Consider the following 104,860-nt stretch of genomic DNA (forward strand, 5'->3'; position numbering starts at 1 on the left):
GTGCTTGGCAGACCAGGCATCCGTGGTCAGGTGTACCCTTGACCCAACGCTCTTCGCAAGAGATGACACCACTTGCCTCTCAACTTCACGGTGCAGTTGGGGTATGGCCTTTCTGGAAAAATAAGTGCGGCCTGGCATCTTCCACTGCGGTGTTCCGATGGCCACAAATTTACGGAAGGCCTCAGAGTCCACCAGCTGGTATGGTAACAGCTGGCGAGCTAACAGTTCCGCCACGCCAGCTGTCAGACGCCGGGAAAGGGGGTGACTGGCCGAAATTGGCTTCTTCCGCTCAAACATTTCCTTCACGGACACCTGACTGCTGCTGTGGGCAGAGGAGCAGGAACCGCTCAAGGGCAGAGGCGGAGTGGAGGAGGGTGCCTGTGAAGGTGCAAGGGAGAAAGCGGCAGAAGCAGATGATGCACCTGAAGGAGGAAGAGGAGAAGGAGGGTGACTTTTCTTTTGTGTGCTGCTGCTGCTTTTGCTCAGGTGGCCTTCCCATTGCTGTTTGTGCCTTTTCTCCAGGTGCCTTCGTAAGGCACTTGTCCCTACGTGAGTGTTGGCCTTTCCACGGCTCAATTTTTGTTGGCAGAGCGAACAGATGGCTTTGGTCCGATCTGAGGCACACACATTAAAAAATTTCCACACCGCTGAGCCACCCTGGGATGTGGGCACTATGGGGACCTCAGCAGCTGATGCTGAAGGGCAAGTTGGCTGGCTGTACATAGGTGGCGATACATGGTGCCGGACACTGCCACCAGCTGTTTCTGACGAAGAGCTGCCCCAGCTTCTTTCAGCAACTTCTCTCCTCCTACTACTCTCTGACTCCCCCTCTGAACTGTCCCCCTCTTCATCTCCTCTATTGGGAACATACAGAGGATCCCTATCATCGTCATCATCGTAATCATCCTGCCCAGCTTCGCTTGCCTCAGACAAATCCAAACATGCACCATCAGTAGGTCCTTCATCCTCCTCACACGTTACATCCATAGTATTGCCGCGTAACTCAGACATATGAGCTGGTGAAAATTCATCTGGCTGTAACAACAATGGCTGTGCATCAGTGATTTCACCACTAAATAATTCTTGCGAAGTGTCAAATGCAGCGGAAGTGGTGCTAGTAGTAGCGCTGGTGGCTGAGCAAGATGAGGTGTTCTGTGTCGCTAAATACTCAACCACGTCCTGACAATCTTGGGAGGTGATGGGACGTGCCTTCTTCCGAGCACTGTACTGTGGGCCAGGTCCACACGAAATTACATTTACACGACCTCGCGCAGACCTGCCGGGTGGCCTTCCTCTGGCTCTGCCACTACCTCTTCCTCTACCTGTTTTATCCATATCGGGTATGCACGGAGTGGTATATCACACTGCGTGCACTCACGTAGGTAGGTGGGTTCACTTAACTGCACAGGTATGCGCACTGATGCGGTGGGTTCACTGAACACAACAGGTATGCAGTGGCGGGTCCACTGAACAGAACAGGTATGCAGTGGCGGGTTCACTAAACAGGTATACAGTGGCGGGTCCACTGAACAGCACAGGTATGCAGTGGCGGGTTCACAGCACAGGTATGCAGTGGTGGGTTAACAGCACAGGTATGGTGGGTTAACAGCACAGGTATGCAGTGGCGGGTCCACTGAACAAAACAGGTATGCAGTGGCGGGTTCACTAAACAGGTATACAGTGGCGGGTCCACTGAACAGAACAGGTATGCAGTGGCGGGTTCACTGAACAGAACAGGTATGCAGTGGCGGGTTCACTAAACAGGTATACAGTGGCGGGTCCACTGAACAGCACAGGTATGCAGTGGCGGGTTCACAGCACAGGTATGCAGTGGTGGGTTAACAGCACAGGTATGGTGGGTTAACAGCACAGGTATGCAGTGGCGGGTCCACTGAACAGAACAGGTATGCAGTGGCGGGTTCACTAAACAGGTATGCAGTGGCGGGTCCACTGAACAAAACAGGTATGCAGTGGCGGGTTCACAGCACAGGTATGCAGTGGTGGGTTAACAGCACAGGTATGGTGGGTTAACAGCACAGGTATGCAGTGGCGGGTCCACTGAACAGAACAGGTATGCAGTGGCGGGTTCACTAAACAGGTATGCAGTGGCGGGTCCACTGAACAAAACAGGTATGCAGTGGCGGGTTCACTAAACAGGTATACAGTGGCGGGTCCACTGAACAGAACAGGTATGCAGTGGCGGGTTCACTAAACAGGTATACAGTGGCGGGTCCACTGAACAGCACAGGTATGCAGTGGCGGGTTCACAGCACAGGTATGCAGTGGTGGGTTAACAGCACAGGTATGGTGGGTTAACAGCACAGGTATGCAGTGGCGGGTCCACTGAACAGAACAGGTATGCAGTGGCGGGTTCACTAAACAGGTATGCAGTGGCGGGTCCACTGAACAGAACAGGTATGCAGTGGCGGGTTCACTAAACAGGTATACAGTGGCGGGTCCACTGAACAGAACAGGTATGCAGTGGCGGGTCCACTGAACAGAACAGGTATGCAGTGGCGGGTTCACTAAACAGGTATACAGTGGCGGGTCCACTGAACAGAACAGGTATGCAGTGGCGGGTCCACTGAACAGAACAGGTATGCAGTGGCGGGTTCACTAAACAGGTATACAGTGGCGGGTCCACTGAACAGCACAGGTATGCAGTGGCGGGTTCACAGCACAGGTATGCAGTGGTGGGTTAACAGCACAGGTATGGTGGGTTAACAGCACAGGTATGCAGTGGTGGGTCCACTGAACAAAACAGGTATGCAGTGGCGGGTTCACTAAACAGGTATACAGTGGCGGGTCCACTGAACAGAACAGGTATGCAGTGGCGGGTTCACTAAACAGGTATACAGTGGCGGGTCCACTGAACAGCACAGGTATGCAGTGGCGGGTTCACAGCACAGGTATGCAGTGGTGGGTTAACAGCACAGGTATGGTGGGTTAACAGCACAGGTATGCAGTGGCAGGTCCACTGAACAGAACAGGTATGCAGTGGCGGGTTCACTAAACAGGTATGCAGTGGCGGGTCCACTGAACAGAACAGGTATGCAGTGGCGGGTTCACTAAACAGGTATACAGTGGCGGGACCACTGAACAGAACAGGTATGCAGTGGCGGGTCCACTGAACAGAACAGGTATGCAGTGGCGGGTTCACTAAACAGGTATACAGTGGCGGGTCCACTGAACAGCACAGGTATGCAGTGGCGGGTTCACAGCACAGGTATGCAGTGGTGGGTTAACAGCACAGGTATGCAGTGGTGGGTTAACAACAGCACAGGTATGCAGTGGTGGGTTAACAGCACAGGTATGCAGTGGTGGGTTAACAGCACAGGTATGCAGTGGTGGGTTAACAGCACAGGTATGCAGCCAGCCCAGGAACAAGTTAAGCCTAACTAATCTTTCCCTGAGAGACAGTCTGCAGCAGCTCGCCCTACTCTCACTAATGCAGGCACACGAGTGGCCGTAATGGCCGCCGCTGCCTGCCTTATATAAGGGGGGGTGGGGCTCCAGGGGCTAGTGTAGCCTAATTGGCTACACTGGGCCTGCTGACTGTGATGTAGAGGGTCAAAGTTGACCCTCAAGGTGCATTATGGGGCGAACCGAACTTCCGCAAAAGTTCGCCTGCGGGACGCGAACGCGAACCACTGAAGTTCGCGTGGAACCGTTCGCAGGCGAACCGTTCGGCCCATCTCTAGTGCTCAGTATAGCTAGTGAAGTGCCCCAGTTTAGCTAGTATAGTGCTCAGTATAGCTAGTATAGTGCTCAGTATAGCTAGTATAGTGCTCAGTATAGCCAGTATAGTGCCCCATTATAGCTAGTATAGTGCCCCATTATAGCTAGTATAGTGCCCCAGTATAGCTTGTATAGTGCCCCAGTATAGTCAGTATAGTGCCCTAGTATAGCTTGTATAGTGCCCCAGTATAGCTTGTATAGTGCCCAATATAGCTAGCATAGTGCCCCATATAGCTAGCATAGTGCCCCAGTATGGGTAGGTGGGTGGGTAGGTGCTGTCCCTCCCCGCTCCCCCCGCGGCCGCCGCTGCTATTACCTTAGGCGGCGCCGCTTCCTCTATCCCCGTCCTCCTCCGGTAACTACTAATTCACAGCAGCGCGCCCCTCGCTGCTGTGATGACGCAGGAAACCATAGAGAGCGGTTCCCATAGTAACGGCCGCTCTCTATGGTTTCCTGCGTCATCACAGCAGCGAGGGGCGCGCTGCTGTGAATTAGTTACCGGAGGAGGACCGGGATAGAGGAAGCGGCGCCGCCTAAGGTAATAGCAGCGGCGGCCGCGGGGGGAGCGGGGAGGGACAGCACCTACCCACCCACCCACCCACCCATGACTCGCAAGCAAGCCGACCCCCCAACTTTTGGCCCACTTTTGAGGGGTCAAAAATTCGGCTTGCTTGCGAGTATATACGGTATATAAGACTTGAAAAAGCGGAGGCTGATCCTCCGTGAAACGCGTTGTCAGTTTTAATAAAAATACTATAGTCCTAATTGCTTTTATGGTGGTTTTCTGTACCAGACCACCTCTTCCCCTAACACATAGACGCCGCCCGCAGTGTTACTGTGATGCGATCGTGCGTCCTTGTTTCTATAGTTACCTTCCTGGAAGCGCGCGGGAGAGTGACGTCACATCCGCCCCATTCCATCTGGAGAGCCCGGTCCCCGGCTCGGCAGAGTGGGACACACGCTAATCGTGGCCGAGTACGCTGTGCTGGCCAAACTGGAAATAGGTGAGATCTGTCCTGGAAGTGGGTTATTCCATTGTGACTTGAAGGCTTAGTTTCTTATGATGACTGGGTCTGGTAACTATAATATGATCCGTGATATGGCTATATGAACTGGCATATACTTTGATGGTGGCATGAGACTTTGAAGTCATTTATAGTAGAAGGCACCACTTGGGACTGCGAGTGAGTCCCCTCTGCAGAGGCGGGACAAGGTCCTCCAGCACCCAAGGCTGAGACACCAAAGTGCGCCCCTCCATTACTCTCACTCCAGCGGTCACACACTGATTGCTATTAGACTAAGAGGGTCACAGGGCCCACAACACCATAATCTCTAGTTATCTGGCTTGCAGTCACAGCCATGTATCCCGTTTTCTTATTTCTTTCTGCTTCAAACACAATTGGGAATGACAGCTGAATGAATTGTGCACCCCCTCCCACACTGCGCCCTGAGGCTGGAGCCTCTTCAGCCTCTGCCTCGGCCCTGCCCTGCCCCTCTGCATATTTTTTCATGTCTCTGCATAAGAAACTGTGTCTTCTATGACATCTGCTCCGCTTGCAAAGAAACTGTGCTTCTTACTATGCCTGCTCTGCTTGTTGCAATCTGCGACTGGGATTGAACTGTATATGGAGTGGAGATCTCAAGTGCTATGAGAGAGATATATATGGAGTACAATCTATGCCTTGCTAATCAACTTTGGAGCTACAACAACGTTTGTGCATGTTCTTGCTTGCTTTTTTTCATCTTCTGCCTATTAACAATCATCAGATGATTTCTAATGCCTGTCAGGATCAATAGAAGTGCACTTTAATACCAGTACTCGGTCTCAGGGGGAGGACTGCAGCCTCCATAGGGTGTTTGGGGGTCTGTTCAAGGGGGTCTCATAGTCAGATAGTCCTTTTAAGGGGTGTGTTTTCTGCATTTGGTGTTTGTTGTGTTTGTGCAATATATATGTATTTTGAATCCCTTTTTGATATATTAAGTAGTAACAATAAAGTTTAAAGTTTTTTTTGCATGCACCTAAGAGCCAATTGTTTTCCTTGTGTATTTATATATAGAATTTTGTTGGCATGGTGCATGCATAGAACATTGTGTAGCATTTGATTCATATATGGTTTATCCATGTGTTCGGCTTTTTTGCATAGCCATCCTTTTTCCTGTAATTTACAATATTTCATTTAAACATTTATGGCCCGCATGCACATTAGGCATCGCTGACGTCTTATCAATTAATTTATTTTCTGAATAGATGCGATGATTACATCACATCCTGTGTTAATTTTTTTGAATGGATGCGACAATAACTTCGCACCCTTTGCCAATACTAACATATGACGGGAGTGTTATAGAACTACATCTCCCATCATTCAGCTTGTCTATCTGCCCTTGTGACGTGAAGTAGCCAATCAGAGACTCTGGGGAATGCCTACAACTCCTAGAGCCTCTCACACTGACATACATGACCCTAATGCACCAATCAGCATGCGGCTAATACGGAAGTGAAGTAAATACCTGTTTAAGCCTGTGGCGGTCCCGTTAATCTTACTGTGAGTACAAATACCTATATATTTGTTTTTAGCTCAGTCTCCAGTGTTCCCTGATGATGGCGGAAGGCCTAAACCGGTCGGAATTGGAGACTGGGCATTTGTTCTGAATGGTGATTGTTCTCCCTTTGTGTATGGGTGATACACTATATGCGCTTTATCTACTAAAGGTCCCTGTCAAAAGGACCCTGGAAGTAAGTCATTCTATATGAGTTTTTTAATGGAATCTGAATAAATTATTGCTTTTATGAATGAAAAGTGACCTCTGGCATATTGTCTTTGGGTGACGGTCACTGTGACGTAACACTGTTGAGCACTATGGTGATACTACAGATACCCAACTGACCACCAATCGCTGTGGATTTGTTCTTATGCAGTGGTGTAGAGTCATGTTTTGATCTCTTAATTGCAGAAATCCAATTACATTCCTAAATTTGTGGAATAAGGTGCTTTAAAACTTCCGGTGTGCGTACAGGTAGTGTAAGGGTTATGCCCGGTTCACACTGACTCAGATGAAACGCCACATTTAACGCACCACAAATAACCACAAAGAGCTTTAGTGATAATGTCAGGTGAGCAACTCATTGTTTTTACTAGTTGACACCTCCAGGACATAAATGTTAGTCCTCTCGGCTGCAGTCTTTGTGTAGTGGTGTGTAGTGGTCACCGCGCTTGTGCGCACATTCACGGAAGTGCAGACGATGCAGCCCCCCGAATTGTGCCCCCTTCCCCTCACCCCCTGGACTCAAGAAACCTTACTCTTTAGGGGCAGTTGCACAGCTACAGGTCACAAGTAGATCTGCTTACTTACTAGTGTCCAGCCACTCATCCAGGAGGAAGCAGGGACCATGGAAACACACAGGCAAAGAGAACCCGGAAAGACGACTCCTCCATGGGTGCCACGCACTGACAGCCTGCAGTACCGCTACAGGTCATTAGGTGCCATCACACAGTGGTGACGTGATGATAACTTGATGTCAGATGCAGGCAGTCCAGGAGGAGTCAGGGAAGGGGATTGCTCTGGTAATCTTCTTTCTTCTTCGATTCGGCTGCACCACGTGTCACCGGCTCCCTAGCGGTTATGTCCTTATGCCTGTGCCCCCCTTCTTCTACTTGCCGGTCTGTGCCCAAGAAACGGCCCTGTCCTAGCGGCTGTTTTGCGCTAAAAATGCGCTTCTATGGAGGCTAGGAATTAAGAATCAGAATTAAGTAGCTAGAGGTGCCCCTGACTAAAGGGAGATCACGTCAGTGGATTACTGAGAGCAGGATGAATAACTTCATTTACGCTCTGCCCTTTACTCTGCATAGGTATGGACAGAGTAGCTTGGGAAGGGGAATGAGACGCCTTTCCACCATTAGGTGCCTGTAGGCACGTGCCTACATTGCCTTATGGTAAATCCGGCCCTGGTTCTAATCATTTTTAAAAGGAATGAGGTGGTAATGCTGATTCACCAACCAGTCAGCAGCGCAATATGTTTTGTAGCTTGATTGTTTTAGCGTGCTACTCATTGGGTTCAACTCCCTTGTCTCGCTTATATATATTCCAGTCAGCTGCATGGGCACACTGATCTTGCTTCCAATTGGCTGTTAAAAATTGTAACACCAGGGACCATATGCATTTCACTAATTTTTTCCTTCGTTTTGTCCGAGTTATTATTTTCACACATTGTCAATAACATGCATTTTATGCCCCCAGCAAGCAAGACAATACACAACATCATTTTGATAGTACTTTTTCTACTACTTTTAGTACTTTGTCAATAGCAAAATACTGAAAAGTTATTTTAAAGTGAACCTCCGGACTAAAAATCTACTCAGCAGCACTGAAAAGGCCTGGTGTTTCTTTCACAGTTTCACAGCATCAGAACTTTGTTTCTCTTATACAAGCCTCATTTTTAGCTGCACAGAAGAAAACTGCCCGGGCAGTTTTCCCCTTATGCTGTGCAAAGCATGATGGGATTTCTGATGTTATTGTTCTCGTTCTGCTGTTTTGGTGCAATTTTTTTTTTTTACATTTTGAATTTGACATTTGAAGCCTAGCGTGTCCAGCTGGGAGGGGTAATCAGGACACAGGACAGTTGGAACTGTGTCTCCTGCTCCCTGTCACCTCCTTTCAACCAAAAAGATGGCTGCCCCCATGACAAAGATGGCAGCCCCCATGAATCACAAACATTTGCCTGTTCTTTTAAAACAGGGTGGGTAAAAGATTATATTACCTATCTATTCTAATTAACATAACTAATGTAACTTAATAACAGTATGTTTGTTTAGGCTGAAGTTCCCCTTTAAAGAGAAGATGAAAAATTATCACCTAGGCGAAAACTTATATGGGCCCATGGGCCATTTGCAATTTATTTTTTCTCCTGAGGTATCTCCTAGGACAGTGTTTCTCAACATTTTATTGGTATGTACCCCTTTTAAAACCCAGTACAATCCAAGTACCCCCGGCATAGTAAACATTATCACAAGTACCCCTTGACAAATATATATTTAATTGTAGTACTTGATAATTGGTTCTCAACTATTTCCAAGTATTTATTATTGCTTTTAATCAGCTAGAATACTAATTTGGTTTTGTTTAAATAAGATTTATCATTTTCTAAGACTCTAAAGTTGTTATTCTTGGTTAAGTATATGAAGCCTGAGTACCCCCTGAAACCGTCAAAAGTACCCCCTGGGGTACGCGTACCACATGTTGAGAACCTAGGTCCTAGGAGATGATTCTCATATGCCCTTTAAAATTACTTTTAACCATGTTATGATTAAAAAAGTTCCTAAAAGTTGGTGAAAAAGTACTATCAAAATTATTTTGAGTATTTTATTGCTTGCTGGTGGATTAAAAGGCATTTTATGACAAGGTGCCTTATGCAATTCACTTACTTTTTCTCCTCAGAGAGAATTTTTCTTCTTCTGTTTAATAACCTTTCAGCACCCTGCACTTGAAAAAAAGTACCAAAAAGTAGGTGAAAAGTACAATTAAAATTATTTTGAGTATTTTCATGCTTGCTGGTGATTTAATAGGCATTTTATTGACAAGTTGTAAAAGTATCACCTAGGAGAAAACTCAAGAGAAAAAGTGAATTGCATATACATGGCCCTTATTCTATTCACTTTTTCTCCTGTGTTTTCTCCTAGGAGATCATTTTTCATCTCTTTAAATAGCTTTTCAACACTCTGCAATTAAAAAGTATCAAAGTAGGTAAAAAATTAATATAAACATTATTTTGAGTATTATCTTTTTTTGCTTGCTGGTGGCTTAAAAAAAGGCATTTTATTGACAACAAGGTGGGAACGTATAGCCTAGGATAGTGATGGCTAACCCTGGCACTCCAGCTGTGGTGGAACTACAAGTCCCATGAGGCATTGCAATACTCTGACAGCTCTAAGCATAACTCAGGGAGGCAGAGGCCTGATGGGACTTGTAGTTTTGTCACAGCTGGAGTTCCAAGGTTAGCCATCATTGGCCTAGGAGAAAACTCAGGAGAAAAAGTGAACTGAATAGGGGCCCATGATGTTTTCAGCAAGCAGTGGTAAACCAAATTTCTCCTTACAGTGTAAAGTTGCATATGCATGTTCTAACAAGAATCTAGCATGTGTATAGCTGCCCTGATACATCACTGAAGTATTCAGAGTACCTGATCATCTTGGCTGAGTGCATGGTTCCCCTCCTTACCCCACCCACCAGAAGTCATTCCATTGTGTGCCACTCCACCACATTCCTTCCCTCCAAAGCAATAGAACATGTCACTGGCAGAGTCTCCCAAGCTGGACAGGTCAAAAGTGATGTTCCATAGAAAAGCTAAATTGTTCCAAACCCAATGAACAAGGAAGCCACATGGGGTAACGATGGTTAGATAGAAAAAAAATTGCAAGAATCGTTCAGGATGCCAAGGCCCTTCATGGACTATAGTGCCAAGTAATAAGGAAGTACTTCCGTTTTAGAAATGCACAATTGTACTTGGAGTTCATTAACAACCAATTCTTAACATCTCTAGTCCACGGAATCTCCCCTACCATCTTCTGGGTTATTTCACCCAAGCAGCCATAGACTTGCAGCTTAAATGTTTGCAGAGGTATGGCCAGCAAGCGCTTATATCCAAATTTCCATCTCTGAGTTACTGCTTAGACTCCCAAGACTCATTTCTTTATTTGGCAAAGCACTAAGTAATGTAGTGGGTTTCCATGGATATGTGATGATGCTCCAATTCTTGGCCAGAAAGACAATCTGACGTTTCAGATTTTTGCCCAAGAACTGTTGATCATCATCAGGCATATCTGGGTATAACTGTTGCTTTTAAGACTGATGAAGTAGGATCTTCTGTCCACCCTTTGTCAATTTTCTATGATTATTGAAACAGTATGATGTTACACTACAATTAAGAATGAAATGGAAGCACTTACACGTCTATAAGTTTTAGATAAAGCATTTTCCCTAGCTCTGGTTGAAGCAAAACAGACCATTAAAAAATATATCTATATCTTCTCAACTTTTGCACCAGGGCTCATATGCAATTCACTTTTTAACCTGAGTTTTCAAGTAGGTGATATTTTTAAACTTGTCAATAAAATGCTTTTTAAAGGGACTCCGAGCAGTGCAGAAACTATGGAACGATGCATATAATTTTAAAGCTCTCTTTCTCCTCTTTCCAATGATATATAAACCACCACCCTACGTCTTTTAGTTTTCGCTATTTTCGCGATTGAAATTGCCGCGGCCGCGATTTCGATCGCGAAAATAGAGAAAACTAAAAGGTGTAGGGCAACGAGGTGTCGTCAGAAAGAGGAGAAAGAGAGCTTTAAAATGATATCCATCAAGCCATAGTTATATTGTATTACACAGGACGACACTTTCCCCAGTGTCAGCAGCTCCATTCTGCTGAATGCAGCTGCTGACTTTGACAAAAAGTCGCCCTGTGTAATACAATATAACTATGGCTTGATGGATATCATTTTAAAGCTCTCTTTCTCCTCTTTCTGACGACACCTAAATCGTTGCCCTACGCCTTTTAGTTTTCTCTATTTTCGCGATTGAAATCGCGGCCGCGGCAATTTCAATCGCGAAAATAGCGAAAACTAAAAGGCGTAGGGTGGCGGTTTATATATCATTGGAAAGAGGAGAAAGAGAGCTTTAAAATGATATGCATCTTTCCATAGTTTCTGCACTGCTCGGAGTCCCTTTAAGCCATCAGAAAGTGAGAAAATTATCTCCTAGGAGAAAACTCAGGTGAAAAAGTGAATTGCATATGGCCCCAGGAGTCTAAAAGAGGTGCAAAGTTAAAGTACCCCTGAAATCGAGGAAGAAAAATTAAATGAAACCCATTGGGCCCCACGTGTCCTGAAGAGGCGTGTGATACACGTGAAACAGCTGTAGACTGAGGGGCGCCTTTTGTACCTGTAACATGTGGCGTGAATAAAGAGAAGATTTGTTGGAGTGCCGGAGTCTGTTTGAATTCTTGTGGGAAGATCCCATGGTGGACTAGATTACCTCCCCCTAATTATCCTGATGGTGCTTGTTATTATTGGGGTCCCTCCGGTCCCTGGTCCTGTAAGTAATTGACTGGATGCCTCTGTCTAATACTTTTCTGTAAGCTCCCCCAAGCGGGGCCACATGATACTGAACAGCACCGAAGCGATTTCCAAACCCCACATGTACAGTGAAAATAAGCGCTCATACACAAGCTCGTATTCAGAATTGCTTGAATGAACTTCTTGGAGGGCGGGTGGGGATATAAAAGGACTGGGTACGGGAAACTGAAGGGACTAGGAGACAGACGACACAAAACACCATCTGGAGACTCTGAAGGAGGTAATCTAGCCCGACAAGGGTTTTATTCAATAATTTCCCGCCCAACTCAGGGGTACAGTACATGAACATCCCTCTGAAAAGCACAGCATTGCATCACACTACGTGACTACGACAAATGAAAGACTCGAGCAACATGCAGCAAAAATGCCTGATGTTCCACAATTCAAACAAACAATCTTCTACAGTGATACAGCTCGAGGGATGAAGGATATCTTATATGACATGGGGGCATTAGCGAAGCCTGTCCTTCTTGGTTTGATGTCTTCTTCTGTGAATTCAGTCTCGGAGGTTAGTGTGAAGTTCTTCAAGATGATTGCTAGGTAGATAAAGATCTCCATGCGGGCCAGACTTTCTCCAGAGCACACTCGCTTACCTAAGAAGAGAAATAACCCTTTAAAGGATTTTGTTTATTTTCATTTACATTTGCTCAGAGTAATTAAGAAACTCGACATTTGTAATGCATGCAAATTATACAAGTACTAACTAGTTTGTAGTACATTAACTGACTGAGTCTGTGGCAGTCATCAGTCTTCTGTGTGTGTCTCTGCAAGTGTGTATAGAAAACAAGGACATTCCATCCAAAGGTACTAATCACAGCCAGAGATATGAGTGATACCTGGAGTGCAAAGTATTGAACCTGTGTGCGCACATCCATGCATGTACAATGGCTTAACAATAGGATAGCTACAGGCACAGCAATTTTTATTTGTTTGTTTATATGATTTATTTTGGTCTTAGTCTTCCTGTACATACAGTGGTGTGAAAAACTATTTGCCCCCTTCCTGATTTCTTATTCTTTTGCATGTTTGTCACACTTAAATGTTTCTGCTCATCAAAAACCATTAACTTATAGTCAAAGATAACATAATTGTACACAAAATGCAGTTTTAAATGATGGTTTTTATTATTTAGTGAGAAAAAAAAACTCAAAACCTACATGGCCCTGTGTGAAAAAGAAATTGCCCCCTGAACCTAATAACTGGTTGGGCCACCCTTAGCAGCAATAACTGCAATCAAGCGTTTGCGATAACTTGCAACGAGTCTTTTACAGCGCTCTGGAGGAATTTTGGCCCACTCATCTTTGCAGAATTGTTGTAATTCAGCTTTATTTAAGGGTTTTCTAGCATGAACCGCCTTTTTAAGGTCAACATCTCAATAGGATTCAGGTCAGGACTTTGACTAGGCCACTCCAAAGTCTTCATTTTGTTTTTCTTCAGCCATTCAGAGGTGGATTTGCTGGTGTGTTTTGGGTCATTGTCCTGCTGCAGCACCCAAGATCGCTTCAGCTTGAGTTGACAAACAGATGGCCGGACATTCTCCTTCAGGATTTTTTGGTAGACAGTAGAATTCATGGTGCCATCTATCACAGCAAGCCTTCCAGGTCCTGAAGCAGCAAAACAACCCCAGACCATCACACTACCACCACCATATTTTACTGTTGGTATGATGTTCTTTTGCTGAAATGCTGTGTTACTTCTACACCAGATGTAACGGGACACGCACCTTCCAAAAAGTTCAACTTTTGTCTCGTCGGTCCACAAGGTATTTTCCCAAAAGTCTTGCCAATCATTGAGATGTTTTTTTTTTAGCAAAATTGAGACAAGCCTTACTGTTCTTTTTGCTTAAAAGTGGTTTGCGCCTTGGATATCTGCCATGCAGACCATTTTTGCCCAGTCTCTTTCTTATGGTGGAGTCATGAACAATGACCTTAATTGAGGCAAGTGAGGCCTGCAGTTCTTTAGATGTTGTCCTGGGGTCTTTTGTGGCCTCTCGGATGAGTTTTCTCTGCGCTCTTGGGGTAATTTTGGTCGTCCAGCCACTCCTGGGAAGGTTCATCACTGTTCCATGTTTTTGCCAATTGTGGATAATGGCTCTCACTGTGGTTCACTTCAGTCCCAAAGCTTTAGAAATGGCTTTAGAACTTTTACCAGACTGATAGATCTCAATTACAGTACTTTGTTCTCATTTGTTCCTGAATTTCTTTGGATCTTGGCATGATGTCTAGCTTTTGAGGTGCTTTTGGTCTACTTCTCTGTGTCAGATAGCTCCTATTTAAGTGATTTCTTGATTGAAACAGGTGTGGCAGTAATCAGGCCTGGGGGTGACCACAGAAATTGAACTCAGGTGTGATAAACCACAGTTAAAGGATACCACAACTGACATGTGGCATAATGAGATAGACATGGGTATGTACAGTGCCTAGCACACAAATAACTATGCTGTGTTCCTTTTTTTCTTTCTCTGCCTGAAATAGGTAAATATCAGGTATGCAAGTGGCTGACTCAGTCCTGACTCAGACAGGAAGTGACTACAGTTTGACCCTCACTGATAAGAAATTCCCCCTTTTTTATCTCTTTCTTGCTCTCAGAAGCCATTTTCTGCTAGGAAAGTGTTTTATAGTTGGAATTTCTTATCAGTGAGGGTCACACTGTAGTCACTTCCTGTCTGAGTCAGGACTGAGTCAGCCACTTACATACCTGATATTTACCTCTTTCAGGCAGAGAAAGAAAAAAAGGAACACAGCATAGTTATTTGTGTGCTAGGCACTGTACATACCCATGTCTATCTCATTATGCCACATGTCAGTTGTGGTATCCTTTAAGTTATTTTTTAACAAGGGGGGCAATCACTTTTTCACACAGGACCATGTAGATTTAGAGTTTTTTTTTTCTCACTAAATAATAAAAACCATCATTTAAAACGGCATTTTGTGTTCAATTATGTTATCTTTGACTAATAGTTAATGGTTTTTGATGAGCAAAAACATTTAAGTGTGACAAACATGCAAAAGAATAAGAAATCAGGAAGGGGGCAAATAGTTTTTCACACCACTGTATACACCATGAGAAGTAAGAAGTAAATAATGACCATTAAAGGAGTTTGATTATTTTAAGGACACCTGACCCCAGGGAAAAGCTACCTAAGGTAAGCACAAAGGTACAGTATGGGTTCAAAATTATTCAACCCCCACTGAAATTGAGTGCTTTGGCCAGTTTGACATTTATTTTGATCATTTCAGTCATCTTGTTTACAATTAAATCAAAGAGGCACTTGTAAGTCCGACAAATATAACATAACATTTATAATGAAATAACCACAAATGTCTTTTCTGTGCTCACATCATTATCAGTTTTATTCAACCCCCAAGTGACATTCATTCTTAGTACTTAGTACAACACCCTTTTCAAGTTATAACAGCTTTTAAACATGAAGCATAGCTTGACACAAGTGCCTTGCAGCAATCTATGGGTATCTTAGCTCATTCTTCATGGGCAAAAGCCTCCAGTTCAGTCACATTCTTAGGCTTGCGTGCTGCAACTGCTTTCTTTAAGTCCCACCAGAGGTTCGCAATCGGATTTAAGTCTGATGACTGCGATGGCCACTCCAAAATGTCCCAGCCTTTAAACTGCAACCATGCTCTAGTACAGGGGTCCCCAACCACCGGTCCGCGGCCCAATACCAGGCCGCAGGACATGTTGTGTTGGGCTGCGGTCCCCTGCCTCACTGCTGTGCAGCTGCGGCTATGACTCACTGGTAACGCAGCTGTAACTTTGTTATGTAGCAATCTCGCTACCCGGAAGCCAGCTGATGGTAGACAGAGGCTGGTCCCTGAGCCAAAACATGTATCTCCTCCTCTGTCCCTCCCTCCCATCAATCACTGAGGCTCTGGCGCAATGAAAGAGAAAGGCAGTCGATGGAGCACGCCCACACAACCCCGGCCAGTTCAAACAGCCTGCAAGAGTGGGACAGCCTAGTGCTGGAGCAGGGCAGTCACGAATCTCCGACATTCCTCAGTCCAGCCTCCCCGGCAGCCAGCAGGTAACATTAGCATGCTTCGTTAGAGGGGAATAGAAGGGGAACGAGCTGCCATGCTTGAGCTGGGGAGAGACACAAGCAGTAGGAGAGGGAATTTGTCACTCAGATCACTTTTTCACCTAAGGTTCAAAAGCAAACAGATCAGACAAGCAGTGCACAGCACAGGCTGCCTCGGTGACACAGCCTGTCACTCAGCATGCACAGATCCGTGCATGCTGAGTGACAGGCTGTGTCACCGAGGCAGCCTGTGCTGCCTGGTTGCTTCTGAACTGTAGATGAAAAAGTGCAGAGCTTTGACTGAAATTCTCTCTACTAGTGCCTGCGTCTCCCCCCAGCTGGCAGCAGGATTTGGCAAGCAGCGCTGCTTATCCCATTATATAAGTTGGGGTCTGTGTCTTCCCCCACCCTACTTCCCTGTATTGCCGTTGACCTGTTTATGTACTATCTCCTCCAGTCACAGTTCAGTGCTCTCACTTCTACAATTACAGAAGCACATTGCTTACAGCCCTGACCTGAGCACCATATATTTAGAATCAGAGGGATTTTATACTTACCTGTGGCTTCCTCCAGCCCCATAACCACCGCTGCCTCCCTCGTTGTCCACTCCGTTCGACCACAATCAACCCCGGTAATCTGGCTCGGTTGCGCCAGTCAGGCTCTTCTGCGCATGCATAGCTGTATATGGGCTGGAGGAAGCCCCAGGTAAGTTTAAAATCTGATTCCTGCTCTTGGATACACACTAGCAACCGATGTCACCTGTTGTGGATCAGGACTTAATCCCCTTGGGCGTTTACTCTGGGCCAGGCTGCACAGATGCGTGTCAGCTGAGTAGCTGATGACGCGCTGTGTTGCTATGCAGGAAGGCGATGAAGTATCGTTCAGCAGTGCACTTTATTTCTCCCCATTCGGGTCTGCCGGGCCTTGGAAAAAATGTCTTACATCAAAGCGGTCCCCAGGTCCAAAGAGGTTGGGGACCCCTGCTCTAGTGGACTTGGAGGTATGTTTGGGATCATTGTTCTGTTGAAAGGTCCAACGTCGCCCAAGCCTCAGGTTTGTGATGGACTGCATCACATTTTCATCCAATATCTCCTGGTACTGAAGGGAATTATGGTTCCTTGCAAACGCTGAAGCTTCTCTGTACCTGCAGAAGCAAAACAGCCCCAAAGCATTATTGACCCCCCCGCCATGCTTCACAGTAGGCAAAGTGTTCTTTTCTTCATAGGCCTTGTTCTTCCTCCTCCAAACATAGTGTTGATCCATGGGCCCAAACAGTTCTATTTTTGTTTCATCAGTCCACAGAACACTATCCCAAAACTTTTGTGGTAGTGTTCTGTGGACTGATAGGAACAAGTCAATTTTTTAAGGAGTAATTACTGGGACCAGAGGGAACGGCGAGAGAAACAGACACATGCATATTTAAATAAATGTATATTTTTTAAAACATAGCGTGTAGTGTTGGGCGAACAGTGTTCGCCACTGTTCGGGTTCTGCAGAACATCACCCTGTTCGGGTGATGTTCGAGTTCGGCCGAACACCTGATGGTGTTCGGCCTTTTAAGTTCTGGTTCGCCCAGAACTACTAATTGGCCGCCGAACAGGGCCGAACAGGGCCCCTGTTCTGCCGAACAGGGCCCTGTTCGGCCGAATACTGCCCCCCTATGGGGTCGCAGGCATAAGGGGGGAGGCATGCCCCGATCGCGGGGGGGGGGGGGGGGGGGTCGGAAATTCCCCCCACCCCCTCCGCTAGCGCTCCCCCCTCTGCCCGCTTCCCCATACAAAAGTTTCAGGAAGTACCGGTCCGGTGGTAGTGGGTGGCTGGCAGTGGGCGGCACTGTGAAGTGAGTGACTGAGGAGGAGGAGTCCGGAGAGTGACGCGTTGAGGGAGGCCGGGCAGCGGGCGGTTCAGCAGTAGTACTGTACTACTGCTGAACCGCCCGCTGCCCGGCCTCCCTCAACGCGTCACTCTCCGGACTCCTCCTCCTCAGTCACTCACTTCACAGTGCCGCCCACTGCCAGCCACCCACTACCACCGGACCGGTACTTCCTGAAACTTTTGTATGGGGAAGCGGGCAGAGGGGGGAGCGCTAGCGGAGGGGGTGGGGGGAATTTCCGACCCCCCCGCGATCGGGGCATACTCCCCCCTTATGCCTGCGACCCCATAGGGCCCCCAAAAGCGGGATGTTCGGGGAGTTCGGGGTTCGGCCCGAACATGCCGAACATTGCGGCCATGTTCGGCGAACTTTCCCGAACCCGAACATCCAGGTGTTCGCCCAACACTAATAGCGTGTTGTCGCGTGAAAAAAAGATTTTTGCGTGCAAAAAGTTAACGGGAATTTTTCACGCATTAACGTTCGCGTGTTGACGCGAATTTATCACGTGAATGCGACCGTTAACACGCGAAAATTTTTTGTTAACGCGCACACACGAATTTTTATGCACGAAAAACTTTATCACGCAAAATTTTGCGCATAGCACTTTTCACAGCGTATTAACACTTAGCACCGTTTTGTGAATCAAGCCCATTGATTTTGTTTTTATTAACCTCCTTGCCGGTTATCCCGAGCTCAGCTCGGGGTAACCTGCGCAGGAGGATTTCTCAGGCCCCGCTGGGCCGATTTGCATAATTTTTTTTTCCCTACACGCAGCTAGCACTTTGCTAGCTGCGTGTAGTACGCGATCGCCGCCGCTCGCCGCCGATTCGCCGCTACACGCCGAGCCGCCCCCCCCCCCCGCCCCAGACCCCTGCGCAGCCTGGCCAATCAGTGCCAGGCAGCGCTAAGGGGCGGATCGGGGTTCCCTCTGACGTCACGATGTCTATGACGTCGGTGACGTCATCCCGCCCGGTCGCCATGGCGACCGGGGAAGCCCTGCAGGAAATCCCGTTCTCAACGGGATTCCCTGCATACTCTGATCGCCGAAGGCAATCGGAGTGGGTGGGGGGATGCCGCCGCTTAGCGGCTATCATGTAGCGAGCCCTGGGCTCGCTACATGATTTAGAAAAAAAAATAAATAAAAAAAAGTGCGGCGCTGCCTCCTTGCCGGATTTTTTAGACCGGCAAGGAGGTTAAAGCATCAGCATTGGTTTTATTTCAAATGTCTGAAAACATATTTATTTCATATTAAGATGTATAAAAAATGAAAATCCAAACAGTAAAAACAAATATGAGAAGTAACAAGGGTCTGCTGTGTAATGTGACTGCAGTACGTACGCACGCATGCACGCACACACGCACACACACTGCTCACATTTGGTTTTGCTACTGATGTGAAGAAGGTTTTTTGACTTGGCAAAAGTGCTCCATGATTTCTGCACTCACTTACTGTCCTAAAGTGACGCATTATGGAGGCAACTTCTGCTGTAGCTTCTATAATCCTGAATACAATACTTGCAGATTGTGACGTATGCGCAGTCACCCACCAATTCCTGTTCCCTTTGCTGCAGTTTACCATAACGCCTCAGACCCTGAGGGAATCCTGAAGACAGTCAGAACTGCAGGCAAAGTAACCTTTTGGATGGTTTGGTGAGTCCACACACAGTCCAATTTCGATTGTATATACAATCGATACAATCTGTGCTCTCATAGAGAGGCCAGGTCGCTGCCACCAATCCGCAATAAAAGCGTGCGAATGCGCTAATTTTAACTCTAGCTAAATCCTGTAGGAAAAAAGGTTAATTTGACAACCTTTCTAGAGATAGCAAAACTAACAATATTTAATATCAAACAGTTATGGTAACATGTCTCTCTTTGAAGATGTGAATTCTTTTTGTTGGAGATTTGTTTAAGAACAGCACTTAGACGAACGATTTTTTAATCGTTTATTTAAAGAAATAATGCAGAACAAAATATAGCAATAGAAACAAATTGATACAGAAATAATAAGGGTTCAATATGAAAATAATAGCTGATTACAGTCTGAGCAGTTTGTCAAGTTACCGTGTCCTTTGCGGTAAGTCCCACAGAAGATATGTAGTACAATTCTGGAAAGTTCTGTGGAATGGGTATTAATCCTTTTATCATCCAGCCCAAATCCGTGATGGTACAGGATGGCTGGGGTCTCTCTCTCCAGGCTGAGTGTCAGTCGGTTTTAACCCTTTCTATGCCAGAGGGTGTGGATGGTAACAAGAGATGTTGCTCCACCCGTAACAATCTGACTTCAGGCTGCTGAAGTCCGCCCTATTGTCTGAGGGACAGAATTGGCAGTTTATCCAAGTATGCCATAACTCAGCGGATATCTGACATATCATATAAAACCCAATATTTTACATTCCGTCATCATGTGCTGAACCAATCGATATCAAACTCGCTTGGAGTGCCACCTTCCCTGCCTATGTAATCGATATCTCAGGCTGGGAGATGACTAGATGATCGATTAACGTCTCAGAAGGTGTGCTGCGCTGGTCGCATGGCGCACTGTGAGTTGTTATGGACTACTACTCGAATTATGGACTACTATGAAATGAGATATCAAAAGCTCATTAAGCCAGGGACATATCTCTGGGTATTCTCAGGACAGGCAGGAATGTGAATGGGCCCTAATGAGTTTATGAGGGGATCTGTTCCTCTCTGTAAAGATTTACTCAGCTGCCTGTGCAGGCAGGCAGATTTTTGACCATTGTGTAGGTTTGCATGCTGCAGGACTCTGGAAAGAAGAGCTTCTGTCAGTTTTGCAGCTTGTGCTTGCTTAGGAATTTGCATACGTTGTCATGCAAATTGCCTGGCCACATTCATTGGATGCGTGTACTATAAGTACTATGTGTTTCCCACAATGCTTTGCTGTTCATAAGGATTTCGTCCTATGTAACACTCCTGGTGTGGTGTCAGCCTTACTCTCTGTTTGAAGATCAGCTTAGAGTAATTCCTGAATCTGCGCTAGGCAGGTTTTTCCTAGTGCAGTTAGGATTGTTTATCTGTTTGTTTGTTCTGTTGCCATTGTCCTGTCCCAACGGTGGTCGACAGGAAATGGTTCTGATCTCTGTTCTTGGAGTATAGCTGGTGCAGCGGTTGCTACCAGCTATCTCTTCTGATCTGTCTCTTTGGATCGCGCTAGCCACTTTTCGCTAGCGCTGTGGATCCTTCTGTTCTGTCTCCTGGGATCGCGCTAGCCACTTTTCGCTAGTGCTGTGGATCCTTCTGTTCTGTCTCCTGGGATCGCGCTAGCCACTTTCCGCTAGTGCTGTGGATTCTTCTGTTCTGCTACTCTGTACCTGGATCGCGCTAGCCACTTTCGCTAGTGCTGTGGATCCTATCTCTCGCTTGTCCCTGTTTTCATGTGTCTGTCTTGTCTGCTACGACCGCTTGCTGGAAGCTCGGTGAGGTAACCGTTAAGCAAGCGTTCGCGTCCTCTGCTTCATGTTTGTCTGTCGATGGTTAGTTAGGCGTGCTTGTCTCTATTGTGCTTATCACGTGGAGACCGCGCATAACCGCGTGCACTGTTGCGAATGAGTGCGGTGTTCGCGGTTAGCTAGCGTTTGTTATTTTCCACATCTTCTCATTGTATTATTTGCTGTGCCTTTGCTACCCTCGTATTCTGTTCTGATCTGCCTTGTGTCACGTCTGGCGATCGCACCTCTCGCGATCGCGTTCCTATTTCATATCTGCTGTTGTGTGTGTGCGTGGTCGCGGGGTGGCGACTGGATTGGCGCACACACATACAACCTGTCCCTTTGCTCGTTTTCATTCGCAATCGCCTCTCTTGCGATTGCGTTCTGCGCTTCGTACAAATTCCTGTCTGGCATTTGTGGAGGTACAGAGGATTGGTTCCTCTGCACTCCCCAGCGCCATCTGCCGACAGGAATTTCCCTCTACGGGTGCGTAGCACCTTTTGCTGGGTGCCTGCAATTATACGCTTGTGGAGGATTTCCGCCGTATCAGCGCACGCGTTGTGCGCTGCACACGGAGAAAGTTCCACAATTGTTACAGTATGAACAGCCCAACCCAAAACCCCAGTGTAGACAGAATTTCCGACTTGTACGATTTTGTCGAATATGGCTCTTGTATCTTTAAGAGATTTAAAAAACTTGAACCTGAATCAGCAGACGAATTTTTGTCTGAGTGTACGAAACTGTTAGCGAACCCTGAATTCCAATGCACCCCAGTGTTTACCTGGGCCCCCCAAATGGTCTACATTCTGTTGGGGGGTGAAATGTCAATGTGGGCTTATGATGTGTTAGATCATACCACCCTGAGTCAAAGACCCCTGGAATTCTTGGCCTTTTTAATTCTCAATTGGCTGAGATTACCTCAATTACCATACCCCCTTAATGAGTTGTTGTCAGCAGCTCAATCAGCTGTTCCATCTACTCTTTCATCCATAAAGCAGCCATCCAAAGCCTCTTAGTCTAAACGTAAAAGATCTAGGAAAGCTTCCCAGCGGAAAGATCCGTTGCCCATAGCAACCACAAATAAAGAGGTTATTTCTGTCAAGTCTGAAATGGGCAAAACCATTTCAAAAAAGTATGATAATGATGTTTATAATGCATCTGCTGATCAGTTTCCAGGTTTTTTGCCCCAATCCAAACAAAGCTTATGTGGATCCTTTTCTAGGTAGGATCGCACACTATATTAAAGCAGTTAAAAAATCTGTTCTTGTTCCTGAACTCCACCCATATGGAGATTATCTAGATACTGGCTTGTTTGAACCCCCATTTGCTTCCTGGGATGTTGGGGCCTTGCTGGAGTAATTCGATTTTGATTGGAAAGCCTTTTGCGATTTTTACATCGCAAAAAGCGAAGATGTCTTGAATGATTGTCTCGATTCTATGTACCTTCTGATTGATTCCGATGAATGTGAGAAGGATGATGTGGATCTGGTGATCTATGTATGGCAAACGATTTTGGATGAGTTGCACACACACCAACCAATTGATTCCAATAAAGAGACATCGTTGTCGGATGATTGTTCCTGCCTTTCTGGGGTAAAGCATGTGAGTCTTGACTTTGTGCAATCTGAAATGAATGAGTATGCCGCTGTGGTTGATTTCTGTGCGAATCCTGAAGGATTCTCTCCTGACAGTGTGCAGTTTGAATCTGTGCGATCTGATGCCTGTTTCTCGGATGTTCCTGCAGATTGTGATCGGCATGAGTCTGCCGGTTTCCTCAAGGATGTGTGGGATCCTTTTTCATTTGGAAACAGATCTTTGAGATCTTCCGTCTGTGACCCTGCTATGGGGAAAATTCCTCGACTATGCAGCGTCAAAAGTAAAATTAATATGCCTAATAAAGTTTATCCTGTTGATGTCGCTATTTCTTCTGCAAATGAGTCTCTGTCTCACCCTGTTCACACCTGTAAGGGCCCGTTGCCTGGGGACAGTTGCTCCAGTGTTTCGGTCCTAGATGCCTTGCAGTCTGCTCCGCAGATCGCGGAGGTTTGCGCTATGGAAGCGTCAGTTTCACAACCTAAAGCGATTTTTGATTCGCAGGTTTTGCGTTCTGGCTCCTCGGATTTGACATTGTTAGCCGAATCTAAGAGTGAGACAGCGCTTCGGTTTTGCGAATCTGACTCTGAAACAGCTCTGCTGGGTCCAGAGAAAGTTTCTTTGAGCCTGCCCTGTACCATGAATAACAAAATGATGTCCAATCACACTGACATTTGGGAGTCCCTTTCTTGCTTTGAAGAAAGTTCTGACTCTCCACCCTGTACTCTGGATGAGTCAATATTGCCTTGTACAATATCTCCTGCCCTGCCCCTAGAGGCTCGTCTAGGTATTGCTGCTATTTTTACCTGTTTTTCTGCAGTTTTGGAGTTGCAAGCTAGTTTGACTGCTACGCAGAATTCTGGGTGCAGCGAGATTAAAGTTAGGGAGTCAGTGTGTGGTCCAGTGAATATTCCTGTACGTTCCGCTCATGATGATGAAATTCAGTCTCAGTTTATGGTGGAACCTTCCCTGGGACATCTGCCCTGTTCACAAAATAAAGTTCCAGTTTTGCCCTGTAACATGGACAGTACAGAATCCTTCTTAGAAAACTTGAAAAATGATGTTCCTGAGGTCTTGTTTGATGTTCTGGAGGTCTCCGAGTTCCTCCCAAAGGGTGCAGAACTTGTAGGAGATGTCTCCTGCCCCCAAGTCCTTCTGAGGTGTTGCCCTCTTCCGTAGGCATTGCTGCCTTGCTGGCTACCTTTTCAGCTCTGGTTGAGCTTCAGTCATGTGTAGTCAATGATGATATTGCAGTCACAGAAATTTCCGAATTTGAATCCGAGTCTTCTTTTGAAAGTCCAGTGCTTGAGACCATTGCTCGTGATGATTCTCTGCCCGGTCCTGGTTTTGGTTTCCTCGTGTCGGACTCTGAGGTTGGCAGTTCCCCAACATGTCCTGAGGTTTCTCCTGTGCTGGTGTACCCCAATGTGCTCTGTGACCCAGAAGCCCAAGTGTGCCTCGGTTACCAGCATACTCAGATGCTTCCTCGGTGGAGACATGTTCTGATTTAGCCTGGCTGCTTGCATGCCCAGAAGTGGTCCCTGAAAGTCTTGATCTTGATGGGTGTCCTCGTAATTCTGAGTCTGGAATTGTCATTGGTTCCATAGGGGTTCTTGATAGTTCTCCATGTGAGCCTGGTAATTGTTCTGCCCTCTTGGGATCTCTGTGGAGCTTCAAAAGGTTCTGGGAGATTCCGGGAGAAATTTTGCTTGGTACCCTGGATAAGATCAACGGTGGCTTTTGTGTTGTAAGGGACACTTCGAACAGGTTTTGTGGCAGATTTGGTATTTTCAGACGCTCCTTGGAAGGTGGTGGGTTTTGTCTGGAGGGTTTCGGTGGCTTCTTCTCTGGTATCCACAGTCCTGATGGGTGTTACGCTGAGACTTGTAGTGCTGATAGGCATGTTTCGGTGGCTTCTGTTTCCGATGAGGTCGGTTTCGGGTGGACTGACTCTGGAATTGGACTTTGTCGGGCTGTCCCGACCTTCATGAGTCTTCAGTTTGAGTCTGTTGCTAATAGCACTTTTGAGGGTCGTCTGGAATTCGACCCTGGAGGGGGGGGGGGGGGTACTGTGATGATTTGCTCAGCTGCCTGTTCAGGCAGGCAGCTTTTTGACCATTGTGTAGGTTTGCATGCTGCAGGACTATGGAAAGAAGAGCTTCTGTCAGTTTTGCAGCTTGTGCTTGCTGAGGAATTTGCATACGTTGTCATGCAAATTGCCTGGCCACATTCATTGGAGGCGTGTACTATAAGTACTATGTGTTTCCCACTATGCTTTGCTGTTCATAAGGATTTCGTCCTATGTAACACTCCTGGTGGGGTGTCAGCCTTACTCTCTGTTTGAAGATCAGCTTAGAGTAATTCCTGAATCTGCGCTAGGCAGGTTTTTCCTAGTGCAGTTAGGATTGTTTATCTGTTTGTTTGTTCTGTTGCCATTGTCCTGTCCCAACGGTGGTCGACAGGAAATGGTTCTGATCTCTGTTCTTGGAGTATAGCTGGTGCAGCGGTTGCTACCAGCTATCTCTTCTGATCTGTCTCTTTGGATCGCGCTAGCCACTTTTCGCTAGCGCTGTGGATCCTTCTGTTCTGTCTCCTGGGATCGCGCTAGCCACTTTTCGCTAGCGCTGTGGATCCTTCTGTTCTGTCTCCTTGGATCGCGCTAGCCACTTTCCGCTAGCGCTGTGGATCCTTCTGTTCTGCTACTCTGTACCTGGATCGCGCTAGCCACTTTTGCTAGTGCTGTGGATCCCATCTCTCGCTTGTCCCTGTTTTCGTATGTCTGTCTTGTCTGCTACGACCGCTTGCTGGAGGCTCGGTGAGGTAACCGTTAAGCAAGCGTTCGCGTCCTCTGTTTCATGTTTGTCTGTCGATGGTTAGTTAGGCGTGCTTGTCTCTATTGTGCTTATCACGTGGAGACCGCGCATAACCGTGTGCACTGTTGCAAATGAGTGCGGTGTTCGCGGTTAGCTAGCGTTTGTTATTTTCCGCATCTTCTCATTGTATTATTTGCTGTGCCTTTGCTACCCTCGTATTCTGTTCTGAGCTGCCTTATGTCACGTCTGGCGATCGCACCTCTCGCGATCGCGTTCCTATTTCATATCTGCTGTTGTGTGTGCGCGGTCGCGGGGTGGCGACTGGATTGGCGCACACACATACAACCTGTCCCTTTGCTCGTTTTCATTCGCAATCGCCTCTCTTGCGATTGCGTTCTGCGCTTCGTACAAATTCCTGTCTGGCATTTGTGGAGGTACAGAGGATTGGTTCCTCTGCACTCCCCAGCGCCATCTGCCGACAGGAATTTCCCTCTACGGGTGCGTAGCACCTTTTGCTGGGTGCCTGCAATTATACGCTTGTGGAAGATTTCCGCCGTATCAGCGCACGCGTTGTGTGCTGCACACGGAGAAAGTTCCACAATCGTTACACTCTCCTTATCTTTAAAACTAGGATGGGAGAAACTTCCTGGAGAATCTTTATTGCCCCCCTTATAGATAACCTTTTTCCTGTGTGGATGGTCTGGTTTTAGGGTGAATGGCTTCTCTCAGTAAGTACAACACAAACAAACACTCACTCACTCACATCCCCCAGGGCAGGGGTGGTGAGATGGAAGAGCACTGAGTTTCTAAAAGCCAGGCTAATGAATTAAAGGGGCTCTCCAGATCATAGTTTGGGCGCATTTACATGCGCTTGCCGCAATGGCGTTCGCGAAATCGTGACACAGATATCTTCTGTTTTAGGAAGGCAAGCTGGAGTTAATAGTTTTGAGTCGTTTTTTGAGCAAGGGGACTTTTTGCATTTTTCAGCCTTTACAAATCGTAATGACTCATTTTACATGATTGAACTGAATATTCTGTACCACCTTTATCTCACAAGTCTACATGTTATAATAATAATTAAAAAAGGGGTTACGAGAAGTGGTTTATGGGTTAATGCATGCAGTTTCTCCTGCTGATACTTCCTATCATGATGATTGTAACTAAGTCTCATCGAGTGACTAGGAGCGATTAGTGACTAGTCTCATTGATCGAGTGACTAGGAGCGATTAGGCATCACTTGATTGGCTCCTATAGTCCTGCTTACCTTCTGGCTATGCTTTACACCAGCTGTGCCCAACTTATGTGATAGTTAGAGACCCTCATCCACTGGTTGCTGCAGGAACCACCCTCCAATAGGAATCAGCCTTATTCCTATTGGAGGGAGGGTCCTGCAGTAACCAATGGGCGAGAGTCTCTAACTATCACAGCGCTACTGTAGAGAACGCAAGTACGCTGTGTATACCTATGATGCAATCCCTGATCCTCCTCATCAGCACGGATTCTTGCTTCGGCTCTCCTCTCCCAGATGCTTTGCCACTGCTCCGGCCTCTCATCTCAGCGGACAGTGTGACATCACACCCTACCAGTCAGTCAAACTGTAAAAAAACATTGCTCTATGCTGACCTTCACCCGCGGCTAGGCCGCGGCAGCTAACTGAGACCCCGGCTTCTGCTGAATAGTAGGCCTCAACTACCCACAGCTCACATAGCACTTGTGCTGGACGGTGGGGAGGAGGAGAATCACCCAGAAAGCCTCTACACATTAGGGTTGTCGCAATATACCGGTATCGCGATAAATCGCGGTTTCAATGTGCATGGTTATCATACCATGCACATTGTCAAAATACCGGTTTTTCTACTTCCGCATTCGCCGCCCGTCACCACTCAGTGAGTATTGCCTGATGAAGCGGGATCAAACCTTCGAAACGCGTTGCATATTTGGAGTTCATAAATAAAATATATTGACTGTCTTTACTACAGTCGTTGTGTGTCTACTTGGAGGAGGTAAGTCCACCACTACCTCCTCTATTTACCAAGAATTTGTTTTTTAAGCTCATTTAGCTTCTTTTTATCCTTTTGGCGCCTCTGTTACATAAAAGTTGTTTGAGATGTCTGACAGATAACAGGTATCGCCGTATCGAATGCCAATAGTTATAAGAAAAATGTAGCCAAACGACAATGACGAGTGACCAATATCACTTCAGATGACTATTGGGCAGATATCGTCAACCAGTGTGTGGATACATAATTCATTTATCTTGATGTCAGGTCTTGGTAAAGAAAAAAAAATTATAATAAGTGGCAGTCCCTAGCTGGGAACTGAAGATAACTTCAGTCCCCCACACCTAACTTCTGCATGTAGCTCCCCTTCTGTCTCTGCAGGTACCAGTAAATTTCACGTCCCATTTCTCATTATGATAAACATCATGTGCAGGGCCGGATTTGCCATAGGCGCCTGATGATGGAAAGGCGGCTCACGCCCCTCCCTTTGTGTCTCCCTCCCTCTTTCCCTATGCAGAGCCCTGATGAGTGTGTAAATGAGAGGTAACTCACCCAGCTCTTGGCATTCCATTGATAAGATCTCACGTCAGTCGGGGGCACCACTAGCTACTTTTTACTGAGGGTACTTCTGGCTACCTAATGCCAAGGGACACCAGTGGCTACCTATGATGGGCAAGGGAAATAATGGAGAAGTGACAGCTGGGCCAGCCAGCTCATTTGTGGTGCAGTTCGGTGGAGGTTTGTAGGCTCATGGAGGGAGAAGTCTAGGGTGCCAGGACATCTGTGCATATAGGCTCCTGTGAGGTAAATCCTGGCCTGATCATGTGTCTCATGCCTGGTTGTCTCCTGATACTTACTGAAACAGAGATGGCGGATTCCCTCCTGCAGAAGGTACAGCGCAAGAGAAGCAGGTAGTGGTCAGGTGGGGCAAGCACTCAGACAGTTCACCAAAACTTCAATTTACTTTTCAGTCCTGCAAGGACTGAAATTCAGTCGGTGAAGCTATGTGTGAATAAATTCAAAGTTCAGTTAGGCCTGGAAACCACTAGAAGCGCTTTTCTGAGCGCTTTGTGATTTGAAAAGTTCTTGCTAATGTAATGCTATGGGTGTGATCCCACTTGAGCGATGAGATTTTGAAATCTCCCATAGCATTGCATTAGCAAGAGCGTTTTCAAATCACTAGTGGTTAGAAAAGGCTTCTAGTGGGTTTGAGCCCTTATTCTGTCACAAAACTTCTTAGGAAGTAAAAGTACCTGCAGAGAACGGCATGAAGGCATTGTTCTTCTTAAAGCAGCCGTTGTTGTCCAGGAAATGGTCGGGGTTGAACTTGTGTGGAGTAGAAAATTCCTTTGGATCATGTAGAACAGAACACAACAATGGATAGACAACTGTACCCTAAACAAATAAAGAAGGGTGGAGAAGGAGAAGTTTAGACACACTTGACTTGTCAGACTTTTAACCTAGGAGTATAACAACTGGTTCATCATGACCCATTTTCTGTGGTCCTTTCTCTAACTCAGGCTGGCGATAGGTATGGATATTGGGGGTGGGGGGCACCCATCAAAGATTTTCTGGAGGCCATCATGATTAGTAGTTACACCTCACGTATTAAAGGTATATCAACATTATATCACATAAAATTACCCTAGCGCTCAGTCACGCAGCACCCCTGATGAGTCACATAGGCCAGGGCTTAGAAGGCAGATCAAGACTGATGCTGCAGAGTAAAACACAAGCTATACGATGATGCTCTACAACGATGTATTCGATATGCTGTTAATATACTTTTAACTTGTGAGTGCACTTCCAACCCTTCAATAGAATGGCAAAGATTTCTATTGCAAGATTTTATTAATCCCATTTGAAATACATCTGAGCATTGTTTTCTTGCCCTAAGGCTACTTTCACACCAAGACGTTGCGTTTTAAGGGACGTTAAGGTTGCATAACGTGCCCCTAACGCAACGCGTGGTGGTGTTGAAGTTGGACGTCGGATTGAGCCGCGTTATGCTGCTCTCAAAGCAGCCGCTCCAGGATAGTGATGGGAAGTCCGGATCTTTTTAAGGATTCGGATCATTCAAATCGGATCATTGAAAAGATCCGGATCTTTGAACCAAATCATTTGAATCATTTTACTAGGGAAGCAGACTGGGGGTGAAATGACTAGCAGGACAGGACTTTCCCTGCACTGTACATTCTGTATGTTCCTGTTTCTTCCAGACAGACATCCACTGTGAACCAAATCTTTCACTGTGATGATCCGGATGATTCGTCTCACAAAAAAGATTCGGATCAAATGAACGATTCGTTCATGATCCGGACAACACTACGAGTCCCACCATGAGTCACTACAGTGCAGTGAATATTAATTAGCCATGTGGCTAGTCACTGAGCATGTTCAAACAATCTAACGCAGCTCTATAGGGGTATAACGTACAGCATGCTGCACTTTCATTTAACGTGCAGCGTTATACCCTAACACAACGTGTGCACTGTGAACAGCACATTGATTTTACAGTGCTGTGAGTTAGGCTGCGTTACTGGCTGCTGTAACGTGGGACTTTAACGTCCCACTGTGAAACCAGCCTAAAGGGAATCTGAAGGGAAAATTAAGTTACTGTAATGATCCGCCCAGCTGGATGCACTGGCAGACAGCTGTTTGACCATTCCTCTAGTCTGTGGGCTGCAGGTCTCTGCAAGAGAGACCTGTTTTTCCATTACACGTTTCTGGTCTGTTCTGCTGCTGGGGAATTTGCATACACTCGTTATGCAAATCCCTTACCTGCCTCCTTTGATGACTGGCAGTATAAAAAGCTATGTTTCCCAGAGTCCTTTGCTGGTCATAAGGGTTAGTTCCTGTGTAACACTCCTGGAGTATCAGTCTTGCTCATTGTTTGAAGATTAGCTTAGAGTAATTCCTGGAACTGCACTAAGCAGATTCCCTAGTGCAGTTAGGATTGCATATCTGTTTTGTTTGTCTGTTGCGATTGTCCTGTCCCAGCGGTGGTTGACAGGAAGTCATTCTGATCTTTGTTCTTGGAGTATAGCTGGAGCAGCGGTTGCTACCAGCTAACTCATCTGTTCTGTCTTGCCAGGATCGCACTCGCCTTGCGCTAGTGCTGTGGATCCATCTGATCTCCATCTCTCTTTCTATACTTGGATCGCACTAGCCTCTTGCGCTAGTGTTGTGGATCCTTCTGTTCTGTCTTCCTGGATCGCACTAGCCTCTTGCGCTAGTGCTGTGGATCCTATCTCTCGCTTATTACTGTTTTCGTGTATCTGTCTTGTCTGCTACGAACGCTTGCTGGAGGCTCGGTGAGGTAACCGTTAAGCAAGCGTTTGCGTCCTCTGTTTCATCTTTGTCTGTCCGTGGTTAGTTAGGCGTGCTTGTCTCTGTTGTGCTTATCACGCGGAGACCGCGCATAAATGCGTGCACTGTTGCGAATGAGTGCGGTGTTCGCATTTAGCTAGCGTTTGTTATTTTCCTTATCTTCTCATTGTATGATTTGCTGTGCCTTTGCTACTCTCGTGCTCTGCCTTGCTGTAGCCTTGTGTCACCTCTGGCAATCGCCTCTCTCGCGATTGCGTTCCTGCTTCATATCTGCTGTTGTGTATGCACCGTCGCGGGTTGGCGACTAGTTTGGTGCACACACATACAATCTGTCCCTTTGCTCAATCTCATTCGCAATCGCTTCTTAGGCGATTGCGTTCTCACTCGGTTTCCTTTGTTGTGTGTCCGCCGTCGCAGGTGGCGGCTAGATTGGTGGACATACATACATTCCTCATCTGTGCTTATTCGGTCTTGTGTCGCTGTTAGCAATCGCCATCTCTGGCGATTGCCTTCTCACTTTGTCTTCATGGTTGTGTGTTCATCGTCGCAGGGTGGCGACTAGTTTGGTGGACACACATACCCTCTGTCGCTTTGATCTCTCTCTTTCAGGGCTATCTTGGCCTGCGTTTCTTCCCTTCGTGCAATTCCTGTCTGGCGTGTGTGGCAGGGCAGAGGAGCTGTTCCTCTGCACTCCACAGCTCCATCTGTCGACAGGAATTTCCCTCTACAGGTGCATTGCACCTTTTGCTGGGTTCCCGAAAATTACACGCTTGTGGAGGACTTCCGCAGTGTCAGCGCACGTCTTGTGCACTGATCACGGAGAGAATTCCACAATCGTTACAGTATGACCAGCCAAACCGAAATTCCCAGTGTAGAGGGAATTTCCGATTCGTACGATTTGGTCAAAGATGGGTCCTGTATCTTTAAGAGGTTTAAGATACTGGACTCTGAAACCAGAAATGAGTTTATATCAGAATGTTCCAGATTCTTGGCAAATCCTGAATTTCAGGCCACCAATATTTCCACTTGGAGTGCTCAGATTACTTACAATCTTTTCCAAGGGGATCTGTTTGTGTGGGTGGATGAGTGTGCCAGACACGTGAATCTGAGACATAACCCTTGCAGATTTCTGAGTCATGTATTCCCCTGCCAGGTTATTTCTATGAGTTTTTTCCTGCAGTGCATGATGCTGATCAGATTGGGTTATGCAGCATTTCTGTGTCATTTCCATATGTTAATGAGTTGGTGCTTGCAGGCCAGTCTGCTGATTTGGCTTGTCAGCCAAAAGATTCGTTGCCCATAGCAACCACTAATAAAGAGGTTATTTCTGTCAAGTCTGAAATGTACAAAACCATTCAGTATGATCATGATGTTTACAATGATGTTGCTCCATCTCCGGGTTTTTTGCCCCAATCCAAAGCTTATGTGGATCCTATTATAGGTAGGATCGCACACTATATTAAAGCAGTTAAAAAATCTGTTCTTGTTCCTGAACTCCACCCATATGGAGATTATCTGGATACTGGCTTGTTTGAACCTCCATTTGCCTCATGGGACATTGGGGCCTTGATGGAGGAATTTGATTTTGATTGGGAAGCTTTTTGCGATTTTTACATCGCAAAAAGCGAAGATGTCTTGAATGATTGTCTCAATTCTATGTACCTTTTGATTGATTCCGATGAATGTGACGAGGGTGATGTGGATCTGGTGATTTATGTATGGCAGACGATTTTGGATGAGTTGCACACACACCAATCAATTGATTCCAATGAAGGGACATCGTTGTCGGATGATTGTTCCTGCCTTTCTGGGATAAAGCATGTGAGTCTTGACATTGTGCGATCTGAAATGAGTGGGTGTGCCACTGTGGTTGATTCCTGTGCGAATCCTGGAGGATTCTCTCCTGACAGTGTGCAGCTTGAATCTGTGCAATCTGATGCCTGTTTCTCAGATGTTCCTGCAGATTGTGATCAGCATGAATGTGCCAGTTTTCTCAAGGATGTGTGGGACCCCTTGTCATTCCGAGACAGATCTTTAAGATCTTCCATCTGTGATCCTGCTATGGGGAAAATTCCTAAATTATGCAGCATTAAAAGTAAAATATGTCTATTAAATTTTTTCCTGATGTTGTCGCTATTTCTACTGCAAATGTGTCTTTGTCTCACCCTGTTCACACCTGTAAGGGCCCGTTGCCTGGTGACAGTTGCTCCAGTGTTTCTGTCCTGAACGCCTTACAGTCTGCCCCGCAGATCGCGGAGGTTTGCGCTATGGAAGCGTCAGTTTCACAACCTAAAGCGATTTTTGATTCGCAAGTTTTGCGTTCTGACTCCTCGGATTTGACATTGTTAACCGAATCTAAGAGTGAGACAGCGCTTCGGTTTTGCGAATCTGACTGTGAAGCATCTTTGCTGGGTCCAGAGAAAGTTTCTCTGAGCCTGCCCTGTACCATGAATAACAATATGATGTCCAATCACACTGACATTTGTGAGTCCCTTTCTTGTTCTGCGAAAAATGCTGATTCTGCACCCTGTACTTTGGATGAGTTAATATGGCCTTGTTTAGAGTCTCCTGCAGTGTCCCTAGAGGCTCGTCTAGGTATTGCTACTATACTCACCTGTTTTTCTGCAGTTTTGGAGTTGCAAGCTAGTTTGACTGCTACGCAGAATTCTGGGTGCAGCGAGATTAAAGTTAGGGAGTCAGTGTGTGTTCCAGTAAATATTCCTGTACGTTCCGCTCATGATGATGAAATTCAGTCTCAGTTTTTGGTGGAACCTTCCCTGGGACATATGCCCTGTCCACAAAATAAAGTTCCAGGTTTGCCCTGTAACATGGATAGTTCAGAATCCTTCTTAGAAAACTTGAAAAATGATGTTCCTGAGGTCTTGCCTGATGTCCTGGAGGTCTCCGAGTTCCTCCCAAAGGGTGCAGAACTTGTAGGAGATGTCTCCTGCCCCCCAAGTCCTTCTGAGGTGTTGCCCACTTCAGTAGGCATTGCTGCCTTGCTGGCTTCTTTTTCAGCTCTGGTGGAGCTTCAGTCATGTGTAGTCAATGCTCCTGAGGTTTTGTTTGATGCTCTGGAGGTCTCCGAGTTCCTCCCAAAGGGTGCAGAACTTATAGGAGATGCCTCTGGCTCTCCAACTCCTTCTGAAGTATTGCTCACTTCAGTAGGCATTCCTGCCATGCTGACTACTTCTGCAGCTCTTGTGGAGCTTCAGTTATGCGTAGTCAATGATGAGTTTTTGTCAGATACCATTACAGTCACTGAGACTTCTAAGCCTGAGTCCGAGTTTTTTTTTGAAAGTCCATTCCTTGAGACCACTGCTCATGATGATTCTCTGCCCGGTACTGGTTTTGGTCCTGTCGGACTCTGAGGTTGGCAGTTCCCCGACATATTCTGAGGTTTCTCCTGTGCTGGTGTACCCCAATAGGCTCTGTGACCCAGAAAGCCCAAGTGTGCCTCGGTTACCAGCGTACTCAGATGCTTCCTCGGTGGAGACATGCTCTGATTTAGCCTGCCTGCTTGCATGCCCAGAAGTGGTCCCTGAAAGTCCTGATCTTGATGGGTGTCCTCGTAATTCTGAATCCAGAATAGTCATTGGTTCCATAGGAGGGCTTGATAGTTCTCCATGTGAGCCTGGTGATTGTTCTGCCCTCTTGGGATCTCTGTGGAGCTTCTAAAGGTTCTTGGAGATTCCGGGAGAAATTTTGCTTGGTACCCTGGATAAGATCAACAGTGGCTTTTGTGTTGTAAGGGACACTTCGAACAGGTATTGTGGCAGGTTTGGTATTTTCGGACGCTCCCTGGAAGGTGGTGGGTATTGTCTGGAGGGTGTCGATGGCTTCTTCTCTGGCGTTCACAGTCCTGATGGGTGTTATACTGAGACTGGTAGTACTGATGGACATGTTTCGGTGGCGTTTGCTTCCGATGAGGTCGGTTTCGGCTGGACTGACTCTGGAATTGGGCCTTGTCGGGCTGTCCTGACCTTCATGAGTCTTCAGTTAGAGTCTTTTGTTAATATCAGTTTAGAGGCTCGTCTGGAATCCGACCCTAGAGGGGGGGGGGTACTGTAATGATCCGCCCAGCTGGATGCACTGGCAGACAGCTGTTTGACCATTCCTCTAGTCTGTGGGCTGCAGGTCTCTGCAAGAGAGACCTGTTTTTCCATTACAAGTTTCTGGTCTGTTCTGCTGCTGGGGAATTTGCATACACTCGTTATGCAAATCCCTTACCTGCCTCCTTTGATGACTGGCAGTATAAAGAGCTATGTTTCCTAGAGTCCTTTGCTGGTCATAAGGGTTAGTTCATGTGTAACACTCCTGGAGTATCAGCATTGCTCATTGTTTGAAGATTAGCTTAGAGTAATTCCTGGAACTGCACTAGGCAGAATCCCTAGTGCAGTTAGGATTGCATATCTGTTTTGTTTGTCTGTTGCGATTGTCCTGTCCCAGCGGTGGTCGACAGGAAGTCGTTCTGATCTTTGTTCTTGGAGTATAGCTGGAGCAGCGGTTGCTACCAGCTATCTCATCTGTTCTGTCTTGCCAGGATCGCACTCGCCTTGCGCTAGTGCTGTGGATCCTTCTGTCCTGTCTTCCTGGATCGCACTAGCCTCTTGCGCTAGTGCTGTGGATCCTATCTCTCGCTTATTCCTGTTTTCGTGTATCTGTCTTGTCTGCTACGAACGCTTGCTGGAGGCTCGGTGAGGTAACCGTTAAGCAAGCGCTCGCGTCCTCTGTTTCATGTTTGTCTGTCCGTGGTTAGTTAGGCTTGCTTGTCTGTTGTGCTTATCACGCTGAGACCGCGCATAAACGCGTGCACTGTAGCGAATGAGTGCGGTGTTCACGTTTATCTAGCGTTTGTTATTTTCCTTATCTTCTCATTGTATGGTTTGCTGTGCTTTTGCTACTCTCGTGCTCTGCCTTGCTGTAGCCTTGTGTCACCTCTGGCAATTGCCTCTCTCGCGATTGCGTTCCTGCTTCATATCTGCTGTTGTGTATGGACCGTCGCGGGTTGGCGACTAGTTTGGTGCACACACATACAATCTGTCCCATTTCTCAATCTCATTCGCAATCGCTTCTCAGGCGATTTCGTTCTCACTCGGTTTCCTTTGTTGTGTGTCCGCCATCGCAGGTGGCGGCTAGATTGGTGGACATTAGTGTTGGGCGAACATCCAGATGTTCAGGTTCGGGGTGGTTTGGCCGAACATGCCCCCGATATTCGGCATGTTCGGGCCGAACCCCGAACCCAACCCGAACATGTCCCTTTGGGGCCCCCTATAGGGTCCCAGCATAAAGGGAGAGCATGCCCCGAGCGCGGGGGGTCGGAAATGCCCCCCACCCCTCCCCGCTAAGCTCTCCCTTCTGCTGGACCCTATAAAATTACATTGAAGTCCCCCAAAGTACCTGGCAGGAGGAGGGCAGTAAGCGGGCAGCCGGAGATCACAGGCGCTAGTACCATCTGGTACTTCCGCCCTCTCTCTGACGCACTTCCTGTTTACATTTGTAAGTCGCGTCAAGAGAGAGCAGAAGTACCGCGATGACGCGTACGAGGGTACGCGTCATCTACATGATGACACGTACCCTCGTACGCGTCATCGCGGTACTTCTGCTCTCTCTTGACGCGACTTACAAATGTAAAAAGGAAGTGCGTCAGAGAGAGGGCGGAAGTACCAGATGGTGCTAGCGCCTGTGATCTCCGGCTGCCCGCTTCCTGCCCTCCTCCTGCCAGGTACTTTGGGGGACTTCAATGTAATTTTATAGGGTCCAGCAGAAGGGAGAGCTTAGCGAGGAGGGGTGGGGGGCATTTCCGACCCCCCCCCCCGCGCTCGGGGCATGCTCTCCCTTTATGCTGGGACCCTATAGGAGGCTTTGTTCGGCCGGACATGGCTGTGTTCGGCCGAACACAGAAGGCCTGTTCGGGTTCGGGCAGCGTGGCCGAGCACCCTCCCGAACACCATGAGGTGTTCGGGGGGTGCCGAACCGAACCCGAACAGGCCAAAATCCGGGCGAACCCGAACAGTGGCGAACACTGTTTTCGCCCATCACTAGTGGACATACATACATCCCTCATCTGTGCTTATTCGGTCTTGTGTCGCTGTTAGCAATCGCCATCTCTGGCGATTGCCTTCTCACTTTGTCTTCATGGTTGTGTGTTCATCGTCGCAGGGTGGCGACTAGTTTGGTGGACACACATACCCTCTGTCGCTTTGATCTCTCTCTTTCAGGGCTATCTTGCCCTGCGTTTCTTCCCTTCGTGCAATTCCTGTCTGGCGTGTGTGGCATGGCAGAGGAGCTGTTCCTCTGCACTCCACAGCTCCATCTATCGACAGGAATTTCCCTCTACAGGTGCATTGCACCTTTTGCTGGGTTCCCACAAATTACACGCTTGTGGAGGACTTCCGCAGTGTCAGCGCACGTCTTGTGCGCTGATCACGGAGAGAATTCCACAATCGTTACAGTTACGATATAATTAATTGTATGTGTGGTACAGCTAAAAAAAGAATATAACATTAGTAGCACAGATATGAGTCTCATATTGTTTCCAGTACAGGAAGAGTTATGAAACTTCAGTTATCTATGCAAAAGAGCTTCTCTGAGCTCTCCCACTAATTTAGTCAGAGATCAGTGCTCCTTTCTGAAGCACTTATCTCAACCTGTCTCTCACTGTCTATTTGTTTAAGATTTTACTGCAGAGCTAATGACCCTTTGAACTTTCCTGCTCTGTTTCATAGTTTAAAATACAGTATAGTTTGTAAACTGCAAATATTATAGAATGATGCAATGTTATAAAAAAAGCTATATATCTGAAAATAAAAATATGAGACTTGTCTTTGCTACTAATATTCTATAAATTACCCGTACTACACATACAATTCATTATATACGTTTTTTTTTCACTTCAGTGTCACTTTAAAGAGGAACTACAGTGAAAAACAATGTAATGAAAAAAGTGCTAAATTTTTACAATTTACTTATTTAGAAATGATTTAGTCAGTGTTTGCCCATTTGTAAAAATCTTTCCTTTCACTGATTTACATTCTGACATTTATCACATGGGGAAATCTTTACTGGTGGCAGGTGATATCTGTAGAAGGAGATGCTGCTTTTTAGGCAGTTGGAAACAGTTGTTTCCCACAATGGGATCTATTCACAAAACTTCTCATAAATGACTTATTTATTACCCAATTGATAAAAATAACCTGTAGCACATTTACAAGCAAAATAATCACTTTGTTCCTGATTCACTTCATTTCAATATTACTTTTCTTACCTTAATTATATTATATTTTTGCTTTTTGGCAGCTTAAATAAAGTAACATAGATAAGGTGAAAACAGAGGCAAACAGGTAAAAAAAGCTTTGTCAATCCTGCCCATTGCATCAAGGCTCCCACAGTGGGATGTCAGTACCTAGGTGCTGACATCACACTGTGGGAGGGGTTTCACTACAATATAGAGCCATACACAGAGAAAAGGTAAAGATTTCTCATGGGAAAGGAAAGGGGGTATCAGCTACTGATTGGGATGAAGTTCAATCCTTGGTTACAGTTCCTCTTTAAAAAAAATGTATTTCCTACTTTGCACTGCTGCAGAAAAGGCTTCGGCAATAACAGTATAACATGCACATTGTTAGTAAGGCAGTGTTCATGTATATTGAAATTCAAGCGTGATTTGAGATTTTCTGCAAATGCAATCGCTGTACATGTAATGTATTTCAATGGCATTGCGTTTCATTCATGATTGTCTGCGAAATTGCATTCACAATTTTTCTGCATTTAAAATTTGGACGGCAGGTCTGCTAATTTTCACGTGCGATTTGTCTTTCAATGCAGTCAATAGGACAGTAGAAAAAAAAGTGATGTTTTGCAGGAAAAAATGCATGGGTAGCGAAAGTTAATAATAGGTATGTATGTAAATGTTATGTAAATCGTCTACGGATGTTTGTTTAACCACCTCCCGACTGCCTAACGCAGGACTCCGCAGCACACACAATTGCTCACTCCCAGCTAAAGCAATTTCCTACCTTTATCTGGTCAGCAGGCGCCAGTCAGCCAATCAGGTGTACTGTCATACACCCTTTTCCTGCCATACTAAATCTAGCAGGAATTGCATAAATTAGGAAGCATTCAGGTGGGAGGCTTCGGTTGGACGTAATCGTAGATTACGTCTTTTACACGGACTCCCCGTGTAGGCACATCTCCCACACGATCCCCTCCCTAACTACTCACCTGTCATCCGCATCCTGGAAGCTGCAAAAAAGAAATTTAAAATCACAAACACTGGTTCGCACGACAGTGGGGGGGGGGGGGGGGGGGGCAGTCTCTCTTTAACGCAGGAGTCCGGCGGGAGTGTGTCTCTCTCGTTCCTCTGCGACGCACATGTGTCATCTTGTGAGGAGTGAGATTTGATGGAAGCTCGCATAACGTGAGCTCCCATCACTGTAAACAGCCGGTCCCAGCGATCAGCCTGCCGGCAAAGATTTTGTTTTTATTTTTTTTAATAAAAAAAAAAAAACTACAATTAGCAGCAGCAGTCATATACCACCAAAAGAAAGCTCTGTTTGTGAGAAGAAAAGGTGGTAAAATTCATTTGGGTGGTAAGTTGTGAAGTGGCAAATTGTAAAAAATGGTCTGGTCACTAGGGGGGCATAAACCACTGGCCCTCAAGTGAGTAAAAAGAATACAAACATCACAAATGCAGAATCATGCATGCACACACAAAAAGTCACACCTTAGGAATTATGTATCCCTTGAAGTTGGTATTTTGTGTGACTGCATGTGGAAGATTAAGTGGGAGTATATCAGAAAACCTCTGCACTTCATGGGTTACAGCATCCATATATGGCATTCTGCTGCGATCTTGAGTACTCGGTATGTGATTTTCTCCAATTACACGATCGATTTCCTCATGCAGTTTGGCTGGAAAAAAATTTGCAGTGTTTGTATTATGCTCCTCTTTATCCTCAATAGATTTTACTGAAAATGTTACAATGCAACATAAACCATTCTACAGTATAGTCTACAGAGAATTAGGTTTCCAGTAGTTAAACATTGTCAGGGGCGTAACTAGAAATCACTGGGCTCCCCTGTAAAAAACTTTGGATGATGCCATAAGTATAGTTACGTTTGTTTTGAACAGCAGGAGAGATTGGCAGCGCTTCCAGACAGACAGAGGCTACACCCAAATTAACTATCTGCATAGATGTGCAGAGCTCGAAAAATGGGCAACTTGCATTCAAAACCTGTACAGCAAAGAAGGGCGTTAGCTTCAGCAAACATAATATGTGCACAACTTATTCCGTATTATTTTTGCTGAAGCTAATGCCCTTATTTGCTGTACCTGTTTTGAATGCAAATTGTGTAATTTGCCATTTTTCCAGCTCTGCACATCCATGCATGTAGTTAATTTGGGTGCAACCATTGTCTGGAAGCACTGCCAATCCCTCCTGCTGTACCAAACAAATGTAAGTATACCCATGGCTAGCTGAATCCACGTACTTCAGTTTGTAGTAAAACTTTTAGATGAGGGATTAGTGCATAATTTGCATCTGATTTGTATTCAAGGTGTGTATTTTAGCCCCGGAGGGGGGGGGGGGGGATCTGCACACCTCTGTTGGTTTAATTTCATTTGCAGCCTGAGAGTGCTATAAACTGTTTGCTGTTTTTTGGAAAAAAAAATAAAAAATGTGTATACCATTTATGGCTAGCAGCACCAGGTAGAAATTATGTTTTAACTATTAGACTAGTGGTTAGGCCTCTTCTGTGAGGGCCTGTCATCGCCATGGAAGAGAATCTAGTAGGGAATAATTTGTGCATATATTATTTTTGCTGAAGCTAACGACCTCCTTTGCTGTACCTGTTTTGAAGGCAAGTTTTGTAATCTGCCCATTTTTTGAGCTCTGCACATCTATGCAGGTAGTTAAATGCCCCTTTAACCCCAGCGAAAAACTGTAAAATTTAGAATATGTACAAACATATACAAATAAGAAGTACACTTTTTCCAGAGTAAAATGAGCCATAAATTACTTTTCTACTATGTTGCTATCACTTACAGTAGGTCGTAGAAATCTGACAGAAGTGACAGGTTTTGGACTGGACCATCTCTTTATAGGGGATTCTCAGGGATATATTTATTCTCAAAAGCACTTAGTGAATGGCATTTGCTCTGTCCAACTGCCAAAAAACTGTGTAGGGAGCAGGGAGTCTGGCCAGCATCTTTGTATAAATCCTTTTTAGGGAATATCTTAATAAAGAATAAAAGCCTTGCTGAGAATCCCCTATGAAGAGATGGACTAGTCCACTTATGTCATATTTCTACTGCCTACTGAAAGTGACAGCAGCATAGAAGAAAAGTAATGTATGGCTCATTTTACTCTGGAAAAAACGTACTTCTTATTTGTCTGTTTTCACATATTTTAAATTTTACAATTTTTCGCGTAGTGCCCCTTTCATTCAGGTGCTTCCACTGTCTGGAAGCGCTGCTAATCTCTCCTGCTGTACAAAATGAAACAGTAAAAGACTGGTCTGATGTCATTTGAAGGCATATTTACACTTCACTGAAGCTAACCGATAACATTGCTGATGTCAGGAAAAAGGATTCCATTGACTTGCACATACAGAGCAAATAAAAGTGACTGCTCTTTGCTTTCCCCCTGGATACAGCAGAAACTTGTTTGCATTGTTTACACATCTCAGTACAGCTCAAGTCAATCTAAACATTTTTGTACAACGGCAATCTTATGAATTACAAACATAAGTATATATCATATGGACCAGTAAGTGAAATGTGCCTCGCATTTCTCTACAGACCAGCATCGCTAGAAAAGTAGACATTAAACTGATGCTGGGCTCTTTTACACTACATGCGATTCCTATGCGATTTTACATACTATTCCGATTTATGATGGCGGAACTTCCTTTTCAATCAAAACTGCAAGCTGCAACCACCCGCCCACCCCTGCGTTATATGCTATGTGGTCTGCTTTGTTTCCAGGTAGCCACAGCAAGGATGGCAGGTCCTTGGCAATGCCGGCTGGACTGATTATGGTAGTGACGGGACTAGCATGCCAGCTTAGAAGCACTTGGTGTACCCACCGATCTGGAAAAATTGCGGCTGGTGGCTGCTGCGGTGGTTTGTTGTGATCTCTGAATATGGAGGAGTATTGTCATGGAATCATATGACATAATTGCACAAAGTGTATTATGCTCAAGTATTGTTTGTAATGATTTATGGAGTTTAACAATAAAGCTGTGGCCTTTTACAGTAGTTCCAATGGGTGTCACAGTCTATTCTTTGGTATTTGAGGCGGCAGAATGCGTCCTGTCCAGGTCATGTATGCCATCACACTTGCCTGTCTTTTGTTCAGAGTAAGGTCCTGTAGTGTGCTGCCCCTCATGTATTTCCTCCCTCCCCTCTCCCTAAAGCACTATGTGCTGTGCTACTAGGAACCATATTAGATTCACAAAGATGATTCGTTTATTTTAACATTTAGGGATTTTTATGTAAAATCCGCATGCTGTAGATGTCGACCTTCATTTACCTTGTATTTCAGGGTATTTCACAAGTATGAGAAAGGCGCTCCGCAGGGTGGTAGTGATAGTTTCTGTTCCAGCAAAGAAAAGGTTCATTATGCCCTTCGTCAAGTTTTCTGTACTGAAGTGTGGACTATCCCTCATCTGTAAACGGGAAATATCGTAGTATTAACATATAAACTCAGGGTTGCTTTATCACCTTTTGGGCTCCTCCAGCTTCCACTGCTTATTAATTTAAGAAGAGGACATCTAGAGAGAAAACTTTAGAAGGTAAAACACTAAAGTGCTGCGCTTGTATTAACTTATACCTAGTACAGACCATACAATTTTCTGTTAAGGGGCCCATACACTTATACTATTTCCCGCCGATGCACAGCAGATTCGATCACTGGCAACTCGCTGTAGAAGTCTCACTCTGCCCGTAGTACTGTTCGGTTGTAAGGGGTGACGTCACTGCTATTCTCCCAGCCAATCCATCTCCCAGATTGGTGAGACTTCTGCGGCGAGTCACTGGCCGGGACTGGATTTCAACTGCCGTTCAGGAATCATCCTACTCCTCCGCCCCCTCCCTGAAGATCAGGGTTCACATAAGTGCACTGAAACTGCTTTACAAAGCGGACAACAAACTTTATTTACACACGACTGTAAGTGTTGAATACCGCTGTTGAGCGATTAAAGGAGCTTTCTATTGAAGCAGCAAAGAGCTGAATGTGATCAAGTGTAAGAAGCACAGTGAATTTAATGTTGAATATCACTACTGAGCAATCCTTTTTTAATGATCCTTTTTAATGAACTTCCTTTTGAAACAGAAAGGAGCGGAGAGTAAAGGGTGTAATATACTGAGTGCAGCGCACACATAGCACACCAGTATATGACAAACTGAACCGCTGTGACTTAATAGGATTGGATAAGACATCAAGCAGTGAATATTGGTTGTCAATAGAGATATCTAATCAAGCACAGTTAGGGGTCAGTGTGTATGAGGTGTGTGATTGTGTGGGTGGTTATCTGGCCAGATAGGTAGCTGTGAATAGGGTTGCCAGGTGTCCGGTTTTAGACCGGACAGTCCGGTTTTTGGCCGCTGTGTCCTGTCCAAAAAGGCATGTTAAACCGGACAATTAAGATGTCCGGTTTTATGCCTTTTGCCACTTGCCTCCACCCGTCCACCAGCGCTGCGCGACCGCTGATTCGCTGCCTGGCTGTCAGTCAAAGGCACAGCCAGCCAGCTTACGCGGCGTAAGTTACGCCAGCTTAAGTACCGCCCCCGAGCCCGCGCTTCCCGACGTTGCTACGGCAACGCCAACGCTGCGTTGCCAACGCACGCATGACGTGCGTCACTCACGTCATTTGCAATTCGATTCTGCATCTGCGAAGGAAGCAAGGTAAGGTCAGGAGTCTGGAGATATGGTGAGTGAGTGACCCATAATTCTCTGGTTGTATTTCCGCTCTTTGTGTGCATTGGCTCCGCTCTATCTCCCCTCCGTATAGTCCAGGCGTGACTTTCAATCTCATTCAATCTCGCCTGAGCCCGCTGCTTACTATACTTTACACTTGAATTCATACTATTGTACAACGCAATTTATACTGTTATACTGTTATATTTGTTATATGTGCTCAAAATGTGTACATACATGTATGCGCAGATTTATATTTTAACTTTATGCCTATGTATGTCCACTTTATTGTTCTCAATAAAAAATTTTGGTGGGAAAAAATAAATAAATTTTAAAACTTCCCGCAAGAAATCGACCACTTCACTGTGCAAAAACGCCATAAATGCATTGCATTATTTGCATAGTTTTCCAGTTTTGTAATAGTTTTCTGCTCTGTCTCTTATTATGTGCATTTACTGGTGAAAAGCGGTCTCTTATTATGTGCATTTACTGGTGAAAAGTGGTCTCTTATGTGCATGTACTGGTGAGGACAGTTAGTGACATGGCTATGTACTCTGTAATGTGCTGCAGAAGATGTCAGTGCGATATAAATACTGTAAAAAACATTTTTTAAAAAGCCCATTGCTTAGCCCCACTCTACATAAAAGTGCGCTTCTGACTCCGCCCCTAACTCCACCCCCTGTCCGGTTTTCTCCATCAGCCGACCTGGCAACCCTAGCTGTGAATGGAAACAAATCCATTTTATGCAATTGGATTCGTATTCATTTTTAGCAAATAAATTTGTGTGAAGATTGGTTCACTGGCGCAAGAAATTTTTTGATATATTTTAGAGAAAAAACGTAGCCACGCTGAGGGTATATCGTACCCTCAGGCACCATCCAGTATACAGGTGCCATTCTGAAGACTCTAGTCAAAAAACATTCATATTCCCTGCAGTGTGCAGACAGTGCATCGATTGTGCTACTGCCTGCATCACCCCTCCTGTGGCAACCAATGGATGAGCCCATCTGCAGGCTGCCAGCTCCAAATCATAGATGTATGACTATGGTAGGGATTGGATTGTGAGCCCCTCTGAGGGGCAGTTAAGTAACAAGACAATATAATCTGTACAGCGCTGTGGAAGATGTCAGTGCTATATAAATACTAAATAATAATAATAAATACTATCTAATTATCTTAGGGCCTTTTTCCATTCATTCACTTCTGATGCGGAAGTGTATGGAGGGGACAGCGGGCGGACGCGGCTCTGCGAGAATCTGCAGCTTGCTGTAGATTCTTGGATCGCTTTGCACGCAATGCACGTAATGGAAACTGTGGTACCCTAACCACCAATGAGCATGCTGAGGTTTGTGGTAATTTCCAGGGCATGCTGTGAGTTGTCTGGTAACTATAGTAACGGGGTAAGCCCCCTCCTCCATCCAGTGTAAGCTCTGCTCCATCTGAGGGAAGCTCCATCCCCATCTGGGGCAAATAGGGGTGCAGTGGATAATAGAGGCGTTAGTGGGCAGGCAAGACTAAGAACAGCAGCAACCAGTAGATATTTCCTCCCTACCCCCAGCAGCACCCTGTGACCTCTCCCTCGCTACCCCCACCAGCACCCCGTGACCTCTCCCTCACCCCTAGCAGAGCCCAGTGACCTCTCCCTAACCTCTAGCAGCACTCAGTGACCCCCTCAACTACAGTCACTATAGCCAACATGTAACATTTTACTGGCAGCACATATCATAATTTCAAAGTATTGGATCAGAAGGAAAACTCCACATACTGGGGAACTATTGAGAATTTTGAGACTGAACAGGTGTATAGTCTAGTTTTCTGCAAAGAAGCCCAATGGCTAAAGTGGTCTTCCATGAACCTGATGTTTAGCACTGAGGGAGCACAATGAGATACAAGTATAATAACTAATGGTTCTAATATACGGTAATAATTAGAGTCACAACCAGCAATGTTGTAAATGAATTCTTCCCGGCAACTGTAATGACTGATATACACTTTGTGTTACTATGTCTTTGCTTTATTCATTTGTAAGTAAAAAAAAAAAAAAAATAATAATAATATGGAGCAGGGACATAACTACAGATCACAGCAAAAAACCTTTCTTGGGGCCCCCTTCCTATGTTACTGCTCCCAACCCTGCAACAATTGATCATCTGATTCCCAACAGGGTGGGGGGCTCAGACTTCTGCCTTCTCTACCAGGGCCTGACTTCCCTGTAACGATCGGTGTAACACAGAGAGAATCTGATTACCGGTGATCTGCAGTATCACCGAGAATACAGATATATACCCGATTATAGATGATCTGCAGTATCACCGATAATCAGATATATCTCTAACCTCTGGACACCTGAGTAATAACTGAGTGTTTGGTGCAACAGTAATACTTTGAGGAAAGCACCCGTACTGAGGGTGCAAGGCAGTATGCACTGCCTAAAGAACAGATTCCTTCCAATGGCCTGAGGCTCCCCAAGGGGCGGAGCCAGGCTGAGAGTGGGAAGGACCAGAGTGTGAGTGACACCAAGGGTGAAGTGTCACTGGCAGGTCTGTGAACTATCTCCCAGCAGGGGAAATAGTTCTCGAGGTCGGACAGGCCAGGTCGTTAACACACAGACAGATAAAGTACAGAGACAGGAGACAGATGCTGAATCCTAAGACTAGCAGAGTTTGGCAACAGAGTATCAGATATAGCGAAGTACCTAATCAGAGATCAGAAGAGTGGTCAAGAAAGCAGAAGGTCATAACAAATAATCAACAATGCCTAGACTTGGGTGTGAGCTCCTAGATCATCAACACCCCGGAACTGGTCTAGATAATAATACAGATTGTAACAAGATTCCTAGACCAAGGTGTGAGCTCCTTGGTCACCAACACCTTGGAAACTGGTCTAGATAATAACACAGATAATAACACAGATAATAACAGGATTCCTAGACTAAGGTGTGAGCTCCTTGGTCATCAACACCTTGGAAACTGATCTAGATAATAACACAGATACTGACAGAAGGTCTGAGTGCTACCACGTAGTGATCGCAACGCCAGACACCAGAGAAATGACCAGCACCCAGTATATATACCCCAGCGCTCTCCAGCGCCACCCTTAAGTGCTGGACCAATGAAAACTGCTGGAATTGTCAGCTGACCGGCTTGGTCAGCTGACGCCCTTCTGACTGTCATAAAGGCTCTGCCTCTCCGCGCGCGCGGCCTCCTGAACCTGTGTGGACTATCAGTCCCAGCCACACCAGGCATGTGTTGTACTGTTTCTGCTGTGTTGGATGCGGAACCAGCCGCACCGCTGTCCAAGCATGCGGCGGTTCTTCCGCGTTCAGCAGCACTGTCAGAACTATGCCTATGCGTGCCAACATCCGCGTCTGACGCGGAATCCGCCGCCCTGTTCACAAAGCATGCGGCGGTTTCCTCGCGCTCCGTCATGCCAGTGGATGCAGACCCACGCGCGCACCCTGCCACGTTGGACGCGGAATCAGCCGCCTTCTCACAGATTCAAACCCTGGTCTCCCATGTGAAAGACAGCACCTTTAACTAGAGGCAGAAGAAGATATAGAGGGCTGCAGCGCATCAGGGACCCGACGCTGGAAGAGGTAAGCCCTGGACTACTACTGCGCTGATCTGTGGGTCTGTTAAAAGGTAGGGAGCAGCCAAGGGTACATGGGATAGGGGCCCTGGGGAAGGATGAAAGGAAGAAGTCTGGGCCCCCCCACCCTACCAGCTCCCAACTAGTGATGAGCAGAAATTATGCTCATGCGCAATTACGCATCGTAATACTCAATTATGCATCGTAATCGTAATGCAAAATTTCGGGAGAATCCCGTAATTAATTTCGTAGCCTATTATTCCTAATCACATAATTTAGTGCCGACTTTGGTGGTGAATAGCAAAGCCCGCATATACATGCTATATGCTACCAAAATTGCTACGTATGTTAAGAAGAACAGTGGGTACAAGTTACAAAAAAAAAGTTCAAAAAGACCATGTAGTTTTTGAGAAAATCGATTTTAAAAATACAAAAAAATTGCTTTTAAACTGTCATTTTTATGGGTTTAAAAAACATTTTTCTTTGCATATTTAAAATTGATTTTTTCAAAAACGACGTTTTTTTTGAAAAATTATTATTTTGACTTGTACCCACTATTCTTCTTAACATACGTAGCAATTTTGGTAGCAATAGCGTGTATGGGGGTTTTGCTATTTGCCGCCAAAGTTGGCACAAAGTTACGCATAAATGACGCGTAAATTGATGCATAATTACGAATGATTATACAAAGTCAATTGAAGTACAAATAAGCAATTACATATATACGTAATTGCGGAAATGTACGCATAATTTCGAGTAATCGTAATTAGCAGATTACGATCACCATTAACTCCCAACCGGCTTCTCCATAGTTACGCCACTGAATATGAGACTAGAATGCCACAGCACCTTTTTCTGTACTGTAAAGAGGTCACAAGTTTTAGATTTTGTTATCACTAATAATTTTTTTATTATGTAAAATAATAATAATTGTTTCAAACTCACAATTTAAGGAAAAAAAAAAAAAAAAAAAAAAGCTACTCACTTGTTGTTTGATGAGGAAACAGTCAATATAATCCCGCGGTGAGTTGATATCAAGTGTTGTTTTGTGCATATCCACTCTCTCAAAGATAAATTTTTCCAGTTTTTCTAAATTTGTCTGTATTCTTTTATGGGGTCCCGGAATGTAGCACATGATCCCTGGGAGCATGTCCAACAACTGCACAATGCACAAAGACAGTGTTGTGTGCAATGTTTCCATGGTAAGCAGCATACAGTCATAATTGAGTAAAATATATTTCAGTGATACAATTCAAATTGTTCTTGTGAGACACAAAAAAACTTTAAAGCAGAATCATCAGGAATCAGTGGCATAACATCAGCGGCCCACGCCCCCCTAGCAAAATTATTGTGGTGGGACCCCCTGCGTCTTCCAATACAATCCCCCCCACGACAAAGCCAGACATTCCATTCTCAATAAAGCCCACTGTAGTGGTAAGCTGTTTCATGCCTCTTCCCTCTTGGGCAGAGTAAGTGAAGGGAGCGCTGTTATATTTAATGGACCATGCTGTATGGGGCATCCAGTCTTCCCCCTACCTCCACATAAAATGAGTATTGGGGTTATGATGATCCTACTCTTTACCCATTTCCATTATCAGTTAAAGTGTAAATAAAAAAATCCTTTTATTATTCTAAATTAACAATAAATACCTTTATCTAACAATACCATGCCAATACCTTCAGAAAATGTCCCAAGACTGAATCCTGTCATCCTCCTGATGCATATCATGTCATCAAGAGCCTCAGGATAGCGCTTGTGGCTCCTGGGAGAAAGAGGAGACCCGATACAGCATGGTCCGCTAAGACTCTTTCTCTCATTGGCTACAAAATCTCCACACTATAAAAGCTGCTCTCCTATTGTAGGAGGGAAAACTGCAAACTATGCAAACTATTCAGCAATTAACTGCTTCAGAGCTGATTTTATAGAACCACAGACCCCAGATATGATTACACAGAGAATATACTTTGTACAGGTATTGAATAGCCATGTTTGTAGGATGGCTATACTTATCTATATGCATTTTCTTGGTTGCCGATGAAGGCATTTTATTGAAAAGTTAGAAAATATCAAACACAGGAGAAAATTTAGCATATGGGTCTATATGTGGGGTTAACACCTTTCACTGTGTGCTGTGCAAGAGATTGGGTCCACTTTAAATGATAATTAATCCAAAATAATAAAAATGTTGTACCAATTCAAGAAGCACAGTGGTGTAGGGCAATGGTCCCCAACCTTTTTCGGCCCGGAGACCACTATCCAGAGCAAACTTTTCTCTGGAGACGGGTTGTCGTTCGCAGCGGGTTCCCAGAAGGGAGTTGTCAGTGCGGCGGCAAAACAATTTGGAGTGTATAGGTATGTAGGTAGCCAGGTACAGTTATAGGGTATCTAAATATAGTTGCCCCTGAATAGGGAGTATAGTTGACCCAGTATAGGTAATATAGTTACCCCAGTATAGCTAGTATATTTGCACCAGTATAGGGAGTATAGTTACCCCCGTATAGCTAGTATATTTGCCCTAGTATATGAAGTTTAGTTACCCCAGTATAGCGAGTATAGTTGCCCCAATATAGGTAGTATAGTTGCCCCAGTATAGGTAGTATAGTTGCCCCAGTATAGGGAGTATAGTTGCCCCAGTATAGGGAGTATAGTTATCCCAGTATAGGGAGTACAGTTGCACCAGTATAGGGAGTATAGTTTCCCCAGTATAGGAAGTACAGTGCCACAGTATAGGGCATGGCTGCCCCAGTTTAGGGAGCATAGTTGCCCCAGTATATAGGGAGTATAGTTACCCCAGTGTGTGTAATATAGTTGCCCTTAATGCCCCCTCCCCTCTCCCCCGCCACTCGTGTTAGCTTAGCTGGCGGTCTCTTCGTCTTTTATATTCCCCTCTCCTCCATGCGGCCTTTCATCTTCCTTCCCAACAGTGCGTCCTGCGGCTGCTGTGAAGAGGAAGGAAGCAGGACATCGGTTCCCCTGGTGACGGCGATATATATCTTCTGCCTCTTCACAGTAGCCGCTGGACATGCCGTTGTGAGGGGAGATAACGAGCCGCATGGAGGAGAGGGGAATATAAAAGAGAAAGCAGCCATCAGCTAAGCTAACACAAGCGATGGCCATGAGGGGAGGGGAGGGGGGGCCAAGAGGCCAGACCTGCGAACCACCAGAAAACAGCCCATGGACCGGCAGTGGGCGCAGACCGGGGGTTGGATAACAAAGGAGCAGTGGCATAGCTAAGAAGCTATGGGCCCAAGTTTTACATTGCCTGCACCCCCCCCAGGGCTCTATACATAGCAATTGATACGAAACACCAAAACCTGCCAGGGACAACCACAGTGTCAGAGGTGCAAGAAGGGGATGGGGAACATTTTATTTTTATGATTACACCATTTAAAGCATCGATAGAAGTGATAATTATCAGCACAGAACCAATAGAGAGATAATACTACAGTCGAGGGAAGGCCCCTCTGGCCCAAGGGCCCCGATGCAAACGCAACCTCTTCACCCCTATTGCTACATGGAAGAAGAAGAAGGAGCAGGAATGATCGGCACTACAACATACATTTATTCTTCAAAAAATGAGGCACAGTCCAAATGTATAAATACAAAACAGCAGCATACATGGACATACCGGTGCTCAGAGGTGTGGTGGTGATAGTGGGTGCTGGGCAGGTGTGTCTGACACTTGGCAGGTGTGTCTGCTGTGATTGGATGTGGGGAATGTGGCTGGCCACTGATTGGATGAAAGTTGTATTTAAACACGCAGAGCACTCCCAGTCATCACCCGTGATAAGCATAACTGTGGCTAGTTGTTGGGTGCGCACTCACATTATCTGAACTATCTGGAATTGACCTTGGCTTGTATTTGACCATTCTTGTCTGCTGTTTACTAACACTTGCTTGTACCTGAATACTCTTGTGTGCTGCCTGGACCGACCCTTGCTTGTTACCTGGATACTCTTGCCTGCTGCCTGGACCAACCCTTGCTTGTTACTTGGATACTCTTGCCTGCTGCCTAGACTGACCCTTGCTTGTTACCTGGATACTCTTGCATGCTGCCTGGACTGACCATTGCTTGTTGCTTGGATAATCTTGCATGCTGACCTTGCTTGAACTCTCTCTCGTGTGCTGCTTGGATTATCCACTGCCTCTTCCCTGAACTATCTGTCATTACTGGCAATCGATGCTGAGGGCCTCATTCTCCTAAAATCAAGGTGTGACAAAAAACGTTTATTCATCCCAAAAAAGTAGTTAGAACCTTATAAAAATTTTCCCTGTAGCCACTATTAAAAAGTGACAGTAGACAGAAAAAGAACTGTTTTAAAAATTCAGGGGAGCCAGGGGTTCACACAGTTCCTCTCCCTGGTCAAATGTAGCAACTTCATGCTAATGACCCTTGGGAAAGTGAGATATCCCTGTAATCACTAGGTACATCACATGACTTCCTTTCCCAAAGCAAGAATCTTGAGATATTGCTGGGGTCCAGGACAAACAACCATGCAGGGAGAGAAATTTCACACCTAGACTGCTCTCCCTGAGACAGTGAGGCACCTCAGTTCCATACATGAAAAGAGCCAGCCAAAGAGCCATCCACAGGGGGTCTTACTTGCATCCTGCAGAAGCCACTTTAGAAAAACAGCTGGCCTTTTGCCCGAGTTAGAAAACCTTTCCGTGACCTCAAAAATATGAAATCAACCTTTTGTCATAAATGTGACTTTCCAAATGGGTGTCGGCCTTTCGTTTATTATGAAATTCAGAACAAACCACACAATTGGATGATTCCAAATTCACGGTAAGCCCTGCCAAAGCAGAGATATGCATTTTGAGTTCACAATTCACCCCAGCTCTCTCGTGTTTGATATAATTGTTCTCAAATTCTGACCGACCTAAAAATGTTATTATATTTAACATATTCAGTACGGTTTTGGAGATAGAACACCTATCATGATTTAAGTAAATTTTCTGTCTCCATGAGAAGGGGCTGGCTCATCTCAGGTTCCAAGAGGTGTGTGATCCCCGTCCTCACTCCTCCTTGCTGAAGTGAAGAGTATAACTTTACAAAGCTCAGAAAGTTGTGGGTCCAAAATCCTAAATCGAATTAACATCAATCGACAGCCAGCTGGACCCTGGCAAAATGACTTGGATTATTTCCCACAAAGGCCTCTGGCTGCATGACAATCAGCCATCTTGGACTATCTCCAAAGACTTGCGATTGCCGCATGGACTACCAATAACGGTATTTAAACTGTATTTGAAGACATTCTGTTTCCTTTTCATCTCTATTCTTTTTCTTTCAACCCAATCTGTTCTGCCGGACAGGTATATTTATCTGTGGGTTAAAGTATACTGTGTGTATGTAGTTTTAGAATAAAACTAATGATTTTATAGTTCAGTCTTGTGCCTGTTCTGGTCATCTGATTGTTGCTACAAAGAATCTGCCCTCCGAAGAGTCATACTACCGCATTGTTTTATTATGTTCTTATAAATTGTCGTTTGCTAGTTAGGTTGTAAATAACCATTTTCTTCCTTCCAGGAATAGCTAGCGGGAGTCTTTTTTTCCTTCCTCAACTCGAAAGAGTGGTGGCAGTGAAATTACCCGATTTCCAGCACGAAAACAATATTTTTAGTTTTCCAGATTGTACATACAATTGGGATTGTACATGTATGGGCACCTCCAACCAATCTTAACCGTTTACTGCACACACAGTGAATTTGCCTCCAGAAGTCTCTAGTGCATGAGACCTGCATGGCAACCGTGGCCTAGTAATACGGGATTGGTGAGTGATTGTCATATTACATATTGTCGACAGCGCTGCGACCAATCTTTGGCTTCAGTCTGTTCACCGTACTTCCAACCATCTGAGGTGACTATTCCCCTAATGGTAACGGGAGCAGATTAGATGGGATTGGCACGCTCTGTCATATTTCTACCTTCTGACGATCCAGAACCGGTCTTTTAACGTCGTTTAGACAGAATCGTGGGGCTGGATTGTCACACAAGCTACTAGTCCTGTGTGATACTTATGAACTATTGAACTGTGCTATACTTGCCTCAGTGGGGTTCTGGCGGGTTATTGTCCTCTCTACTTCAGTCTGTATGCCTTGCACGTTAAGACCTGGGGCAACCGTAGTCAGGAGACAAATAAAGTGTCCTTTCCACACGGGGGCTTGTCTGTAGGTAAAGACCGTGGGCTGGGCTCAGAGCCCTGGCACTAGATTGGGGGGTAGAGACTAATTGGGGACATAACCTGTCAAGCCTTACAAGGACAGTGATCTGAGGACAGGGGCCACATCTCCCACACAAATGCGCCTCTAGGCATGTGCCTACAGTGCCTTATGGAAAATCTGGCCCTGCTTGTTATAGTAATTGTTTTATGGTGGGTATGAGCTACATTACAGATATGAGGATGCTGTTCTATTCTTAAAAAGATGTCATGTTGTATTATTTAAATTTGTTAACACTGTTTAGAACACTTTTTTTTAAATAAAATTACTAAACCATATAAGGATTGCTTTCTTTTATTCTATTTTTTTTAAATGTTATATCAGTTACTTTTATTGAGCAATTCCCATCGACTATGATGACAATGGGAATTGTCATTATAGTCATATATCACTAATATATCTTACCTGTCCCCATGGGCCGCTTATATCTTTGAAGATTGCAGAAAATAAGGTCAGGAGCTGCCGAAACCCCTTATTATCATATTCAAACCGATTTCCAAACACTATGGTGCAGATTATGTTGCTGACAGCCTGGAGCAGGAAATTTGTTGGGTCGATGGATTTTTCTGCATATAAAATATTAATATCAGTAAATAACTATTCAGGAATAGTAAAGCTTCCTCAAACAGTCACTTTAAAGTGAACCCGTGGTGAAAGTGATTTGAAGGCTGCCATATTTATTTCCTTTTAATAGCAGTGACTCCGAAACACTATCAATGTGTGTGCTAGGACCAATTTTGAAATTGTATGAGGACAAGAGAACTAGGCCCTTTAGAAACCAGCACCACACAGGTATAGTATTCAAAAGTATATGCAAATTTTATTCAATACAATTCAAAACATCACTATAGAAACATAAAAACAATTAAAACATTCATGCCGCCCGTAGCATCAATAATAATAATAAGCATAAGCAGTGTTGCATAAATATAAAGCGCCCAACAATTAATTATAATAGTAGAAAATTAAATAGCCCCAGGGGTGCTCAGCAAAGAGCCACCCGCTGGGCTTGAACCCAGGTTCAGTAAATTGCGAGTATACCAGTGATAAAGTGCAAAAATCCCTAGTGACAATTAGAGAGAAATGACCAAGATAATAACAAAATTCACACAGTGCTATCAATGTGATGCAAAAAGTAATAAGATGCAATATGATCAATATATATTGTGAACACCTAAAATCCTATGAAGCTGAGACACACATTCCCATTAAGTGACTATGATACTGCATACTGCACAAGTAATAGAGTGAACAAGAGAGCAATATAGTTATCCGGATGGGAGCGCAAGCATCAGGCAGGCAGGAGGGAGAGAGGACCCCAGGCGGATGTCTTCACCGGTTTGCCACGGAACCGATTTTTGCACTTTATCACTGGTATACTCGCAATTTACTGAACCTGGGTTCAAGCCCAGCGGGTGGCTCTTTGCTGAGCACCCCTGGGACTATTTAATGTTCTACTATTATAATTAATTGTTGGGCGCTTTATATTTATGCAACACTGCTTATGCTTATTATTATTAATGCTACGGGCGGCATGAATGTTTTGTTTTTTATGTTTCTATAGTGATGTTTTGAATTGTATTGAATAAAGTTTGCATATACTTTTGAATACTATACCTGTGTGGTGCTGGTTTCTAAAGGGCCTAGTTCTCTAGTCCTCATACAATTTCCTTTTAAACAATACTTAGTTTCCTGGCAGCCCTGCTGCTCTATTTGGCTGCAGTAGTGTCTGAATGACACCAGAAACAAGCATGCAGCTAATCCTGGGCGATCCTGGGCAGCACAGTGGCGTGGTGTTTAGCACTCTCGCCTTGCAGAGCTGAGTCCCCGGTTCGAATCCCAGCCAGGTCAACCTCTGCAAGGAGTTTGTATGTTCTCCCTGTGTCTGCGTGGGTTTTCCTCCGGGCACTCCGGTTTCCTCCCACATCCCAAAAAACATACATATAAGTTAATTGGCTTCCCCCTAAAAATTGTCCCTAGACTACGATACATACTTTACACAATACATACAGACATATGACTATGTAGGGATTAGACTGCGAGCTCCTCAGAGGGACAGTTAGTGACAAGACTATATACTCTGTACAGCGCTGTGGAAGATGTCGGTGCTATATAAATACTAAATAATAATAATCTGACAATATTGTCAGAATCATGTGATCTGTATATGCTTGTTAAGGTTCTATGCAGGGACGAGCAGAAACTACGCCAGTGCGAATTTACACATCGTAGATCGCATCTACACATCGTAGTTCGTAGGTGAAGTTTCAAAACTACGCTTACGAATTAATGCATAGCGAAGTACAGCTACGCGTAGTTTACGACTGCTTGGCGTAGATAACATGTGTATTGCAAATTAAATACGCATGCGTTACCTGCGTAAATTTTTCCGCGTACGATTGTATGAGTACAAAATTACGCATTGGAAAGGGGAATGTATGCATAGAAGAGTTCTCAGTGTAAGCATTTAATGAGGAATTAATGTGGAAATTTTTCTGCATAAGGGCAGCAGTGTCCGCATACACTACGCTTAAATTTAGCCTTTTAAAAATTATTTTTGTTTCCCTCCCCCCCGCCAGCCGATCGCTTCTGAGCCTCCCAGGCGGACAGACGTGTCACACAGCTGTCCCAGTACTGCGCTGCCGTAGATCGTAGTACAGTGTAAATAGACAGCGGTTTTACCGTCTAACAGTCTCTTAGTGGCGATCGCCACTACCAGCCCCCTGCAGCCGTCACGTGCCCTCGCAGTCACTCACGGAGCCTCCGGTCCCCCACCGCCAACTAGTTTCGTTTTCGCTGACATGCCCAACAGGCTTAGCCACACGTATTTTTATTCGCATTCCCGTCCGCAATAGGGCGCTATTCAGGATGGAAACATGAAGGATACACGTGGCCAGGCCTGCGCAGGCGCAGAAAGCCCACTGAGTCAGTCAGGGCCTGTCAGAGAAAACAAAACTAGCTGGCGTCGGGGACCAGATGCTCCGTGAGTGACTGTGAGGGCACGGGACGGCTGCAGGGGGCTGGTAGAAGCCCCAGGCAAGTAAAACTTTTTTTTTTTTTATTCCCGGCTTAAATGTCCCTTTGAAGAGTACCCAAGGCAAACCTCAGGTTAAAATTTAAATGCTTGTGCCTGGATCTTACAGAGGCTTCTCACGCCATCCTCTGGTCCCCCATTGCTGAGCACAGACCCCCCTCCCCAAAGGTATCTGACAAGCCTCTGCCAGATTCCACGCTTGCAACTGTGCTTCTCTTCAAGCACGAGCAAACTGTGCCTGCACAGTAAGCTGGAGTTGCTTGTGTACGAGTTGCTCCATGCTACTGCGCAGGCGCAGGGAGAGGCACATGATCGTGATGTGCAGGAAGGTCCCAGGAAGCAGCAGAGGACCAGAGAGCAGAGTGGGATTGCTCTGGAGGATCCAGAGGCTTCACGGTCCTTAGGCAATTTTTGGTTCTCTAAGTTATGCACATTTAAGGACTGTAGCCCACAGGGATCAGGATAGGGACTTGATCCCTTGGGTGACAGTTCTGGATTAAGAGTGTACAAACATGTCATTAGCCTAGAGGCTAGAGATACTTCTGTTGCAGAAAGGTGAGATGATGCATAGCACATGATGGAGAGGCTTCCAGCAGGGGGTGAGGTGAATAGGAGAACAATGCTTTTGGTGGTCTGCTGGGTTTCAGACATCTCAAGGTGCGTACACACGCACTACATCCGGCAACGACTGGTCCGTCAGACCCTCCCGTTGGGTGGACGTTTAGCCGACAGTAGTGTGTGTGTACGCACTGTCGGCGGACTGATACGCGTACATGCGTACTACTGTCGGCTGAACGTCCACCCAGCGGGAGGGTCTGACGGACCCGTCGTTGCCGGATGTAGTGCATGTGTACGCACCTTTAAATTCTGATGTTCCTAGTCAGCCACACCCATTAAATACATAATCTCTTATTCCAAGTTGAAGGTACCATTGTGTTTGTAGAATTTAAACCCCTCTTTTTTAAAATTTAAAAACAGATTTGCAAAAATTGAGAACGTTAGATTTCATTATTGTGTTTTTATAAACAGTTATACCACAGCGTGCCATTTACAGCATTAGATGAAGTGCATGATAGACAACAAACCTTTGCAGGATCTGATCCGTTCCACCAGGAGGCCAGCTTCTTCCTGGATCCTCTCTTCAACAGGTTTCCTCCCCATCCCAAAATTTCTCAGAACGGTAAGTGAAAATCTCCGCAAGTCCTTCCACCTTTCCCCGTTCACAAAAGCAAGTCCTAAATCACAATAAAAAGTAATAAGACAGTGCAAAATGCAGCTAAGTGGTTCCTCTTCATAGCCAGCCCTTTTGGTTCAGCGCTAAAGCACTAATGTTTGAGCAAGAAAAATAATTCTCTACCTGCAGCAATCAAATGTGCAAAGCCCAGGGACAAAAAAGGGTATACATGAACCACAAAAAAAGTGATCCCTGTAAAGATGCAGGACCACAATTCTGGTACAATACAAAAACCTAAAAACAATTATGACCTTCAACATCACCAGAATGAAGGGAAAAAAACCTCCCTAATGTGAAGAACTTGTGACCAATACTGCAGCCTGTTAATGGTGGAAGGAAACCTCCCATAAAATGCTTGGGACCTAGGTTTAAACGTCTGTGTGCCGTTAAAGGATTGCAATGTGCCCAGTCAAAGTGAAAAAGGAGAGACTGTCATATGCACTTCATTTCAGCCCTGTCTGTTCTCCTTTTTCACTTTGATTGGGCACATTGCAATCTTTCAACATCACACAGTTAGCCTTTTAGTCCCAGCCATTATAGGGGAGTTTTCCTTCCAACATTAACAGGCTGCAGTAGTGGTCAGTAGTGATGGTTCGTAATTGCCAATTTCGATTGTAATCCTAATTACGAATAGAAATTCAAACTACTTTAAAATATATATATATATATATATATATATATATATATATATATATATATATATATATATATATATATATATTTCCCTGGTGCTTCCATGGCAGCATACTATGGGTTGTAACCCCGCCCCTGAACCCTATTGGACACCATAACTATAAATTTGTTGAGAGTATCACCCACCAGTATTCTTTTTCCTTTGTCCTCCCCTTTGGACACTATTTCTATTTTCTTTCCTTCTCTTCATTTCTTTTTTTCAGTCCCCTTTCTACCCCAGGGTTTATCCCTTTCCCTGGGAAGTCTCTGCATGAGTACTAAATGTACCTCACATAGAGAGCCCGGTCTTCTGGTCCCGGAGATCTACATGTGTGCTAAATGCATACGAATGAGCAATGCCTGCATCAGTATCCTGTGCTAAATGCATACAGGTGAGCAATGGCTGTATTACTTTCATGTGCTAGATGCATAGAAATAAACATCGGCTGCATTACATTCATGTGCTACATGCATACTAATGAACTATGACTGCATTAAATTCATGAGCTAGATGCATACTAATGAACTTTGGCTGCATTAGTTACCTTCATGTGCTACATGCAATTACCTTCACATGCAAAACGCTTACAAATGAACTATGGCTGCAGTACTTGCATGTACTAAATGCATACAAATGATCTATGGCTGCATTACTTTCATGTGCAAATTGCATACAAATGAACTATGGCTGCATTACTTTCATGTGCAAGATGCATACAAATGAACTATGGCTGCATTACTTTCATGTGCAAGATGCATACAAATGAACTATGGCTGCATTACTTTAATGTGCAAGATGCATACAAATGAACTATGGCTGCATTACTTTAATGTGCAAGATGCATACAAATGAACTATGGCTGCATTATTTTCATGTGCAAGATGCATACAAATAAACTATGGCTGCATTTCTTTCATGTGCAAGATGCATACAAATGAACTATGGCTGCATTAGTTACGGTGACCATGCGTCCCGCCTTCGGGGGCGCTGTCCCAGGCTGAATGAGGTCCCGGGAAACGTCCCGCTTTTAGCAGCGGGATGCCCCGGCCTCGGGACTCTGGCCACCGTACAATGAACTAGCTGCAGCGTCTACTAGACGCTGCGCTAGTTCATTCCCCGCAGCCCCGCTCCAGCCTGCATTGTCCTCCTCCGGCAGGCACAGGCAGAGCAGGGCTACGGGAAGATGGCGTCCGGAGGCGGAGCCCTGTACTGGGGACTATTTGTCTCCAGTACAGGGCTCCGCCTCCGGACGCCATCTTGCCGTAGCCCTGCTCTGCCTGTGAGAGGCTGATCGGGAGATTGAAGATCGTCCAGGCCAGGGGGAGCTGCACACACCAGAGGCCGGCTGCGTGAGGGGACGTCTTCTGCCAGGTGAGTAAATGCTTTTTCTTGCAGGTGAAGTGTTTGCCCACATTGGGCTCTATTCTCAAAGAGCCAAAAGTTCCGCAAAATTTTACCGCTATATTTCCGACAGCGGTAAACCCCGCATTTTTTCCACATTCACTAATATGTTCCGCATGTTTGCCGCATGCGGAAAAAAAGATGCGGAAACAGCCATTATTCATGCGGGAATCATGCGGTAAAAAGGTCGCATGAAAAAGTGTTAAAAAAAAAAGTTAAAGTCCAGCAAGCACAGCCCTTAAGCCTCCAGACTTCATTAAAGTCAATGGGATGCGGAATATATCACCTGCAACTTGTAGGTGATAAAAAATCGGTAATTAACGACGAAATGATGCGCCTGAACATTTTTGAGAATTGATTTTTTATTGCAGAAAATACCAACTTTTGCGGAAACTGTTCCGCATGAATCCCGCACTTTTACCACACTTTTTTCGCATGCGGGAAAAACATGCGGAAAATTTAGAGAATGCAAAATTGACGGTATTTTGGGTGCAAACTTCCCGCATGTACTTTACCGCATGTGGGAAGTCTTTGAGAATAGAGCCCAATGTGTACATTTTGTAATGACATGTTTGCCCAAATTGTGTTCATTTTGTACAGACATGTTTGCCCAAATTGTGTTCATTTTGTACTGACATGTTTGCCCAAATTGTGTTCATTTTGTACTGACATGTTTGCCCAAATTGTGTTCATTTTGTACTGACATGTTTGCCCAAATTGTGTTCATTTTGTACTGACATGTTTGCCCGCAGTGCGTTTTATCTTGTACTGACATGTTTGCCCGCAGTGCATTTATCTTGTACTGACATGTTTGCCCGCAGTACGTTTATCTTGTACTGACATGTTTGCCCGCGGTGCGTTTATCTTGTACTGACATGTTTGCCCCATTGCGTTTATTTTGTGCTGAAATGTTGCCCCCATTGCGTTTATTTTGTGCTGACATGTTTGCCCCCATTGCGTTACTTTGTACTGACATGTTTGCCCCCATTGCATTTATTTTATGCTGACATGTTGCCCGCAATGCGTTTATTTTGTGCTGAAATGTTGCCCGCAATGCGTTTATTTTGTGCTGACATGTTGCCCATTGCGTTTATTTTGTGGTGTCTGGGGTAACCGTTGCTGCATTTATTATTTAATGGTCATAGTTGGCTATGTTTGCTGCTTTGGGGTTATGACATACTATTAAATAGCATCACACAGTTTCTGCACACCTATGATGTGAATCCACGTTTGACCACATCATAAACACTGCTTTCTTATGCCTCGCTGTTGCATCATTACATTAGCTCCGCCCATAGAATGTCATGACCACGCCTATTTTTCGCGCGCGCTGCAGACACCACATTTTTCGGCGCGCACCCCCTATTTTTCGCCGCGGCGCCCCCCCCCACCCAATTCCCCCCGTCCCAGGTTGAGCCTACAAAAATCTGGTCACTCTACATTAGTTCCTGTGCTAAATGCATACAGGTGTGCAATGGCTGCATGAGTTACCTGCCTGTCTGTCCTTTTCCTCCCTGCTTTCTATCTGGTTTTATTTCCTTCCATCCTTTCTTCCTCATCTCCTGGCTGGAGTAGTCTCATGGTTTTGTAAATGCCAGTTCTCTGCTTTCTGCAGTGGCAGGACAGTGTGGATTGGTGGGGAGTGTTCACGAGCATGCAGGCGTGTATAGCACGCGCGCGAGTGTGCACTTCCTTATATAGGCCAGTAGCTGTTTCCTCTTTGCCCATACTTGGGTGATGTTGCAACCATCTTTGTTGTGGGCAGCTTGCTTCTGAGCATGCTCACAGCCTCCTGGAGGTTAAGGAGTATGTAACCTAATGTTGCTATTTGAAAATTGCAGGGACACTGCTAATACTCCTGTGAGAAGTCTTTTTCTTCCAAGGGATTAATTTACTCTTCTTAAAAGTATCTTACAATAATATCCTTAAAAAAAAAAAAAAAAAAAAAAAAATTCTTACTATTTAACTCTTGCAGCCTATTCCTGCTGGAAATATGGCACGCAGCTTTAAAGACCAGACGGAAGCCCATAGAAAGGGGACTCTCGGGCAATGTTTAAAAAAAAAAAAAAGGAGGGTCATTGGGTGTTGCAAATACGAAATTATATTCCATTTCAGCCCCTCTTGACCTAATAACACTGAAGATTGGCGTTCTCAAGAAAGTTCCTGACATCGTTGGCATTCACACTCTTCATGAAGATATTCTGATGACAGGAGTCATTGGGCTTGATTCGCGGGGGCGGGGGGTTGTGTTGGCTGTTGGCGCGGCCATTTTCGCGTAGGTTTTCGCGTTTTGCGCACGCTCGCGGGTTTTCGCGCGGGGCGGTGGCGTTTTCGCGCGCGGGCGCGAATTTTCACGTGAAATGGATGTCGGTTTCGCGTGGGGGTTTGCGTTTGCGCGCGGCGACATTGTCGTTTCGCACGGGGATGGCCGTGCTGGCGGTTGGCGCTCTTTTGTGAGTCAGGCCCATTGTCTGAATAAAGGACATTCTAGAAGATCTCCTTCCTCAAGAATAAATTGCCATTCTAGATCCAGGTCGACTCAGCACACTCCGCCTCCACTGATCTCCAACCACTCGACAGGAAAATCAGCTTACTGGAAGTGTGGAAAAATGACGATGTCGGATAAGACTTGTGTGAATTGTTATACTGAAAATTCTGAAGACAAATCTGAAGACTCCTTTTAGAATGTTACATCTTTATGAAGCAAGCAGTAAGAGGGGAAATGCGTTACCAAGCGCCAGTTGCAGTTTTGTCAACTTCACAGAATGACAGATCTTTCGAAGTCAAATCTAATCAAGAGGTTGTTTCTGAAGCAGAAGGTAATGGTATTTTCCACTAAAGAACCTTTTACAGTGGAAAGAACCAGAAGATCCTTCCATAGAAGTAGGTAAATATTATCCACATCTTACCGAGGTTGGACTTGCCTTTCCTTTAATGAAAGAAATCATAAGAGTGATTCTTTAAGAAACGGGCAAAGTCGATAATAAACAGGAGGAACATCTGGAGATATTCCTCAAGATAGAAGACTCAAGTTACAAAGATTTGTACAGAGAAATCCGTTCCAGCAAAGATTCAGGAATTTTTGTTCCTATAAACCAGATGACAATTAAAAAAAAAAAAAAATTGCAAATTTCTCAGTCAGCCCTCTCTAAGGCAATCAAGATTGCTCCAGCTAATCGACAAACCCAAGGAAAGTCCTTTTGGGTCCCCATCCGTCCACACTTCTGGGGGCGGGGTTTCAAGCAATCTCTGAGGGTTATCGGTGGAGATTTAAATCACTCTGCAAGATATGTTTATGCCTACCCGGAGAGAGAAGTCTGTCATCTTTAATATGCCAATTAATAGTGCAAGATGCGGTACTGGAGGTACCTTGCTCACAGAGAGGCAAAGGGATGTACTCTCCTCTGTTGTTTGGCAAGAAAACAGGAGTTTGGCAACCTGTCATAGATCTGGAATATTTTAAACAAGTACACACTGCTTCCAAAATACAGGATTGAATCTCTTCAATCCATTATCCTGACAGTCCAATAAAACTATTTTCTAGTTCCAATAAACTTAAAAGATATTTATGTATTCCCACACATCCTTAGTATCAACAGTTTGTTTGGTTTGCAATTAAAGACCTTCATCTTTCAGCAAGAAAATGTCTTCAAGTCTTGGGAATGTTAGCATCTACAATAATGATGAAGTGGCCACACTGGCACATGATGCATTTTTCAACTCCCTTTCTTATATTAGTGGGGCAGAGTGTCTCTACAACATAAAACGGTGATTTTACACATCAATGAAGAATTCTCTTATCTGGTGTTGCAATCAGGATTATTTACTCAATGGATTCTGATTCTGTCTCAATTGACTTATGTTTCAGGGATGCTGGTCTATTGGGAGGGGTGCATGGTGCCAAAACCAGGTGGTTCAGTCCAGATGGCCATGTCACCCCTTAACAAACAATTCAAATCCTTTGGAATTAAGATTCCGCCTGTTTAGCCTTTCAAGCTTTTGCACATCTTCTAGTAGGGAAAACCGAGTGCAACAGGACAGTCAATTATACCACAATTTTCTCCCAGATTTATTGTCAAGTAGCAGTGGGAATAGATGCTCTATCCCAGTCTTGGCCGCCTCCTGCTTCGGTATGCTTTTTCTCCAGTACCAATAGTCTTTCGGTTTCTGAAGAAATTTAAGAAGGAGAAATCAAAAGTTCTTTCAATAATTCTATACTGGCCGTACAGACTGTGGTTTCCACTTCTTCTTTTCCAATTATCTCAGACGGAGCCAATGTTTCTCTCGGCCTGTACGAAACTGTTGTCTGAGCCATGGTTATCTCAATCAGCACCTCACAAATTTTGTCTGGTAGCCTGTATATTTAAGGGGAGACGTTAACTAAGTTGGGATGTTCCAAGGCAGCAAGTAAAGTATGAACAAATGTGGTATGCCAGAAAGTCTGGAACCGGTTTCAAGACTTTGTTTCTGGAGACAATTTTGATCCATCCTCCCCATCAGTAAATAATACTTTAGACTTTCTTCAGGCGGGATTTGACCTTGGTTTTAGCTACAATACAGTGAAGGTCCAGGTGACGGCACTGTTCTCATTTTCTGGAGACAAGTGGGCCTTAAATCCATTGCAGCAATTCTTAAAGGCAGCTCTTAAAATGAAACCTCCTAGAAGAAATGTATATCCCAAATGGGATTTAATGTTGCTGTTGGATTAACTTAGTTTTCCTCCGTTTTTATCCTATGGAAGGCTGTCTCATGTCAATAATATCTGCTAGAAGAATGTCAGAATTGCATGCTCTAGGTTGTGAAGATCTAAGCTTTTATCATGATCAAGCTACCCTAACACCAGTGATGAACTTTTTACCCAAAGTGGTATCAGTGCTCTACCTAGATAATGATTGTCTTTATCAAAGAAAAAAGGGTAAAATCCAATCTGCCTCTAATACATCCTCTGGACGTGTCATGCTCTGTTAAAAGTTATCTGCAGATCACAGAATCTTTCAGACAGTCAACCCATCTCCTGTTAGTTTCTTCTGGTTACAGAAAAGGTTAAGAAACACCTTACAGGATGTTAGCGGCTTGGATTCGGGAATTCACCTGCTGTGTGTAAGGCTAAGGTCTACCTGGCCAGACGTTAGCTCACTCAACCAGAAGTATAACTTCATCGTGGGCATTTCTTGCCGTTGTATCTACAGCCACAATCTTTAAAGCTGCATGGTCCTCGACATATACTTTTGTTGAATATTAGAGTTGACCCTTCAGTCCTTAGCTCTTCAAATGTGGGAAAATCAATTAATTTCTGATCCTACTAATGTTAAAAAATAGTGTTACTTTACCCTCCCTGTTTGTTCTTGCTAGTTAAATAAGTATGCTGCCATGGAAGCACCAGGGAAACAGGAAAATTAATACTTACCTATCGGAAATTTTCCTTTCCTGGTGCATTTCCATGGCAGCATACGAACCCACCCTCAAAACGGGGAGGACTATAGTTACTAGAATACTGGTGGGTGATACTCTCAACAAATTTATAGTTATGGTGTCCAATAGGGTTCAGGGGCGGGGCCACAACCCATAGTATGCTGCCATGGAAATGCACCAGGAAAGGAAAATTTCCGATAGGTAAGTATTAATTTTCCTGTATATACACATATACATACATACATACATACATACATACATACATACATACATACATACATACATACTGTACACACACACACACACACACACACAATATAGTGTGTGTGTGTGTGTGTATGTATGTATGTATGTATGTATGTATGTATGTATGTATATATATATATATATATATATATATATATATATATATATATATATATATATATATATATATATATATATTAATGGTTGTAGCACTTACAGTTAATATAATTGGCAGCAGTAAGTTAATATGGAGTCCGTCACTATATACCAAAAACATATATAATAAAACTCATGCACCTATGCATATAAAATCAATGCACCATTTATTACATCACATCAATGAATGTAATCTGCACAAACAATATGTAATGCCAGCTTCGTTTCCCAGCCACAGACCTAGATACATCAAAAGTCCCAGGAACAGCTGCCTAGACTACTCTGTCGGCAAATACTATATGCATGCATGTACCTAAAAAATTAATTAAAAAATTGGTAAAAAAAAAATTATTTTTCGTTTTGCACATCAAACCTACAAGGTTGCTCCAAACCGCAATTCAAGATTTTATGAAAACTGAACTGTTCTCAAGTTTGTACTCATAACTCTGTGTTTCCACACTGATAGTCCACCACATATGCGCGTTAACGGTTAATCCTCCGCTACCACAGTAGCTGACTCACGGTTTTTGCGCTGATCAGCGCTGGTGTTCACCAGTCTCTTCAGAGAGAGGAGGGGGGCGGAGGGGATTCACAACCCTTTAGGTCTCTTTGGGTAACGGATCCACTTGAGTCCCGGCCGGCAACTCACTGCTGGATCCCTTCGTTACAGGCTTCACACAGACCTCCGGATCAAAGAGTCTTACAACACACGGAGTCCGGGGGTGACGTCACCACGTTCTCTTGAGCCAATAGCCAACGCGTTTCAGTAGGATCCGCCTACCTTCTTCAGGACGCCCTATATTATACAAACACACTCACTGAGTGGCCAACCACCCCCCAAATAAAATAAGATAAGCCCTCTAATAACGAATTGCAGGTTAAACTCTGATGTTCCTCTGAGACAATGGCAAGGTGCATTGGCGTAGTTCCTGGACCCACAACAGGCATCTTTTCTGTGATACCAAAGGCACTCTTGATGGTCTACTGCTGCCCAAGCCCATCCTTTACAAAGTCAGCTACTCGTCTTTCACCACCTTTTTCGATCAGAATAGTCCATATCGCTTGAAGTTTTTTTTCCTCAGCTGCCATCATCTAAACACTCGAGATACTGTTGGGCGAGAAGATCCTAAAAAAAGAGTCATTGTGTCAGAGATGCTAGGACCAGCTCTTTTCGTTCTCTAATGATCATCCCTCAGAGTCACTTAAATATTTGGGCTTATTAGCATTCGTGATAATTACATCTTCCAAAGCTAATATATTTATTGCCATACTCCTCTTTCGCATGCAGCATTGGCAGACGCACATCGGCTTCTTGATTAAGCCAAACTACTTCTCTTTGGCATGTAATGTTGCCAGAAGCGCACACACTTCTTGATCATGAGTCATGACAAACTCTTCTTCTCTTTGGCATGTAATGTTGGCAGGAGCTCCTTGATTGTAACGCTTCTTCTCTTTCCCATGTAACATTGGCTGGAATGCACCCGCTTCTTGATCATGACAATCTTTTCTTCTCCTCCTCTGGCATATGTTCGTTAGGAGCGCACCTGCTTTTAGATTGGGACAAACTATTCTTCTCTTTAGCATGCAACCTTGGCAGAAGAGCACCTGCTTTTTGATCACCACAGTCACCCAATGACCAACTGTGCCAGGTTTGAGGCTTGTGCCATTAACAGTGCAAGAATGGCAGCTATTTTAATATGCCCCTTGAAAATCAACAGGTGAATTTTGATTGGCTTTTTTAGGCTCCACCCACTTTTCTGAATATTAATCCCAGTCACCCAGTAACCAGTCCAATAATAGTAGCAGCGCCAACAGAGTCTCCTCACATGGATCCTGGCACCTTAAATACAAACAAACAGAAGGGGATTCCCCCTAGCGAGTAACGCTTAGCCACCTCACCCCTGTGCTCAAAGAAGGGTGATTAAAGACTACCTGCAGCCAAAAAAAGGTTTGAATGGCAATACAGATATGCAGTCTAGGCACTTTATACAGTTAAATAAACATATAAAGTTTACATCTCGTATATCATAGTGGATAGAATAGACTCACATGTGTGTCTGCTGCAGCACCGCCATCTTGCTTCTCACGCTGAAGCCAGGGACAGTACACCTCTCAGCTTTGTGCCTCCCCTCCAGCATTTGTCCTCCCCTCCAGTCTTCTGCCCTCCCCTTCATGTAAATGTGCCTGGGAAATCCCGTGCAGATAGGAAGGACTGATGACGTCATCCTCCTGCAGCCGTCTCTAAATCCTCTGTCTCTCCCCGATGTGCAGCCAGTAGCCTCTCTCCCTGTTTCAGCCTGTCTCTCCCCGCTATGCAGCAGCTTCAGCTTGGGTTCCTGGTCTCTGCCGCTCCTCCGTGTCTCTCGCTCGTGAGGTGATGCAGGTGTTTACCATGCGTCATCTCGCGAGACTTTGCAAATGAAGCCGGACTCAATAGCTGGGATTGCCAGTGACATCAGCAATCCCAAAATGCTGTGCGCGCTGGCCAGGAGAAATCGCCAGGGGCGAAATTGAGACGGGGGCGTGGCTTCAGGGCTAATGAATAGAATTCATTACCTTGCAGAAAGAATTAGTATTTATTTTTATCATAGATCTATATATTTTTATCACTGATGTTATTTTATGACAAGTCGTTTTTAAGCTTTTGATTCTCTTTAAAGTGCATAGGCTGTCACCAAGTATGAGAGGGAGATGACACACTCCCCCCGTTTTCCCCTGCTCACCAGATGCAAATCTTGTTCAATGCATATCAAATCCCAAGCCGCAGCATCTATAAGGTACAATAAAAGCAGCTTCTCATAGCGTAAAAAAGTTTTAATAAAGCGCCAATGGCCCCAATAAAATTACACGTACATAGGTATACTTGTAAAATCGCATATAGTTACACAATCGTAGCTCCGGACGCCTCCTGCGCATCCCCGGCTTGTTCCTGTTTAGCAGCATGCGTGCGTCCTCCTAGGCTCCGGCGGAGAAGGGAATCCCCTTCTGTTTGTTTGTATTTAAGGTGCCAGGATCCATGTGAGAAGACTCTGTTGGCGCTGATACTATTATTGGACTTGTATCTGGGATTTGACTCTCATTCATAGTGTGCTGCCTGGAGTCCAAGGGACATTTAGGACACTGAGCGCAGTAACATTGTGATAAGCACCCAGTAACCAGCTGTGCAAAGTTTGAAAACCCTGCCATTAACAGTGAAGAAGGGCTGCAGTTTACAATCCCCCCTCCCAAAAAAAAATGTTTTTGACCCCACCCACTTTTTGTAACCTTGAGTCACTACTCAATGACCAAGTTTGTGAGCTTTTGGGTTCCGGGCATCAAAATTGTGCATATGGAAGCAGTTTATCCCGTTAAGAAATCTGTCTGTGGCTCCGCCCCTTTAGTGAATTTGAACCCCAGTCCCTTAACGACTGTAGCAGGTTTGAGGCCTCTGCCATAAACCGTGTAAGAATGGCAGCAGTTTCAATATTCCCCTTGAAAATCAATAAGTACATTTTGATTGGTTCTTGTAGGCTCCACCTACTTTTCTGAATATTAATCCCAGTCACCAGCTGTGTCAAGTTTGAGAACCCTGCCATTAACAGTGTAAGAATAGCTACAGTTTATATTTTCCCATGTAAAAAGTTAGATGTTTTTGGCTCCACCCACTTGTTCTAACCTGGACATACAGTCACTCAATGACCAAGTTTATGAGCTGTGGGGTCTTTGGCATCAATATCCCTTTTCAGAATTTAAACCCCAGTCTCCCAGTGACTGACTGTACCAGATTTAAGGCCTCTGCCATTAAGAGTGTATGAATGGCAGCAATGTAAATATTCCTCTTGAAAAACAAAAGATTAATTTTGATTGGCTGCTGTAGGTTTCATCCACTTTCCTGAATATTAGTCCCAGTCACCCAGTGGCCAACTGTGTCAAGTTTGAGAACCCTGCCAATAACAGAATGGCTGAAATCAATCTAACAAATCTGATTGACTGTTTGTGGCTCCACCTCCTTTAGTGAATTTGGACCCCAGTCAACCAATGACTGACTAACAGGCTATAAGCCAGACGAAGGCTGCAAGGCCGAAAGCTCGCTTATTTTTATTCATTTTTAATTAGCCAATAAATGGTATCATCCTGCTTTAAAACTTCTTGCTTTGACTGTATCAGGTTTGAGGCCTCTGCCATTAACAGTGTAGGAATGGTAGCAATGTAAATATTCCTCTTGAAAATCAATTGGTGAATTTTGAGTAGCTGTTGTAGGCTCCACCTACATTTCTGAATATTAATCCCAGTTACCCAGTGGCCAATTGTGTCAAGTTTGGGAACCCTGCCATGTAAAAAATTAAGTTGTTGGTGCCGCCCACTTTTTCTAACCTTGACATACAGTCACTCAGTTATCAAGTTTATCAGCTTTGGGGTCCTTGGTATCAATACTTTGTATATTCCTATTGAAAAATATACAAATCTGATTGGCTGTTTGTGGCTCCGCCCCTTTCTGAACTTGAACCCTAGTCACCCAGTGACCAACTGTACCAGGTTTAAAGCATCTGCTATTAACAGTATAGGAATAGTAGCAGCTTAAATATTCCTTTTGAAAATCAAAAGGTGAATTTTGATTGGCTGTTGTAGGCTCCACCCACCTTCCAAAATCTTAATCTCATTCACCCAGTGACCAACTGTGCAAAGTTTGAGATCCCTACCATTAACGGTGTAAGAATGGTTGCAGTTTATATTCTCCCAGTAAAATTTATTTTTGGCTCCACCCACGTCACATAAAGATCAAGTTTGTGAGCTTTCAGGTTCCCGGCATCAACAATGTGTGATTGGAAGCAGTTTATCCACCAAGGAAATCTGATTGGCTGTTTGTGGCTCCGCCCCTTTAGTGAATTTAGACCCCAGTCACCCAATGACCGACTGTAGCAAGTTTGAAGCCTCTGCCATTAACAGTATAAGAATGGCAGCAGTTTAAATATTCCCCTTGAAAATCAACAGGTGGATTTTGATTGGCTGTTGTAGGCTCCACCCACTTTTCTAAATATTAATCCTAATCACCCAGTGACCAAGTGTGCCAAGTTTGAAAACCCTGCAATTAACAGTGTAAGAATAGCTGCAGTTTACATTTTCCCATTTAAAATGAATGGCTGAAATTTGATTGGCTGTTTAATGCTCTGCCCACTTTTCCTGGATTTGTAACCTCGGTCACCAAGTGACCAACTGTGCCAAGTGTGGGGACTCTGGCTTGATTACTGTGAGAATGGCAGCCTTTTACATTTTTTCCATTGACATGAATGGGTGGAATCTGATTTGCTGTTTGTAGCTCCGCCCAAGTGTGCAGCGGGGACGCGAGACCCCCAGAACATATCATCCCAGGTAGTAAGGGATCTGTATGCCAAGTTTCGTTCAAATCAGTCAAGCCGGTTTCGCGGCACGCACGCACGCACGCACGCACGCACGCACGCACGCACGCACACACACACACACACACACACACACACTCTTTTATATATAGATTCTTTGAATTGCCATCCATGTTTATTAACAGCAGATGCACGGTGCACACTATGCTTATTGTATGCCATGTCATTTTTTTGTGCGACCTTATGGTCGCATGATGTATAAATAAAGCTTAACCCTGAAACGCATCCATTGCGGAAATATAGCCGCAACCACCGGGCGCATGGTGCTGTGAGGTGGTTAAGCTGACACGCAGCGCGGCCAGCAGCGGAAATGAGTAGTAACCAGAGTGGAACGCATTCTCTTCCGTGTGGGAACCGGAAGTGAATGCCGATGGCGGTGAGCGGCGGACTTACGAACATTGGATGGCAGGTAATGATGTTTAAACATTTTTACTATAAAAGACTTGATTACCCGCCCGCTCTCAATACCCCTGAGGAGGGCAGAAGGCCGAAACTGGTCGGGTTGAGAGCGGGCAAGAACCAGCACAGCATGCCATTGGTGAGGTGTTTAAGTACCACTGACAGTGGGAAGCGAACAATTACCAGTGGGTTCTATGGGAAATAGGACCCACAAAAGTGTGTGTCTTATATCTGCACATTTGTACTCTGCTTATTATTAAAGTTGGATCAATGCTTTTGAAACTGAGGGAGTCCCCGTATATTTGTTTTATATCTCCCTGGTGTGAATGCTTGCAGAGTTCCTGTACACACTGCTGCGCTTGCGTTGCGTTTTTAAAAACGCATGCGTTTTTAAAAACGCAAGGTCTTTTGAAAAAGAATGAAAATCGTGATGACTTGTACACACTGGTGCGATGTGTTTTTAAAAAAACGCAAACGCAGTGCCTGCTGCGCTTTTTTAAGCGCAGCGCATGAAAAACGCATTAAAAACGCATGCGCTTGCGTTTTTGCCTGCGTTTTTCAGAAGTCAGTATCCCAGAAGACTCTGCAATGTCCTGATTCCTGTTGAAATGTAAACTAGAAAAAAAACAAAGGATTCTTTAGCCAATCAGCAATTACAAGAAAAACGCAAACGCACAAAAAACGCAGGCAAAAGCGCATGCGTTTTTAAAACTACAGGCACTTTAAAAACGCATGCGCTTGCGTTTTTGCCTGCGTTTTTCAGTGTGTACAGGCCCGAGAAGGGACTGCCCAAGATCAGTTTGGCTTATTGGAACTTCAGCACAGCAGCTTTCTGTTTGTTGGATCTTTGGAGACTGAGGATAGAGTATTTTCTGCATGCAGCTGGCCTACAAGTTCCTGGGAAAGGGCGCCTATTCTCATTACCCAATATATACAAGCAGAATCTCCTTTTGAGAAAGAAAATAAAAATATATTTTTCTCTTCTAAGCCTTGCTAAATGTTCCTACTAGTAAAAAAAACTAAAACAAAACAAAAACAAAAACACTTACCATATCCTTGAAAGAATTGATCAAAAGTTGGCATTGCTCCACGCCCACTAAATACCTCTGTTCGGTCCACCAAGGCCTCCTTCACAGTCTCATAACCAGCTAGGACAATGACAGGATTATGACCAAAATAGATAGTATATACGGATCCATATTTCTCTGCAAACTGAAAGGAAACGTGAAGATAAATAGCCCATGCATTAGATAAAGCAGGTGATTGCAGCATGTGGGATTTTTTTATAATTTCTTAATTTAGTTTCTTATTAAAGTACTTTATTATTTTAGTGTATTTTCACTTGTATTACTTTCTGTTTTTGCTTACAGAAGGTGACTGGAATAGATGTTCAGCTAGTTTACTTCCTCTTCTTATATGCTTAGCTGGTCACAATAAATTAGGGATGATCAATGATATGCAAATATTCCCAAAGTCATGCAGAATTATGTACTTTTTTGAGCAAATATATGCAGCTTGAAAATGGACCAATCAATTTAAAGAGACTCTGTAACAAAATTGTCAGCCTTATTTCTTCTATCCTATAAGTTCCTATACCTGTTCTAATGTGGTCTGGATTACTGCAGCCTTTTCTAGTTGCACAGTAGCTGTAATATCCCTGTTATATAATCTAATCTTCTTTCCTTTGTCAGCTTTGTCGGCTCAGGCAGGAATGTGCTGCTCTGCTGTGATAGGTAGAAGTTATACACACCCTCTCCACGCCCCCTCCAGGCTCTGTATGAGTCACAGACTGAGCTTCTCTCAGTCTATCACATGCTGGTTAGCAGCCATGTTTTTGTTTGTAAACACTGCCTAAAACTGGCAATTACAAGCCAGGATCGCAGCAGGGAGTGGCAGAAACAGCAATGAGGGGCCCAGGAGAACATAATGAATAGAATGGTATGCTTTTTATTGTAAGAATTTTAGAGTACAGATTCTCTTTAAACCTGCTTGGGACTAGTGTTGGGCGAACAGTGTTCGCCACTGTTCGGGTTCTGCAGAACATCACCCTGTTCGGGTGATGTTCGAGTTCGGCCGAACACCTGATGGTGCTCGGCCAAACCGTTCGGCCACATGGCCGAACTAAGAGCGCATGGCCGAACGTTCCCCGAACGTTCGGCTAGCGCTGTGATTGGCCGAACGGGTCACGTGGTTCGGACCCCAAACGCGCTCTGATTGGCCGAACGGGTCACGTGGTTCGGCCCGAACGCGCTCTGATTGGCCGAACGGTCACGTGGTTCGGGTAAATAAATACCCGAACCACGTCATATCTCCGCCATTTGTCTGTGGGTTTAGCTTTGGGTAGGCAGGCAGGGTAGTTCGCGCTCCAGCCACGCTAGCCAGGGTCCCCCCAGTCATTGTGTGTCGCTGCTGGGAACAGTAGTACACCGCTCACTCAGCCAGACTATATAGCATTGTGTGTACTGCCACTGTGTACCTCGCTCAGCCACGCTATATATAACATTGTTTACTGCCACTGTGTGTACACGGCTCAGCCAGACTATATAGCATTGTGTGTACTGCCACTCTGTGTACACCGCTCAGCCAGACTATATAGCATTGTGTGTACTGCCACTGTGTGTACACCGCTCAGCCAGACTATATAGCATTGTTTACTGCCACTGTGTGTACACGGCTCAGCCAGACTATATAGCATTGTGTGTACTGCCACTCTGTGTACACCGCTCAGTCAGACTATATAGCATTGTTTACTGCCACTGTGTGTACACCGCTCAGCCAGACTATATAGCATTGTGTGTACTGCCACTGTGTGTACACCGCTCAGCCAGACTATATAGCATTGTGTACTGCCACTGTGTGTACACCGCTCAGCCAGACTATATAGCATTGTTTACTGCCACTGTGTGTACACGGCTCAGCCAGACTATATAGCATTGTGTGTACTGCCACTCTGTGTACACCGCTCAGTCAGACTATATAGCATTGTTTACTGCCACTGTGTGTACACCGCTCAGCCAGACTATATAGCATTGTGTGTACTGCCACTCTGTGTACACCGCTCAGCCAGACTATATAGCATTGTGTGTACTGCAACTCTGTGTACACCGCTCAGCCAGACTATATAGCATTGTGTGTACTGCCACTCTGTGTATACCGCTCAGCCAGACTTTATAGCATTGTGTGTACTGCCACTCTGTGTACACCGCTCAGCCAGACTATATAGCATTGTTTACTGCCACTGTGTGTACACGCTCAGCCAGACTATATAGCATTGTGTGTACTGCCACTCTGTGTACACCGCTCAGCCAGACTATATAGCATTGTTTACTGCCACTGTGTGTACACCGCTCAGCCAGACTATATAGCATTGTGTGTACTGCCACTCTGTGTACACCGCTCAGCCAGACTATATAGCATTGTTTACTGCCACTCTGTATACACCGCTCAGCCAGACTATATAGCATTGTGTGTACTGCCACTCTGTGTACACGGCTCAGCCAGACTATATAGCATTGTTTACTGCCACTGTGTGTACACCGCTCAGCCAGACTATATAGCATTGTTTACTGCCACTGTGTGTACACCGCTCAGCCAGACTTTATAGCATTGTTTACTGCCACTCTGTGTACACCGCTCAGCCAGACTATATAGCATTGTGTTTACTGCCACTCTGTGTCTGCTGGGAACAGTAGTACACCGCTCACCCGCCACTGTATAGCATTGTGCTCTGTGTCGCTGCTGGCAATAGTGGTACACCGCTCACCCACCACGGTATAGCATTTCTGTACTGCCACTGTACTGTTGCCAGTCAGCGTGTACTTTAAGGATAAGTGAAATGAGGAAGAAATCCGGTGAAAGAGGGAGGGGCAAGGGAAGAGGTGTTTCCCCTGACGGTTCACGTACAGGCCACAGGGGAGCACCCAAGAAAACCCACTCAATACCGCCCATGTTGTCCAGGACAACAAACCTCACAGATCCAAAAGAACAGGACCAGATAATTACTTGGATGACCTCTCAAGCGTCCAGCAGTGGGTTAAGCAGCACCAGCACATCACGCACGAGGTCCGAGTCCTCAGCCAGTTACAAGGAGCCAGTGGGCACAAAGCTGACACAACCGGCAGCGACACCACGCACACAACTGCCAGATAACCAGTCCGATGAATTACCTCAGGACACAATGGGGTATTCGCAGGAGCTATTCCCAGGCCAACAAACTTCCACCTTTGAAAGGTCAATGGAGGAACAGCCAGAAATGTTGTGCCCGGATTCACAACCATTAACTGTGGGAAATGCACCGGGCACTGAAATACAACAAGGCGAGTCCGAGGACTTTGAAACCCAAATCCCAGAGCAAGTTGGGCAGGAGGGGTTGCAATTGCAGGAGGTCGGCCGAGAAGCTCTGGAAGACGACGTTGGAGTGAGCTGCGCAGAGGTTGTTCTGGGGAGCTCTACTCCACGGCGGCGGCCCCCCACAATGACATATGACGAGTTTGAGGAGATGGAAGAGGAGGGTATGGACAATGTGGACATAGACCCAGATTTTGTTTGTGAACGAGAACATCGCCGTCGTAGCAGCAGCACAGATGAGTCTGTTGAAGAACCCACTGCTGCACGAGTTCGCCTTGTGCCACATGGTAGGCGGCGCGCAATTTCAGGCACCACAAGCGTGGAAGTTCAAGTGAGAGGCAAAAGAGGCGCAAACAGAAATCGCCAGCAAGGCAGGTGCTCCAAAGTCTGGGCTTTCTTTGAAGACTGCACTGAGGATGTTACCATGGCGATTTGCAAGATGTGCAAGACCCGCCTGAGCAGGGGGAAAAGTATTAACAACCTCTCCACCACCAGCATGAGCCGCCACATGCTATCCAAACATCCCACTCTGTGGGCAAACTCGACAGGACAGGGTACCAGCAACACTGCCTCCCTTGGGTTCACCAGACTCACCACCAGACCCGCTTCAGCAGCAGCAGTAGCCCAGCCATTGCGTGGTTCACAACATTCACAAACATCAGACGACCCTGACACTGTCACTTTCCGGAGTAGTGCTCTTGAGGTCTCCCAGTCTTCATCAAACACAACAACCAACAGCCCTTCAGTGTGCAGCCCTACGGTTCAGTTGTCTGTCTCGGAGATGTTTGAGCGCAAGAGGAAATTGCCAGCAAATGACCCCCGGGCCGTGGCAGTAACAGCCAGCATAGCCAAGCTTCTGGCCTGCGAAATGCTGCCATGTCGAGTGGTGGAGACAAACAGCTTCAAGGGCATGATGTCAGTGGCCATCCCACGTTACGTGGTTCCCAGCCGCTACCACTTTGCGCGCTCTGCAGTGCCTGAGTTGCATGAGCACGTGGTCAGCAAAATAACCCGAAGCTTGAAGAATGCCGTTGCCTGCAAGGTTCACCTCACCACTGACACCTGGACGAGTGCGTTCGGCCAGGGTCGATACATCTCCCTTACCGCGCACTGGGTGAACCTTGTGGAGCCTGGCAGCGATTCCTCACCTGCTACGGCGCGGGTGTTGCCCACGCCGCAAACAGCTGCACCGCCGTCCCTCCCACTGGATAACAACAGCAGCACCTACCTCTCTGACTCCTTCTCCTCCAACGCATCTCAAAGCTGTACCTCATCCGGAAACGCGAACCCAGCACCAGCAGCAGTAGGATCGTGGAAGCAGTGCAGCACAGCTGTTGGCATGCGTCAGCAAGCGTTGCTGAAGCTGATCTGCCTTGGGGATAAGCAGCACACAGGGGAGGAAATTTGGAGGGGAATAAAGGAACAGACGGATTTGTGGCTGGCACCGCTGGACCTGAAACCGGGCATGGTTGTGTGTGATAATGGGAGTAATCTCATTCGCGCTTTAAGGTTGGCTAAGCTGACACACATCCCTTGCCTGGCGCACGTGATGAACCTAGTAGTTCAGCGGTTCCTAAAGACATACCCAGGCGTGGCCGATCTTCTGTTGAAGGTGCGACGAGTGGCCAAACATTGTAGAAATTCAAGTACTGCTTCGGGGGCACTCGCCAAGATGCAGGAGCGCTTCAATCTCCCCCACCATCGCTTGCTGTGTGATGTCCCTACGCGCTGGAATTCTACGCTGCACATGCTAGCCCGCTTTTGCGAGCAGAAGAGTGCAGTGGTCCAGTACATGACGGCGCAGTACCGAGGCGCATCCGGCCAGCTGCCAAGCTTCTGTGGATCCGATTGGGCCAACATGTTGGACCTCTGCCAAGTCCTCCAAAATTTTGAGCAATCCACGTTGCTTGTGAGCAGTGACAACTCTTCAGTCAGCATTACCATACCACTGCTGTGTTTACTGAAGAGGTCAATGTTAAAAATCAAGGAAACAGCTGTCATGATGCAACTGGGGGAATCTGAAGGAGAAAACGATCAGCGTGATGGTACCAACATCAGGCCATCCGCCTCAGGAAACGCTGGCCCCAGCAGCTATGACGAAGAAGAGGAGGAGGAACAGCTGGAGTTGGAGCAGGAATTTCCTGCCACCACTGACGAGGGCCAGAGCGGTGCACGTTGGACTTGCACAATTCAGCGCGAATGGTCAGCAGAAGCAGACCAGGAAGAAGGTGACGACTATGATGCATCACAACAACTATCACAACGCTCACAAGAGGATGATGAGGATTCTGGTAGGACTCTGGCACACATGGCTCAATTCATGCTAGACTGCATTGAACGCGACCCACGCATTGTGCGCATTCTGGACAACACCAATTACTGGGTTTATACCCTTCTAGATCCACGGTACAAACACAATGTTCCAAAACTGCTTAAAGAAAGAGTCAGACAGGTCAAAATGGAAGAATACCAGCAGGCCCTTGTGGAGACTTTAGAGAGGAGATTGACATCCTCCCCATCCTCTAGCCAGTTGTACGCCGACAGACTGACTTCCGCAAACCCAGGACGACCAGGAGGGCAGCAAACAACACAAGCCGCAGCTAGTGCCCAAAAGGGAGTGGTATCGGCAGTGTCCTTGGAGTGGGAAAATTTTCTGACACCCATGCAGCAGCAGCCCACTGAACAGCAAGCGTGCACATCCACCTCCAACACCGATCGCCTGGAGAAGATGGTCAAGGACTACATGTCAGATGGCGTAGCTGTGTCGAACAATCCATCTGCACCCTTCAACTATTGGGTATCGAAGCTAGACACCTGGCACGAACTGGCAATGTACGCAATAGAGGTGCTGGCTTGCCCGGCAGCCAGCGTTATGTCGGAACGCTGTTTCAGTGCTGCCGGAGGCATCGTCACAGATCGGCGTATCCGCCTCTCCACAGAAAATGCAGACCGTCTGACTCAAATTAAAATGAATCAATCCTGGATTGGAAACGACTATGCAACACTCCAGGACCCCAACCAAGTAACATGACCAATGAACATCTGGGATGGTTTAGCGTTTCCGGTCCCTGTTTATTGAACCTCTCATCTGTATTACATTTATGACTGCATGGCGGCAAAAAGCATTGCTGCTATATCCGCACGCTTCTTGTCCTCATGCAAGGCCTGGGTTGTTGTGTCTCAAAAAGCATGGCCTTCTCCTCCTGCGCCTGCTCCTGTTCCATCACGTGTGCTGCTGCTGCTGGGTTAGCGTTGCCGGTCCCTGTTTATGGAACCTCTCATCTGTATTACACTTATGACTGCATGGTGGCAAAAAGCATTGCTATATCCGCACGCTTTTTGTCCTCATGCAAGGCCTGTGTTGTTGTGTCTCAAAAAGCTTGGCCTTCTCCTCCTGCGCCTGCTCCTGTTCCATCACGTCTGCTGCTGCTGGGTTAGCGTTACCGGTCCCTGTTTATGGAACCTCTTCTCTTTATTACATTTAGGACTGCATGGCGGTAAAAAGCATGCTATCCGCACGCTTCTTGTCCTCATGCAAGGCCTGGGTTGTTGTGTCTCAAAAAGCTTGGCCTTCTCCTCCTGCGCCTCCTCCTGTTCCATCACGTGTGCTGCTGGCTGCTGCTGGGTTAGCGTTACCGGTCCCTGTTTATGGAACCTCTTCTCTTTATTACATTTATGACTGCATGGCGGTAAAAAGCATGCTATCCGCACGCTTCTTGTCCTCATGCAAGGCCTGGGTTGTTGTGTCTCAAAAAGCGTGGCCTTCTCCTGCGCCTCCTCCTGTTTCATCACGTGTGCTGCTGCTGCTGCTGGGTTAGCGTTACCGGTCCCTGTTTATGGAACCTTTTCTCTTTATTACATTTATGACTGCCTGGTGGTAAAAACCATGTTACCTGTGCAAAGAAACATGACATTTTCAGCATTTAAAAGACAGTTTTTCCTTTGAAACTTTACAATCAATTTTCTCAAAAACTATAAGCTTTTTCAAATATTTTTTTCCCTCTTGTACCCACTCCCAAGGTGCACATACCCTGCTAATTTGGGGTATGTAGCATGTAAGGAAGCTTTACAAAGCACGAAAGTTCGGGTCCCCATTGACTTCCATTATGTTCGGAGTTCGGCGCGAACACCCGAACATCGCGGCCATGTTCGGCGAACGTTCTCGAACCCGAACATCTAGGTGTTCGCCCAACACTACTTGGGACTTTAATGGTCCATTTTCAAGCTGCATATATTTGCATAAAAATGTACATAATTTTGCACAAACTCAGAAATATTTGTATCTCATTGATCATCCCTACAATAGATAAACTTAGAAGGAACCCGAGGTATGAGACTTATGGAAGCTGCCATATTTATTTATTTTCAAACAATACCAGTTGCCTGGCTATCTTGCAGATCCTCAGCTTCTAGTACTTTCAGTTATAGACCCTGAATAAGCATGCAGCACTTCAGGAGTTTCTTTCATTATTGTCAAATCTGACAACATTAGCTGCATGCTTGTTTCTGGTGTGATTCAGACACTACCACAGTCAAATAGATCAGCAGGGCTGCCAGGCAACTAATATGGTTTTAGAGGACATAAATATGGCAGCCTCCATATTCTTCTTACTACAGCTGTCCTTTAGGCCTCTTTCACAGTGCGACGTTAAATTGGCCCAGATTGAAATATGTGGAATTCTGTATGCAAAGTTAAAAGAAAACTGATGATGAAGAAGAAGAAAACAACCCCCCCCCCCCAAAAAAAAAGACACACAACTTACCTGGGGCTTCTGCCAGCCCCCTGCAGCCATCCTGTGCCCACGCCATTTCCAAACGATCCTCCAGTCCCTGCCACAGCTCACTTTTGCATACTTCCAAGTCGACATCCAGTGCGCCTGCATGGCCCTGGCCGCGCACATCCTCGTATGCACTCCCAGGTGCAGGCGCATATGAGAAAATCTCCACTTCACCTGCACAGGACACTCCTGGCGATAAGAGCAAGAATGAGGATGTGCGTGGCCAGGGTCGCACAGGCACAGTGGATGGCAACTGAAGAAACTGAAAGTGAGCCGGGGAAACAGAGGATTGTTTGGTAATGGTGCGGGCACAGGGAGGATGCAGGGGGCTGGTAGAAGCCCCCGGTAAATAAATATTATATATATATATATATATATATATATATACATACACACCTCTGGGCCCTGATGCAAAAATTGAACCTGGGACAACCCCCGAGCTCCGGGACAGTTTCAAGACAATTCTACAAACATGATCAAAACCATTTAGTTTTATAAGATAGAGCGACTATAAGAGATACACCTAACGGATCAACATGGCTGAGTGCTGACCACCCACTCATCCTGTATGACGATCAGAGAAGCAAGTTGAGTTATGATCAGCTCTGCATGGAGGTCTGACCACACAGTCATGTTAAATGAAAGAGGGACAAAACTGCACTGTCTGGGGAATGGGGAGGGGGGCAATGATCGGACAGCTGAGCCCAGGGGGGAAGGGGGGGGGCTACAGAGTACGGAGGAGCAATAGCACGGGTAGCTCAGCATCCGTACAGCGCTGTCAGCACATGCGGGACCTTCCAGGAACAAAACCTCTGTGACGCTTGGTGTGCAGACCCCATGGGAGAGCGGGCCCGGTCACGTCCACGATCCCGAAACCACTGCTTTTTGGTCAATAGAATGATTAAATCCTGATTCTGAAAGTCTGAATTTTCAGAAGATGTTTATTAGATGTGTAAAAATTAACTAAATATATTTAAATTCTCATATTTACACTAGAGTGTTTAACCCAGAAATAGCCAATCAGGGCAGTCACTGCTAAGGATGTAGGATAGGAGAGATCTGGAGTGTCATATGGTCTTGGCTAAAAACATTGTCCCGCCCCTTACCACTCCATAGCAGTGGGATCATCTTACTGGTAAAACTGACCTCCATCAGGGACTTGACGAGTTGCCCTCTCTTTATGTGGAGGATATTTCCAACAACAGGGAACGGTGTTGGTCCTGGAGGCAGATTACGTTGCTTATACATCATATTCCATGAGGAGTAGATGAGGCAAGAGATAACCACAGCCAAGAGCAGGGAACACATCCATGCAAGGTCCATCTTGCAAATGAGAGGAATGTACAAATGTTCTGAAGGTTAAATGTCAATTATTTACACTATAATGAATGATTAATATATCCAGGTCAATTGCCCAATTATTTTGGAGGCCTCATGCATTTTTTTTTGTATAAATAAATAAATACAATTATATAATAATAATAATAATAATAATAATAATAATAATAATAATAATAAAAAAACCCAAAAAACAAACAAACCCAAAAAACAAAACCGCACGCACACGCACGCACGCACGCACGCACACACACACACACGCACGCACGCACGCACGCACACACACACGCACGCACGCACGCACGCACGCACACACAAATATTCAAGTCCTTTTCAGGCATTATTTCCATTTCAACTCAACAGCTACAAAAACGTTTTAGTTGACATTACAGAAGTTATGCAAACTGAGAAGCTTACTTTATTTAGGGCTGGTTCAGACGGACGTTTGTGCAGCGTCTACCACCAGCGTTCGGGGCTTGGCTTTTAACGCTCCCATTCAAGTGAATGGGAGCGTTTGTACCAAGCTTTTACGCGCGTTTACACGAACGCGGCGTTCGGGTCCCGATTTTCCCTGGCGTTCAAGGAGCCCCTGGAAGCTACATGTAGCTTCCAGGGGCGGTTAACCACGATGGGTAATGTCCCCCTTGGGGAAGAAAAAACGCGACCGCATCCGAACGCAACGCGAACGCTGCTGAAAGCCTGAACACATCACGAACGCAACGCCAACGAACGTCCGTCTGAACCAGCCCTAAATAGGGCACGTTTCCACTAGCTGCGGTGCGACAATCGCACCACATCCAAACAGAAACTAATACAAGTCTATGGAGTAGTTTCCATTCATGCGAGGAAATTATGCATAGCATGTTGCAGATTTCCGCAGCACGCATCAGATTTCCATAGCACTAGTACGCAGCCATATCTGGACTTCCGTAAGACAACAAGAAGTCACCCACGGCTAGATGCGATGCGTTGATTGCATCGCAGCATGCGGCTAGTGGAAATGTGTGTTTATATCTATTATTTCAATAGAACATGGTTGTTACAACTTCAAAAAAAAGACCAAATATTCAAATGGCACCATCAAACCAACATTTATCTTTAATCACAAAAAATTAGGAGGCGCTATCTGGTAAAACTTCAGTAAGTGAATTGGCCCATTCCAATTCCATTTTTCTCTTACTTTTTGGTACTTGCAATTGCAAAGTACTAAAAAATTATTCAAATAGAAGATGACAAATTATCTCCAAGGAGAAAACATAGGAGAAAAAGTGATTATGGATAGGGCCCCAATACAAAGTTAAAAGGTCTTTTATGCAAGATTACATCCTCAACCTGTTCCAAAGATCTATCGAAATGACAAATACAATGCAGGTAGATATGGCCCTGTGCACAGGGTTGCTATATGGTTACTAAGGGAGTGCAAAATGCCAAATTTTAATGCAATGATTCCAGAAAAATAGAAAAAGAGGCTTTGCACATCCCTAATAAAACTTCACTTTTAATTTATATCAAATAAAATGGCATACATTACATCTCAATGCAATTGGAAAGAGAGGTACAGGTAGATAGGACCTCCCTATCTCCCTGTGCGTCCATCTGAAAATGGCGCCTGTGAATAATGGCGCACAGTGTTGCCGCTAATCCGTTTGCCGCTTATCACTATTTAACGTTAAAGCCTTATTGTTATTTAGCGTTAAAACCTTAACGTTATTTAGCGTTAACACACAGAACCCTCTCTGTACCTATCCCTAACCCATAACCCCCCCCTGGTGGTGCCTAACCCTAACCACCCCCCTGGTGGTGTATATTGTACTGTAACTATACCTAACCCTACTCTCACACAGAACCCTCCCTGTACCTATCCCTAACCCTAAGACCCCCCAGTGGTGCCTAACCCTAACCTTGGCAGTGTTACATTAAATCCATTCACCGTTTTGCAGTTAAATAACGTCTGCAGTTTGGCTTATGTAGGGCGCTATTGATAAATAACGTTAGTGTGTGCCACTATTGATAAATAACGTTAGTGTGTGCCGTTTTTCTTCTTTTTTCCCTGTGCGCCATTATTATGCAGTACTAACGATAAATAGCGGTAAGCGTATCTTTTTAATGTGGCGCCATTTTTATGCATAGGCGCTGTGCGCCATTATTCACTGATCCCCTGCCTGTACCTCTCTTTCCAATTGCATGGAGATGTAATGTATTCCATTTTATTTGATATAAATTAAAAGTGAAGTTTTATTAGGGATGTGCAAAGCCTGTTTTTCTATTTTTCCGAAATGACAAATACTATTGCCATCGCCACTTATTGCAGAAATAAGAAAACCAGAAGTGAAAGTGATTTGGAGGCTGCACTATTTATTTTGTTTTAAACAATGCACATTGCCTGGAAGTCCTGCTAACCTATTGGGCTGCAGTAGTGTCAATCACACACCTGAAACAAGCATGCAGCAATTTTTTTCAGATCTGACAATGCCAGAAACACCTGATCTGCTGCATGCTTGTTCAGTGTCAATAGCTAAAAGTATTAGAGGCAGAGGATCAGCAGGATCGCCAGGCAACTGATATTGTTTAAAGGGAAATTAATATAGCAGCCTCCATATACCTCTCGCTTCAGGTTCTCTTTAAAGAGAATCTGTAACAAAAAAAAAGTTCCCCTGGGGGGTACTTACCTTAGGAGGGGGAAGCCTCAGGGTCCCAATGAGGCTTCCCCCTCCCCTGTAGCTGCAGGCAGTCCAGCGCTGGCTCCCCCGAAGTGTCCCGGAATCCTCCCTCGACAAGCCTGACAAGCGCTGATTTATTTACCTTTCCTGGCTCCAGCGGGGGCGCTGTTGCGGCTCTCCGCATGGAGATAGGCAGAAATAACCGATCTCTGTTGCGTCCGCTCTACTTCGCAGGCCACTCTGTCACCCCTCCTTCACTGCCAACTGGAGACTTGAATATTGTGGTTACTTCCAGGTCATGGTGGTATACTTCCTGTGACATCTCCATGCTTTGTGAAGCCTGGGGGCCTGAATAGACAGTAGTTGTGCAGTACTAAAAAAACCCACTTATGTAAGAAATGAGTCACAGCATTTGAGACACAGCATGCTTTATTGTGGCAGCCATTTTACTCCTTAGATTGGTCTCTGAAACAGAACCTGCAATAACCAAAGTACAATTGAATAACAATCTTTATTAAATGTAGCAAGGAATATAAAATCATCTAAAAACAAGGCATGGTTATGGGGTTGTTTGGGTTGCGGGAAATCAGATCCCACCAACGGGAAGCTCTGTTGGTGGGGAGAAAAGGGGGGGGGGGGAATCACTTGTGTACTGTGTTGTGCGCCCCTGCAGCTTGGCCTTAAAGCTGCAGTGGCCCATTTGACAAAAAATGGCCTGGTCTTTAGGAGGGGTAAAGCCTGTGGTCCTGAAGTGGTTAAAGCGTGATTGTCACCATATAAATCAAGTTTCAACAGCAACTGGTCTGAGTGTATAGTGATAAAAATGCTAATCCTGCATTCAAAACTTTTTCTGCTGTTATGGTTTGGAGTTACCACATACCTTAGGAGCACTGACCCTTCAATTGCTATTGCCATCAGCTGGCAAAACAGTTGCATGCTGGGGGGGGGGGGAGGTCTTTTTAACTATAATATATTTCTCCTCTTCCCTTTATTTTCCCCTCCTTCTAATGACATAAGACAGTGCACTTCCTAGTATAGACGTCAGTGGGAGTATCTAAAATAGGATGGAAACTGTCTAGAATAGGATTCTCTGCTTTTCCTTTATAAAATTCACAGGAATCATAACGTGGACAGTGCAATACATCTGTTATGCAAGTAGAACTAGTATTTATCTACTTATATATGTACTTTTTATTTTTAGGTTAGCATATGTGTCACTTGTTGTTGGATGTATTCAATGTGTGGTTTACGTTTTGTTTTGTATGTCTTATAATGATGAATAGTGTGCAAATGTTATTTTCTGTAGCTCATGCATACATACATTGCAAACCTACATACAACATAAGCTATTTTACTGTTATTGGTGTGCATTCATTTTCTCAGACGACCACCTAGAACTACGGGAAATAGATAGTGTTGTAATATCCGAGTATTACAGTGGCGTACCTACCAAAAGGCTGCAGGTGCTCACAGCACCGGGTGTAGCCATGGCTAGGGGTGCCACTATGTTCTTCCACCAGGGACCTTTTCTCGTAGTTTGAGCAACATTCAGGACAGCACCGGCGATGTCTGCAGACCTGAAGAGAGGTCTTCCTGCCATTTCTACTCTCCCACCAGGCTCTCTGTCTTGGGCCGCTACCTCTTTATCCTCCCCCTCTTTTGTATGTCCCCCTTTTCTGACTGTCCTCAGAGAAGCTCACAATCTAATCGTACCATAGTCAAAGTCTAATGTCCTACCATGATATTATTGCGTATTTATATAGCACTAAAATCTTCTGCAGCACTGTATACAGTTTCATAACGGTTAGCTTTGTTCACGCTTGGAGCCCCAACCGGTCAACCCTCCCATTCAAAAAAATTGGTTGTTCGGGGAGGTTGTCTCTGTAAATAATCAGCCACACACTGGGACTGAGGCACAGTCCCTAACAGAAGTCCTTCCTAAATGGTATAGGTAATACCTAAAATATAACTTTTATTAATACTAGAGATGGCTCGAACCTACGATTTTAGGTTCGCGAACCGCAACAGACTTCAATGGGGAGGAGCACTTTGAAAACTAGAAAAATGTATGCTGGCCACAAAGTGATGAAAAAGATGTTTCAAGGGGTCTAACACCTGGAGGGGGCATGGCGGAGTGGGATACACGCCAAAAGTCCCGGGGAAAAATCTGGATTGGACGCAAAGCAGCGTTTTAAGGGCAGAAATCACATTGAATGCTAAATTGCAGGCCTAAAGTGCTTTAAAACATCTTGCATGTGTATACATCAATCAGGGAGTGTAATTAGAGTACTGCTTCACACTGACACACCAAACTCACTGTGTAACGCACCGCAAACAGCTGTTTGCGTAGTGACGGCCGTGCTGGACTGGTGCGCACTATGGCCAGAGTGCAGGCCGTGGCGGTTTTCAAGCCCATATGGTCGCCGGGCTGTGGTAGCTCAATGATAGAACAACAGTGACTGTCCAGCTGATCAAATTTGGTCTGTCCACAATGAAGCAACGGCCTTGTTATCTTTGGTGTGCCACCCCCTGAGACACTCATATAGCTGGCGGTCATTGCTTCATTGTGATACGCAAGCCCCTTCACCGCGGCAAGGTAATGATCACGAAGGGGAATGGGCACATGTACATGCCTTTTGTTTTGTTGTTGCAGTCGCAGTGCAGCCAGAAAAATTAGGCAGGCATGTACACGCACCAGAAAAATTATTATAGCGGCCGCTGCTAGCAGCGGCCTTAAAAATTCAGGAATCCGCCTGGAGTCCTGGACCCTGTTGGTGGTGATGGAGAAGGCAGTCAAGCGGCCTGCGGGCAGAGGTGCTGTGTGGGGAGTGACTTAGTCTTGGGGCAGGCAGCCAGTCACACGGTGTGCAGGCAGAGATGCTGTGTGTGGGGACTGACTTAGTCTTCGGGGCGGGCAGTAGCCCTCTGGGATTCATGCCTCATTCATTTTGATAAAGGTCAGGTACTGAACGCTTTTGTGACTTAGGCGACTTCTCTTTTCAGTGACAATGCCTCCAGCTGCGCTGAAGGTCCTTTCTGACAGGACGCTTGAGGCAGGGCAAGACAGAAGTTGGATAGCAAATTGGGACAGCTCTGGCCACAGGTCAAGCCTGTGCATCCAGTAGTCCAAGGGTTCATCGCTGCTCAGTGTCTACATCCACATTTAAGGCCAGGTAGTCGGCTACCTGCCGGTCCAGGCGTTGGTGGAGGGTGGATCCGGAAGCGATAAGGCGAAGCGTTGGACTAAAGAATGTCCGCATGTCCGACATCACCATGAGATTGCTGGAGTGTCCTGTCCTTGCCTGCGTGGACATGGGAGGAGGATTGCTGGCAGTGGTACCTTTATTGTGTTGTGCTGTGACATCACCCTTAAACGCATTGTAAAGCATAGTTTCCAGCTTGTTCTGCATGTGCTGCATCCTTTCTACCTTCTGGTGAGTTGGTAACATGTCCACCACTTTGTGCCTATACTGAGGATCTAGTAGCCTGGCCACCCAGTACAGGTCATTCCCCTTGAGTTTTTTTATACGGGGGTCTCTCAACAGGCTGGACAGCATGAAAGACGCCATCTGCACAAAGTTGGATCCAAACGTACTATCCATCTCCTCATCTCCTCTTGCTCTTCCTCAGTGATGTCAGGTAAGTCCTCCTCCTCCCCCCAGCCACGAACAATACCACGGGAACGTTGAGCTGTCAGAATTCTAGCGGTTTTATTTATGTAGGAAAAGCTGTCATATGTGTATGGTTTAAGTTTTAAATGTTCTATGCAAAATTTCATTGTGAACTGTAAAGTTAGAGTACTTTTTTAAAATATTGCTCGCTGACATCTCAGCATATTCCAAGCAGTAAATCTCATAATTGGATTATTCTAGTTACAAAAGGCCAGAACATTCTTGTTTATGTTAGTGCCCCCTGCGACACCTGCTGCAGTTGTTCTTCTGCCGTCACCTCCTCCTCCTCCAAAGAAACATGTTCCTCATCATCTGAGTCTGACTCCTCTTCCCCACATGACTCTTCCTCCTACTCCCCCATCTGTGCTGCCGCAGGTGTTGAGGAAACATCTGATTCTGATGAAAATTGCTCCCACAACTGTTCCTGCCGTAACTGTTCCTCTTCACGCTCCTCCACAGCTTGATCTACCACTCTATGCACGGCATGCTCCAGGAAGTAAGCGTACGGGATCAAGTCGCTGATAGTGCCTTCACTGTGACTCACCAGGCTGGTCACCTCCTCAAACGGCCGCATGAGCCTGTATGCATTTCGCATCAGTGTCCAGTTCGGGGGCCAGAACATCCCATCTCCCCAGATTTGTCCTTCTACTGAAATTGTAGAGGTACTGGCTGACGGCTTTCTTCTGTTCTAGCAGGCGAGAGAACATGACCAGGGTCGAATTCCAGCGAGTCGGGCTATCACATATGAAGCGTCTCACCGGCAAGTTGTTTCTCCGCTGAAATGCCCACACAACTTCCTGGCCTGCTTCAGGACGTCCTCTAAGCCTGGGTACTTTGACACAAATCTTTGAATGACTAGATTCAGCAAATGTGACATGCAAGGTACATGTGTCAGCTTTCCCAAATTCAACGCGGAAATGAGATTGCTGCTGCTGTCACTTACCACGTTGCCGATCTCCAGCTGGTGCGGGGTCAGCCACTGATCCACCTGTTTGTTAAGAGCAGCCAGGAGAGCTGGCCCAGTGTGACTCTCCGCTTTGAGGCAAGACATGTCTAAGATGGCGTGACACCATTGTACCTGGCATGCAGCATAGGCTCTGGGGAGCTGTGTCTGTGTAGCTGGAGATGAGATCACAGCACCAGTAGAGCTGAACTGCCGCTCAGCCAAGGAGGAGGAGGACGACAGCGAAGAGGATGTAGCAGGAGGAGAGGAGGTAGCAGAAGCACTACCTGCAAGCCATGGAGGTGTCACAAGTTGGTCCGCTACACAGCCACGTACTCCCTGCTTGCCATCGGTCACCAGATTGACCCAATGGGTTGTGTAAGTAATGTAGCGGCCCTGACCGTGCTTGGCAGACCAGGCATCCGTGGTCAAGTGGACCCTTGACCCAACGCTGTGTGCCAGAGATGACACCACTTGCCTCTCAACTTCACGGTACAGTTTGGGTATCGCCTTTTTAGAGAAATAATTGCGGCCTGGTATCTTCCACTGCGGTGTCCCAATGGCCACAAATTTACGGAAGGCCTCAGAGTCCACCAGCTTGTATGGTAACAGCTGGCGAGCTAACAGTTCTGCCAAGCCAGCTGTCAGACACCGGGCAAGGGGGTGACTGGCAGAAATTTGCTTCTTCCGCTCAAAGATTTCCTTCACGGACACCTGGCTTCTGTGGGCAGAGGAGCAGGGACCGCTCAAGGGCAGAAGCGGAGTGGAGGAGGGTGGCTGTGAAGGTGCAAGGGAGAAAGCAGCTGAAGATGCTGCACGAGTGGAGGAGGGTGGCTGTGAAGGTGCAAGGGAGAAAGCAGCTGAAGATGCTGCACCTGAAGGAGGAAGAGGAGAAGGAGGTTGGCTTTTCTTTTGTGTGCTGCTTTTGCTCAGGTGCTTTTCCAATTGCAGTTTGTGCCTTTTCTCCATGTGCCTTCGTAAGGCACTTGTCCCTATGTGAGTGTTGGCCTTTCCACGGCTCAATTTTTGAGGGCAGAGACAACAGATGGCATTGCTCCGATCTAAGGCAGACACATTAACAAAAATTATTTAACACTTCCATTCACATGGAAGGGATTTTTTTTTATAAAAATGAAATGTGGCTGGTTGCAGTCACCACAGCTTCAAATCACTGTTCTGTACCATAAACCTCTATAGTAAGATGACCCCTCCTCTGTAACTGTTTTCCATTTTCAAATTCTTGACCAAATATGGGTCTTCCAACCAATTTTCAGTGTAGCTTAAAATTCCACAACCAAGTTCAGACTTTAAAGGCTGCATCAGTAGAAGGACGAAATCCCAGAAAGCACTATGCACTTCATTTGGAATACAACTCTGTCCAATGACCTGGATAGGGGTTAATCGGTGCCCTCGCTTTGACTTGGTAAATAAAAGACTGTGACAACATTTGGATTTTAAATTGGCCACAGCTTTTATTCCCATAACCAACAATTTTATTTGACAGTAAATCAAACAATTTCCTTTACATAAATCACTTTTCCAAAGTGTTAAAAAAACACATTAATAAAGAACACATCGGAGTCCCCTGACAAAGGCCGCCCAATTAAACAAGTCGCAGCGCAACCCGTACCAGCCACCAGCCACAGTTATAACAGCTCGATGGGTACACAACACTGCCGGCTCAACTTAAACATCCACATGGGCCTTGTCAGGAGCCCCGCCACAGCACTTCGGGGGTTGCCTCAACCCCGAATGCCCCGCCACACGGCCCAAGGCTGCCCCCAGGGCTTCCCTTAGGCCAAACAGGAAGACGTTGTTGCCCACCCCGTTGATGTGCACTCCGTCTTCCTGAAAAACGATGAGTCTTTTCGAGCAGTTTGTGCCGGACAGACATGCTGCCCCTTCTGCACACTTTGCAATTGCATTGCTCACCTTACATCTCGCCCTATTTAACTTTGTGTATGGCCTTTTTTTTTTTTTTTTTCTTTTATTGTTTGTTTGTTTGTTTGTTTCGGATTTGTGGACGCCAGCGCAGCTTCGGGATCATCTCCGACCAAGTTATCACTAGGCCGGGAAACAGGTCACATGATCTGAGTATAAAGGTTTTTACATCATATACCATAGCCGGGACAGTCTGTAGAATTTAAATTTTTTTTTTTTTTGGACACATCTGACTAAGGTGAGCCCCGGGGCAATGTGTATCCACGCAGTCATGCTAGTCTGTGAACTTTTGTTGTAAGAAAATTGCTTTGAAAGACTTGTCAATCATCCCACCCCCTGCCAAAAAGGCTGTATAAAGCCGGGCATCCTTCTGCATGCACTGTAGTGCAAAGATGTCTATATGCCTCTAATTTGCCTCACTGCTTCTCCCGACTAAATCCTTTGTTAAAAGAAGAAGCAGACTAACCGGCTGCCCTAGGCTTCCCTAGGTATTGTGCAATATAGCTTACATACCGGGGAAAAATGGGGGGGGGGGGGGTGCACCAGATTCTATGGTGCCCTGGTTGCCCCATATCCTTATGTACAAAGGTCTGATGTAAGTTCTGATTACTAAGCCGTACTATGAACGCTTCTTTATAGTCAGGAGTGATCTTCCATTGCCTTATACTTCAGAAATGGCTACCAGGCTTTTGTTTGTCAAACCAATTTGGTATGATAACTCCATGACATAAACTTAGTAAAATGTACGTAAAGTACCAACCAGGTGTACAGAGTGTCATATGAAGCAATGCACTCTGGTCATGATGGGGATTACATTATGTACGCCCTCAATGGGGAACCCAAAGGGGGTCACTCCACAACTCAGGCGTTATCAGTGTCCTTACTCAGGGCAAGGGCAGCTTGCCACACTGAAGTAAAACAAATCCATGTGCTTAATTTACTTTCTCTGACTTTCTTAGTGATTATTATCTGCGTCTTTTTAGGTGGGAAACAAGGGATAATAATGAGGCCTCTGCCTACTTGTGCTTTATTGACTGTTGAAGATAATTATATTGCTAGAAGCATACTGTATAATGTAACCTATGGGACATGCTTAATTGACTCTGCGGTCCATACCTATAATACAACTAGTATAATATGTTGGCGCTTTATAAATACAATAAATAAGTAAATATGAATAAATGGGGGGGGGGGGGGGAGTAGCTATCATTGCGACCATTATATAGATTATATCTTGTAAGAGACGTCGCAATGGACACATACATAGCATAATATACAGCTTATAAAGGGGACTTGTTCATTATTGCGCCATTCCCTACAAAAGGCCCTCTCATAGAATCCTATGTGTATGTTTAGATGCACTAACACAATATATTTGTGTTGTTATAATACTAACACAGAAATATAACTTTTGTTGTGGGAATACTTCATCCTACTACCAACTACTGAATCTGAGAGAGCCTAAGCGCTTTGAGTCCTACAGGAGAAAAGCGCTAACAAAATGTTATTGTATATTGTATTGTATAATAATAACACAATATGTTTAAATATTGGGCTCGATTCACAAAGCGGTGATAACCCAGTTAAAGACTTTAGGCGTGATAACCATTTTTATCATGCCTAAACTCAGTTTAGGCATGATAAGTTTAGGCATGATAAGTTTAGATAAGTTTAGATTGAGCGCAAAGTCCCGCAACTCAGTCACACAACTTTTGATCAGCTGTGCACTGCGGTGCTAGCCCAGTTGGTGCTTAAACTTATCACACTTAAAAACTTATCACACCTAAACTTATCACACCTAAACTTATCATGCCTAAACTGAGTTTAGGCATGATAAAGGGCTTTTCACCAGGGTGCTAACTGTTAGCACCGCTTTGTGAATCAGGCCCTTTGTGTTTTAGACACCGTGATTTGGGTACTTCAAGAAAAACTTTCGTTGGCTAAGCTTGATGACCCCAGTATCTAGGAAGGACCACTAGAGCACCATAAGTAAGCAGTAGCAGTGCTAGGGAGCCCAACCCGAGGACCCTTTACTAAATTGAAAGTGAGCAGTGAGAATCGCTGTCAGTATATTCTGTATCTTGGGAAGACATACTAACTCCATGCATATAGTGTTCTTAGTTTTAACCTGTGACCCATCCTCTGGTACTGGGTCTGCAGCATTATGCTGAAATGCATTTGCAGAGAATCAAATTGCAGAAGCTCAGTTACAACCTATTTCCTGCACAAACTAGCAGGCATGTATTCTGCATTAGGCCTCACATATCCCTCACAGCCGTCATTAGCTCTCTCTGTTCAGCGTTATTTGTGTGGGTTTGTGCCTGTGCATCGCCTGCGCCACTCAGTGTTACTGACCTGAATCTGGTGCCAAAGGTGTCGCTTGTTCTGATCCAGCTGTCCATGATGCGTTGTTGCTCACTGTTGATACAGGGGGCAAGAGTAATGCAGCCACCCCCTCAGCTCGCCCTAAAGTGTGAGCGGCCACTATTTTAGGGGGGTAGGTGTTGCTGGGTCCCTGGCCATGGTGCACGGGCTCTGGGTCCTGCCAAATGACATTGATTGGGAACCCCAGTTAGCACAGGCATCCCTCTGCCCAGCCATCTCCTGCTGTGGATCACGTGCCCAGGCCCCACGTGGCCCAGCCCCTTGATGTGCCTGCGGTCGTCTCTCTGCCCCTGGTCTCCATGGGCCCGATATTGTTGTTTGGAGGTGATCTGGAATGTTATAAACAGGGACTACCGCAGGATAGCTAGCACTCCCTGCTGCCCCCCCCCCCCCAAAGTTTTAGATTCGGGAAGAGCAGAACTGAAAATGTGTCTTTGTAGAATTTGTATATACAGGATGGACGTCTGATGAAGGGGCATTATCCAAAGGCTTACATTTTATTTCCCAGTAGGTTAACCAGCTGAGCGGTCTGGACGAGCTCAGCTCGTCCAACACCGCCAGCGGCTGCCGCTCAGGCCCTGCTGGGCCGATTTTAACGAAATAAAAAGCAGCACACGCAGCCGGCACTTTGCCAGCCGCGTGTGCTGCCTGATCGCCGCCGCTCTGCGGCGATTCGCCGCGAGCAGCGGCGAAAGAGGGCCCCCCTAGCCGCCTGAGCCCAGCGTAGCCGGAACAAAAAGTTCCGGCCAGCGCTAAGGGCTGGATCGGAGGCGGCTGACGTCAGGACGTCGGCTGACGTCGATGACGTCACTCCGCTCGTCGCTATGGCGACGATATAAGCGAAACAAGGAAGGCCGCTCATTGCGGCCTTCCTTGTTTATTCTGGGCGCCGGAGGCGATCGGAAGATCGCCTCCGGAGCGCCCTCTAGTGGGCTTTCATGCAGCCAACTTTCAGTTGGCTGCATGAAATAGTTTTTTTTTTTATTTAAAAAAAACCCTCCCGCAGCCACCCTGGCGATTTAATCAGAACGCCAGGGTGGTTAACCAACAAATGGTATCATCCTGATTCAAAACTTCTAATAGTAATTTGTAGAAGCGTATTGCCAATCCTGTATATGAGAACTCCCTTTTTACTTAGTTATTACAGTCTGTTCCCTGGAGGATTGTTAGTTATATAATATTTTTTGTGCTAGAACCATTTTGCTAAAACAGGAGGGGTGATGCCTTCACTAACCTCCACCCTGTGCTGACACCGCATTTATTACATCCTGGCTATTAAAGCTACATACTCACCGTAGCATGCGCGCACGCGAACAGGGAGCTACAGCTCCCTGCTGGCGACAGCTGTCCACACGTCTCGCCAGAAAGGCAGAGACGCGGCGGAAGCTGTTTGTGAATGGAGCATCCCCCGGCCGGATGCTCCATTCACTCGCGTAGGTCTCCTGTCGCTAGCCTGCGTACTCACGCGGGACTAGCGACAGTTCCGGCGAAGTTGCGGCGACAGCTGTTGCCGGCGATTGAATATGTCAATCGCCTGGCGACAGCTCCGACGGGCGACGTTTCGGGGAGCGCGCGTTATACACACGGGCGACCTGTCACCGCAACACGCGCGTGCCACGTGGTTGCGGCGACGGCCGTACCCCGAGTGTATGGGCCTTAAGACTAGAGCAGGAACAATGGTAAGCAATTGCTCATCCATTGCCTGTGTCTAACACATTAGGTATGCATAGTAAATGTAGTAAACACATTAGGTATGCAGAGTACATTTCTGACAAGTAAACTTTCCTGTAGTACAGCTCATGTGGTCCTACACTGTAGCAATATTTTGTTCAGTTAATATCTGATCAATAACATCTGATCGGTTGTAAATGAACAGGGATTGAGTATGGATCCCCCATGACCTGGATAGGGGGCAATCGGTGCCCTCGCTTTGACTTGGTAAATAAAAGACCGTGACAACCTTTGGATTTTAAATTGGCCACAGCTTTTATTCCCATAACCAACAATTTATTTGGCAGTAAATCAAACAATTTCCTTTTCATAAATCATTTTTCCAAAGTGTTAAAAACACACATTAATAAAGAGCACATCGGAGTCCCCTGACAAAGGCCGCCCAATTAAACAAGCCGCAGCGCAACCCGTACCAGCCAGCAGCCACAGTTATAACAGCTCGATGGGTACACACTACTGCCGGCTCAACTTAAACATCCACATGGGCCTTGTCAGGAGCCCCGCCACAAGTCATGCTGTGACAATAAAACATACGACGTGCGTCCTGCTGATGCCACGTGCTTCAGGGGAGGGTGGGAGGGGTTCCTTCCTTGCTGGCTTCCAAGAGGAAGTAAAACTTCTTCTCCCTGTCTTTTGTTGTTTGGCCAGCTCCCTTGCCCACCCTAATCTCACACCTTGGCCTCCACTGCCCTATCTTGTCCTGCAGTGAGGTCACCAGCCCCCAGACCGGGTCATGCCCCCTCGTCGCCCAGCTCCGCCTTGCTCTGGGGGGTTTCTGTACAGGAAAAGCACACTGTAAAGCTAGTCCAGTAGGAATGTGCAGGGGAGATTGAAATTTGCCCCTATGTGTAAATAGATATTAACATTGATTTAAATGTGCCTGCATACTCTTGAGCATGCTTTATTGTTGCAAAGAAATAATGTGAAACTTACCTATCCTGAGGTTAGGTTGCTGGTCTTTACCAGCAACCTTACTTTATTTATCAATCTGATTAAACTGTCCTAGATATCCTAAAGAATCGCTAACCACTTACAGTACTTATCTAGGAAACTGCATCCACCTGTCTGGGTGGCTATTCTATATTAAAGCCCTAGGTTTATCAACTTATTGTGTGGCTTAAATTTACCCCACACCTCAGCCTATATCTTGAACCTTGGCACAAATCCTGATAATGACTAATAAATGATTTAAGGCCTCTTGCTTACTGCAAATCGCAAATCCGGTTTCCGATTTTCCCAGAATACAGTAACAAAAGAAGAAAAACCGCGGAAAACACGCGGCATGCAGGACCAACTCCGAGTTGCAAATCATATTCGCATTGCATCAAAATCGCAAGTCGCATGTAGTGTGCAAGAGGCCTTATGCTGATTATAAAACCGTAAAAGTAATTCATTAGCCAATGAATAATATTGTTCTGTTTAAAAACCTTTCTCCTTATCCTAACATAGCTGATAATCACTCTAGGAATTGAAACATTTTGCCCAGGGGTCCTGCTCTTTGTAAGGGCCCTTTTCCACCAGCGCGTTTGCGCTGGCTGAATCGCAAAACCGCAAACCGCTAGCGATTTTACAATCGCTACGGTTTGCTTTTTAACATAGGAATCGCGGTAGGTCATTTCCACTACCGCGATTCGCTTTTGTCGGGAACGCGAACGCGCGGCGGAGCGATAATTGCCGCGATTTTGCTATGCAGTGCATAGCATAGCAAAATCGCGGCGGCGAACGTCGGGGAATCGCCGGTAATTGCGATTCAGCAATCGCTAGCGTTCAGCGTGAACGCTAGCGATTGCAAGTGGAAAAGGGCCCTTACAGCAAGTGATTCTTTGCCTGCTGTGTGGCTTTGTTATATCCAAAAAGGACAAAAGGCTGCCCTTCCCCCTAACACATCCATCTAATCTCTACTCTCTCCACTGTACTGGAAGTGTTTTTTGTTTAAAGTGCAGGGATTTAGCTGTTAAATGCTGGGCAAATACAGTAGAATCTTGTTACAATAAACTCTGGGATGCAAACCACTGGCTGGAGAAACCCAGTCATCAGGTCCTGGCCATGTGGCCATGCGAATATGCAATTCATGACCAGTAGAGCTGAAGTAAGCATCTGGCTTGGTAAAGTGCTTGGCCAGGTCCCTAGAAGTTTAAAATAAAAGGATTCTGCTATAGTAGAAAATTAGCAATCACTTACCATCCCTTTTTCCTGCGTAGTAGGTTGCTGTTGTTCTTTCCTTGTCTCCTTGTTCCTTCCTTGCTGGATCCCAAGAGGAAGTAAAACTTCTTCTCCCTGTCTTTTGTTGTTTGGCCAGCTCCCTTGCCCACCCTAATCTCACACCTTGACCTCCACTGCCCTATCTTGTCCTGCAGTGAGGTCACCAGCTCCCAGGCCAGGTCATGCACCCTCGTCGCCCAGCTCCGCCTTGCTCTGGGGGGGTTTCTTTCTGCAGCAAAACAGACATACATTTTGAGTGCTGGACTAGATTTGTACCTGTTGTTCCTGTAGGCCAACTTCTTTGTCACGTTTCTCATTCCATGTGCCACAACTCCTCCCATATAAAGCATGGTAGCCCCCACCCAGTCATGTGAATCCCCTCCATCATGTGCAACATCCATATGAAGCAGTTACATGAGCAACCCCTCCTCCCCCTCCCCCCCTTTTTTCAACCTTTTGACTTTGCATGTGCAGCAACTTCTTCTTTTGAACAGCAGTTTCCGTAGACAGAGCCTTTGAATAAATCTGTATGTTGATTTGAGGGAGTTTCTCATGAGAACATAGCAATCCCCAGACAAGTTCAATTATTTCCTCAGTGTTATTGCTGATCTTTCATTATTTCTTCCTCTAAAACTTACCTCCAAAAGAGATTTGACCAGCTCACCTCTCCTTATCTGTAGGACATTGCCAAAAATGGGAAGAGGTGTTGTTCCTGGAGAAAGATTGTCTTGCTTGTCCATTTTATTCCATGTTGAGTAGATGAGACAAGAAACAATCAAAGCTACAAGTAGTGAGCCTAGCCATGTGATGTCCATCTTCGATGTCCACTAAGTGTCCCACTGGGTGTGTTCTACAGGAAAGTCGATATTTAGTTAATCAGTGACTGATAATTAAATTACGTCAGAGTATAATGAATGATGAGGAGGCAGCCGCGGCGAGCCACGCTGCCGCCGCGGATGCTGCTGTCTCGCTGGCTAGTGGTGCTCCCGTGCCTCGGGCGTCTAGCACGCCGAGGACGGGTCTATGATCTGCACATAGGGTCGCTTTGACGCATGTGCGCCTGCACCGTCGCGACCTTTATGCGGCAAGGAGGCGCATGAGCTGGCCTACGCGTCGGCTGACGTCACGCCAGACGTCCGCTGCTGCTGATTGGCTGGGCGTCGGGGGGCGTGCCTCAGGGTCTCCTCGGGCTCTTAAGCCCGGAGAAGTCAGTCGCAATTCGTCTGCTGTTGCGATCACTTCGTGTTAGCGCTCAGACCTTAGTTAGATCCGGTGTGCTTTGATCCGGGAGGAAACCGGGGATTTCACACAGCTTTAGGATTTGTGCATTATATTGTTTATTATCTGTTTATAACTCTGGCTCATTTCTGACTATTCTTAAGGTGCGTACACACATGCGACTATAGTCGTTTGTAACGATCGTTCCCCGATCTTTACCAACGACGATCGTTACAAAAAACGAACCACCGACTATTAAGGCAAACGACGAACGAGCCAAATCCCTACAAAAGAAAGTTCTGTCTCGGCGGATTTTAACCAACGACGATCGTTTGCAAAAGTAGTACATCGTTGGAAACGATCGTTCGTACTAGGCTTGACATGCGCATTTCACTATTTCTCCATGGAACTTCTCATTTTTATGCGCAGGCGCAATAGTTGCTTTCTGTGATGTAACGTTCGTTCTAACGATCAGATCGTTACACACCTTTTAAAACTACCTTTACTTAGGTCGTTCTTTCATCAATTAAAAGTTCGTTCGTCGTTCTTAACGAACGATCGTTGTCGCATGTGTGTACGTAGCACTACTCTCTAGTGATTCTGTACCTTTGCCCATCTGATTTTGTTGCCGACTCTGCCTGAAAATCGTTACCTCTCTCTGCTCAGTGATTCTGTACTTTAGCCCTTCTGATATTGCTGCCGACTCTGCCTGTTAACCGTTACTTCTCTGCCCTCCGATTTTGTACTGTATCTGCCTGTCTGTTACCGACTCGATTAGTCTGACCTTTCTACTCACCAGTGAGCCCTTGTCACTGGTGAGGTGTTCACTGTACTGACAGTGCCCATCAGCTCCTCTGGTGAGGTATAGTCAAATCTGTCAGTTCTTACTGTTTGCACCAATCACTACACTCAGTACAATAAAGTGTGACTAAGGTCTCGATATTTCTCAGTGTTGCTATATTTGTATTATTGGTGATTCTGCAGATCACCATATAATCAGATATAGTATCTGCATTATTGGTGATACTGCAGATCACCAAATAATCAGAACTTTGTGATTGCTGACACCAATCGTTACGCAGAGTTGATTGTATTTGCACAAGCATTTTACTACAGCAATCTGAGTTTTGCCACTGGTTAGAATTCTACTTTATGACACATAAAGTAGAATTCTAACCAGTGAATTATAACGTTAACCTTATGACACATAAAGTAGAATTTTATCCAGTGAATTTTAACGTTTACCTTGATGGTGATATTCTATTACATTCTCTGGTTCAAAAGTTCTCCCAAACACTGCAGGGCATGAGCTCAGAATGTTTAGCATATCATTGACTATCCCTAGTGCCATCTGCTTTTAAACTATTTTTTTTTTTATTATATAGCGCCAACATCTTCCGTAGCACTGCACATAGTACACAACAAATAATGGGAAGCATAGATACATGAGATGTTCAAAACTCAACAATACAAATACCTACATAGTTGATGTGTGATTTGAGAAATTACCAATACTGGTACATGTTCATATAATAAATAACAGCAGAATAAGAAACAGTAAAGGGACTCAGAGCTGAAAATATTAAAAAGATTTATACATACCTGGGGCTTCCTTCCACCCCATCCGCACGGATCGCTCCCACGCCGCCGTCCTCCGCTGCCCGCAGCTTTGGAAACCGGGTCCCTCTATGTATCTCTCCAGCGGTACCCGCATTCTTAAAACCACAAGGGCTGTATCACACTGGCGTGGTCCATCAAATCGCCACACTGTTAATGCAGCCTAATGAAACCCTATGGGGAAGTTTATAATTCCCACGTTGTGGTACGCTGCGCCAGAAGTGCCCAATCTAACGCTAGAGCAGAACTACGTTACCGTGCGGGACCCACGGTGATCTGCGTCTGCCTAGAAGTCATGTTCGTTTTTGACGAAGCAAAGTTTTTTTAAATGTTGGCATTGCAACATCACGGTGCACATGCACGGAAGCGTATCTTTACAATACCGCATACTAGAAGCAGGAAGTGACTGCAAGCGCGCATCACTTCCTATTTGGCTGGTGGCCAGACAGGGAACGCTGTGTAATAACGCGGTGTTCCCTGAAGGCCTGTTTTTGTCAGTGGGATGCGGTGGACGTTCCGCACCGCAATGCTACCGCCAATTTTGCAGTGTGAAACCAGCCTTAATGAATAAAAAAAACAAATAGAAATACTAAATGCGCTACTTTCCCAAATAGTTTTGATTTACTGGACAGCCCTTAGTGAATTGAGGCCTATGAGTGATGAAGTTCCACGTGTACCTTAAAGCAGAGCAGGGACAAGGTCCTCCAGCACCCAAGGCTGAGACACCAAAGTGCGCCCCTCCATACCTCCCACCCCAGCTGTCACACACTGATTGCTATTAGACTAAGAGGGCCACAGGGCCCACAACCTCCCCAACACCTTAATATCTAGTTATCTGGCTTGCAGTCACTGCTATGTATCCCCTTTTCTTATTTCTTTCTGCTTCATACAAAATTAGGAATTACAGCTGAATGAACTGTGCGCCCCCTCCTACACTGCGCCCTGAGGCTGGAGCCTCTCCAGCCTATGCCTCGGACCGGCCCTGCCTTAAAGGGACCCTGAGCTGTGTATTAAACAAGAAAAAAGTACTTACCTGAGGCTTGCCAACTTTGGGTGAAGTCGTGTGTGCTCCCCCCACTGGGTAGACCTTGCGTCATCACGACGGCCGCTGTAAGAGCCCTGCACATGTGTGGTTCAGTCTTTAGAGAACCATGCATGCGCAGGACTCTTACGGCGGCCGTCATAATGACGTGCCAGCTTCGCAGCCGGGGCAAGCACGCACGACTTCACCCGAAGTCAGCGCATTGCCGGAGCCACCAGCGGGACAGCGGAGGGGGCCAGGAGGATGCCGGGAACCTTTGTGCTGGAGAAAGCCCAGGTAAGTCCGGTTTTCTTTTTTATTTACACAGCTCAGGATTTCCTTAAAGTAAACCTGAAAAACTGCCTGCCACGAAATAGGCAAGGTGTCACAAAATGCATCTGCTGGCGAATTTCCTGAACTATTGATGAACTTCCTCCATTTCGCCAGCAGATGTCATCTGTGTCCTCAGAGTTTGAAGCTGCTTGAAGTATCCTCTGCCACCAGCAGAGGTCTCACTCACAAGAACTGTTATTGCAGATTTAATGAGGGCAGCTCTGTGATCACCTGGACTCTGTCATCTGACTTTCGTGGACACTATTTAAGCTGCTTCAACAGACCATTCTGGGCTAGCTCATCAAAGTCTGATCCTGAATCAAAGTCTGTTCCTGATCCTGAATCCTAGCCTTGTATCCTGTCTTGAGTCTTAGCCTTGTATCTGCTCTGATCGTGTTTGACCTGTTTTCTGTATGTTGACTAACCCTTTGCCTAAGCGATTTGTATCTTGTTTGTATCTCTGGTTTGACCCTGCATGTATGACGTTCCGTTGCCTGCCGATTATAATTCTGATGCTCTGTCTCTGTATATAATGTATATGATTCTCATGTGTATATATTAGTCAGGTTTGGGGTTCAGTGTGCACACTATATTGTTATGCTTGGATACCTTTGCATATTATCCTATATGCAGGGGGTCCATAGCATCTGCAATACCTGATATAATCTGCTTATGTGTTAGTTTCCAGTTGCACCAATGCTTATATTACTTGCCTGACGTCTGCATGATTCTCTGCATAAACTTAATACTAATTGTTTATGCATCCTGATAGAGTAATTATCTGCATAAACTTAATGCTAATTGTGTATGCATTCTGATGGTCAGATTCTCTGCATAAACTTAATCTTGTTTATGCGTCCTGTTTGTTTGATTCTCTGCATGATCTTAATGCTGATTGTTTGTTTGTTTTTAAGCTGTGTAACTGTTTAGTTGCATAACATGACACAAGGTTTTCTTATCTTTGTTTCGGAATAGGCAAGGTTTTCTTATCTTTGTTTCGGTCATATCAGACCATCATAAGGTTTGCTGAAATGCAGAGAATTATTAGATCTGGTTGTGGATTGCTGTGGTTACAGAAAGGCAATAGCCCTAGGTAAAGGATCAGAAGAGAAGTATCAATAAGTATATATTTGTGGAGATGGGTTTTGAGAGTGTTATTTCAAATGATTTCTGACATTGAAATTCTGTACAGCAATGGATGTGATGCCCTTTGCTGTACAGCATTTCAATAGAAATGTTTAAATGAAAATGACATGTACTGTATAGCTAAAACAAGAACTAAAATTAAAGATGGCTGACCAGAGAAAAGCGTAAATCCATTTACTACAAAATGCAATATATGGGGATTAACACAGAGATTTAATCAAAAATATAATTGAATGGTTGCTTTTGGTCACAAATACCTTTAAAATGAACATGAGGTTAAAATAAACCTATGAGATAAACAAATATATCTATCCTCTTAAGGTGCGTACACACATGCGACTATAGTCGTTTGTAACGATCGTTCCCCGATCTTTACCAACGACGATCGTTACAAAAAACGAACCACCGACTATTAAGTCTAACGACGAACGAGCCAAATCGCTACAAAAGAAAGTTCTGTCTCGGCGGATTTTAACCAACGACGATCGTTTGCAAAAGTAGTACATCGTTGGAAACGATCGTTTGTACCAGGCTGGACATGCGCATTTCACTTTTTCTCCAGGGAACTTTACAATTTTATGCGCAGGCGCATTAAGTGCTTTTACGTGGTGTAACGTTCGTTCTAACGATGTGATCGTTACACACTTTTTAGAACTAACTTTACTCCGGTCGTTCTTTCGTCAATTAAAAGATCGTTCGTCGTTAACAACGAACGATCGTAGTCGCATGTGTGTACGTAGCACTACTCCTAAAAATGACCTTTTTATACATCCCATGTTTTTTTTTATGTGTAAACATTTACAAAGTAGATTTAACCACTTTGTCCTTTAATACAGTATATCTACGTCAGCTGTGGCTCTCTCCAAGCCACAGCGACGTAGATATACTGACCTGCTTGCAGCCCTGTTGTGCAGGGACAGGTGCGCTTCAGAGCGCACCTCCCGGCACTAACAGCTGCAATACTAATTGGTGAAAGGGAAAATGTTCCCTTGTAGCCAATTAGTAACCTCTCCACGGATGAACGATCACCGCTGTAGCAAACAGAGTGATCATTCATCCCTCTCCTCCGTGGTCGGATCTGCTAAAAGAAAAGGATTAGAAAGCAGCCTGACTCACCTTTTCCTGTTCCAGCGACCAGCCTGCAGCCCAAGCCTCCGATCGCCGCTCTGCACGCAGCCCTGTGATGCTGAATAGCCGAGTCCCGGCTTGATGACGTCATCAAGCCGGGACCCGGTAACCGGCATCACAGGGCTGCGTGCAGAGCGGCGATCGGAGGCTTGGGCTGCAGGCTGATCGCTGGAACGAGATAAGGTGAGTCAGGCTGCTTTCTAATCCTTTTTTTTTTAACAGATCTGGCCACCGAGGGGGCTACCTGGGTGGGGGGTGGGGCATCTGGCTGGCTCCTATGGGGGTGCGTGGACCCCTGGTGGGGGGTAAAATGTGCAGCTGGGGGGGGGGGACAATAAAATAAGAGGGGGTACAATTTTATTTTATGTTTATAATTTTATACTGGGGGCAGATCTGGCTATAATGGTGGGGGGCCCTAATCCAGGGTGCACCCGCTAATCCTGAGGGCGCATCTGGCTATAATGGGGGACCACTATTCCTGGGGACACATATGGACACATGAGGGGCAGCAATCCTGGGGATACATCTATCTATGCTGGGGGGTGCCAAACAGAGGACCCATTGGGCTATACTGGGGGTGACTGATATTGGGGACACATCTGGCTATAAGGGGGGGTCTGATACTCGGGACACATTTTGCTATTTATACTGGGGGACAGAATACTGGTGACATGTTTTTATCTTCTGTGGCACTTTTTATTTTTAAACTGGAATTGATAAAAACTGAGCAAAAATGCATTTTTTTAATTTTTCCCCTC

General features: G+C 45.5%; 1 protein-coding gene across 1 annotated transcript; it reads right to left on the minus strand.

Annotated features, from left to right (window-relative positions):
* Nucleotides 1-12,221: 12,221 nt before the first annotated feature.
* On the minus strand, nucleotides 12,222-82,091 carry LOC137528991 (cytochrome P450 2G1-like). Its single transcript, XM_068250839.1, has 9 exons — nucleotides 81,915-82,091; nucleotides 72,693-72,855; nucleotides 57,812-57,961; nucleotides 54,098-54,258; nucleotides 48,455-48,628; nucleotides 42,496-42,631; nucleotides 39,687-39,874; nucleotides 28,885-29,026; nucleotides 12,222-12,460 (listed from the first exon to the last, which is right to left on the minus strand). Exons 1-9 carry the CDS (start codon nucleotides 82,089-82,091, stop codon nucleotides 12,267-12,269), a joined length of 1,485 nt encoding a protein of 494 aa, XP_068106940.1. The 3' UTR covers nucleotides 12,222-12,266.
* Between the last annotated feature and the right edge of the window lie 22,769 nt (nucleotides 82,092-104,860).

This window comes from Hyperolius riggenbachi, chromosome 8 (genome assembly GCF_040937935.1).
Source record: "Hyperolius riggenbachi isolate aHypRig1 chromosome 8, aHypRig1.pri, whole genome shotgun sequence".
In the NCBI taxonomy this organism is placed as follows: Eukaryota; Metazoa; Chordata; class Amphibia; order Anura; family Hyperoliidae; genus Hyperolius; species Hyperolius riggenbachi.

Bases quoted from the DNA above. Each gene is read 5' to 3' on its own strand.
- LOC137528991 (XM_068250839.1), bottom strand. From the start codon at position 82,091: ATGGACCTTGCATGGATGTGTTCCCTGCTCTTGGCTGTGGTTATCTCT. The intron at 54,259-57,811 runs GTTTGTTGTCTA...TTTTATATGCAG, and splicing joins ACGGATCAGATCCTGCAAAG to AAAAATCCATCGACCCAACA. The intron at 12,461-28,884 runs GTACTTTTACTT...TTCTCTTCTTAG, and splicing joins CTTCATGCCGTTCTCTGCAG to GTAAGCGAGTGTGCTCTGGA.